The sequence below is a fragment of the Lygodium microphyllum genome, chromosome 6, assembly GCF_053477565.2.
Source record: "Lygodium microphyllum isolate KBCC chromosome 6, Lygodium_microphyllum_v1.1.10, whole genome shotgun sequence".
Taxonomy (NCBI): domain Eukaryota; kingdom Viridiplantae; phylum Streptophyta; class Polypodiopsida; order Schizaeales; family Lygodiaceae; genus Lygodium; species Lygodium microphyllum.
In genome coordinates, this window is record NC_141140.1 from 142,004,298 (window position 1) to 142,148,476 (window position 144,179).

A 144,179-nucleotide genomic window follows, 5' to 3' on the forward strand; every position below is an offset into this window, starting at 1 on the left:
TACTACAGAGGCAGAGTACGTGGCTACCATTGAGGCATGCAAAGAGGCTTTATGGCTTTCACGTCTAATTGGAGAGCTTGGTATTATACAGAGGTTCCTATCCTCCACTATGAGAGTCAAAGTGCTATCATGTTAGTATGGAATCTTGTCTTTTATGCAAAGGCAAAACAAATACATGTGAAGTATTGTTTCATTAGGGAAGTACTTTGACAGCAAGGGCATTGAGCTACTCAAGGTATGTACTAATGATAACCCTGCAGACCTTCTCAGGAAAGGTCTTCTAACAGAGCGGTTTGCTCATTGCTGGCAGATGATGGGAGTTGGATAGGTATAGGTTTTCAGCTTTGTACATACTTAAACTTGCTAATTCTTTTCCTCTACCTTTAGGCACGTTGCCTTTAGGGGGGAGGTTGTTGGGAATAAAGGGCTACCATGCCCGTGCCCACCCATTAGGGCACTATACTATGTGTCATCTAAAAACCTTAGTAGTATAATCTTGGTACCCACATATATTGTGTCACTGTCTCTGTCTCTCAACCTAAATTGCTACATCCATAGAAGCTCCATACTCTATGGTCAGTGCACTTCAATAAAAATAAACACGTCTTAATAGTATGATATCCTAAGGCTTGCTTTTCCATAGTAATCTTTTAGTTTTGGCATTCTATTCTGAATTACTTCAATTCAATTATGTTGAATGATCTATACTTCTTTTACATTATGAATCATGTGGAATGTATGACCTTTTATAACTGAAAAATCAATTTTCCATTGTAAATGTTCCCTCTTCAAATTGGTGAGGTTTTACACAAACTACATGTGGAGTGTACTGTGCATCCTTTTTTTGTGAGCAAAGGGAAGTAGTCATGTGATAGCTATGCCTTGCTCACTTCACAAGCCTACAAACTACACAATGCATGATTAATGGTCCAATTAGTATTTATAAAAACCAAATGAACCTAAGAGTCAATGCTTTGATAATGTTCTCTGCCTTTGTTGTTCCTTCATTAGAATTACCTTGGTCTCCAAATAGAGTCATCCTTACATTGATGCTATCTCAAAAACTTATTATCTCAAACCATCTTTTGACATTAGCCCAAATAGACCTTACAATTGGGCTTTTCCAAAGAAAATGGCAAACTAATTTCTTTGCATTCTATAGAATGTATGGTGGGGAATAATATCTACTCTCTTAGAGTTTACACATTGAGTGAGAGCTGCCCAACCCCTACCCAAGAGTGTGGGTGTACATTTTTTGAAAGTGGGCACTGACATGTGCACAATACTTTCACACACCAAAAAGAACACACTTTTCAAAAGTAAGGAACATATAGTTTTATTGATTGGTTGGACATGCAAAAAGTACACTCTTGTTCTTCACATTCTAAAGTGGGTGGGGACACTACTTGTCCAAAAATGGGTGGGAGTTTATTGGTTTAGCAAGTACATAAATAGATCACCTCCTCTCTAGTGTGCAAAGGAGAGTGGACACCCAACCTCTAAGTAGATAGTTTGGTTGATTAACAACTATAAGATGGATATTCATCACTTAGTGTGTAGCAAGCCTTAGTTAATTCATCCTTGGTAGACAATTTGAGAGCAAATGTCGAGCCTAGTGTAGGAAAAGTTTTCTTCCATAGAGGTAGTGCATGTTGGAAGGCTGTTAGGTCCTTCCTCATGCTTAGAGTTTTGTCCCACCCAGGGTTAGCTAGGGGGGGGGGGGGGGAGGAGAGGAAGAAGTGAATGCCACTCTCCTAAGTAATCTTATGGTTGCACCTGGTGCATGTGGGAGGGGGGTAAGTTTACTGTCAACTTGAATTTTCTTAGCTAGCCCCCTATAAAGGGGTGCTAATTCCACGCTCTTAGGTCCTTCCTAGCCCTAAGCCATGGTGCAATAGTTTGTTGTATTTGCTCTTCTTTTTTTAAAATAATTAGCACCTTGCATTAGGACCCACCCTTGGGGTGCTATGAAGTGATAGTGTATAAATCCCCTCTACTATCCATCTTTACATTGCAATCTAGGTGACATTTGGTAATTTAGTACCTCCAACAACTTAGCTTATCATCATATTTGACAATGATGGATATCTATTTCTTTGCATTTTAGATATTGTTGAGTACCAAATTTGCAAAGTTTCATCCAAAATCTAGCAATGGCTTATCTTGTTAGGTCCAAAATTATTCATGACCCTAACTCATCATATCAATTTGAGTTATATGGCACAAGCTTTAAAACACATTGGTAAGATATGGTAACTTATTAATAAACACAATTGCATCCAAAGAGCCTTACATTATTAACTTACAAATTAGCTAACAAACTCATAAATTCTAATGTATATGGTATTCTTGAAAACAATACTATATTTAGAGTAAAGTATATGCAAGAACACTCTATCAAAATGCATGACAAATCATAATTACATCAACAATGAGCCAAATGTTAATTCTTATAGAAACATGCAAAGAGAAACACTAATAGTGTTTTTTCTTTTTTCTTTGTTTCAGGGAGAGTTTTATCAAGAGGGAGCTACATTAATGCTAGAATTATTTTGTAGGAAGATTGTTGGGTTTTCCATTTGAGGTCGACCCCCTTTATATTGACCAATCTTAGCAAGCACATATTGTTTTGTCAAGCTTGCATGGCCAGTCACACATATACCTCGAGCAATCCTCTAAGAGATAATATATATGCACATCAATAGATTTGAAGGCCACATAGGGGGGGAGTAGAAAATAGAGGTGATAGCCTAGAGAGGTTTGCATGTGGCACATACTAGAGAGAGAAAAGTGGACTAGCATCCTAGATATTGTTGAGCATTGAAGGTCACATGTAGGAGAGGAAGTCAAAGAGAGAGATGACAGCCTACTTGCATTCTTTACTTTTACACACATGAGAGAGAGAAAGAGAGAGAGAGAGAGGTGACCGGCCTTTCATTATCCATATTCTTCTTTTCATTTGATAATTTGGAATCATCCAATGATTGCCATGTAGGATAGGTTGCAGCCAAGTAATATAGGTGGTGAGATCATATGTTTTGTCCCCTTAGAACACCCTTTTGTAAATAAAAAAGTATGACATTTTTGAAGGGTATGGGTAAAATGTCTTCTACTTTTGGAGCTTTTTTTAGAGCCCTCAAGGTTTGAAACTGATTGAAGTTAGTTTGAAGTATCTCCATTGGGATGATGTAAATCTATACTTTATTGGAAATGAAAAAACTCTTGCACCAAACATCTATCCTACATGTCAAACACATAGTGCTCACAAACCTCATGGAAAAAAAGAAGTCTCTGAAATCGAGAATGAAAAGCTATGTGTGGGTTGCCTGCTACCATATATAGTTAGCTAGCTCGCTCTCCCCCCATGTATGTACTGCAAAATATAGTGCTCTGTGTGTGTGTGTGTGTGTGTGTGTGTGTGTGTGTGTGTGCGCGCGCGCGCGCGTGCGTGCGTGCGTGCGTGCGTGCGTGCGTGTGAGTGCGCATGTGGGTGTGCGTGTGTGTGCGCGCGCGCGTGCGCATGCACGTGTGTGTGTGTTATGGCACTGGCCACATGTCTGCAATGTTGTGTGGCTGCCATCATTTTGAATGGAAGATCTCTATCGAATGAGGTTGCTCCTCAAATGAGGAGGGCGTTAATAGCAAAGAGCCTTCACAAATGCTTGCAGTTGCTATCTCAAACTTACAGATCCCTTTCATAATGTATAAGCGTCCTAACTTCCTTCCCTCCCTCTCTCTGTCTCTCTATCTCTCTCATAAAGAAAAGTCCTCATAGATGAGTCAGATGTCTATTGATGGACACATGGGCTTGCACTTGCTCAAGTCTCTAGAGACTTAAAGATTGGTAGAAATGTTGGATTTGCGAAGCTTGAAGAAGCTCATGTAGCTTATGCTCTAAAAAAAGATACACGACAACCTCAAAGCTTGCATGAAGTATCCTACTAATTAGCCGAAAAAGTTTGTGCATCATTGATTCTCATCTGCAAGGGTGCCATAACAGAGAGAAGGTATGGTGGTTGCAAAAATGGCAAGGGCAATAGGGTGCTATTGCTTGCACCTCTCGTACTTATCTTTAAGGACTTTTTTAGAGAGAGAGAGAGAGAGAGAGAGAGAGGAGGGGGGAGGGAGAGAATTTAGGACCCTTATACATTGTGAAAGGGATTCGTAAGTTTGAGGTAGCAACTGCAAACATTTGTGTAGGCTCTTTGCTATTAATATCCTCCTTGTTTGAGGAGCAACCTCATTTGATAGACATCTTCCATTCAAAATGATGGTAGCCACACAACACATCCAGGCATGTGGCCAATGCCATGGCTAGGAAGCTCCTTCAAGTCAAAATCTGTGAGAATCCCCCACATTCTCACATGAACATAGGGCTCAAGGGCGGGGGAGTGGGGGAGATGCCTATTACCTTGTATTTGTTGCAAGGTCCTTTTCCACACACACACACACACACAGTGCAAAAGAAGGCAATGCTTCAATGCAACCACACAAGAGTGGAGCTTCTGTGCATGGAGAGAGAGAGAGAGAGAGAGAGAGAGAGAGAGAGAGAGAGAGAGAGAGAGAGAGAGAGAGAGAGAGAGAGAGGCTATATTTTGCAATACATACATGGGGGGACAGAGAGCTAGCGAGCTATATATGGTAGCAAGCAACCCATACATAGCTTTTTGTTCTTGATTTGAGAGACTTTTTTTTTCCCATGAGGTTTGGGAGCAGTATGTGTTGGACATGTACGATAGATGTTTGGTGCAAGAGATCTTTCAATTCTAATAAATTACAAATTTATATCATCCTAATGGAGACACTTCAAACTAGCTTCAATCATTTACAAACCTTGAGGGCTCTAAAAAAGACTCCAAAAGTAGAAGACATTTTACCAAGAGCCTTCAAAAAAATCATACTTTTTATTTACAAAAGGGTGTCTTAAGGGGACAAAACATATGATCTCACCACCTATACTACTTGGTTGCAATCTAGGCTACATGGCAATCTTTGGATGATTCATAATTATCAAATGAAAAGAAGAATATGGATAATGAAAGGCTAGTCACCTCTCTCTCTCTCTCATGTATGCAAAAGTAAAGAGCACAAGTAGGTTGTCACCTCTCTCTTCTACTTCCTCTCCTACATGTGACCTTCAATGCTCAACTATTTCTAGGAGGTTAGTTCACTTTTCTCTCGAGAGTATATGCCACATGCCAACTTGTTTGCCTCTCTAGGCTATCACCTCTATTTTCTACTCTCTCCCCCCATGTGGCCTTCAATTCTATTGATATGCATATTTACTATCTTTTAGAGGTTACATGCATGAGAGGAAGTAAAAGAGAGAGGCGACAACCTACTTGTATTCTTTACTTTTGCACACGCACACACACACACACACACACACACACACACACACACACACACACACACACACACACACACACACACACACACACACACACACACACACACACACACACACACACACACACACACACACACACAGAGAGAGAGAGAGAGAGATCTAATTTCATTAACTTTGCAAGCACAACATTGTAGTATATAGATGGTAAGTTTTGCTTGGACTTATAGTCAACCATGCATCCATGATTATGTATAATGTAGACCTTGTGCATCCTAACTCCTTAGTTAGTTGGAGAGAGTGGGGCCTTCATGAGGAGCTAACCTTAATGGTTAGGCTAAGGTTTCAACTCCCATTAAGCTCAACATTGGGATAATAAATGTGTATGTGTGCATATACGTGAGTAATCACATATTTCTCCCCTTGGGCTATGTTATATTAATATAATCACAATCTTTTGTAAGTTTGCAAGTATTGATCACTTTTACTTCAAGATATAGTATCTTATATAGTCAAGAAAATTTCCACAATGAAAGGGCACATGAAATTTTATGTGGAGAGAATATATGCATGCATGTAGATGTATGATTGTAAGAATGAAGCAAACTATCATGCAATAGTTAGACAATTTTGTTTTTCAAAATGGAACATTACTAATGTTGTGTTTTACATGTTTAGGTTGAAGCTTATTAGAGTTCATTTTTTTAAATTGAATGGGTATATATGCATTTATATTTCACAACTTCAACTTCAATGAGAGTTGACATTATTGTGTAAAATTATAAGAGAGAATCTAATGTGGTTTAGTATAGGTTCTATGATCTATACAAGCCTACCATCACCTCCAAATATATTCTATGCTATTCAACCGTTGTGATAGAGGGAGGTATGGATAGACTAATGATTAGATTGACTTTGTAGATAAAGCTTGCAATGTGAATCTCAAAAGAATGGTAATGTTTTTGCTTAGGACATTTAAAGTGATAGTGGCAACTACATACATTAGTGATACATCTAATGATATTATTGTTTTGTTTGGAAAGGACATTCAAGTATTTGCATGCTTTTTCTAAGTAGTCATGATGATAATAATAATAAACTTAGAAAATACTCTATTGAAGCAAATCATCTTACATGGCACTCATACAACGACAATGTCCCTTTGATGCCACTACCAACACATACTTTCTAGATTAGAGATCAAAAACCATTTTTAATGCAAAAACAACAAAATATCAATGTGGGAAAACAAAAGCAAAATTTTCAATCGTCAAATGTACAAATAGTGCTACAATGCATATATATATATATATATATATATATATATATATATATATATATATATATATATATATATATATATATATATATATATATATATATATAGAGAGAGAGAGAGAGAGAGAGAGAGATTCAGCATGTCACAAGTGAATGCATTATTGCATGTAGACAACTAGTGCACAAATGTATATGATTATCTACATGCTTCCATGAACAATCTCAATAAATAGCGTACGCATATGCTTGACATTTAATAGGTTAGGTGCAAAGCACCTTGTATTTTGAATGTGTAGCACATGGTTTCTTCTTTTGTTAGCAAAAAAGAAGTGGCCATGCATTTCCCTTTGCTCACAAAAGTGCAAAGCAAATGATTTCAAACCGCACGAGCTTTACAAGTTTGCAAATCGCACAAAGCATGGTTCGCCACCGAACCAGCTACTAAGTAGCTCACATTAATTAAAAAACACATTATATTATAAAAAAGATTATAGGTGGTAGCCTTTGGAAAATCCGATAATAAGAGATACTTTGTAGAAGATATAGATATTCACATTATCGTACTGCTATATTATTTTAGCTATAGGTTCGGAAAGAACCTCCAGAGGGCTTCCCGAACCTACCCCCTTTTCCAAAGCTCCCTTTTTCAATCAAAACCCCCTCCCCTCCTCTCTTTCTCACGTGCAGTGCAATATCTCATTTTCTATTCCCCTTCCCTTTTTTCATTAAAGCCTTCCCCCCCGGTAAGGGCTTTGTAGCTATACCATGCCATTGCTACCAAATGCACCTATATAGGGAGTAGTAGTGACTCAAAGCCCTGCCTTGTTTCCACACTACGTGTGATTCTCTATACCCAGTGGTGAACCCTCTTATGTGCGGCGTCACGAGGGTATAGTCATGGGATGTGTCTATGTTGTCTCGATTTTTGGATTGAATAATACAAGAGTATACCTTGAGCTCATATATCGTGTTACCTTTTTGTGCCCTGTTGAGTGCGTAACGAGTGCAAGATTATCACACTTGGTATCAGAGCGACTCTTGCTCAGAGTGAAGGAGCGCTCACGAAAGCAGGAGAGAAGATCCAGTGCCCCGAAGAGAATGAAGTCGTAACGACCCACGTCGCGTCGCCCCACGTTGCGACGCCCCCCGACGTGTCGCCCCCGGTGTGACGCCCCAACCCCGACATCCCACCATCTGAAGATATGACGTGGCTTCCCCGCGGCACGACCCACCCCACCACAGGCGAGACGTGGCTTCCCCACGCCAACATCACCACCAACCACATGGAGGATGAAAGGAAGAATATCACCCTCCCAACAATGGAGGAAAGGAAGAAGAGTAGAGGGCAAGAATGGAGACTGGCCCAAGAGGAGAAGGTGGTTGGACTGGAAAGGCAATTAGATGGTATGCCAGGCATGCTGGAGTCAATATGGAGGAACATGAATATAAGAGAAGAGGAGGAGGAAAGGAAGAAAAAACTAGAAGTGGAGCAGGGCTATAGAGAATGGGTGATACAACAACAAGAGGAGGAGAAAAGACACAGAATGCAAGAGGAGATGGATAGAATGGGTAGAGAGGAGACATCTAGGAGGGCGCAAGATACAAGGAAAGAGAAGGAGAAAGTAGTAGAAGCAAGAAGTAAGAAGAAAGACAAGAAGAAGGAGAAGAAGCACCACCATAAAGAGGAGGAAGATAGTCATAGTTCAGAAGACGACTATGGAAAATTCAAGATGCCCCAACCAGCCAAGTACAAGGGAGAGAGAGATGGGTTGGTCCTGAAGAAATGGATCGCAGAGGTGGACAGGTACTTGAAGTATTTACGAATAACTGAAGACAGGAAGGCGGAGGTGGCAGCCATTTACTTAGAGGAGGACGCTGCCAGTTGGTACCTGTTGGAGCAAGAGCAGGGCCACACCATCTTTTTGTGGGAAGAACTCCAGGAAGAATTGAAGGACTACTTCATTCCAAAGATGGAAAAATTCAAAGTGAGAGATGAATGAAGGAACCTCAAGCAAACACAAGGGAAGATGAAAGAATACGTCAGCAAATATAGGCAAATTATGCTGCAGCTACCAAACATGGATACAGACACTAAATTACATGGATTTTTGTTTGGGATGTAAGAATGGGCTAGAAGAGATGTGGAGAGACAGGAGCCAACAAGCTTAGCAGAAGCCATGAGAATGGCCGAAAGACTAGTGGACCTGGAAGGCAAAAGAACAGCATTGGGGAACCAAAGCAGGTTTAACAACAACTTCAACAACAACAACTCATGGAACCAAAGGCCCAATGCCCTTAGAGGGGCATTCATAGATACAAGGAGCCAAAACATCACACCACCACGGCCGTGTCACAAACCACTTTAGTACCAACAGGAGCAGCAGAAAGATGGGGAAACAATCATTACAGGCCAACCCTTAGCACATCGTATGGGCCCGCAGGATCAAATACATCATGGTGGAGACCCCCAGGTCCATTCATCGTCGCGAAATCAGATGCTTTAGATGCGGGGGCCCACACTACCAAAACAGATGCCCGATAGAAGATACAGCATCATCAAGTGGGTCAAGGGTGTATGCGACTAGCGCATATGGAGGAGAAGAACCACAACCACTGCGCATCCAAGAAATCCCAAATGGAAGTGAGGAAAGCATGGACCACCCAAGGGTAGGGACAGTTAGTGCCCGACCCCAATGCATGGCAGCCAGAGTAACGGCAATTCACCATCTATATATAAAAGGCCGAGTGGGCAAAGGAAACCAACCCATCATGGTGAACACAGGGGCAACACAAAACTTCATGACACCAGGGTGTGCAGCAAAACATGGATTAAAATTATCTAAGGCCCCAGAAGGATTAACAGTAACATTCGCACAAAGGACGTGAAACAAGTCTTTGCAGTCCAAGTAGAAGTTGACAAGTGGAAAGCAAAACTCAACTTCTTAGTAATCCCCATGGATGATTTTGAAGTGATATTGGGCTTGGAATTCTATGACAAGTATGCCATTGCAATGTTCAGTAAAGGTGTAAATGAAATGATGCTAGATATGCAAGGAGAAGGCGTCAGAGTACCATGTGAAAGAATGCAACTACTTGGCAGGATCCCAATCAAGGTGCAAATGAAGGAGAATAAGCCAGGAGTATCGTGCCAAACAGTGAAGCCAACTACAACCCAACCAAAGGGCTAAACCCAAAATGCACCGGTCCAAGGGACCGTTATCAGGCCGCGTATCATGACATGCAGTGCAAAGTAGGTTGAAAAATCAGTCAAGCAAGGAGATATGGTCTACCTGTGTATGATCAGACCAATTGAAGAAGAAGAAGATGGCAAGAAACCCAGACAACAAAGCACGAACACAGAAGTGGCAAAAATACTTGAAGAATTCAAAGATGTAATGCAAGCCGAGCTACCCAAGGGTTTACCACCTAGGCGAGACAATGATCACAATATTGAGTTGATCCCAGGGTCTGCCCCACTAGCCCGAGCTTCCTATCGCATGAACCACACTAAGCTCATGGAATTGAAGAAGCAACTACATGAACTAGAAGAACAAGGGTTCATTCGCCCTAGTAAATCCCCCTTTGGTGCCCCAGTGTTATTTGTAAAGAAGAAGGATGGGGGACTTAGACTCTGTGTAGATTATAGGGCCCTTAACAAAATCACCATTTAAAAAAAAAACCCATTGCCCCTAGTGAAAGACCTCATAGATAGATTGCATGGGGCCAAGTACTTTAGTCGTATTGATTTTAGATCAGGATACCATCAAATCCATATAGCCAAAGAAGATATCCAAAAAACAGCCTTTCGCACCCGATATGGTAGTTTTGAGTGGTTAGTATTAGGTTTCGGCTTAAGCAATGGGCCAGGTACATTTTGTGGCCTCATGGCTGGAGTCTTTAGACCGGAGATAGATATATTTGTCATTATCTACATAGATGACCTCCTGGTCTATAGCAAAATCTTAGAAGAGCACAAGCAACACTTGCGCCGAGTTTTTGAGAAACTGCGGTAGCATTAGTTATATGCCAAGCCTGAAAAATGCGAGTTTGCAGTGAAAGAGTTGGAGTTCTTAGGCCTTATTGTAGGAGCAGATGGAATCAAAGTGGATCCTAAGAAAGTGGAAGCTGTCCAAAGATGGCATGTACTAAAAACTGTAAGAGAAGTGCGGGAGTTCCTCGGCTTCATAGTATTTTGCCAAAGATTCATCAAAGATTATAGCCTCATCACAGCCCCTCTTTTCCACCTCACCAAAGAAGATCACTCTTTTACATAGGGGAACGTGCAATAGGAAGCCTTTGAGCAGATGAAGAAGTGCATGAGCCAAACTCCCACCTAAGGGTGCTGAATTTCACCAAACCCTTTGAAATTTCTATAGATGCATGCGACTACGGCATAGGAGGTGTACTGGTGCAGGAAGGTCACCCCACTGCTTATGAGTCCAAGAAATTTACTGATGCTGAAACAAGGTGGAGTACACATGAGAAGGAAATGCTGGCAGTCATCCATTGCGTCAAAAAATAGAAGCACTATGTTCAAGACAAGCACACGATAGTCTTCATCGACAATATCTCCCTCAAATACTTCCAATCTCAACCCAAGTTATCGGCAAAGCAAGCCTGCTGGCTAGACTTCCTAGCAGAATTCGACCTAGAGATTAAACACAAGCCCGGCTCCACTAACAAGATAGCAGATGCCTTGAGCTGGAAAGCTGACTTGAAAGCTGTGAGTGTGGTCAGCAGCAACTTCATAGAACTAGTCAAGGAGGCCCTAGAGCAAGACCAAGAGATGCACAACATAATCTGAGATGTGGAAGCAGAGAAGACCCCACATGGAATGTACACCCTAGAGGAGGGTATTCTATTTTTAAGCAAGAGATTGTATATCCCCAAAAATTTGGAGTTGAAAAAACTCATCCTACATGAGATACATGATGGCAATTGGAGGCCACAAAGGGCAAAGCAAAACCTTGGAGGCCCTTAGGAAGCAGTTCTTTTGGCCGAATATGAAAGAAGAAGTAATAAACTACATCAAAACTTGACCCACTTGCCAACTGGTCAAAGCACCACAATCCAGACCAGCAGGACTACTCCAACCATTATTGGTACCCCAACCGCCCATGGGATGCCATCAGCATGAATTTCATTGTGGAACTACCCGAGTCCCATGGGTACACATTCATCTTTGTAGTGGTGGACTATTTTTCCAAACAGGCCCACTTCATCTCGGCCAAACCACCACTAAATGCCAAGGAGGTAACATGCCTCTTCTTCACTCATGTATTCAAACTTCATGGCTTACCACTGGCCATAGTATCAGATAGAGATGGAAGATTCATGAGCGACATGTGGAAGGAACTTTTCAAGACCCTGGAAACACAATTGAGATTCTCATCATCCTTCCACTTGGAAAAGCTGTGTTAAGACCTCGGATGAGTCAAATAACAAACGTTACCCCTAGATTGCCGAGGACAACAATCTAGTAAGCGGGGGTGAGTGTAAGGGCTTTGTAGCTATACCATGCTGTTGCTATCGAATGCACCTATATAGGGAGTAGTAGTGACTCAAAGCCCTGCCTCGTTTCCACACTATGTGTGATTCCCTATACCCAGTGATGAACCCTCTTATGTGCGGCGTCACGAGGGTATAGTCCTGGGATGTGTCTATGTTGTCTCGCTTTTTGGATTGAATAATATAAGAGTATACCTTGAGCTCATATATCGTGTTGTCTTTCTGTGCCGTCTTGAGTGCGTAACGAGTGCAGGTTTATCACCTCCCCCTCCCCCCCCCCCCCCCCCCACCTTTGAAATTAAAACCCCTTCCCCTCTCTCTCACTTATAATCTCTCTCTTTCTTTTCCCCATCTCCTTTTTAATTAAATTCTTCCCCTCTCCCCCCTGTCTCACTTATAATCTCTCTCTTTCTTTTCCCCATCTCCTTTTTAATTAAATTCTTCCCCTTTTTCCCCCCCCCCTCCCCCCTCTCTCTCTCTCATGTGTAGGGCCTAGGTTTTCTCTCTCTCTCTCTCTCTTAGGTAGATTAAACTTTTCTTTAAATATTTTAAAAGTTTTTTTAATTTAAAGTTTTCAAACATAGTTTTTCACACACTTTGAGAAGGAGATAGAATTATATATATATATAAGGAGGGAGAGGGGGAACAGAGAGAGAATTATAGAGAGGAAATATACAATTTAAAAGAGAGAGAGAGAGAGAGAGAGAGAGAGAGAGAGAGAGAGAGGAAAAAGAGAGGAGAGAGGGGGACAGAGATAGAGAGAAGAAAATGAGAGAGAGCAAATAAGAAGAAAATGATAGAGAATTTGAACACAGAGAGAATTATAGAGAGAGGAAAGATAAAATTTAAAAGAAAGAGAAAATAAAAAAATTTAAAGAGAGGAAAAAAAGGAAAAAAGAGGAGAGAGAAGGAAAGGAGAGGAGAGAGAGACTAAGAATAAGAAAAAGAAAGAGGAAAAGAGGAGGAGAGATGGGAAAAAAGAGAAAAGAGAAAATTCTTTTTAAAATTTAAATATTTTTAGAGAGAGAGAGAGAGAGAAGAAAAGGAGAGAGAAGAAGAAGAAAAAAAGGAAAAAAGAGAGGGAGAGAAAGAAAAGAGAAAAGAGAGGGGGGAGAATAAAAGAGGAGAGAGAGAGAAGAAAAGCGGGGAGAGAAAAAAGAGAGAGAGAACCAAGAGAAGAAAAAATAAACTAAAATTAAAGACAAAGAAAGAGAAAGAGAAAAAAATTTAAACATAAAGAATTTGGGGGAGAGAGAGAGAGAAGAAAAAGAGGAGAGAGAAAATGAAAAATGGATTGTTGAGCGAAATCGACAACTTGCTGCTTCAAGGCAACGAAACTGTCGCGAAGCAGCCTAGCATTCTGTGCACGCGCTTTGCGCTAGTTAAAATTAAAGAACCTGTAATGACTCTAGTCTTTTAAAACACATTTCTCAGCAAAATATAATAATAAAGCAGAAAGCAAAAGCAAAAAACTTTTACTGTCAATCTTTTGCCTGCTTGTTCGCGAAGCACGTGCCCGAAGGAGAGAGAGAGAGAGAGGCCACTGGCCGGTAATCTTCAGGCTGATTCAGGCATGTCTGCTGCGACGCTTGACTGTCTTCTGCTTGGTCTTTACGCTCTGCTTGCCGGAGTCTTGCGCCATGTTTCCACATTCGCTTCATTTGCAGAGCAAATTCATGTTTGTTTCTCTCTCTTCTTGCAGTGTAGCCTTTGTCCTCTTTCTACCGGAGCGGCATCATGACGCGAGGGAGACGAAGCCGCTGGTCAGACGACGAGCAGCAGACCCTCCCTCCTGCTTCTATATCAGACAATGAAGCTTCCATGGACGAGGATGAAGAGGACGAGGAGGAGGATGATGATGATGTCGACGACGACGAAGCAAAGAGCTTAGCCAGGCAGCGAGCGTACGAGAAGTACCTGCCTGAAGTCAGAAGGCTGGTCCGAGAGCTATATAGAGACCAAAAGCCTAACCTTCTCACTGAGAAGGATGAAAAATCATGCGCCGTTTGCCCGACCATTCAGTGGTTCAAAGGCTGGAAGGCCCTCGTTGCTCATGCTGCCACTTTCAAGAAGAAGAGAATCCAGCAGCATCGTGGCTACCATCAAGCTTTGACAGAAGCACTACGAATAGGCGAGAGGCCGGGAGACGATGAGAATTCCCTGCAGCAGGCTCGAACAGTGTCAATAAGCTCAACGAATGTCATTATTGTCTGGCCACCTGTACTGCTGGTTTCTACTCTGGAGAGGGACAGACAATTGTCTGCACGGGCTGCAGAATTCTTGAGTAGGGAATTCCCAAACCTGCATGAGACACAATGTTGGACTGCTTCTGAGACATCGGTGCTGGTGGTTTTCATTGCGGAAGCCATTGGCTACATGGAGGCTCAGATGGTTGGGACGTGGTTTGAGCAACGCCAGTTTGGGAGACATGATGCCATTCATTGCAGCCGAAGATATGTCAGGCGACATGATGAGGATGGGCAACCTTCTATGTTTGCATTTTTGGCAACTCCAGAAGATATGGAGCAGATAGATCGAAACAGACAACTTTTGAAGTGGACTAAAGAAAGCCACATGGAGAAGGTGAAACAAGCACAGAAGAATATCAAGCAGGTAAAAATCAATGTGCAATTATAATATAAGTTAATAGGAATAATCTTCCAGTTGTATAGTTAGTACCATTGAACCTAGTTTTATCACATTCAGTGGTAACAGGAGTGTGAGTGCTCATAGGTTGATAGGGAATGGAGTATCCTTGGGGAAATGCCCCAAATATTCCATCGGACATAGGTTAATCCTTTTAGGGTGGATTGGGTGTTGGGTGCAACTTGAAGTGAAGTGAAAGGTATTGTGGAATTAAAAGGGAAGGTCTGACTCAGCATTGCCATGTGGGCAAATCGAGTGTCTCCTAGGTGCACCAAAAGTGCGAAAGGGTGCTTGGGCATGGGGACCAAGTAATGTAGGGATATCCCTATGTGTTTAGTGGTTCTTCAGATGATGGAGAGCTGAAACAGCACAGACAGCTACCAGGATGCAGTCCACCAGCAGCATGAGGGGCAGGACAGCAAATTGCATTTGTTTGGGGCTGTCAGGGAGGTGCTCGGCTGGAGCAGTAGGCCACAAGATGGAAAATGCAGCAGCAGCATGCATGAACCATAAACAGCAGGCTGATGTTGTCAACAAGATGGAGATGATGTTGCCAGCAGCAGGTGTATTCACCAGGCAGGAGAGGGTGCCACTGAGGAGTGGAGGCTGACACTGTGATGCCTGGGCAGCAGGGTGATGATTTGAGGCATCACTGATGGTGCTCATGGCCATTGAAAAAACACAAAGATAGGGTGTGATGATGTTAGAATGAGGATGGAAAGTGTTCATCCATCGACTTCCTTATTTGGTTTTTCATTTAATTTGATTTAAGATGTGTTTTTGGACTGTATGAGAGCGGAATAAAGTAGCCAAGACTGTGAGCATTTAGGGCTAAGTTTGAGTAGTTTAACAGTTGGGTTTGACTTTGGTTGTTGGCAGGCTAGTCTTACATTTTTTCTTGCAGTTGGGGTGTCACGATTCAATAGAAAAAGAACTCATATTCTTTTTTGGTAAATTGTGCAATTTAGCGATCTACTTTATTTTCGTTTTAACCCTAAAAATATGAACAATAGTGCATTAGGGCTGGCCACTGATGTGTGGTCACATGTTAGACTCATATTTTGAAACAGAGCACTACTTATTTGTTGTTTTATTGGATGCCTTGAAACTAACATCAATGACTTTGCTTTTTGAAGGAACATGACAATGACCAAGCAACATTAAGGGTTACTGCTCTGAAAGTGGAAACCCTTGCAAGGGATGAAGCAAAATTCAAGGAGAATAAGAAGCATATTGAACAACTTATAAAAGCAAAGCATGATGAAGTGGACCGGCTCAACAAAAGAGCAGAAAATCGACACATGAAATATAAACGTGATGTAAAGCACACAATCTCATTTTTACGAAGTCCTAAATAGATAACCTTCTTAAACATGTTTTGGTGATGAACAAACTATCTTGCCTTTTTGGACCTATGCTTCTAAATGAAATCTAAATTCATGAATGATGGTCCTCAGGTAAAACTCAATTCACTGCTTCCGTGTGCGCTAACTCTACTGCATGCATCTGTGTTCCACATATTACATGGTTGGCGATTGTGTCCAGATGTTAGTTTCTGATTCTGCTGCTTTTATAGTTATAAACAACTATGATAATCAAAACCTTATCTTGAAATGGCAAAGGCAAATGAAACATGATCGGTAATGTATTTTTTCTTGGCTCCTTTCATGAACCTTGTTATAGCTATGGTTATACGATCCATATATGTCAAAATGTGCGGACACCAAAAAATTTGATTCACCTATTGTACTAGGTCAGCTATTTTTGTAGAAAGATGAGCTGTTCTAGAGCTATGCACCATCATACAAAATGGAGGTCTTTTGTTGAGGTTGTGAATGTATAGCAAGATCGTTCATGGGGTTTTTTCACAATTACTATTTGATATTTTGAGTAATCTGGTTTGCTTGTATGATGGTATATTTATTGATGGGCCAAGGTTCTATTAGTATATTACAAATTGTTTGTGATGTTAGGTTAGGGTTCAACAACACGCACAGCGCATGCGCACACACACATATTGATGGGCCAAGGTTCTATTAGTATATTTATTGATGGGCCAAGGTTCTATTAGTATATTACAAATGGTTTGTGATGTTAGGTTAGGGTTCAACAACACGCACAGCGCACGCGCGCGCGCACACACACACACGCACGCACGCATACACACACACACACACACAGTGAACAAGTGAATAGCGAGAGAGAAGAGAGTGCTAGAATGTCATGTCCACTATGTGAGAATGATATGAAAGTACAATCCACAAGGTACTAAGTTTTACACTCACTAATGGGTATTCATGCAAGGAAAAAATTCTTCTCCAACTAGAAGCTAAAAAGTGCCCGTGGTTAAGGGAGCGTTCATACTAGAACTTAGGAGGAACACGATAAGTGTAACAAACCCCGTCGAGTTGTCAGAGTGAAGCAATGCGGAAGCATATGACCAAGACAGAGAGTGAACTGAGAGAGAAGAGAGAGAGAGAGAGAGAGAGAGAGAGAGAGAGAGAGAGATAGTGGAACACAAAGAATCTGCAATGAAGAATGATGTATAAGGAAGCAGATATGTGTGAGAGAGTGAAGCAATTTGGAAGCTAATGACCGCGACAAAGAGTGAACAAAGAGAGAAGAGAGAGAGAGAGAAAGCGACAGTGAAACACAGAAAATTTGCAGTGAAGAATGCTGTATAAGGATGTAGAATTATACACGGGTGCAGAGAGAATATCTACGTATTTCTCCACCTCGAGGATCTTGATCTCCGTCAGTCCCGAGAGCAATTTCCGCAGTCAGCAGGCTGAAATCTGTGAGAGACAATATACCAAGACCATTGGAAACTCAACCTATTTATAGGTTGGAAATAATGCCAATAATTGATCAGGTCGGCTGCATTTAATATAGACGACTGATGCAGGCCGACTGCTGTCACGTGGCACCTGCTGACGTGGCGTCCAAGGAACGACTCTTAACACTCCCTCTTAGATCTTGGACAAGGCAACAGACGGAGGGATCTGGAATGTCAGTGAAGTAAAGCTTGGGGAAGTGCCTTTGTAAACAAATTTGCAAGATTGTCTTCGGTCTTACAGTATTCCATATTGATGGTCTTATCCAGAAGCTTCTCCTAGATGAAGTGGTACTGGATCTCAATGTGCTTTGTTCGGGCATGGAATACGGGATTCTGTGCCAAGGCAGTGCAACTCTCATTGTCGCACTGCAAAATAGTAGGACGAGTCTAGGGGCAACTAAGCTCCTTTAACAAACGCCGAAGCCACACAATCTCACATGTGGTAGAAGATGCAACATGATACTTTGCCTTAGTCGAAGATAGGGCTATCGTGGGCTGCTTCTTGCTACTCCAAGAGATAGCGCTAGTACCCAAGGTAGAACAATAATCCGTAGTAGACCACTGTTGGGCCGCGTCGCCAACCCAATCTGTATCACTCCAACTTGCAAGAACAAGATGAGAAGCATATGTACTTGCTGGATAGGAAATCTCGAGGTTGAAGGTCCTTGTCAGAAACCAAAGTATCCTCTGAGCAACCTGCCAATGCATCTGCTGAGGTGCACTCTTGAACCGAGCGAAAAGACCTACAGCAAAACATAGATCAACCCATGTGTTGAGGAGCCAAACCAATGATGATCCAATCAGCTGACGGTAGCGGGTAGCATCCGCCATGTGTGAAGTGGCCTTTTAGTTCGGATCCATAGGAGTAGAAATGGACCGATAATCCTCCATCTCAAAAGTCACCAAGAGCTCCTGTACATATCTCTGCTGAGAGATGAAAATCCCCCTCTGAGTCTAATAAATCTCGTGGCCCAAAAAGAAATGGAGAAGTTCTAAATCCATCATCTCGAACTTCTGATGTAGGGCTGCCTTCGTCTCTTCGACCTTTTGGGCACGAACATTTGTAACAATCAAATCATCAACATACAAAACAAACAACACACGACCACCCTTTGAAGTGTGCACATAAAGTTGCGGACTAGCCCTAGAGCGCCGATATCCCAACTTGGCTTGGAGAAACGAATCAATCTTCTCGTTCCAAGGACACGGAGCTTGCTTCAGGCCATACAAGGCATTCTTCTACTTGTAAACCTTCCCATCTGAAGAACCAAAACCAGGAGGCTGCTCTACATAGATCTCCTCCTTGAAATCACCGTTCAAGAAGGCCAACTTCACATCCAATTGAAAGATAGGCCATATTCTATTACTAGCCAAGGTAAGAACAACACGAATAGTCGCTATGCGAGCAATAGGGGCAGAAGTATCATGGAAATCAACACCTGGGCACTGTGCAAAACCTTTAGCAATAAGGCGAGCCTTGTGCTTGTCCAAAGAGCCATCACTATGGTACTTGGTCTTGAAGACCCATTTGACACCAATCACCTTCTTATGAGAGGGACGAGGCACAAGGTACTAAGTGCCATTCCGCTCAATAGCCTCCAACTCGGCTTCCATCGCTTTCCACCAATGATCAGACTATGAAGCCTCCTTCACTGATGTAGGCTCTCTATCTTGCATAACACGGGACATCAAATAGTAGTTAGAGCAAACAAGCTCCATAGTATGTGACTGGTGCTGTCGTGACCTCCGTGGTCCATCCTGCGGTAGCCACTCCTGAGGGACCCCCTCGATCCCTCAATCTCGGAGCGTGTCACCGGCCTAATGAGGAGGCCGAATCTCGCCTCGGCGCTCTCCATCTACTGAAGTTTCTGGAAGGTCCACTGTCAACGGAGGACCAATTGGTGAAGCCGGTGGTTGGGAAGTAGGCTCTTCATTTGAAGAAGAGTCCTCAAGAAACATAGGCTCGAGAGGAACAATCGTAGGGGCCTAGCTATCACCAGGATCTCCAAGTACAGGGTGATCCTTACCCCTCTCTAGGTTTGGAACCTCCACAAACTGAGCATCACGACTCGTGTAGACATCCCGCTTAATAGGATCATACAATCGGTAGCCTTGAGATTGGGAGCTATAGCCCACAAACACATGTCTTCTGGAAGCCGCTTCAAATTTGTCACGCTATGTCTTCGGGATGTGAACATAAGCATCATACCCAAAAACCCTGAAATAAGAAATATTGGGCTCTGATCCAAAGTATGCCTCAAAAGGAGTCACACCAACAACAACGGAAGTAGGGGAACAATAAAGGATGTGAACTGAAGTAGCCACAGCCTTAGCCCATAGACACTGAATTGTTTGACGATGCTCCATCATGGTACGGGCCATCTCGATCACACTGCGATTCTTCCACTCCAAAATGCCATTCTCTTGAGGGGTGTTTGTATTGGCAAACTCCTGGTGTATGCCATGATCTGCACAAAACCGAGCAAACTTATTAGAAACAAATTCTTTGCCCTTATTCGATCGTAAGGTCTTCAGCTTTTGCTCCGATCGGTTCTCCTCAAAGAGCAACCAATCGTTGAAGTTGGAGAAAGCCTCTGACTTTAGCTTCAAGAAATAGGCCCATGTCATCTTGCTGTAATCATCTACAATGAGCATGAAATACAAACTCCCTCCAAGGGATTCCATCCACATTGGTCCAGAAAGATCGGTGGAAACAAGCTCCAAGGGTGTTGAAGACTGCCTCGAAGCCTTGTTGGGAACATTATCACGAGTCTGCTTCCCACAGATGCAGGATACATAAGGTTGTGGACTCACCACAATATCTGGCAAACCTCGAACAAACTGGTCCTTAAACGCCTTTTGAAGGTATTCAAAATTGAGGTGACCAAACCGAGCATGCCAAAGCTCGGAATGAGTTTGAGAGGTACGAAGAAGAGAAGTCAAGGAAGAAGAAGACTGCAACTTGTAGATTCCATTCTCCTCATAACCTGAAGAAAGAACCGCTCTCGATCCTCGATCAAGAATCCGAAAAGAATCCACATCAAATTCGATCAAGAAGTTGAGGGCACAAATCTTGTGCACCGAGAGAAGATGATACCCCAAAGCTGGCACATAAAGTACCTCAGATGCATGGGCACTACCATGCCCATCTGGAATAAGATACATGTTGCCATGTCTCTGAATAGGAATAGATGAACTATCTCCAATAAGAATCTAACCATGAGAAGGCCGCAAATGAGTAACCCTTGTTGAAGGAGGAGTCATGTGCTTGGAGGCACCACTGTCAACGATCCACTCCTGAGTAAATGGGATCGTCAACGCAGCATTAGAAGCTGGTAGGGTCGAATCCTCAACCATCTCCAAATGGAGGAAAGCAGCTGATGAGGGAGCAGTCACCACTCCGAAATCCTTTGAAGATTTCTCCTTCTTCTTCTTCTCCTTCTTCTCCTTGTCAGGGCAATCCTTCTTCCAGTGACTTGTTTTGCCACAAATGTGACAAGTAGACTCCTTGTCTTTGTCCTTCTTAGATTTGTCTTCCTTCTTCTTCTTTTGGTCCTTCCCCTTCTCTTGAGAGGATTGACCAACCAAAGCTTCAGATTTTGAAGCATTGGTTCCTTTCAGTTGCTCCTCTTGGTCCAAGACCATAGGAACCAACTCTTCCCACCGAAGAGTCTTAGACCACCCTGAAGCAATAAAGGCTGAAAAAAAACCATTGAAGCGAGGCAGTAATTGTGAAAGAAGAGTTATCGCCATGTCTTCAAAAGTGATCACCTTCCCTGCATTTTGAACCTGCATCTGAAGCTGCCTTAGCTTGTTGATATGCTTGCACTTGAAGGCCAAAAACACAGCCTTCTTCCTTTTTTAACAACAAAAACAGTAGCAACTTCAGCAAATCTTCTCTTTTCTCGCATGCCCATGCTCGCCTCAGCCTTGTTCTGATGCGTAGCCCTTCTGCTTGCAGTTGAATGTTGAAAACATAACCTCGTGTCGTGCTGAAAACTCCTCTTCAGATAGGTCCACCCTAGGTCAGTCCTTCAATGCTTTGATACCATGTCAGAGTGAAGCAATGCGGAAGCGAATGACCGTGCAGAGTGAACAGAGAGAGAAGAGAGAGAGAGAGAAAGAGACAGTGAAACAAAAAATCTGCAGTGATAAAGAATGCTGTATAAGGATGCAGAATTATACACGGGTGCAAAGAGAATATTTGCATACGTCTCCATCTCGAAGATCTCGATCTCCGTCAGCCTTGAGAGCAATCTTCGCAGTCAGCAGGCTGAAATCTGTGAGAGACAATATACCAAGACTGCTGGAAACTCAGCCAAGCTGGAAATAATACCAATAATTGATTAGGTCGGCTGATGCAGTCCGACTGCTGCCATGTGGCACCTGCTGACGTGGCATCCAGGGAATGACTTAAAAATATGTACACGAGCGTAGAGTGTATGTCTCCATCTCAAAGATCTCACACTCTATGAACCCCGAGGCAGTCTCCACGATCGGCAATCTGGAAACCTGTGATTAGAAACTGTGAAAGTGTATGTTGAAGATAGGCAACAAATAGCCTAGGAAAAAATGGGAAAAATATGCTGTCAGCTGCCAACTGTACTATCCAACTGCATTGGTACTGTTCGAGTGTACTACTAGACTGCCACATGTCCTGCGTTGACTACCACCTGGTGATGTCACTTGTACGATTAGATTGCCACGTGTGACTGCAGAAAAGTGCTGAAAATGTAAATTTACCTACTAATATTTGGACAATGGACATCGGGTTGGCCCCAAATCGGTGCCCCTTTTGGTATTTCTTTAGCTTTATTGAAGGAGAAGTTGAGTTACAATGGGATTCTCCCAAAACCCTTCTCAATCCAAATTCCTCTTGCTGTCCAAAGTGACCAGCAAGTCTTCAATCTAATTTGCCTCTTGATTTGGGCAATCAATTAGCCTTCACCCACTTCAAGAAGAGTGGAGATGCCCCAAATTTGTTGGCTAGTTAGCTGATTATAGCTGAAAATCACCTTCAGCCCTGAATAATTCAGGACTTGGAGTTTCCAATGATTGTCACACTTCTAGAGGCAGTTGCTAAACCCTTATTTTTACTGTAAGTTAGGGTTTATAGCAGTGAAAACTGAAATTCCTCAGCATCCAAGGATCTAGATGCTGAGATCATCGAAGCAAGGTTGTGAAATGGCTGGGGAATGAATGAGAATGCTGAGGAGAGAGAAAATTCAGAGTCTTGTTACGAGAAATGACTAAGAATCGGTCAAATGCAGCTGTTGCCCTGTCCCAACAGCAATAAATGCTGTCGCTTGCACCTAGAGACCCAAAATTTGTTGACTCCTTCAGCTTGAGGCTGTCGTCTAGCTGCCTAGGATCTTGTGCAGATGTCGGCTGCCCCAAATCTGCAAATGCCTGCTGGTAATGGCTGAAACTCAGCTCACGGCTGCTGCAGCTCCTCATGATGTGTTTCCAACAAGAATGAATGATCCTGTGTCTCTCTAAACCTTTGTTTTTGATCTCCCAAATTTCCCCACATTTTTCTGAGCCTCCCTTAAGAAACTTTAACAAGTGGTAGCCTTTCCAAATGAACTTTCAGCATTATCCACATTAGTATATTGTTTTTCAGTCTAAAATTATCGAAAATTAATATAATATTTATTTAAGTGCCCAGAAAAATAGTCTGACCAGGTAATAATTAAATTGGCTAGGACCACTTCATCTTCCAAGTGTCCTTGTGCCATTTTTGACCATCAGATCGACGTTAAGTATCATTAAATGCCACATCTCTGTCACCAATTGATAGTTATGACCAAATAAATGACTTATGCCAATAATTGGCACGAGATACTAGCTAGTATCTGCATGACATAACTAATTGCAACTTTTGCATTTGATATTCATTGATTTTTCCCTTGGGTCGTGGGCTCATTAATTTGCACAAACCTTAGTTGCACTCCACACGTGCAGTATTTACTTAAACATGTGATTAAAAAGTAATCCACACGCTAAGTGAGGCTCGCAAAAGTTCATATCCTCATGACAACTCTTCCTAGGGTGATTGCTAAACCCTAATTTCTATTGCACATTAGGGTTTAGCAACATAAATTGTTTAATTGTATCCTCCTAGGATTGAATTTGGTTGAGATCTCAAGGGAAGCCATGAATTGGTTGAGAATAGAGAGGAAGCTAAAGAGAGAAAAAATTTGAGGGTGGTTGATAAACCTTATTTTTTTTTTTTGTTGTGAATTAGGATTTACTAGCGGAAATTCTTCAATCACATCCTTCTAGGAGTGAATTTGGTTGAGATATCTTAAGAGAAGTTGCGAATTGGTTGAGGGAATAGAGAGGAAGGTAGAGAGAGAAATTTTAGAATTTCATTGTCAAAATTGACTGAAATCTAATGCTGCCTTACTATTAACGGTTGATTGAATAGAGGCAAATCCACATGGGAGTCAAAAATATAGTCAATAGTCTCTAGGATGATCAAGCCTGTTGTTGCCAACCCCTAGGAGTCCTCGAAGAGTTGTGGCTTACCTTGTGAGAATGCGCAATGGAGAGAGGAAAGTGATGTAAATAAAAAAGACAAAGAGACCAGAGAGAGAGTAGGGCTTGCGGGGAGACACATAGAGTGTATGTAGTAAACATTGAGATAGAAGAGAAACTCAGAAACACAAGAAGAACACGGTAATGATGCATTGAATCATGCTATGAGAAGAAAAACTGATATAGCAAAGTTGTAGTTGAGATAATAATTGCATTGTCTTGTCTAAATCAAGCAGCAACACCTGTGGGAATCTACACAGTGAAGGGAGCAAAACACAATCCTTCGAGCAATGGGCTATGGAAGTAATGATTGGGTGAAGGACAGGTGTCGAGGGAGCAAATTACAGTTCTCTGATACCGTCAGAGACATGGAAGATGATCACTAGCTATTGAGGTAGCGAACGGCAGTCCTCAGATGTTGAGGAGTGGCCGGGGCAGCAAAACAAAAATCCTAGAGTGTACCGGAGCTTTCAAATGCAAGGAGAGTAGTGCAGATGTTGATGCCAGGGAATGGATGATGACATCAGATGAAGGGATAGCCACTAGGAGGGTAAATGCTATTTGTGAAGGCCTGTCAACCCAAAAATGCAAGTACTTGGGGCTGCAAAAATTGACGCAAGATGGGAGTGATGCTAGGCAGGAAGATGTTGATGCTAGGTTGGGGAAGGTGATAGCGCAAATGCAAGCTTCTAGCTTGACACCAAGGTGTGGATGTTGTCTCTAGGTGAAGGAGTGAAATCGCTAGTAGTCTGATGATGACACTAGCAGAGTGGAGCCTTCAAACGTAGGACCTGAGTGACGGGATATGGCGTGTGAAGAAGAAGAGGAAGGGTGAACTCGAACTTGTCCTCCAATAAAGGATTGGGTAATAATAGAGAGAAAAGGGAAGAGTGTCGGAGTGACAGAGGAAGAGGGGTGAAGAATGACTGAGGGTGGTGTAGAATGAATGGAGTGACTGCTTATTTATAGGCATAAGCTGTCTAGGGTGGCGCACCATTGTGTGGGTGCCCATTGAAAAAAGGACTAGAATGTGGACTCTAGCCCTTTTTGGGGCTGTTAGTGCGAAGCCCTAAGTGAAATGTGTAAATTGAAGAAGTGGTTTCTCAACAAGTGAACACGAAGAGGAGACTGAGAGAATGCAGGAGAGAGAAGGAACAATGTGAATGCAATGGCTGAAGGTACAGGTTACAATTGTCAGTCCCAACATGCAGCTCTACACATGAGTGTGGGTGCCAGACGGTAGCAAGGGAGTGAGAGAATGAGGAGGGTTGGCTGATCATGAAGGATCAATGATGGATAATGAATGATGAAAGTGGGAGGGTAGGTTGCCTATATATAGGTGAAAAAGGAGGAAAAACGCTAGTGGTCAAACCCCTAAAAAATAGCCAAAGTGCACAAAAAGAAATATACTAATGTGCCCTTGATCTAAAGTGTCTAAAACACATAAAATGATAGATATACAATGCCAAAGCTTCCATTGTCCTCATTTGACTCAGATTGAGGCTTAGAGGTAGGAGATGATCACACGACATACATGACTGCTAACACCCCCTCTCAAATCTTGGATGTGGCAGAAGGCTAGAAGAGGTGATATGGATCCGAGAGTGGCAGGAAGAGTGCCAATGCCGATGTAGTGTTGATGAAGAAAGCCAGCCAAGGAACAAGATCCCATCTCGAGTCTCTATATAAACATCCAATCAAACGGAAGGCCAAAGGGCAATGGAAACATAGAGGCCTTGAATGGATTACTCTAGAATTCTAAACTCTAGTCGGGGGGGATGGGTGAGCCAAGCCTCTAACCCAAATATCGAAGGCTCCATAAGCTGCATAGAAATACTAGGGACCAAGGGCCAAGTAGCACAGGGAATGGTGGCTCAATGATAAAGAAAAGGTGTAGCCGCATAATAGAAAGGCCAAAAGTAGACTGGAAACCCTGAAGCAACTCCTCACGATCCTAGGAAGCCCCCTTTGAAACACAAAAGACGAGGAAATCCACAGCTGCATCACCGATTTGTTTGCCTCTGAAAGGGATGGGAGGTATGAGGGAACCACTAGAGGAGATGGGGATGGGAGGTATGAGGGAACCAATAGAGGAGATGGTAGGGGATGGGATGGAACTTGTCAGATAAATGGTGCACAAGTGGAAATAGGTGCAGCAATAGAAAGGTGCCTTGGAGGGCCTTGCACAAAGAAAGGGGAATGGAGCATAGATAGCTCCCTCTCCTGCCAACTTGTCACAAAAATGGCTCTTGCAGAAGTGGGTGATTTAGAGGTAGACGAAGGCTCACCCTTCACTCCTGGATGAAGGTGAGGGTATATCCTCCAACACTTCTCCTCGGGGTACGAGATCTTCTCACAATGAGGACATGTGGGATATCCTCTACGCTTCCCTACAAAAGGTGTATTAAAGTTGAAAGATGACTCCTACTTCTTTCTCTTCCCTTTCTTCTGCTTGGCTTGTCCTGCACTTGTAGATAAAGTCTCCTAAGCATGACCATGCGCACGAGCTTCGCAAGAATGGGTCAGTGTGACGTGCATCTTGCTCAAGTACCAATGAAACTAACTCCTTTCAAGTAAGATTGTCATGGCTATGAGAAGTAAGAAGACTGGTGTAGAACACATTATATGTCGGTGATGGAAGATGTGAGAGAAGTGTCATAGGTAGGTCCTTTGAAGAAATGTCTGTACCAAGGAATGAAAGATCATCCCGAATCTCCTCCATCCTATGGATGTGATCCCTCATTGTAGGGGAATCTGCGATAGAAAGTTGTCGGATCTTCAACTCAAGAGATAATTGATGCCCAAATGTCTGGATCCGGAAGAGAGATACCAATATCCTCCAAATTTGTGTAGCGGTGTAGATATGTCTAACATGCACGAGCACAACATTTGTACAACTCAAAAGGGATGAAGAGCGGGCTCTAGAATTTAACCGATCCCATAAACGTATTGAATCTGCAGTCACACCATCATGAGGATCCACGGTAGGTCGCGGTAGGGACAAACAAATTCCCAAAGGCCGCAATTGTCAAGGAGACACTCCGTGTGGCATGACTATAGAGGGTAGTTCATTCCATCTAGCTTATTGGATGCAGAGAGAGAGGGTACGACAAGCACTTGCTTAGGAGATGCCATCAATACCAATTGGGGACTAGAAGCCTTGGAAGAATATAATGGGAAAGAGAAATAAGATGGTGGTTGGTTTGAATGATCTTGAACCACATGATCCCCCATAGCATACATGTTGGCTATATCTGTCCTTCAAGAAATGCTTGCAAGAAAACAAATGAAGATGCTGCCATTGGGTGACCAATAAGAGGTGTCCTCAGGAAAATCGGGGTCTGTTGGGCTAGGGTATAGAAAGATATTGATTGGGGCAAGGTAGACGGGGAGTATCCAATGTTGAAGGGGACACACAATGCTAGGCAGAGAGAGGGAGCAATAAATGCAGAGGAAAAAAGGTCTTTAGTCTGTAATCATAGCCAATCCAGGGGCTGGTAATGTACCAAGAGTGCTCGAAATGGTGTATCTGCAATGAACACAAATCTGCCATGCTGCTGGCTTGAAAAGAGGTCCAGCACTGAAAAGGAGTCGCCCTGGTCAAAAAAGGCCAGCCAGTTTGAAATGCAGCAGAGAAAGTATGTTGTCCACCTGTAAACATGCCGCCCAACAGAGAACAGTGCCACCTAGTTGCGAAGAGTTGCTGCACAGCCTTAAAGGCTGCTGCCTAATAGAAAGGAGGCTGCCCGGCAGCAAATCACAGATTCGGGGGGGGGGCTGCTTGTAGAAAACACAGGCAATGCAGGGTCTATTCCTGCAGCAAGTGTGGCGGGGCTGTCTGCATAAAAATGTAGGTGATATAGGACTTGGTTTTGTAGCACGTGTGTTAGGGGCTGCCTCCAAAAAACACGTCTGTTTTGGTGTCACTCAGCCAATAGAACAGTTGCCCAGCCTGTTTGATGCTGCCCGGGTGTAGTAACGGTGCCACTCAGCCTGGTAGAGGCTGCCCAAGAGCAAAATGCAAATCTGCCCTGGTAAATGCAACCTAAAAAAAGGGTTGGAAACAGGCTGCCTTGCCTTGTTTGACTCCAAGCACAAGGTCTCAGCATGTGGGGATGATGCCTGGCAAGTTTTGTTGCGGATAACATGCTTCTCTTCGAGATCTCTGGCTCCCACGTGTGGCTTTGATACCATGTGAGAGTGCGCAACGGAAAGAGGAAAGTGAACATAGAGAGGAGACAAAGAGAGAACATAGGAGAGAAGGAACAATGTGACTGCAATGGCTGAAGGTACAAGGCTGCAATAGTTATTCCCAACACGTAGCTCTACACGTCAGTGTGGGCACCAGATGGTAGCAAGGGAATGAGAGAATGAGGAGGGCTGACTATTGCAGCCCTATACCTTCAGCCATTGCAGTCACATTGTTTCTTCTCTCTCTTGCGTTCTCTTTACTGCCTCCTCTCCATGTTCGCTTTCCTCTTTCGTTGCGTACTCTCACATACCTCTTGTGCACTCTCCAGTGAAGCCCAAATGCAGTTGTCTATGTCTTGTGGACTTTCCTATGGCTAGAATAGCCTCCACAATAGGCACCTGTCACTAAATTGATTTCTTATTACGCATTCTCTATTTAGTAAATTTATATAAATAAACTAATGACTCACTTTTCTATTCTCTATTTAGTAAATTTATATCAATAAACTAATGACTCACTTTTCTTTAAGTGTTGATGATGATCTAGCATGGCCATGAGACCATTTAGAGACCGGTATTCCTAGTGCATCACTCAATGGGATGATCAGAGCACTGTAACGGGGATATTTGATCTCTTACGAGTCAACGTTTAAGGTCTTTTCTCTCTTAATGAATAAGAAGAGAAGTAATTCTTTCACTAAGAAAAAACGAGAGAGGTAATTCTCTCACTAAGAAAGACAAGAGACGTGATTCTCTGGAAGTGAGGAGAGAAGCGATTTTCTCTTTCTAAGGTCTACGATAACACAAGCTTTTGTGGGAAGTCAATCTAAAAGCTGCTTTTCTTAAAATAGACATGGTAAATCCATTTTTAAAATATCTCGTGATAGAAAGCCGATCTCTAAAAATGGGCCGCTTGCGTTATCGAAAATGGTGAGATCTACAACTTCCGTGTTAGACGTTTTTCCATCCGAGCAACGCACAGAGAGATATTTAGAAATTGGTGCTGTAGAGTAGGTCCTGGAACAAGCACATCTTGCATGAAGATCAACCTTTCCAATCTTGGCACTCAAGTCTCTCTCCAAGAAGAGAAGCTCTTGAAGTCTATAAAAGAGGAGGCTCTCCTTGGGTGTGGAAGAGGTGGAGGAAGTATCACTTTGCATGTATCCAAGAGGAGAAGAGAAGGAGTAAGTGCTGCGGAAGCTTTGCTGAAATCAAGTTCCAAGAGGAAAAGAGAAGGTGCAAGTGCTGTGGAAGCTTTGCTGAAATCAAGCTCCAAGAGAAGATCCCTACACATATTGTGTAGGAGAGAAGATGCAAGTGCTATGGAAGCTCTGTTGAAATCAAGCTCCAAGAGGAGAGCCCTACACATATTGTATAGGAGAGAAGGAGAGACTCAAGAAGGATCAAAAGGTGCTAACTTCCAAGTTGTGCAAGTGTTAGCCGGTTGTATATGGTGCAGGGAACCATGATCTTGTTCCCAAGATCTACAAGTTAAGAACTGGTTTATGTGTAACGGAGGAGCTTGCTTCTTGTCAGTAATATAACTCCACAAGGGGGGGGGGGGAGATTGGCCCATCTTCCAGTCCCTAGTGTGTTGCCAATCTCTCTCTCTCTACATCTTTCTTTTCTCTCATCTGTTCTCTCTTTGCGCCACCATAATATTCACCATATATCTTTCAAGTATATAAGAAAGTCGAGCGTGTATCTCGGATCTTATAACAGTGGTATTAGAATAGGTCTCTTTGCTTTTCTCAAAGTAGAGGCGATCCTTGCAAGAAGAAGGTAAAGATGGCAATTGATGAAGTGCCTACAAGTGAGCAATTGCAGGCTCAATTGATAGAGTATCGTAGCTTGTTGGAGGTTCCCGAAGTACGTCAATTGATTGACAACTGAAGGGCAAGGGAAGAAACTAATTATGAAGGACCGAATCCTCCAAAAGATGGTGATATTGGAGGAAACACCATTGCACCAATTGATGGTGAAGGTGTAAAGTATCCAATTGCTGAAAAGTCTCCTAGAAGGAAGGGCTCTCGAGTCATTTCCCTCAGCAACCAGCTACTCCCTTGATTGCTCAAGTTCCCCCTTCTCCTCCTCCTCATCTTCTCGTTTCTACTCTCTTGGTTCTAAGTCTCGTTCAATCCGCAAATGGACAAAGAGGGACCATAGAGGGAGCAAGCTTAAGAAGACTAAGACTTTCAAGTGTGGGGATAAGGACATAAAGTTTGACTCTTACTCTGGTAAGAGAGATCCTGCTAAGGCGTTAGCCCTTGTTAGGCAATTTGAAGTTGCTTTTTCTAATGGTAATTTCTTAGAAAAGTCCAAGCTTAGGCATGTAGGCATGCACTTGAAAGACACCGCTAGCAAGTGGTGGTTGACTCTCATTTTGGAGGGAAGGAAACCTACGACTTGGGAAAAGTTCAAGAAGAAGTTTTATGCTCAATTCTCGTCTCTTGATTTTGAGAATGATGTCAAGAAGGAGTGGGATTGGCTAGGCCAGAAAGAGTATGAGAAGGTCACTAGTTATGTGGACAAGTTTTGGTCTACTCTTCTCAAGGTTATTCCTTTCATGGAGATTAGCGATGAAGAGAAGAAAAGAAATTTTGAAGCTGGCCTACTTCCTCATTTACATAGAACCATGACGGTGTATCCACATGAAACCTTATCTCGCATGATGGAGTCTCCCATCATAGCTGAAAGTTTGCATACACCTAGCACATCTCGAAAGTTAGAGATGAGTTTTTATAGAGCTAGAAAAGAGCAGCTCTATGATCAATCAAGAGACAGGACTAATCGAAGAAGACCTACCGTTACCCATGACCAATATTCAAAGCCAGAGGGTAACAAGAAGAAGCGCAATTGCTAATGCTGGAGATTGGCCTTTGCCAATGGTTAGTTATGTTAGCATTTCTAAAGAAATGAAGAAAGCTATTTTTGTGTACATGATTTTTGTGAGAGAGTCAGAAGAAGCTAATCATTCAAGGGCACTTGATGCCTCTAATGAACACACAATACCAACTAATGCTTCTAAGTCTTAGACTTTAAAAGAACCCCTCTCTTTAATTGATCAAGCCAGACATGATTTTGTTAAACAATATGAAGATTGTTTTGGTGATTCACTCCCAGGAGAGTTACCTCCTAAGCGCCCGGAAGATCACACAATTGATCTTATCCCAGGCAGTTCACCACCTAACCAACTGCCTTACCGAGTAAGTGCAAGTCAGCAAGAGGAGATCCTAAAATAAGTAAACGAATTGTTGGAAAAAGGGTTAGTTCAACCTAGCTCTTCTCCATATTGCTCTCCAGTCTTACTTGTTCAAAAGAAAGACGGTTCTTTCCGTATGTGCATAGACTACAAATTTTTGAACAAGATCACAATCAAGAATCGTTTTTCTATCCCAAGGATAGATGATAACTTGGATAAGTTGCAAGGGGCTAGTATCTTTAGTCGCATTGATCTTAAGAGTGGCTATCACCAGATACGGATAGCACCTGAAGATGTTCATAAGACAGCTTTTCGTACAATGTTTGGACTATACGAGTTTTTAGTCATGCCATTTGGTTTGACTAATGCACCCACCACATTCAATTGAATGATGGAGAGAATTTTTAGACCTCACTCAAAGTTCAGAGGCGTCTTCTTTGATGACATTCTAATATTTTCACGGTATAAAGAAGAGCATAGAAAACATCTATCTATTGTTTTTCAAAAGCTTTGCAAGCATAGACTATAGGTCAATGCTAAGAAGAGTGAATTTTTCCTTTCGGAAATTCATTACTTGGGCCATATTGTTTTTCACAATTTGGTTAGAATGGATCCTGAGAAGATTTGAGTCATTGTTGAATGGCCTACACCTACTTTTGTACATGAAGATAGAAGTTTCTTGGGCCTATGTTCATACTACAGGAGGTTCATATGAGGTGTTGCGTATGTTGCATTTCCTCTACATGACCTTACTAAGAAGTGAATGCCTTTTCACTGGGGATCAAGGCAACTACAAGCCTTTGAAAGAATTAAGTTTCTTGTGACTCAAGAACCAGTTCTCCTAGTTCCGGATCTTCAAAAACCTTTTAAAGTTCACTGCGATGCTTCTGGGGATTGCATTGGACCTATGCTTAACCAAGAGTATCATGCAATAGCATTCGAGAGTTGATGCCTCAAGGACCATGAGCTACATGCTCCAGCATATGAGAAAGAGCTTATGGCGGTGGTACATGTTTTTCAAGTATGGAAAGACTATTTACTTGGTGTAGATTTTGTTATTAAAATAGATCACCAAAGTCTAAGATACTTCCTTACTCAGAAGTTCTCAGAGAAATAGATGCACTGGGCAAATTTCTTATCTATGTTTCACTTCCAAATCTTTCACACATCTAGAACTAAGAATGTGGTAGCAGATGCTTTATCACGGCGACCTCGAGTGAATGCAATCACAACTATTTACCATTACGAGTTCATGGATTTATCCAAAATGTATACAATTGATTCCGACTTCTCAACCATATGGGATCAGCTTAACTTAGGTCAGTCGATTACACCTTACACTATTCAAGATGGTTATTTGTATCATCATTAAGCAATTTGTATAGCATTACCATTGCGACACAAAGGTAATGGATGAAGCACATGCATCTCGATATGTTAGACATAGGGGTATTCTATCCACTACTCAAGCATTGGAAAGATATTTCTTTTGGCCCACTCTTAGAGCTGATATTGAAAGATATGTTGGTGAGTGCAAGATATGTCAAAAAGTAAAGTATGACAGGTCTAAACCACCTGGTCTACTGAAGTCATTACCTATTTCCAATGAGCCTTGGGAAAGTATTGCCATGGACTTTATCATGGAGCTTCCTTGCGCACAAGCAAGCAACGATGTAATCTGGGCTATCATCGATAGATTCAATAAGCAAGCTTACTTTATACTTGTGCAAAAGACAATCAAAGCCGATCATATGGCTAAGCTATTCATTGCTCATATTTTCAAGCATCATGGCATGCCTAAGTCCATTATAAGTGATCGAGATTCCCGCATGACGAGCCTCTTTTGGTAAGCTCTCTTTGAGAACCTCGGGATGGATGGGCAGAGTGAAAGTGCTAATTCTATTGTTTTGGACCTTTTGAAATCCTATGTCTCTGATAATCAACGAGAATGGGAAAAGTATTTGCCTTTAGTAGAGTTTGCATACAATAACACGGTGCACTCTAGTACTGGTAAGGCACCCTTTGAGATCATATATGGTAAGTCTCATTTACCACCCATTCTTCTTACGAAGGATAAGATATTTGGAGCAGATGAGTTTGTTAGAGACATTGATACAGCTTTCACTCAAGTAAAAGATGCTATCCAAAGGACACAAGAGAAGCATAAATGCGAAGCTGACAAGCATCGTCATAAGTTAGATCTCAAATGGGGACAGCATGTTTTTCTTAAGTTTGAGAAGGCTTGCTTAAAGAAGCAGAAAGGGCAAAAGGGTAAAGTGGTTAAGCTTTCTAATTGCTATTATGGCCCTTTCAAGATCACAGATAATATAAACGATGTGACTTTTTGTTTTGATCTACCAAGTCATTGGAACATTCATAATGCTTTCCATATAAGTTTGCTACGTCCCTAAATTGGAGAACCTCTAATGGAACCAATCAAGGAAGATTTACCTGACATAGAAGAAATAGAAGAGTTCCTTGTGCTTGAAAGAATTTTATACCATTAGGACAATACTCTAAGATCAGGTAAGGTATTACAGAAGTATCTGATTAAGTGCAAGAATTATCCCCCATTGGGCACTCAGTTTATGATTGAGAGAGAACTACAAGACTTTTCAAATCTTCTTAAGGTCTTTGTATCCCCGCTACAGTGAAAGGGAAGTGGAACCTAGGAGGAAGAAGCTTGGCGGTGAGAGCTATGGCGGATGAAGAGCAAGAGCCAAGAGAGAGAGAGACTCAAAAGTGGAAACTCCAATAGCCACAATGTGTGGCCGGGCCTTCCTTTATTTAAACTGTCACTAAAAGAATAAAGAATAAGTGACTGTGATGGGCACCTGCTACCTGCAGTGTGCAATGGCGGGTACTGTCAGTGTAGTAATACACGGGCGGCTAGGCGGAGGCGCCTTTATCCCCAACAATCTCCCACTTAAAGGCGAATCTGCCCTCGTGAGAGAGAAAAAAGAAAAGACAGTACAACATGTACACATGGACAACAGGATGAGGAAAAAGACGTCATCTCATCCAATGCCCATCAATCTTTTGAGGAAGGCGAAGTGCTCGATAGTGAGGCTCTTCGTGAGCAAGTTTGTAGGATTCTACTCAGTCGGAATTTTGACAAGGTCAACAGACCTGTCCTCAACGACCTTGCGAATGAAGTGATACCTAAGCTCAATATGTTTCGTCTTCGCATGGAAGACCGGATTCTTGGCCAATTGAATGTCACTCATATAATCCGAATGCAGTGTAGGCATAGCATCTGTTATACCAAGGTTAGCAATCAAACAGCCTAACCAGATAGCCTCCTTGCAAGCCTCTGTGGCTGCAATATACTCGGTCTTTGTAGTAGAAAGGGCTGTACACTTCTGCGCCCCGGACATCCAAGAGATAGCCCCTCCACCATAAGTGAACACATAGCTAGAAGTGGACTTGCTACTATTTGCATGTCTTGCATAATCATAGTCAGTGTACCCCACGACTCCTGTATCCTGGCTGCTATAACAAAGACACATATTTGCTATGCCTTTCAGGTACCTCATGATACTCTTCATGGCATCCCAATGTTTTTTGCGAGGTGTAGCCATATAATGTGCCACAACCCCAACTGCAAAAGCAATATCTGGACGGGTGGCTATCATGGCATACATAACACTGCCCACGACTGATATATAGGGAATCTTGGCCATCTCAGCCCTGTGCTCATCTGTCTACGGACAATCGGCCTGTGAAACCTTCATATGAGAAGGTAATGAACAGCCAATAGGCTTAACATCTTGCATGTGGAAGCACTCAAGGACTTTATGAATGTACTCCCTCTGTGACAGATAGAGTAGTCCTTGAGATCTATCGCGCGTAATGCGCATACCAAGTATATAAGAGGCCTGTCCCAGATATTTCATCTCAAAGCTCTTCTTGAGCTGAGCCTTAAGAGCATCTAGCTCTTCATGAGATGTCTCTGCTAAAAGCATGTCATCCACATAGAGTACCAAAATCAGTAAAGAACCATCACGGGCTTTCTTTGTGTACAAGCACAGATTCATAGCATTGTGGCTATAGCCCTGTGACTGCATGAATGCATCAAACTTATGGTACCATTCCCTAGGTGCTTGCTTCAAGCCATATAGACTTGTCTTTAGCTTGCACACTAGGTGTTCCCTACCAGGGTCTACACAGCCCTTAGGCTACTCCATCTAAATCTCATAATGCAAGTCCCCATGTAGAAAAGAAGTCTAGACATCCATCTGGTACAAGTCCAGGTCAAAGCTGTGTAACCAAGGCTAAGACTAAGCGTAGGGTGGTCATCTTGACCACAGGACAAAAGACTTCATCAAAGTCAACACCATGCTCCTGCTTAAAATCCTTAGCAACTAATCGAGCCTTGTATGCCGGCTTGGGGTGTCCAGGGGTACTTTTCAGCTTGTACACCCACTTGCATGGCAAAGCCTTCTTACCTTGAGGCAAGGAAACCAAATCCCAAGTCTGATTCTTATGCAATAAGTTAAGTTTAGACTGCATAGCCCTCTCCTAAGAGTGACAATCACCCCTGCACATAGCCTCATCATAAGTGAGAGACTCTCTTGCATCTGTAACCAGTACATAATCCATAGAGGGCGCAAAATGGTCAGGAGGTCATCTATCTCTAGTAGAACGCCTCAACCCAAGCTCTGCTACCTGACCGACATCCTGTCTTATATTAGCATGTCTAGCATTTGGGCCATGAGCATCAGGTGATGCTGCACGTTGTCTAGTTGGCTGTGGAGCGGGCTGAACGGGAGCAGGTGGCTCCTCTTGAAAGATAACTCTGCGTACCTCAACTACTTTTTCAGGCTGCATATGCATTTTGTCCTTATGAAAGATGACATCATGGCTGTGGATCACTTTCCGCGCTTGCGGATTCCATAGATGGTAACCCATCTCTCCTGCATCTTCACAGCCAATGAAAATGCATTTGACACTTTTAGGATCCAACTTATTGCGTTTGTCCTTGGGCACATGGCAGAATGCCTCACATCCAAAGACATGCAAATGATCATAAGAGGGGGACTTGCTTGCCCATACCTCATCTGCAACCTGAAAGTAAATGCTACTGCTAGGCGACCTGTTAATGAGATGCACTACAGTAGTAACTGTCTCAGCCCAAAAGTGCTGTGGTAAGCCAGCCTGGCTAAGCATGCTACGGACCCTTTTCTAAATGGTCCTATTCATGCATTCAGCCATACCATTCTGGGGTGGGATGTAAGGGGCGGTCAACTGACGCTTAATACCCCACTCATCACAAAACTGCTCAAAAGCATGTGATACATACACATCTCCATTATCTGACCTTAGGCATTTGAGCATTTTCCCAGATTGGTTCTTTGCCAATGCAAGCCAACGCTGAAATGTGTCTTAAGACATAAGATTTTCTCTTTATGGGATAAGCCCAAACCTTACGTGAGTAATCATCTATGAAAGTAACAAAGTACTTTGCCCCATCAAGTGACTGACAGGGCATGGGTCCACATACATCAGAGTGCACAAGAGTTAAGGGCTCACCCATGCGTTTCTTACGAGACTTTTTATGCGTATTTCTAGTCTGCCTGCCATACAAACAATGATCACAAGAATCAAAACGCGAAGAGTTAAAAGATGGAAGATATTGCAAAGCACAGAGCATTTTCATTTCTTTAAGAGACATATGCCCCAAACGTGCATGCTAAAGGGATACATGGGAAATAAAACCCACATACAAAACATGATCCAATGTAGTTGCAGATACAAGTAAGGGATAGAGGCTGCCAGACTTGCCACCGCTTACAAGTACAAGCCTGCCACGAGTAATCTTTCATGCTGAGTCTCCAAAAGACATAAAATACCCTGCATTATCAATCTGTCTAGCTGACATAAGGCTGCGAGTCAACGCAGGTACATGGCGTACATCATGCAAAACAAAAAAATTGCTAGAGGAAAACTGCAGCCTAACATCTCCAATGGCCACAATGTCAAGAGACCTGTCATCACCAAGACGCACAGAATCAGACATGGTACGATAGGTATGAAACCAATCTCTACAGGGTGTCACATGAAAGGACGCACCCGAATCCAAGAGCCAACACTGCGCATACATAGAATGTATCCCAGAAGTCTGTAAGGCATGGCATGAAGAAGCTGCAAGTATGTAATCATCATTTGAATCAGTGGCTTGCATGACATTAACCTCTTCTATCTTCACACTGGACTTTGCAGGTACAATACTGCGCTCAGAAGACTTTTCCTGCACTTTTTCTTTTTCCTTTTCCTTGCGCTTATCATTGCGCATTTTATGGCACTACGGCCTAATATGTCCTGCTTTCCCACAATAATGACATGTAAGATCAGACTTCTATCCACGGGACTTATTGCGATCACGTGACTTGGACCTGGACTTTTGAGAGTCCCTGCCCTTATAATCATTATCATGCCTGCCATGTCTGCCACCTCTAACGGTCAATGCATGTGAAGAGCGGGAAGCATCATCGTTTCTCTTGTTGATTTCCTCAGTCAATAAAGCACTTGCAACATCTTTGATTTTCAGCCCATCAAGCTTGTTCGTGCATATGGCAGTACAGAAGACATCCCATGATTCGGGCAAGGTGCCAAGCAGAAACAACGGGTGCAAGTTGTCTTTGAACTCAATACCCTGTGACAAGAGACTCTTCATGGTAGCATGAAACTGGCTGAAATGAGATGAAAGGGAGGTCCCCTCCTTCATGCGAAGGTCCATTAACTGCTGCAGCCAATAGATTTGTGACGCAGGACTTTGTTGCGCATAGAGCTCCTGAATCTTCTCCCATAAATCCCATGCACTCTGATTCTCATCTTCAACAACATTATGATGGACCTCTTCTGAGAGTGACAAAATAATGGTAGACTTGCATAGCTCATCAACTTCCATCCAAACATCATCATCCATTTCCTTAGGTTTAACACCTTTGAAACGTAAGGGTTTAATCTGCAACTTCTGCACAAAAACCTGCCATATTTGGGACTTCCAATACCCATAGTTGGTACCATCAAACTTGGCAATGTTAAAGAGAGTTGTATCTTTTAGATGACCAGCTATACTGTCCCAAATCAAAGCAAAAAAGCAAATTGCAGGTTGCTGTAATTAGCAGAAAATGCACTAAACCCACTGCTAAAATTGGTTGAAAGGGTGGATTTCACCAAGAGAAGCACCTGTCCACCAAATATGACCAAGATAACATCAAATAGTAAGCATTACCCTCATAGAAGTGCTCAAAATCTGCAATTTCAGCTTGCTGTAAGAAATGACAGCAATATGTAAAATTGTCCCAAGATGAAGCAATCATTGATACATATGTCACTGCAATTGCCAAGTAGCAAGATACATCCAACAGTGAGTTTCCAAGGGCAAGAAGGTACCAAGAACTGTCAAGCCAATCACCTGTCAGGCTCATAGGTTTAGAAGTCATGCATGTAATGGGTCTCGGGGTAAGAGAAGAGACCAAGCACAAGCACAACTAATAGAGCAAGAAGCTCGATACATAATTGTTAGAGATCACAGCGTGATCAGGAGCAGCAGGGCAGGTGCAGTCGGATAGGAGCAGCAGTGACCAGTCGGATAGGTACAGGAGTGTGCAGTCGGACTGCCACGTGGCAGTCTGACCTGTTCAGGCAGTCGGCTGTTTTCTGGCGCCCTGTTTTCGCCATGTTTTCTGGCTATAAATAGCTGACTTCTCCAGCAGTCTCCCACACTTCTCTGCTCGCAGATTACAGACCGGTGGCACGCGCAGATTCCGTCTCTGTTCACAGATTTCAGACAGGAGACAGTGCAGACTGCAGCAGACTTCGAGGTGAACAGCAGGTTGCATCGTCGAGGTGGAGACACGCAGTCCAGCGCACTGCGCCTGTGTATATATCTGCATATCTTTGTATTCAGCACACTTTATAGAGTAGATCTTCATCTTCCACTGTCTCTTTCTCTCTTTTCTCTCTCTGCGTTCTCTCTCTCTTAGTCCTACGCTTCCGCACTGTTGCACTCTGACATGGTATCAGAGTAGTGTTAGAGGGCTGACTGAGCGCAGAACCAACCTGAAGAGGAGTTTCTATCGCGACACAAATTTGCGTTTTCAGCGTTTCAGGGTAGACAGGAGGGCTGCGCGTTGGAACAAGGTTGAAGCGAGCGTGGGTGCGCAGGAAAGGAGTCCAGGTGGTGGATTTGCTGCTGTTTACTGCTGTTTGACGCGAAGGAAGTTTGAGTTTTCAGCCTACAGGTGCAGGTTTTGCTTTTTCATCGCCTCCGGCGGGTGAAGAAGTTCCACGACGTGGAAGAGCCTTAGCAGGCTGAGTTTTCACAGTTAGAGGGGGCTGCTTTTGTGTTTGTGAAGGCATTACAGGTGAAGATGTCTATAGAGATTGACTTAGAGTTCGAGTCGATTATGGACCGGAAGGTGCTTGTCTTACCGGCTCTTCCCGTAGATCAAAAGCTCGATGGCGACAACTACCGCATTTGGCGCGTCATGATGTTGGCCATCCTTGAGTCCTATGATTTGGCGGAGCTGGTAAAGGAGGAGATCGACCGGCCCTCGGTAAGAGATGAGTCCAAACTCTCTTCTGATGCTCGTGCGGAGTTGGCCAAGGCTCAGTCTCATCGGGACAAACTGAATGCCAGGATTTGTTCCTTTCTTTTTCTATCTTGTACTATAGTCATGATAGCTCACATTGAGTACTTGACGGTGGCTCGGGAGATATGACTGGAGCTTGATCAGATGTACAATCGGATGACCCTTATGAAGCGGGTTTCTTTGGAGGTATAGATGCAGACCTTGTGCGTAAACAAGTCTTCTTCGCTGCGTGAGCACATCAACAAGCTAAGGCAGCTTAAGATGCAGGTTTCAGAATGCGGGGAAGCCGATTTCCTCCGAAGACATGGCGATCACACTATTGTCCCAGTTGCCGCCACGATTCGGTACATTCTACTCTGCCCTTATTGCTTCGGGGTGAGAATCTACTCTTCGGTGGGAAGAGTTGGTTCCTATGGTCTTGGACCAAGAGGAACAGCTAAAGGGACAGAATGCTTCCAAGTTGGAGGCGTTGACAGGTCAAGCCTCTCAGAAGAAGGGGAAGGACCAAAAGAAAAAGAAGGGGGATAACAAGTCCAAGAAGGACAAGGACAAGGACAAGGACAAAGAATCCACATGTCACATTTGTGGAAAGACTGGCCATTGGAAGAAGGATTGCCCTGACAAAGACAAGAAGGACACCAACAAGAAGGACATAAAGGATTCTGGAGCGGTGGCTGCACCCTCATCAGCTGTATTTCTTCATCTAGCTGTCATTGAGGACTCTTCACCGAATGCTTTTGATGCTGCGATGACGGCTCCCCAGGCTCGAGAGTGGATCGTTGATAGTGGTGCCTCCTGGCACATGACTCCTTCATCAGATGGTGTTGCCCAGTTGCGACCCTCGCGTGGGCAGATTCTCATTGGAGATAGCTCTTCAGTATCTATTGCAGGACGGGGTAAGATGCAGCTTATTCCAGATGGACGAGGTGGTACCCATACCTCAGAGGTTTTGCATATACCAGGCTTAGGGTACCATCTCCTGTCAGTTCATAAGATTTGCTCGCTTGGCCTTTTGGTGGAGTTTGACAGTACTACGGTGCGAGTCCTTGATTGTGGGTCGAGGAAAGTTCTATCATCTGGATATGAGGAGAACGGCATTTATAAATTGAAGTCTTCCACCGCCCCCTCTACTCTTTTTCTTATCTCTCAGTTACAGTCAGAGTTATGGCATGCTCGGTTTGGTCACCTCAACTATGATTATCTTCGGAGGGCGTTACGTGGACAGCTTGTTCAAGGGTTGCCGGATATAGCGGTGAGCCAGCAGCCATGTGTCTCCTGCATTCGGAGGAAGCAGCATAGGGATGCCATTCCCCACACAGCTTCGCGGTGGTCTACTTCACCGATGGAGCTAGTATCTACGGATCTATGTGGCCCTATGAGGAATGAGTCCTTGCGTGGGAGCTCGTACTTTATGTTGATCGTAGATGACTATAGCCGGATGACATGGGTCTATTTTTTGGCATTAAAATCAGAAGCATTCTCCCACTTCAAGGATTGGCTTCTCTTTGAGGAGAACCGATCAGGCCGGAAGTTGAAGACCTTGCGATCCGATAAGGGTGGTGAATTTGTTTCTAATGAGTTTGCTCGGTTTTGTGCAGATAAAGGTATTTAGGAGGAGTTTGCCAATACCAACACTCCTTAAGAAAATGGTATTCTTGAATGGAAAAACCGCAGTGTGATCGAGATGGCGCGCATCATGATGGAGCACCGACAGACCCCTCAGGTTCTGTGGGTCGAGGCTGTGGCTACTGCAGTCCACATCCTTAATTGATCCCCCACTTCGGCCGTTGATGGGATGACCCTGTTTGAGGCTTACTTTGGGACTAAGCCAGATGTTTCTTACTTTAGGTTCTTTGGGTGTGATGCCTATGTTCACATTCCCAAGGCTCACCGTGATAAATTTGAAGCAGCTTCCCGAAGACAGGTATTTGTTGGCTACAGCTCCCAGTCCCAAGGCTATCGATTGTATGATCCTGTCAAGCGGGATGTGTACACTAGTTGCGATGTGCGGTTTGTGGAGGTTCCGGCTATATCAACGGGTGAGGAGCATCCCGTTCTTGGCGATCCAGGGGAGAGTTGGGCTCCTACTATAGTTCTATTGGAGCCCATGCCTTTTGATTATGAATTTGTTTCTGACACAGTCTCTATTGTTCCATAGGACACCCGTGTGGAGTTACCACCGGTGGATATTCCAGAGTCTTCCGCTGATGGAGACAAACGAGGGGAGGTTCGTCGGCCTCCTCCTCGCTGGGCCCGTGACACACTCTGTGATTCAGGGATCGAGGGGATTCTTGAGGAGTGGGGACCGCAGGATGGTCCCCGGCGGTCACGGCGGCACCAGGCACATTCTATGGAGCTTGTTTGTTCTAACTATTGTTTGATGACCCGTGTTCTGCAGGATCAAGAGCCCACCTCCGTGAAGGAGGCTTTATAGTCCGCACCATGGAAGAAAGCTATGGAAGCCGAGTTGGAGGCTATTGAGAGGAATGGCACTTGGTCACTCGTGCCCCGCCCCCCGAATAAGAAGGTGATTGGCGTCAAGTAGGTCTTCAAGACCAAATACCTTAGCGATGGTTCTTTGGATAAGCACAAGGCTCGCCTTGTTGCTAAAGGTTTTGCACAGCGCCAAGGGATTGATTGTCATGATTCTTTTGCCCCCATTGCTCGTATGGCGACCATTAGAGCTGTTCTTGTCTTGGCTGGCCATAGGAGATGGCTTGTTTACCAGTTGGATGTGAAGTCGGCCTTCCTCAATGGTGATTTGAAGGAGGAGATCTATGTTGAGCAGCCTCCTGGCTTTGGATCTTCAGATGGGAAAGTCTACAGGTTGAAGAAGGCCTTGTATGGCCTCAAGCAGGCTCCACGTGCATGGAACGAGAAGATTGATTCGTTCCTTCAGTCTCAGTTGGGATATCGGCGTTCCAAGGCCGATCCGTAGCTTTATGTTCACACTTCCGAGGATGGTTGTGTTCTTTTTGTGTTGTATGTTGATGATTTGATTGTCACAGGTGATGATGCACAGCAGGTCCAAGAGACGAAGTCAGCTTTACATCGGACGTTCGAGATGACGGACTTGGGTCTACTCCATTTCTTTTTGGGCCATGAGATTTATCAGTCTCAGAGGGGGATCTTCATCTCTTAGCAGAGATATGTACAGGAGCTCTTGGTGTCTTTTGAGATGGAGGATTGTCGGACCCTTTCTACTCCTATGGATCCGAACTGGAAGGCCACTTTCCATTCAGCTTCTCCTATGGCGGATGCTTCCCGCTATCGTCAGCTGATTGGGTCCTTGATTTGGCTTCTCAACACTCGGGTTGATCTTTGTTTTGCTGTTGGGCTCTTAGCAGGGTTCATGAGTGAACCTAAGACGGTGCATTGGCAGGCTGCTCAGAGGATACTTCGATATTTGAGGGGGACGTCTGATTTAGGGATTCATTATCCCGCAGGGACAGATGGTTCAGATCTTGTACTTGCAGGTTGGAGCGACTCGGATTGGGCCGGTGATGTGGACCACAGGCGGTCTACTACAGTTTACTGTTTTACCTTGGGTGCTGGTGTTATCTCATGGAGTAGCAAGAAGCAGCCCACGGTAGCCCTTTCATCTACTGAGGCGGAGTATCGGGCCGCGTCTTCCACCACATGTGAGGCTGTGTGGCTTCGGAGATTATTGGAGGAGCTTGGGTGCCCTCAGACTCGTCCTACTTTGCTGCATTGTGACAATGAGAGTTGCATTGCCTTGGCACGGAACCCTGTTTGTCTTGCCCGGACGAAGCACATAGAGATCCAGTACCACTTCATCAGAGAAAAGCTTCTGGATGATACCATCATTGTGGAGTACTGCAAGACGGAGGACAATCTTGCGGATTTGTTTACGAAGGCACTTCCCCAGGCTCTACTTCGGAGACATTCCAGATCCCTCAGGCTTCTGCCCTACCCAGGCTGTGAGAGGGGGTGTTAGAGATCACAGCCTGATCAGGAGCAACAGGGCAGGTGCAGTCGGACAGGAGCAGCAGTGACCAGTCGGACAGGTACAGCAGTGTGCAGTCGGACTGCACAGTCGGACTGCCACGTGGCAGTCCGACCTGTTCAGGCAGTCGGCTGTTTTCTGGCGCCCTGTTTTCGCCCAGTTTTCTGGCTATAAATAGCTGACTTCTCCAGCAGTCTCCCACACTTCTCTGCTCGCAGATTACAGAGCGGTGGCACGTGCAGATTCCGTCTCTGTTTGCAGATTTCAGACAGGGGACAGTGCAGACTGCAGCGGACTTCGAAGTGAACAGCAGGTTGCATTGTCGAGGTGGAGACACGCAGTCCAACGCACTGCGCCCGTGTATATATCTGCATATCTTTGTATTCAACACACTTTATACAGCAGATCTTCATCTTCCACTGTCTCTTTCTCTCTCTTCTCTCTCTGCGTTCTCTCTCTCAGTCCTATGCTTCCGCACCGCTGCACTCTGACATGTTAGCAGAGTATTTGTCAGCTCATGTGTGAGTCTGAGCTTGATCTGGGCTGGGCATTTTTATTAGGCATTTTAGGTATTTTTTGGTGTGGCATTTTATGCCAGTGGAGTATTTTTATGCACCAGTCGGCCAGCATTAATGCTGTCCGACCAGCATTATTGCTCCCCACTTTTTCAGCCTATTTATACTCAGTGGCTCCTCCTCAGTCAGTCACTTCACTTCACCATCTGCAGACTCTGTGGAGAGAGGAGCCAGTGCCAGTGCCAGTGCCAGTGCCCACGCAGCCAGTGACTCACTGTTGTATGCGACTGTCTCGTGTTCAGATATATGGATTCCATTTTCCGTCCATACATTTGAGTTCTCATCTGTATCGTGTTCTTTTCTTTTCTCTTTTTGTCTTGTGTTTCAGCAGTTTATTTCAGCACATGTTTATGCTTCCACCGCTGCTCCACTTCTGACATGGTATCAGTTTTCAGGATTTGTGTTTCTGCTGTGTTTTATTGCTGATTTCAAGACTGTTTTCCCCTTTTTTGCTCAGGCGGCTGCTGCTCAATACAGGCGACCTGTTTGACCTACGTTTTTTGCAGTTTTGTCATCGCCTGCTGCCTCCGCACCCTCTGCTGCCTGTGTTTTCCATCAGCAGCTGCTGGCGACAGTTTTCTACCTGTTTTTCTGCAGTTTACAGCCTGCGTTTTTGCTACTTCAGCATCTCTCGTGGCTGGGTGACTGTTACTTCAGGCCGTTTTTGCTGTTTTTGGCAGTTTTTGACTGATTTTTTGCCTTTCTGCAGCAGATTTTGTCTTCTATTGATCAGATTTTGGATTATATTGCATGTGAACTCTCATTGTCTGCAGTCTGTGCTTGTGTTTTGGCTGTGTATCCTCTCTAAATTCCATCTCTTCTCTACTTCTCTTCTTATCCTCTCCATATGGCTCCTCCGTGCACTTCCACTGATGATAAGTTACATGGACATGATTATCTCACATGGAGTGCTGTCATGAAAGCTTGGTTTGTGCAGAAGCGGTTATGGTACATCGTCTGTGGAGCTATTCCTCGACCTCTCCGTCCTTTTCCTCTTCTTGAAGACTTTGATGAGGACAACCTTGAGGAAGCGGTGCTCACATGGGACTCGGACGATGCCCGTGCTTACTCGGTGTATTTCTAAAGCAGTCTTACCGGCGGTTACCTCCTGTAGGACATCTCCTGAAGTATGGCAGAAGTTGCAGCAGATGTATGAGGCACCTTCCACCATACGGGCAGTCACACTTTATGGCCAGCTCCAGCAGATGAAGTTTGAGCCGAAAGATACTATTCAGTCTTTTCTTCTTCGTGTTACGCAGGTACAAGACCAGCTTCGGCACATGCAATCTGCTCTTCCCGAGGCGCATCTCGTCGGGACGGTCCTCTACAAGCTCCCCCCGGAGTTTGATGGAGTGGCCAATGCTTTGTGGGTGCAGACCTCATCGACTCCTGTCAGTTTTACACATATGACCTCGATGCTTCTTGAGCATGAGACATCCTTGAGATTACAGGGGCGGCTTCCGGCACATTATGGAGGCGAGGCTTATATAGCTTCAGAGAGGGGTGACAGGAAGAAAAAGTCGAAGGCCCAGTGTTACCACTGTGGCAAGAAGGGACATTTGCAGAAGGACTACAAGAAGTTAGTGGCTTCCAGGAAGAAGGAGCAGAAGACGAAGCGGGATGTTGACTCTACCGATGAGTCCTCTCCTTCATCAGACTCCAACAAGGACACCAACAAGGACACAAAGGATTCTGGAGCGGTGGCTGCACCCTCATCAGCTGTATTTCTTCATCTAGCTGTCATTGAGGACTCTTCACCGAATGCTTCTGATGCTGCGATGAGGGCTTCCCAGGCTCGAGAGTGGATTGTTGATAGTGGTGCCTCCCGGCACATGACTCCTTCATCAGATGGTGTTGCCCAGTTGCGACCCTTGCATGGGCAGATTCTCATTGGAGATAGCTCTTCAGTATCTATTGCAGGACGGGGTAAGATGCAGCTTATTCCAGATGGACGAGGTGGTACCCATACCTCAGAGGTTTTGCATATACCAGGCTTAGGGTACCATCTCCTGTCAGTTCATAAGATTTGCTCGCTTGGCCTTTTGGTGGAGTTTGACAGTACTACGGTGCGAGTCCTTGATCGTGGGTCGAGGAAAGTTCTATCATCTAGATATGAGGAGAACGGCATTTATAAATTGAAGTCTTCAGCTGCCCTCTCTACTCTTCTTCTTACCTCTCAGTTACAGTCAGAGTTATACCATGCTCGGTTTGGTCACCTCAACTATGATTATCTTCGGAGGGCGTTACGTGGACAGCTTGTTCAAGGGTTGCCGGATATAGTGGTGAGCCAGCAGCCATGTGTCTCCTGCATTTGGGGGAAGCAGCATAAGGATGCCATTCCCCACACAGCTTCGCGGCGGTCTACTTCACCGATGGAGCTAGTATCTACGGATCTATGTGGCCCTATGAGGAATGAGTCCTTGCGTGGGAGCTCGTACTTCATGTTGATCGTAGATGACTATAGCCGGATGACATGGGCCTATTTTTTGGCATTAAAATCAGAAGCATTCTCCCATTCCAAGGATTGGCTTCTCTTTGAGGAGAACCGATCAGGCCGGAAGTTGAAGACCTTGCGATCCGACAAGGGTGGTGAATTTGTTTCTAATGAGTTTGCTCGGTTTTGTGCAGATAAAGGTATTTAGGAGGAGTTTGCCAATACCAACACTCCTCAAGAAAATGGTATTCTTGAATGGAAAAACCGCAGTGTGATCGAGATGGCGTCCACCATGATGGAGCACCGACAGACCCCTCAGGTTCTGTGGGCCGAGGCTGTGGCTACTGCAGTCCACATCCTTAATCGATCCCCCACTTCGGCCGTTGATGGGATGACCCTGTTTGAGGCTTACTTTGGGACTAAGCCAGATGTTTTTTACTTTAGGGTCTTTGGGTGTGATGCCTATGTTCACATTCCCAAGGCTCACCGTGATAAATTTGAAGCAGCTTCCCGAAGACAGGTATTTGTTGGCTACAGCTCCCAATCCCAAGGCTATCGATTGTATGATCCCGTCAAGCGCGATGTGTACACTAGTCGCGATGTGCGGTTTGTGGAGGTTCCGGCTATATCAACGGGTGAGGAGCGTCCCGTTCTGGGCGATCCAGGGGAGAGTTGGGGTCCTGCTACAGTTTCATTGGAGCGCGTGCCTTTTGATTATGATTCTGTTTTTGACACAGAGTCTACTGTTCCACCGGACACCCCTGTGGAGTTACCACCGGTGGATATTCCAGAGTCTTCCGCTGATGGAGAGAAACGAGGGAAGGTTCGGCCTCCTCCTTGCATGTAACTGTCCCACAAGCTTAAGCTCATTTGTAAATAAGACTCTATGTACATCCAAATAGACCAAGAGGCTCCCACTGGAAGTGAAGTCAGAGGCAAAGAGAGTAAGCAACGCTCTAATACATCAAAGACATAGCATCAGACATGCCCAATCCCAGTAGGGTACATCCGGAGCATAAATCCCAAGCTATCTGAGCCCCGTAAAGCATAAGCGTGAAAGCATTCAAAGAGCATGTAATTGCCAACCAAATGTAATGCTAGTAGATTCAAAATACTCAAATATATCTGAAGATAAATATATCTGAAGATGAAGCACCAAGTAACTGTCAAGCATGGGCAAACCAAGTGGCATCCATATCTGACCAAAGCATAAATGTAAGAGGCCTAAATGTCAAGCAGTGACAATAGGCATAGACCGGTCCAAAGCATGTCAACTGAAGCCAAATGCCAATGAAGGACGACCGAGTCGGAGTCTAATCCAAGCTCAAAAGCATTCCGGAACCAAGAAGAAGCATTTGATAACTTTCAAATACATTGGTATGATCATTGAAACCTCCAGTAAGCACCCCGTATCCATGAACCAATGCATACACCAAGTAAATGAGCTTCAGCCCACTGTATTACTGCAAGCAATTTACTGTTAAATGAAGCTCAAACGATGCTCGAATCTGCTCCAAATCAGTCTCAAAGCATAGACATAGCATCCCATAACATTTGGGCATCACCGGGCATCAATAGGCATCAAACGGGCAATGCCAAGAAGCATCAAACAGTAAATGTCAAGTGGTGCCCTGTTTTGATAGTCCTGGGACTGTGTATACAGCAAAGGGCTGAAGGGGGAAGCACTCGAATCGATCAGCGAGAGTCAAGCACTAATGCCGGGGAGTCAAGCAATGCTCGAGAAGGTTGCCAAGAGTGCTGGGAAGCCGAGGAAGAGCAGGGAAATGCCAAGAGCAGGTCAGCCCAGCCCCCTAAAAATTTGCCGAAAATTGCGCTAGCTGTTTCTGGGGGTTGGGGGGTCTTCAACAGCCCTTGGGGGCACTTGGCAATGTCGAGGGGGTTCCAATGCTGCCCGGGAAGAAGCCAATGAAGGTTTAGAAGCTCCGAGAGGAGGCGGGAGATCAAAATATACCTGCAAATGAAGGTGCCATGGCTGCCATTGAAGCTCGGGTTGAAGCTCTTCAAATCCGGGCTGAAGAGAATGCCGGGCAAACTCCAATGCCTTTGCTCTGATACCAGTTGAAAGGGAAGTGGAACCCAGGAGGAAGAAGCTTGGCGGTGAGAGCTATGGCGGATGAAGAGCAAGAGCCAAGAGAAAGAGAGACTTAAAAGTGGGAACTCCAACAACCACAATGTGTGGCCGGGCCTTCCTTTATTCAAACTATTACTAAAAGAATAAAGAATAAGTGGCTGTGATGGGCGCCTGCCACCTGCAGTGTGCAGTGGTGGGTGCTGTCAGTACAGTAATACACGGGCGGCTAGGCGAAGGCGCCTTAACCCCCAACATACATTTGATGTTAACTGTTTAGAAGCCAGAGGGATGTCACTAAATTGATTGTTTATTACACATTCTCTATTTAGTAAATTTATATCAATAAACTAATGACTCACTTCTCTTTAAGTGTTGATGATGATCTAGCATGGCCATGAGACCATTTAGAGATCAATTTTCCTAGTGCATTACTTGATGGGGTGATCAGAGCACTGTGATGGGGATATCTGGTACAGGGAGTATAAGTTATGAAGGGGGAAGGAAGTGTCTGTCAAGTGTAAGAGTGTACACAAGAACCAAGGAGTTACACATAAATGAAGATGGATTGAGTTCTAAGAAGAGGAAGTGCATTAGCATTGTGTATATGTATTTATGTGTACATCCAGGAACGTTTGGAAACGTTTACTTGTGTGTAATGAGCATTGCATTCAGTTGGGATCATCCTTTCTCTTACAAGTCAAGGTTTAAGATATTTTCTCTCTTAATGAATTAAAAAGAGAAGTAATTCTTTCACTAAGAAAAAACGAGAGAGGTAATTCTCTTACTAAGAAAGACAAGAGACGTGATTCTTTGGAAGTGAGAAGAGAAGTGATTTTCTCTTTTTTAAGGTCTAAGATAACACAAGCTTTTGTGGGAAGTCAATCTTAAGGTTGAGGCCCAAGGCAATCTAATGAACTCTCTTTATTTATGGCTAAAGGTGGTTGCATGGACCATGAGTTAAGAGTAGAGTTTAAAAAGTTGATTTTCTTAAAATAGACATGGTGAATCCATTTTTAAAATATCTCGTGATAAAAAGCCGATCTCTAAAAACGGCCCACGTGCGTTATCGGAAATGGTGAGATCTACAACTTTTGTGTCGGATGTTTTTCCATCCGAGCAATGCACAGAGAGATATTTCGAAATTGGTGCTGCAGAGTAGGTCCTGGAATTGGCACATCTTGCATGAAGATCAACCTTTCCAATCTTAGTACTCAAGTCTCTCTCCAAGAAGAGAAGCTCTTGAAGCCTATAAAAGAGGAGGCTCTCCTTGGGTGTGGGAGAGGTGAAGGAAGCGTCACTTTGTATGCATCCAAGAGGAGAAGAGAAGAAGCAAGTACTGCGGAAGCTTTGCTGAAATCAAGCTCCAAGAGGAGAAAAGAAGGTGCAAGTGCTGCGGAAGCTTTGCTGAAATCAAGCTTCAAGAGAAGATCCCTACACATATTGTGTAGGAGGTGCAAGTGCTGCGGAAGCTCTATTGAAATCAAGCTCCAAGAGGAGAGTCCTACATATATTGTGTAGGAGAGAAGGAGAGACTCAAGAAAGATCAAAAGGTGCCAACTTCCAAGTTGTGTAAGTGTTAGTTGGTTGTATACCGTGCAAGGAACCGTGATCTTGTTCCCAAAATCTACAAGTTAAGAACTGGTTTATGTGTAACAGAGGAGCTTGCTTCTTGTCAATAATATAACTCCACAAAGGGGGGTGCTAGCCCATCTTCCAGTCCCTAGTGTGTTGTCAATCTCTTTCTCTCTCTCTCTCTCTCTACATCTTTCTTTTTTTCTCATCTGTTCTTTCTCTGCGCCAGCATGATATTCACCATATATCTTTTAAGTATATAAGAAAGTCGAGTGTGTATCTCGGATCTTATAACACACCTGCAGTAGTTTGGCCTCTCTCTTCCTTCCTTTGGCTCTCCCAATGTTGGAATGAGGTTCCACTAGCCTCTTAACAGCCCTTTCTCCTCTTGCATGGGAAGCTTTTGCCAAGCGGCATCCTTCTAATTGCATTTTAAAGTAAATTTTGACCCAATTATATTTATTTTTAAAATATTAATTCTGTAAATCAATTTAATTATTAAATTTTGCTCTAAAATGAAGGCCAATTCATCATCCAAGTAATCTTAAGTATTTATTAGTTCTTGAATTGGCATTAATTAATGAATTAATTCATAGGTTTTAATGTCTCCGCTAATATTAATGGATGATAAAATATTTTAGGCCAAAATTTGTCACTAGGGACCACCTAGTACTTGAATAATATAACTTATTACTACTTTTGCCTTTGACACTCATCAACATCTCAAGGTCCTTGTCTTGTCATTGGGATATGACTAACTTGCTCATCACAGTTGCACCTTACATTTGCACATTTGATTAACAACTTAATCAAAGGCTAAGCAAAGCATAAAAAATTTACATCCTCGTGAGAGGTCCTATGTCAAGTGGCATAGCGGTCAATCTAGTATTCCTACCACTCCGATGCAAGGCCAAAATGCTGCAATTGTGAAATAGGCCTGTGTCAGATATGGGTAGTTTTCATGCATTTCTTGTTAGTTTGGGCATTCTAGAGCAGTCGCTTGCAGTTTGGCACTGTCGTTTTGCAGTTTGGGTAGGTGCCATCAGTTGTGGGCAGTTGGATAGATGCCACATGGCAGGCCGGATGTTTTTCACACGCACATTTACTGCAGCAGTCGCCGCATTTATTGCTTTCCATGTGTCAATTGGCAGCTTTCATGACCAGTTGGCTGCATTAAATGCAGCCGACCTGCACGTATTATCATCATTTTTTGTGCTTATATATGCTACTTTCCTAGCCCACAACAGATCATATCTTTGTGCAAACTTCGAGGTTCACAACTTGGTGAGTTTGTTGAGGTGGAGATATGCAAACATATGCACTACGCCCATGTACATATCTGCTTGCCTTATTCAGCATTTCTTTATTGCAAATCTTCTGTGTTCTTTTCTCTCTCTCTCTCTCTCTCTCTCCCCTCTTTGTGTTCACTCTCTCTCTCAGTCCTAGTCATATACTTCCGCACCGTTGCACTTTGACATGGTATCAGAGCAGTGTAGAAGGTTTGATTGATCGTGGGTAGACTTGAATAGGAGATTTTAGTACGACACAAGGCTGCGTTTTCAGCATTCGAGGGTGAGTAGGAGGGCTGTGCATCGACACAAGATTGAGCCAAGTGTGGGTGTGCGGGAAACAAGCAAAGTTAACAAAGTTACTACTTGTTTTTGCTGTTCAAGTAGGAGGAAGGCTACGTTTTGAGCCTTCAATTATAGATTTTACCTTTTCATTGCCTTCGGCAAGTGAGGAGTGGGACGACTAGACAAGTGTCACAGCAAGTTGCATTTGCACAGTTGGAGGGGACTGCTTTTGTGTTTTTGCAAAGATTATAGATGAAGATGTCTTGTGAGGCAGACATAGAGTTTTTGGTGATCATGGAGCGGAAGGTACTTGTTCTATTGGCTCTTCCATCATATTAAAAACTCCATGGTGAGAACTACCACATTTGGTGTGCTATGATGCTTACCATATTGGAGTCCTATGATTTGGTAGAGCTTGTGGTAGAGACTATCGGCTGTCCTTCATTGAGAGATGAGTCCAAACTTCCAACAGTTGACTGTTTGGAGTTGGCCAAGGCTCAGGCGCATTGGGTTAATTGAATGTCCGCATTCGTTTGTTTCTCTTTCTTTCTTGCACTACCGCTGTGATCGCCCATATAGAGTATCTAATGGTGGCTAGGGAGAGAAGGTTGGAGCTCGATAAGATATACAATAGAATGACCGTGATGAAACATGTCCCTTTGGAGGTATAACTATAGACCTTAAGCATCAATAAATCATCTTCTATATTGTGGGAGCATGTGAACAAGCTAAGGCAACTACAGATATAGGTGCAGAATGTGGAGAAGGTGATCACTTCTGAAGACATGGTGATAATGCTCCGTCCGTAGTTTTCATGTAGTTTTAGTGCATTTTACTTCACTTTGATTGCTTCAAGGTGGAAAATGACTCTTTGCTGGGAGGAGTTGGTTCTTATGGTTTTGGACCAGGAGGAGCAATTGAAAGGGCATAATGCTTCCAAATCGAAGGTATTTATAGGTCAGTTCTCTTAGAAGGAGAGGAAGGACTAAAAGGAGGAGGATGACGAATTGAAGGACAAAGAAAAGGATTCCACTTGTCATATCTGTGGCAAGACAAGTCATTGGAAGAAGAATTGCCTCGACAAGGAGAAAAAGGACTAGGAGAAGAATGAGAAGTCCTCAAAGGATTCGAGAGCGGTGGTTGCTTCCTCATCAACTGCCTTTCTCCACTTGGAGGTGATTGAGGTATGGACCAGTAGGGCTTCTGATGCTATCTTGACAGCCCCACACCCTCATGAGTGGATTGTTGACAGTAGTGCCTCTCGACACATGACTCCTTTTGCAATAGATGTTGCCCACTTGCGGCCTTCGTATGGGCAGACCACTTGGAGGTGATTGAGGTATCGACTGATAGGGCTTTTGATGTTGTGTTGATGGCTCCACACCCTCGTGAGTGGATTGTTGACAGTGGTGCCTCTCGGCACATGACTCCTTTTACAATAGGTGTTACCACTTGCGGCCTTCGCATGGGAAGGTTCTCATTGGCGATAGCTCTTTTGTTTCTATTTTGGGGAGGGGGTAACATGCAGCTTATTCCAGATGGACAGGGTGATGCCCATAGTTAAGAGGTGCTTTATTTACTAGGCTTGGGTTACCATTTGTTGTTGGTATGTAAGATTTGTGCCCTTGGTCTCTTGGTTGAGTTTGATGAGGATTCCTTTTGGATTCTTGATTGTGGATCAAGACAAGTGCTTACTATTGGTTACGAGGAGAATGGAACCTACAAACTAAGATATCCTTTTGCCTTGACTTCTCTTCTTCTTACCTCTTTAAGCTTTGCATACTTAGTTTGGCCACTTAAACTATGATTACCTTCAAAAGGTGTCTAGGGGACAGCTTGTTCAAGGTATGCCGGACATTGCGGTCAGCCAACAGCCGTGTGTATCTTGTGGGAAACATCATCGAGATGCCATTTCCAACAAGGCTTCGAGGCATTCTTCAGTACCCTTGGAGCTTGTTTCTATAGATCTTTGTGGACCTATGAGGAAGGAGTCTCTTAAGGGTAGCTTGTATTTCATGTTGATTGTGGATGATTTTAAAAGGATGACATGGGCTTATTTTTTGCATCTGAAGTTGGAGGCTTTCTCCCACTTCAAGGATTGGTTACTCTTTGAGGAGAGTCGATCAGGCTGGAAACTAAAGAGAGTATGATCGGATAAGCGAGGAGAATTTGTTTCTAATGAGCTTGCTAGGCTTTATGTAGATCATGGTAGCTGCCAAGAGTTTGCAGACACAAACACATCTCAAGAAAATGGCATTTTGGAGCGGTAGAACCGAAGTGTGATTGAGATGGCTTGCACCATAATGGAGCATAGATAGACAGCTCAATTTCTCTAGGCCGAGGTTGTGGCTATTGTAGTTTACATCCTTAATTGATCTCCACTTTAGTTGTTGTTGGTATGACACCCTATGAGGCGTATTTTGGGTCTAGCTTGATGTCTCTAATTTCAGGGTTTTTGGGTGCGACGCCTATGTCCACATTACAAAGACTTTATGTGATAAATTTGAAGCGGTTTCCCGAAGTTCTAGCCTTAGAGGGGAGTGGGGAGCACCTCGTACTTGGAGATCTAGGAGATAGTTGGTGCCAACGCCTTTGCCTCGTGGAGATGCTTTATCTTTGGATGAGGATACTACTTTTCCTTCGGCTTTCCTCACTGAGCCACAGTTGGTTGATTTCCAGGGACTTTAGTAAATGGAATGCGACGAGGAGAGATCCGGCCTCCTCCTTGTTGGGATTGAGTTACACTCCATGATCTAGGGATTGAGAGAGCCCCTGAGGAGTGGCAACCGTAGGATGGGCCACGGTGGTATTGGAGGAACTAGGCACATACTACTAAGCTTGTTTATATTAACTCTTGTTGACCCGTGCATACAGGATAGGGAGTCAATCTCCTTGAAGGAGGCTTTGCAATCACAACATTGGAAGAAGTTTATGGAGTAGAAGTTGGATGCTATTGAGCAAAATGGCACTTGGTATTTGGTGCCTCAGCTCTCTTAGCCTGCTCATAGGAAGGTGATTGGTGTAAAATAAGTCTTCATGACCAAATATCATAATGATGGTACTCTGGAATGATTTTGATTTGGTTGGAGATGTGGATCATAGGAGGTCCATGACAGGTTATTGCTTAACCTTGGGTGCTGGTGCTATTTTATGGAGCAATAAGAAGCAGCCCACGATTGCCCTATCTTCGACTGAGGCGGAGTATCGTGTTGGGAATAAAGGCCCTCGTGCCTTTTAAATGTGCTCGGGTGTGAACACACCCTTAGCACTTATACTTACACATATATATCTATCTAAAAACCTAAAGAGGTACACTCGTCATTGTACCCAAGAATTGTGCACACTCTCTACTCTACTCTCTCTCTCTCTCTCTGTCTCTCCGCGCGTAAGGAACACCGACTGTCTCAATCTTTGTGCCTCCCGGTCACTACAAAATGGGGATCAGAGCTGCGGTTGAGGCATTTTGTACTTTTCGGAGTTCGTGCAAGTCAAGAGGTCACGTCTCTGTTAGGTGACAGTTCCAGGGTGCAGGCGCATGACAAAAACATCATCTCTAGACAGACAACAGGTCGTGAGCTGTAGAAGGTGGGCTGTGGAGAGTGTGAGACAGGGCCAGGCTCCAGTGAGGAGTCTCTGCGACAGGGCCAAGCCTTAGTGAGGAGACGGGACCAACGGGGTACTGGGTGCGCAACGGGGACAGGGTGTCGGGCAACAGTTGGCGAGCTGCACATGCAACGGGCCTCCACATGTGACGGGACAGCAAGTGACCAGTTGCGGCAACCTGCACCGCGGGTCAACGGACCCATTGTTCATCAATTTTTTTTTTCTCTTCAAAATCTTTTCTTTTAAAAATTCCCTATCGAGGGTTCACGTGTGGAGGCATACCTTTAAATTTTCGTGCAATCCAAGCCCAAAAATTTCCCGCTTCTCAAGACCAACTGCTGTTCATGCAAAATTGAGGCATCTGCGTCAGAAATTGCAAAGTCGGTGCACACTTGCCTGGGAATTTTGGGGCTTTTCACATTTTAGTGAAATTCTTTCAATTTCATTGAAATAAGTACACGCAGGACTTGGAAAATTTGGGGATTTGTCTATGTCTAGATTTGGTACGAGCAAGATACAACAGTGATATTTGTCTCAAAAATTCCAAGAATTTGAGACATTTTATCCCCGACATTTGGGGTTTTTTTTATGTATATGCACAAATTGGGCTGAAATTTACCCAATTTCTCGACATTTATGCACATTGGACCTCGTGTAATTTGGGGCTTTTGTAGTTTGGGCAAAATTTGTGCACCATTTGGTCATTTTACATACATGCAAGCTCAATTCCATGCAATTTGGATATCCAACACTTGCAAAATTTGGGGGTTTTGCTGAAATTGCTCTATTTTGTCAAAATTGGCCTGTTCTATGCATGACAGAGAAAATGCAGATGTGTGGTTGATGCTTGCAGCTAAAATTTGGGATTTCTCATGTAATGTGATGCATATGGCCTTGGAATAGCTGTAATCAGTTGTGGAATGCTGTAGCACATGGTTTGGTGCTTTTGAAAATTTAATTTCAGATCTGAAATCTTTGCTTCTACGTGGTCATTTATTGCTGGTTGGTACTTGTTTGTACCTTGGTCATTTGGATGACAATTTGGGTCTGCATTTGCTGTTTTTTTTTTCTTTTTTGGTCACATTTGGGCTGAAAATCATGGCTGGCAGCAGTGATAGCAGTAATCTCATGCACATAAAGAAGCTTGAAGGAGCACATAACTTTGCAGTTTGGCAAAAACGGTGCTACAATATCCTGTTGCAAAAGAAGCAGGCAAAGCCGATTAAAACCAAAGGGGCAAAGCCTGCGGACATGGAACAGGAAGATTGGGATGAGTTTAATGAGCTTGCACGCTCAACCATCAAGCTATCAATTTCTAATGCCTTGCTGTTTAACATTGAAGGTTTGGGTTCTGCATATGCTATATGGACTAGACTGGAAGAATTGTATGGACAGAAGAGTGCTGCAAGCAAAGTGTATTGGTTGAAAAAGCTTATGGATTTGCGTATGAAAGAGGGTACAACAATGTCTACTTACTTGAGTGAGTTTAACTCTATTTTCAGCCAGTTGGTTGCCTTGAAGTTCTTGATTGATTAAGAATTTAAGGCTACATTCTTGCTTTGCACTCTTCTAGAGAGTTGGGATATATTCAGGGCAGCTATGAGCAATTCGAATGCGATTCTTTTGTATGCTGACGTAGAGAGTACTCTACTTATGGAGGAAATGAATCGGCAGAACAATGCATCCAGTAAGTCTTCTAGTGCTTTGCATACTAGGGGCAGATCACAGCAGAAAGGAAAATGTGATAGCAAGGGACGCAGTAAATCACGTGGCAAAGATGTTGAATGCCACCATTGTGGTAAGAAGAGTCACTTTAAACGTGATTGCTACAAATGGAAGAAAGAGAAAGGAAAGAGCAAGAAGACAGATGATAGCAAGGAAGAGAAGAAAGAAGGTCAACCCAAGGATAGCAATGTCAAAATTGAAGAAGTGAATGTAGTCACTCATGACAGTGAGGACAGTGGGAATGACGTACTCTTGGTCTCTTCACACTTTGGTGCACATGCTTTACTTGCAGATATTGATGAGGACATGCATACCTGGATTCTTGATTCAGGTGCTTCCTTTCATATCACCCTTCATCAAGAGTGGTTCTCTGCCTATATAGGGGGTTGACATGGTGTTGTCCATCTTGGGGACAACTATGCATGTGACATTGCAGGTATTGGCAGTGTGCAGTTGCAATTTCAGCATGGCTCTGTCTTCACACTTCAACATGTACGACATGTACCTCAGCTCGCACAGGGCAGCTAGATGATGATGGTTTTCATATCACCTTTGGTGATGGAAAGTGGAAGATCTATAAGGGATCTAGGGTGATTGCCAGAGGTTGTAAAAGTGATACTTTGTATCCTCTCCATGTATCTAGTGTGAGTGATCATGTTGTTGCCGTGATCGAGCAGCTAAGCGTTTTTTTGTGGCATGGCCAATTGGGACACATGAGTTGAACAGGAATGAAAGTGCTTTCTCGTTTGGGTTACTTGCCTTGTCTTCGTTATGCTAATTTTGAGCATTGTGATCATTGTATTCATTTATGGTAAACATGCACAGACGTCTCATAAAAAATTTATTTGTTTGAAATCTTCTCCTCTAGAGTTAGTACATTCAGATATATGTCAGATACCAGGATTATCTTTAGGGGGAAGGAAATATTTTGTCACCTTTGTCGATGATGCTATATGAAAGGTTTGGGTTTATCCTATTCGTAGCAAGGATGAAGTGCTTGACAAGCTCAAAAAATTCTTAGCATTAGTTGAAAATCAAACTGATAAGACACTCAAGTGTCTTTGCTCTGACAATGGTGGGGAATATGTGGCCAAGGCCTTTCAAGCATTTTGTGATAGCAAAGGGATAAAGAGGGAGCTCACTGCCCCTCATAATCCACCCCAAAATGCAGTTGCAGAGCGTATGAATCGGACCATACAGGATAAGGTCCGTACAATGCTGTCTCATGCTGCATTACCCCATGGTTTTTGGGCAGAGGCTGTTATGACAGCCATACACTTATTTAATTGGTCACCAAATAGGTCTTTGGGGGGCGGAGTTCCCCAAGAAGCGTGGTCGGGCAAACCACCTTCATATGCTCATCTGAAAGATTTTGGCTGCGAGACTTTTGTGCACATTCGTAAAGAAAAACGCAGCAAACTTGAGTCAAAGTCTTGTAAATGCATTTTCCTAGGATATGGTGATGAGGGTGAAATGGGGTATAGACTGTGGGATCTCGAGAAAAGGAAAGTAGTACCCAACAATGATGTTATCTTCCAGGAAGATCGCATGCATAAACAGTCCGAAAAGACTAAGGAGGTTCGTAGGGTTGTATTTTGGGAAGAAATACATTTTGGACAGCAAAATGTGCCCGCTATACAGCAGCGAATACTTGCTGTAAATTAACTTGTAAATGCAGAAAATAATGCTGGAAATGATCAGCTAGCTATTGCCCATGATAATGAGCCACTACATGTGTAGGAATAGCCAAGACAGCAAGCTGTTAATGTTGATTTGCAAGTTGAAATGCTAGGACAGCAAGCTGAAAATGCTCAACAGCCAGCAAACAATGAACATTGGGTTAGGAGATCGTCTAGGGCTACTAGACAACCTGATAGATTCATTCTTGGTGCAAATAATGTGGCTGATTATGTCATGTTGACAGACTGTGGTGAACCATCTTCCTTTAAGGAAGCAATGGATAGATAGGATAGCAAGAAATGGTATAAAGCCATGTTGTCAGAGATGGAATCTCTGGAGTAAGATGGCACTTGGGACTTGGTGCAGTTGGCTAAAGGGCAGAAAACACTTCCGTGCAAATGGGTTTATAAGATGAAGGTCACTTTTGGTTCCTTACCAAAGTACAAAGCAAGATTGGTTGCGAAAGGATACAAGCAGGAACATGGAATTGACTTTGATGAGATCTTCTCTCTACATTGAGAACCATTTTGGGCTTGGTTGTAGCTGAAGATAGGAGCTCAGATAGATGGATATAAAGATTGCATTTTTACATGGTGATTTACATGAAGATATATATATATGCAGTAGCTTGAAGGGTTTGTGGAAAAAGGAAAAGAGAAGATGATATGTAAACTCAAAAGGAGTTTTTATGGGCTGAAACAAGAACCAAGAGAATGGTATCATAAATTTGATACATTTATGCAATCTTAAGGTTTCTATAGAAGTCAAGTAGATCTCTGCTTGTATACTAAGAAGACAACAGATGGTAGTTTGATTATCTTGGTTCTGTATGTTGATGACATGCTGATTGCTGGCAGGGATACTCATGCCTTGGATTCATTGAAGCAAAGTCTTCATGGCAGCTTTGACATGAAGAATCTTGGTGATGCAAATCACATTCTTGGTATGCGAATACTTAGAGATAGGTCAAAAGGATTGCTCTATCTATCTTAGTAGGAGTATAACTCCAAGGTTTTGCAACGTTTCAATATGGATGGGGGGAAAACAATTGGGGTTCCATTGCCTTGATATGTGAAACTGAATGTAGAGAATAGCTCTACATCTGATGATGAGAAGGCTGAAATAGCCAAGATACCATATGCTTCAGCAATTGGCAGTTGGATGTATGCTATAGTTGCTACACGTCGTGACATTGCCTTACGCAGTGGGAGTGGTTAGCAGATACATGACAAACCTTGGCAAAAAGCATTGGGATGCAATGAAAGGTATTATGAGATACCTCAAAGGCACAAAGGAGTTGTGCATTTGCTTTCGAAAGCAGAAGGCATTTGTTGTTGGCTTTACGGATGCAGATTATGCTGGTCATGTGGATTGCAGAAAGTCCACTTTTGGGTATGTGTTTACTTTCACAGGAGAAGGAGTCTCTTGGATCTCAGAGCTACAAAAATGTGTCGCATTGTCTACTACAGAGACAGAGTATGTGGTTGCCACTGAGGCATGTAAGGAGGCTTTATGGCTTTTACGTCTGGTGGGAGAGCTTGGCATCACAAAGTTACATGTTCTCCATTGATAGCCAGAGTGCTATCATGCTAGCACGGAATCTTGTCTTCCATGCAAAGACAAAGCACATATAGGTGAAGTACCACTTAATTAGAGATGTACTTGACAACAAGAGCATTGAGCTTGTCAAAGTGCATGCAGATGATAACCCTGCAGACCTTCTTACGAAGGGTCTTCCAGCAGAGCGGTTTGCTCATTGCCGACAGATGATGGGAGTTGGATAGATATATGTATTTCAGCTTTGTACATACCTAGACTTAGCTGATTCTTTTCTCCTCTTAAGGCTCATTGCGTTTAGGTGGGAGGTTGTTGGGAATAAAGGCCCTTGTGCCTTTTAAATGTGCTAGGGTGTGAACACATCCTTAGCACTTGCACTTACACATATATGTCTATCTAAAAACCTAAAGAGGTACACTTGTCATTGTACCCAAGAATCGTGTACACTCTCTACTCTGCTTTCTCTCACTCTCTCTCTCTCTCTCTGCACGTAAGGAACACCGACTGTCTTAATCTTTATGCTTCCCGGTCACTACATATCGAGCCGTGTTTTCTACCACATGTGAGATTGTGTAGCTTTGAAGGTTATTGGGGGACATTGGCTACTCGTAGTTAGGTCCTACTACACTTTATTGTGACAATGAGAGTTACATTGCTTTGGCATAGAACCCTATCTTCCATGCTAGGACGAAGCACATTGAGATCTAGTACCATTTCATTTAAGAGAAGTTCTTGGATGAGACCATTGGTATACTATATTGTAATATTGAGGACAATCTTTTAGACTTGTTTACAAAAATGCTTCCATAGGTTTTACTTTGAGAACATTCTAGATCTCTTAGCCTTATGCCTTGTCCAGGATCTTGAGAGGGGGTGCTAGAGATATAGTCATCCCTTGGTTAGGGGTGTGTTAGATATGGCTAGTTTTCATGTATTTCTTGTCAATTTGGGTATTCTAGAGTAGTTGCCTATAGTCTGGCATTGTCGTTTTGCAGTTTGGGTAGGTGCCATTAGTTGTGGGTTGTTGGATAGATGCCATGTGGCATGTTGGACGTTTTTCACACAATCAATTAGTCGATGCAGTTACTATAGCAGTTGGCATATGACCAATTGGCTGCATTTAATGCTGCTGACATGCACATATTATCATTGTTTTTTGTGCCTGCCATCCCAGCCCACAATAGATCATATTTTTGTGTAGACTTTGTGGTTCACAGCTGGTGAGTTTGTCAAGATGGAGATACGCAAACATAAGCACTGCGCCCGTGTATATTATGCTTCCCTTATTCAGTATTCCTTCATTGCAAATCTTATGTTTCCTTCTCTCTCTCTCTCTCTCTCTCTCTCTCTCTCTCTCTCCATGTTCACTCTATCTCTCAGTCCTAGTCATACGCTTTTGCATTGCTGCACTCTGACATGTAGGAATAGGTTGAGAGTGTCCAAAAGGTATCGATGGAGGAGGCACTAGAACTCTATAGTCCAAGTGTCGGTTTGGACATTGGAATATAACGGGTAGGTCCACTAGATATAGGCATGTGGGAAAACTATGGTACCAATTGGTCCACACTTGGTGAAACAGCCCCCTAGGATCCAACCTGCACACAAGACATGGCACAAGCCATATCCACAAATATAAGGATTGGATATTAGACTCACCTCCAAGCCACAGAGCCAAACAGGCTCACCCCTTAGCTTGGGAGGTAGGAGGACTCTATGTCACAGCCACATCTCAAGGGTCGGTGCCCCATGCGACTAGCTTATGCCATCCTTGTGTATGCATGTATCAATCTATGGGCCAGAATTTCAAGAGTGGTGATTACACATGAATTTGCACAATAGAGCCTTGAGTCCTATTTATAGAACTTGGCTGCCCTAACCCGGTGTAAACGCCCCGAACAATGTAGTATGCTTAACAATTATGATATTCGCTGTTTTCGAGATTTAATATAAAAGAGAATGAACACTTAAAGCTGAAAATGAAAATTACTCACAAAATTACAGCCATGAAAATGTAAAAGTAATGGAGACAAGATTGAGGGTTGAAGATGGGCAACAAACCCCCCCGGAAGGAATGAATTTCTGCTCAACCCAAGTCCCTTAGGGAAGAGCTCAGTTACAATCAACCTGAGAGTGAGGAGAAGTAATTCTCACTCTCACAAGATCATGCAAAGATGTACAAACACACATGCATTATCTATTATGCAATGATAAGAACTGATTTCTTTACAGTATAAGAGAAGAAAGAGGGGAAATCAGCCTTTCTCCATCGTTGATCAGTAGTACATGGATAGGGCTTGCTTCTTGTTGCTAAAATGATAGAAAGAGCTCGAGAAGGAGGTGCTGTAATGAATTTACAGGCTTGCTGTCCTGTAAAACAGCAGTGATAGAAGAGGGAATATGGAGGAATTTGATAATGGAGAAGTGGGGGATGATGATGGGGATGGATGGGGCCAGTTTCTGGCTATCAGTGGGTGCTGTACACCAGTTTACAGCAAAGAAAAATGATGCTGAATGAAGAAAAACGAGCTCTTATTTATAGGAGGGAAAAGAGCTAGTACAAAAGGGGAAAGTGGAGTAGCACAAGACAAGTGTCCAGCCACATGTCATGAGATGTGACAAGTGGTGGGACACTTGGAAACTTGTGTGACAAGTGTCTTGACACTTGTCTCTTCTCTATGGCCTTCCTTTTTGGGCTGAAAACTGTTAAGAATAGAAACAACCAAACTTAGTAAGTACAGTCAGAGTACAGAATTTACTATTTTTAGAATGACATCCCTATTTTTTAGGACTAGCATTTTTAGGCTAATTCGAGTCTCCTAAAATTTAGGGACCCCCCAATATGGATGTCATATAAAAGCTTTTTCCGTGTACATCGCAAAAAACGGTATCAGAATCTTCATGTGACTTTCCTATGCAAAGAAATGTGTAGTTCAAGCTTTTAGCCCACACATGCACATTGTACAAGCATTTCATGATCATGCCATCTTGTTGATTGTAACTGTTTGTTCTGGCGGATCTAGCCCACACTTCAAGGCTTCAATTCTTTCTGTGTGCGAGTCTAACCGTGATATGCATGAGTTTTGGTCACAGGCGCCCAATCGGGCCATATAGGTGGAAGTGTGAACTATCTTTTCTCTAACCCACTGCGTGGGTCCACCATAACCTGTGACCACTCATCAGTGGCCAGCTCCAATGCACTTTCTTTATATCTAATTAGTGCAAAGGAAACAAATTTTTTTAATAAGTCATTATATAGAAAAATTAGTGAAAAAGGATACAAATTTTGTTTCTATAGAGTTGTGATACCCGGAAGTAGTACATTTGCACTAAGTCACTTCATGACCAATGTGATCAATGGTACTTACGCCCATCCGGGTGTCCAAGGATATAGGACTTCCCCCCTTTTGAATGACTGCTATTCTTAGCAATGTTCTCAGAGACGAAGTCAGGATAATGACTCTTCAATGAACGTACTGACTCCCAAGTAGCCCTTGCCTCTGGGCGGTTTTTTCACTTGATCAAATACTTCACATAAATGGTCCAATGGGAATGCTCAATCCTATGTTTGAGAACCAATTCAGGCTCACATGAAACGTATTGAGAGGTGTCCTTGAGCTATGGGATTTCCTCAATTGGAACAATCAATTCACCTTGCCCTAGTCGTTCTTTCAAACGACGAACATGGAACATAGGGTGAACTTGGATTTCTGAAGGTAAACCAAGCTTGAAGGATACACAACTTATCTTCTTAGTAATCTGGAAAGGACCACAATACCTCAATGATAATTTATAGTACTTGTCGATAGTCGTTGAATCAAAGTCCTTTGGGACTTTAAAGTAAACCCACATGCCCTCTTGTAGCTTTCAAGAAGATATGTTGGTTAAGATAAAAGGTGCCACGATCCTCGGCGGTTTTAATATTTTCCTTTGCAATTGTTAACACTTCTTGCATATCATGTAGGAAGTTGACCACGAATTGCATTTTCATCCTCTTGCTCTCAATGACAATCGGTGGTTTTGGCTCATAACCGTACATAAGCATAAATAAGCTATAACCGGTAGGTGAATTCTTAGCATTGTTACAAGCAAGGTGGAAGGCCCATAAGAGGAATTGAAGGCTATATAGTAGAACAACATGTGGTGTCTTGTGCCTAGGTTTGGTCATTGCAAAGTGATCGGAGTGAAGTGGGTCTTCAAAACAAAGTATCACAGTGATGGCATGTTGGATGACACAATGCTCACTTGGCAGCCAAAGATTTTCCTCAAAGGCTTGGCATAGAGTTTGATGATACTTTTGCTTCTACTAGACAAATGGCCACCATTCCCACCATACTTGCCATTGCTAGCCATTTTCAGTGGCCGATCTACCTGCTAGATGTAAAACCACCCCTTTTGAATGGAGATTGAAGGAGGCAATCTATGTTGAGCAGCCTCTTGGGTTCGGGTCTTCAGATGGTAAGATGTGCAAGTTGAAGAAGGCTCTCTATGGCCTTAACCAGGCTCCTTGTGCATGGAATGAAAAGATTGATACTTTCCTAAGAGAGAAGTTGGGGTATCAAAGGGCTGCCTATGTTCCTAATCTGTATGTTCACATTGTAGTGGGAGAGTGTGTGGTGCTCATGCTCTATGTGGATAACCTCGTCTTGATAGTTGACCATGCCCAGATGATTGGGTAGACCAAGATGCCCTTCATGGTTAGTTTGAGATGATAGACATGGACCTTTTACGATTCTTTTTGGGTCATGAGATATGGCAGATTGAGATCAGGATCTCTCTCTCAATAGTGGTATGTGCAAGAGCTTTTGATTGTGTTTGAGATGTCCGCATGTTGATAGATCTCTACTCCTGTGGATCCAAATTGGAAGGCCTCAACGTCTGCAAATTTGCTACTTGCTGATGCTTCCCGCCATTGATAGTTGATTGGATCTTTGATTTGGCTCCTTCGAGCTTGGATCGATCTTTGTTTTCTAGTTGATTGCTTGCATGGTTCACAATGAGTGCAAGAAGGTCCATTAGCAGACTGCCTTGTGAGTTCTTCACTTTCTCAGGGGAACTCTTGACCTTGGCATCTTCTATCCCGCATGTTTAGGAGACACTAGTGTGGTGTTGCAAGGATGGATAAATTCAGATTGGGTTGGTGATGTTGATCTTCGGCGATTATAGGATTTTGCTTTCTACTTGGTGTAGGTGTTATTTCTTGGAGCAACAAGAAGCAACTGATTGTTGCCCTATCATCTACGGCGATCAAGTACTGAGCAGTGTGTTCTACCACCTATGAGATTGTGTGGCTTTGGGGAGAGCTTGAATCCCCTTAGACCCAAGCTACTCCTCTTTTGTGTGACAATGAGAGTTGCATAGCTCGTGTGAAACCCATTGTTTCATGCAAGGACGAAGCACATAGAGATCTAGTATCATTACATCCATAGAAGATCTTGTATGGTACCATAGAGGTGGAGCATTGCAGGATGGAAAATCCATAGAAGATCTTGGATGGTACCATAGAGATGGAGCATTGCAAGATGGAAGACAACTTGGTGAACCTGCTCGCCAAAGCTCTTCCTCAGGCTGTTTTCAGACAACATTCTAGATCCCTTGGCCTCATTTTGCATCTAGGATCTGAGAGGGGGTGTTAGTGTGGGCATCTCTTGGACTAGGTGGGTGGGCCATGTGGATAGGGCACCAGCATGGGCAGCAGCATGGTCGCTGGCAGCAGGCACCTCATGGGTTGGAGTTGGGCAGCGGGCACAGGGCCCTTCGCAAAGGGTGGATGGGGCCAGATCAGGTAAGTGGGCAGGCCTGCCACGTGCCATTGTTGGCCGGTTGTAGTTGGCCATTTCTGGCAGGTAAGTGGGCAGGCCTGCCACATGGCAGCTGACCAGGCTTGCCATTGTCGACCATTTTTGGGCAGGCCGACTGCATGCTTTTGCTTCCTTTTCCCAGGCCTATTTAGGCCCATTGCAGGCTGCATCCTGGTCATTGTTGTGTGCAAAGAGTGAGGTCTTCCAGCTGTCTAAATTGTATACCTGCACAGCCTTGTACTCAGCATTTTGTTCCTTATTCATCATTTCAGTGTTCTGCTGTCTGTTAGTGTTCTGATGTCTCTCTCTTGGCACTCAGTGTTCAGCACGTTTGTTCAGTGCGAGCACACTCTTATGCAAGACAGCACTCTGACAGTTGGGAATACAGTGTGCATGTGTGATAGGTGGATTAATGCATGGAGAGCTTTCTTGAGGTGATGGTAGGAGTAGGGGTAGTGGCAGCCACAACTTAGGAGAAGTCATGGACAGCCTTCTTCATAAGATCCTGCTAGAGGAGGCAGTGACAGCAACATCAAATGAGAAGGCACTGATTTGTTCTCTTTCTTCTTGCTCTTCACCCCTTCATATTCAGCTGCCTTTTCCTACTATGGCAGCAGCATGGGCCCTTTTTGCTCTGATACTAATGCTAGGTATTTGGCAAGAGAGAATGACGAGCAGGTGGCCGTTGAGAATGTAGCTCTCCACACACACACACACGGGCATGCACAGAGAGAGAGAGAGAGAGAGAGAGAGAGAGAGAGAGAATTTAGGTCCACTAAGGACAAGTCTAATGGTTGATTCTTATAGCACAAAGAACTTCCTGTCTAAAAAGCGCTATAAAATGCAAGAACTAAACACCATAGAGCATAAGAATGATAAGGTGTTTAGAAAGCACCATATCCTAGGGCGCAAAAACAAGGTGCTTGAGAGAGAGAGAGAGAGAGAGAGAGAGAGAGAGAGAGAATTTAGGTCCACTAAGGACAAGTCTAATGGTTGATTCTTATAGCACAAAGAACTTCCTGTCTAAAAAGCGCTATAAAATGCAAGAACTAAACACCATAGAACATAAGAATGATAAGGTGTTTAGAAAGCACCATATCCTAGGGCGCAAAAACAAGGTGCTTGAGAGAGAGAGAGAGAGAGAGAGAGAGAGAGAGAGAGAGAGAGAGAGCATATGTAGCTGATCTTGAGATGCCTCCTCAACATGGTCGTGATGAAGGTAAAAAGGAGGTTCCTCAAGTGGGCCCTGAGTGTACTTCCCTTTCGGTTGACTGGAATGTGTCTTCTCGGGAAGATTCTTGGGTATCGGTGGTTAGATGTAATGCAAGACAAGCTTCTCGTTCGACTCCTACCCACCCATTGCCACACCCTATCACTGAGACCTTTCAATGCAGAGGTAGGGGGTTCTACATGAACCCTCAATCTTTACGTGCTCCGACTGGGGATGATAAAGGAATTTCAATTTTGCTTTGCTCTTTGATATGCAGGGGAGGCTTGTGCCTCCTAGGGATGCTTTTCGTTCACAGCAACAACAGTTTTCTTCTCGTGCTTCGATTGTTGTTTTGCAAAGGGCAGACCTTGTAGATGTAATCCGAAGTGAGATGGAAAGATTCCAGGCAGCCAAAGCTATAGATGTAAAAGGGAAAGGAAAAGCAGTGGTTCAATAGTTTTCTCATTTCCGATTTATTATGAGAATTGCTTTGTGGAATGTGAAGGGTATCTCTTCGCGTAGCAAGCAGTATCGGTTGTGGAAAGTTGTTTTTGTTGAAAAGTGGAATGTATTTTGTGCGGTGGAACATAAACAACATGCTTTGGGCAGATCCTCCTATGTTTATAAGGATTATGTTGTTTTTTTCAGTGGTCGAGCTCCATATAAATTTGGAGTTATGTTGGCTGTCAAATCTTGCCTGTAGCTATCCCTGGTTTCTCAAGACTCTCGAGGTCGATTTGTAATTTTGGAGATACTTTATGAGGGAGAGGTTTTGTGGTTGGTGGGCGTGTATGCTCCTTCCAAGGTAAGGGAGTGTCGTCAACTTTGGGATGACCTGCGCTACCTTTCCATGGCTTGCCAAGGTCTTGCCATGGGCGACTTTAATGCATGTCTATCTGGGGATTAGGCTACTTCTCTGCACTTAGTTATGGATGGTCCTGAGCGACAGACTTGGGATGCCCTTGTAGCTGGATCTTTGAAGCTGGACATGTGGTCTTGGATGTATCCATCACAATCTGGTTATACCTATCGATCTTTGCAACATCCTAACACCTGGGCCAGACTGGATCGGATATATATTTGTCAGAGTGATTCCTTTCTTCTTGCAGTTATTGACATGTGGGTGGAATGACAGCATGTCTTATTAGATCACTAGCCTTTGGTCTTGGAAATGACCCATAGACCTATTCATGTATTTAAGGCTCTTCTTATGTAGTTGCCACTTTGTTTTAATCAATCTTTTCTATAGCAGAATTAGTTTTTGGAATATGTTCAGCAACTGATTGCTTCCTTTAGCTTGAAGGTCCTATCTGGAGGGAGGGATGCATGGGCTGTTTTTAGGGACAATGTTCGACAATTATCCCGTCGGTATGGTATTCAACAGGCTTCCTCTTTAGGAGCTGAATTGCAGAATGCCCAATCTTTATTGGCCCACTTTTTGTCTTTAAGTCAATCAGGGGATTCTAATGATGAATTGATCACATGCATTGAATGGTTGAAAGGCAGGGTTCATTCTCTTCAAGAAAAGGAATATGAAAAATACAAACTGTTGGCCAGAGTAGAAACTTTATACGATAATAGGATAAACAGGGTGTTATGGTGATGGATCCGGCCTCCATCATTCATATGTGTGTCGACTTTTATAAGTCCTTGTTGGGTCCGCAAGAGAATTCTTCTGATGCTGTCCTCTCTGCTCGTCGCTATATTTGCGAGTTGGTAAGCAACTAGGTGAAACCAGAATGGGTGGACTTAATGGAGGCGGATATTTTAGAAGATGAAGTGGAAGAAGTGTTATCCCATCTACCCCGAAGGAAAAGCCTTGGTTGGGATGGACTTCCTAATGAGCTGTTTTCAGCTAATGTGTAGCAGCTTAAAGACCCATTGACTCTCGTGTGCCAGCAAGTGTGGAACTCCGGTACCATGGCATTCGATTGGAAGATTGCTGTCATTCGGTTGCTGCCCAAAGTTCCCTCCCCTACCTCTTTGAAACAATGGAGACCTATTTCCATTATGGGTTCATTATATAAAATCTTCTCCAAAATCATTGCGAACAGATTGCAGAAAGTTTTTCTGCACTTGGTTCATACACGTCAATATGGTTTCATTAAAGGTCGGAATATCATGCATAACATCTTGAATGTTCAATTGGGAATTGACTATGCTAAAGCTTCAGAACAAAAAGTAGTAATGCTTCAGCTCGATATTAAGAAGGCATTTGATTATGTTAGTTGGCTTTATTTGCAGAAATTATTGTCTACAATGGGATTTGGCCCTTGCATGGTTTCTCTTGTTGACACTATTGGTCAGGGAGTTGTAGCTCATTTTGCTCTTAATGGAGGGATCACGGAAGAAATTGCCTTATCTCGATCTCTTAGGCAAGGCTGCCCTGTCAACCCTTTGCTATTTGCTTTGGTCGCTCACCCGATGCTCTCATTGTTGGACAAGTTGGTTGATCAAGGTGAGATAGTTTGCTTGACTCTTTCCAATGGTACTCAACTTGTGGGTCAATCTTTGGCAGATGATTCTTTTATGTTCCTTAAGGCTAATTGCACTAATGTCAATCGGGCAATGGTGGCATGGAATCTTTTTGCTTTGGTATCTGGTCTTCATATTAATATGCAAAAATCTATACTTCTCTCCTGTACGGAGATTGATTTGCAGGCCTTGGGCTGGCATGGAATTGTGATCCCAAAGGGAAATATAATCAAACACTTGGGATATCCTGTTGGGGTGGAGGGAGCACCTCGGGCCTTACTGGATTGGATGGCCTCTCGGATTCATGACAGGTTCATGTACTGGAAATCTCAAGGCTGGCCTTTACATGTCAGATTGAAAGTTGCTCAAAGTATTAGGATTAGTATGATATCGTTCTTTTTGCCACTCCTTCCTTGGACTAAGAAGTCCCTTTTGGAACTTGTTCAGCCTATCAGGTTTATGTTGTTGAAAAAGAAGGGGAATCGGTTGGGTCAGGTTTGGATTTCGTGGCAGTATGTGACTACGCCTAAACGAATGGGGGGGAGCAGCCCTGTTGGATGTTAATTTGCATATGAAAGCCTTGAGGTTGGCCCTTTTGTAGGTGCTATGTGTCTAGAGTCATCCTTGGTCGGACATTGCAAAATGTTTCATTGAAAAGACTGGCATCTCTCATGGTAATACAGTTATTTGTGCCTCCTGGTGGAATGTGCTCAACTCCTCGAGGCCAATTAAGGCCACCCAGTCTTTTCCCCTTTCTCATTTGATTGCATCCTGGCAGGAGATCTTACGTTTTTTAGTTTGGCGCTCTCCTGAGATTCGCAAGGAGGTGAATTCGCTGCAAGGAGAGGTCTTAGCCTCCTCCAGGTTGTTGGATTGGCCGGACAAAGATTTCCATAGACTCAAGTTTAATCGGATGGTTCGTTTGGGGTTGTATACAGTTTCTGATGGTGTTATTCTTGGGCAATCCTGTCTTTACTCTTTTCGGCGTATTCGTCAACACTTTTGGTACCCCGTGGATATTGTGATATCTGGTCATCCATACAGGTCACACTTCATAGGTTTTCTCCTTTACCAATGCTATAGCCATTGTATCCATGGCGTGACTGGAAGTTTGTGATTCCGGATGATTTTGAGAAGAGGTCTGCTAACCAGATATACCATCAAATGGTGGAGGCCAAGAGATGGGTCACTACAAAGGTGAATAAATTATGGCATATTAGGGATGGCAAAAAGAAGTGGCAGGAAAGATTCCTTCAGCTTTGGAAGTCTAAGGTTCCCTATTAGGGAAAAGTCTTCTTGTGGAGACTGCTGATTGGTGGTCTTTCAACTGGAGAGGTGTTGCGTGCCCGAAAGATCTCTGCTGGTCGTTGTGTATTTTGCACTACATGTGATGAAACATTGCTTCATCTTTTTGCCTCTTGTCCAGTAGCGCGACAGATCTGGTGTTTTATTTCTCGCATCTGGCTCTCGGCGACTCAGCTCTAGATAACAGCCCGGTCATGGATTATGGGAAAGCTGCCCTCTGTGCCTTCTTTGCATTCTGATTATTCCTGTCTGTTCCAGTTCCTTAGATGGACTGCCTTGTGACATATTTGGCAAACTCGGAATGCCTTTCTTTTTGATTCGGCCTCGGGCATCCATGGTCATGTGGCCCATATTCAAGGTTTAATGCTATAGCAGATTTCTTCTATGATATCAGCTGACCTGGTTCTTCCTGACATTACTGCCCACTAGCTGGCCATTGTTCGCTCTACACCAGCAGTGTGATTTTCTCTTTGTGACTAAGTCCTAATAGTCTTTTGTCACTTTCTTTGAGGACCTGATGGTCTGATGCAACAGAAAGTAAAAGAGAAAGTAAGAGATACAGAGAGAATGCTGACCTGACGGTCTGATGTAAATATTTACTACTTAATTCAATTATCTTCACGAAACAAAAGAGAGAGCATAAGTAGAGTGATACAATTGACTAGAAAAGAAACCAGTTAGTAAAAGCCAAAAGCCAAAAGCAAATCTGAACTGATACTATCACAAGAGAAGAAGATATTGAAATGCCAAGAGGCTGAATAATGAAACATGACATGGGCGTCCATAATATACCCAAACATGGTAGAAGATATCGAGATGCCAAGATGCTGAATATTGAAACATGACACAGGTGTCCATAAAGTACCTAAACATGGTAGTTGTATACAAAGCCGAAAATACATGGGTTGGGCTTAGGGATGCAATAAATAAATAAACATACATACAGAGAGAGAGAGAGAGAGAGAGAGAGAGAGAGAGAGAGAGAGAGAACATATTCACTCAATCTTGTCTGATGGCAGCAAGCACTACAATTATGTGAAATGAGGTCTCCATAAAAGGGCCGTATGTTAAACAACATTATATAGTTGACTCTAATGTTGTGCAATTCTATTCAAATCTTCATTCTAACACATTTTTGGCAGGGGGAGTAAAGGTATGCTTGTGCACCATTTAAATACTTAATTGTATTTGTCATAAAATCGGACGTCAGATGAGAGGACCACATGTTAATGTACAATCATTGAAGTCTGAGGTAGTGGGCATGAAATAAGGGACATCTAAAGTGCATACATTATTATCTGAGAAAGATTCAATGTGATGTTTATTTTCAAGTTGATTTTTAATTGGTGGTTGACTAGCCTAACCATAACTGTATGTGATATTTATTAAAGATGATGTACTTGGTGTGCTACTATTTTTATCAGAGATTAATATAAGAGAGAAAATTTCCACACTTACTGCTTTGCCACAGCTCTGTTGTTAGACTTGCTAGACATGTAGGTTTTGATTGTCCTTGTACCTTTTAAGAGATCACCAAAAAGATGTAATATACTGGTTATCTAAATGAAATTCTCTCTGTGCAGATGGAAAGACTGGACGAGAAATTTCAAAGAGAGTTGAAGAATTTTGAGGCAAACATTAATTTGAGGGAGAAGAGACTTAGACAGGAGTTGGAACAGAATGAGAAGCGCTTGGAAGAAGAGCAGAATATTCGTAAAAAGGAGATTGAGAGTTTGAAACAGCGACTTCAGATGTTAACACAAGACTTAAAACAAATAGAGTGAGTTTACAAGAGCAGTTATTTCTTTTCACGATTTTCCTTGAAACTCTGAAGATTATATGTTGTTTCTTTTCACGATTTTCCTTGAAACTCTGAAGATTATATGTTCCCCTATTATATCCGTATTCTCTTCAAGTTTTTAGACAAATTGAACGCTAACAAAGAAAAAAATGAGAGGGAGAGCAAAAAGCTAGAAGAAAGTGTTGGGGTTAAAGGCGTCTCTGCCTAGCCGCCCGTGTATTATTACATCGACAGTACGCGCCACTGCACACTGTAGGTGGCAGGTGCCCGTCACCGTCACTTTATTCTTTATTCTTTTAGTGACAGTTTGAATAAAGGAAGGCGTGGTCACACATTGTGACTGTTGGAGTTTCCATTTGTGTCTCTCACTCTTTTTGCTCTTGCTCTCTACCATAGCTCACTTCCAAGCAAGCTTCGATCCTTCTCACCTTTCAATTGGTATCAGAGCGAGGCTTCCCGACTTCCCGAGCTTGGTTTGTGGCATTCTTAGCTTTCATTCAAATACCTACAGCATTGGGTCTCCTTCGCGGCAGCCATAGCTGACCTTCCCGAGCTCTCGTTACTCCTTGGCTTCCCGACCACCTTCCCGGCCTATTGAGACACCCTCAGGGCATTGCTACAGAGGCATTGAAGTGTTCTTTCAGTGCTTTTATTCAGTTCTCAGGTTGCAGTCAATCAGGGCAGCCATAGCTCAAATCCTTGGAGCTTGGATCTAGCTCCCTCTTGCATTTGGGCACTTGAGGCTTATTGTGGGCCTCCCTGGGCACCCCTTGGAGCCTCTAAGTACTACTATTGAGGCCACGTGGATGCACAGGAGTAGAAGAAGGGATCAACAAATTTGCGCCATTTTTTTGGCTGTTCTGGACAGCACACTACAGCAGCTCACCTACTCCTCATTGATGGCTATGTCATACTTCTTCGGGCTTGGCAATGCACTTGGCAATGGTCTCTAACTTTGGTTGAAGCCTCCTTGATCATTGATATCAGATTTGGGTCTGATCTGTACATTCCCAAGACTGTTTATAGCAGTCCCACAGTCATATTATGCAAAAGTAACATTGGCATGTAATGCTATGCTTGTTTGGGTACTTCTACTTAACCTGTTTGGTACCTATTGATGCCCGATTGTTTGGGGGATGTAAGGCTCATGTTATGCCATCATTTTGGACTGATTTTCTTGCTGAAAATACTCAGTTTTGAACAGCAAATCACTGCTGTACCACAGTGGGCTGAAGCGTGTTACTTCATGTTTGGTTATGCCTATTGGTTTCAGGTTATATCTTTGGGATATGCAATGAAGTATTGACCTTCGGGGTACAACATCGAGCTTGTCTTTGGTTCCGGCTCTTTATTTGAGCTTGAGCTTGGCTTTGGAATGCATTTGATACTCCATCTTAGATGTATATTTGGCATGTATGTTACCTATGTCTGACTGGTCTTGACATGCTTGGCCTATGCCACTGCTACACGCTAGTTACATTGTTTGGAGCCGATTGCTACTAGTGCCTTGTCTTGGCTTGCATCTGGCTTCCCGAAACTTACTTGGGATATTTCTTGGCTTGCCAGAGTTGTATTTGGGATACAATTGATGTCTATGGGTGCTCTACTTGGAGGCTACAGAGCCTATATGCTCACGATGTCTTATTGATGTCTAGTCTTGGATCTTTCATCATTGGTGCTCTCATATGCCTTTCTTGAGGTTCTTGGCTTTGATTCATACGGCTTTTGTGTCAGTGGGAGCATTGTTGGATGTTTGACAAACATTGAGTAGGTAGTTTATGCTATTGAGCTTTGAGTTTTTTGAGACTGGGATCTTCTTCACTTGGATGTTACCTGATTGATATGCCATGGTCCATATACATGTACTTGGGCTGATTTGGGCTTCACACTCCCTGAGTATGCACCTCTTTGTGTCAGGTCTTGCCAGTGTTGTGTACACTTTGCTCTATTACACAGGGGGTATGCCGGCTTATTGACGGATTCGTTTGACATGCTTGGGTGTTTGCTCGATGTCCGTATGACTGTCATATGGTGATTTATGTGTGCTTGATGCTAGTTATGCTTTTACAGTCAGTGGTTGACTTGGTGCATTGATTTTGCCTACAGTTTGCTCTCATTGTACCTGGCTGTAATTTATTACAGCAAGCAGTTATGTATGGACTGATGTGGAATTTTCATGCTGAATCATCTTGATTTTATGTACTTTTGATGGTACTTGGTGGGCAGCATTATTAGCTATCAGTTCGTGTTCACTTTACCTTGGTTTTGGTGGTATTTTTGGCTGTTTACAGCAGAAAACAGTAAGCAGTTTTGAACTATCTGCACTGTTTTGGACTGCATTATGGGTTCTTCTTCCACTGACAGCGCTATCTTCAACATCACTAAGCTTGATGGTACGAATTATGCCTATTGGAAGAGCCAAGTTTGGCAGGTATTGGTGCAGAAATCATAGATAAAGCCACTAAGGATGCATGGCGAGCAGCTTGAAACTATGATTGATGACGAATGGGATGAGCTTGATGAGTTATGCAAGTCCACCCTCATCTTGTCTCTCACTGAACATGTGCATTACAATGTGGTTGAGGAAGCACAAAGTGCTTGGCAACTTTGGGATAAAGTTAAGAACCTCTATGACAAGAAAAGTCCAGCAAGTCAGATGTATTGGTTGAAGCAGCTTATGGACCTGCGTATGAAGGAGAATATGACAATATCTGCTCATTTGAGCCAGTTCCATGCTATTCTCAAGAACTTGACTTCGCAGGGTGTTACCTTTAATGATGAGGTTACTTCGTTGTTTTTGCTTGGGACTCTAAGTGAGTCATGGGTTATATTCCGCATTGCCTTATGTGCTCTTGCTACTATTTTGAACTTGCCTGATGTAGAGAGTGCTCTTCTGCAAGAAGAGATCAACCGTAAGAACTTGGATGCCTCTCGTGTATCGCATGCTTTGACTGTTAGAGGTAGAGATGGTAATGGCAAGAATGACCGTGGGAATGGCGGTGGCAGAGACTCGTAGAAGTCTAGGTCTAAGTTGCGCAGCAAGTCGCGTGGGAGAAATGCTAATGTGACATGCCATCATTGTGGCAAAAAAGGTCATATACGCCCACAGTGTCATGAGTTGCGCAATGAGAAGCGCAAAGAGAAGGGGAAAAACAAAGTACAAGAAAAGTCCTGTGATCGCAGCATCATGCCTGCGAAATCCAGTGTGAAAATCGAGGAGATAAACGTCATGCAGACTGATGACTCGGATAAGGAGTATATACTTGCAGCTAGTTCTTGTGATGCTATGTCGTTGACAGATATTTACTCTAAGTATGTGCAATGCTGGCTTTTGGATTCCGGTGCTTCATTTCATGTTATACCGTGCCGTGCGTGGTTCCACTCCTATCGCACCGTCTCTGGTTCAGTTCACTTGGGTGATGACATGTCACTTGCTATTGTTGGCATCGGAGATGTATGACTGCAGTTCTCTACTGACAGTACCTTTCTGTTACAGAATGTACGTTATGTACGTGCGCTTACACGCAATCTTATATCTGCAGGGCAGCTTGATGATGTTGGATTTCATGTTTCATTTGGGAATTCTGCCTGGAAGCTCACCTGTGGCAGACTTGTGCTTGCTAGAGGTGCCAAAGCTGGCAGTCTCTATTCTCTTGTAGTTGATGGGTCCTTTGTTGACCATGTTTTATCAGTGGGTTTTATCCCACATGTATCTCTCTAGCATGCCTGTTTGAGCCATATGTCCTTGAAGGGAATGAAAATGCTTTCTGATTTGCAGTACTTACCACCCCTTGACTACGCATGTTTTGATTCATGTGAGCATTGTCTTTATGGCAAATAGACTAGGAATACGCATAAGAAGTCTGAAAGGACACGCATGAGTGAGCCCCTGGCAGTGGTACATTCCGATGTCTATGGGCCCATGCCCTGTCAGTCTATGGATGGTGCAAAGTATTTTGTGACGTTCATTGATGATTTTTCGCGTAAAGTTTGGGCTTACTCCATTAAGCTTAAGCCCAAAGTCTTGGCTATATTTCAGAGATGGTTTACATTGGTTGAGAACCAGACTGGGCATAGACTGAAATGCCTTAGGTCTGACAATGGGGGAGAATATGTGTCACGTGCTTTTGAGCAACTATGTGATGAGAGGAGTATTAAGCGTTAGTTGACCGCTCCCTATACCCTATCCCAGAATGGTTTGACTGAGCGGATGAATAGAACCATCCAGGAGTGTGTATGTAGTATGCTTAGCTATGCAGGCTTACATAGAGCTTTTAGACTGAGGCAGTCAGTACACTTATGTATGCCATAAATAGATCACCTTCTAGTGGTTTGGATTTCCAGGTTGCAAAGAAGGTATGGACTAGGAAACCTCCATCTTATGCGCATCTACGTGTCTTTGGATCTGAGGCATTTTGCCATGTGCCCAAAGACAAGCGTACTAAGTTGGATCCTAAGAGTGTCAAATGCATTTTCCTTGGCTATGGGGATGCATGCGAGATGGGTTATCGCCTTTGGGATTCGCAAGCGTGGAAAGTCATTCGCAGCCATGATGTAGTCTTCCATGGAGACAAGATGCATAGACAGCCTGAGAAGGTGGTAGAGATACGTAGGGTTATATTCCAAAAGGAGCCATGTGCTTCTGCACAGCCAGTTGGACAACATGCAACAGTAGTTGGTATATATGGCCAGGGTGTTTGACCGGCCGCAGAGCTTGCCATGAGATGGTCTACTAGAGATAGACGCCCATCTGATAGATTTGAGCTCTCGATGCATTATGTCTTGGTTACAGATGTAGGAGAGCCTCTTATCTATGATGAGGCTATGCACAGGGGTGACAGTCACTCCTGGGAGAGGGCTATGCAGTCTAAGATAGACTCCTTACATAAGAATATGACTTGGGATTTGGTTGCCTTGCCTCAGGGCAAAAAGACTTTGCCATGCAAATGGGTGTACAAGCTGAAAAGTACCCCTGGAATCCCCAAGCCGGCTTATAAGGCAAGACTTGTTACTAAGGGTTTTAAACAAGAGCATGGAGTCGACTTTGATGAAGTCTTTTCTCCTGTGGTCAAGATAACTACCCTACGCTTGGTTTTGGCCTTAGTCTTGCAACTTGACTTGGATATGTATTAGATGGATGTCAAGACTGCATTCTTGCATGGGGATTTGCATGATGAGATATACATGGAGCATCCTAAGGGCTTTACAGAACCTGGCTGGGAGCACCTACTGTGCAAGTTGAAGAAAAGTCTTTATGGCTTGAAGCAGGCACCTAGGGAATGGTATCATAAGTTTGATGCCTTTATGCAGTCATAGGGCTACAACAGGAGTGCTATGGATCCGTGTCTTTACACGAAGAAAGTCCGTGATGGCTCCTTACTTATTTTGGTACTTTATGTGGATGATATGCTGATAGCAGGGAAAGCTCATGATGAGCTAGATGCTCTTAAATCTTAGCTGAAGAAGAGCTTTGAGATGAAAGATTTGGGACAGGCCTCTCACATTCTTGGTATGCGCATTAAGCATGACAGACATCAGGGACTACTCTACCTCTTACAGAGGGAGTATATTCATAAGCTTCTTGAGTGTTTCCGTATGCAGGACGTAAAGCCTATTGGCTGTCCATTACCTTCTTATGTGAAGGTTTCATATGCCCATTGTCCACAGACGGATGAGCAGAGGGCTGAGATGGCCAAGATCCCTTATGCATTGGCCGTGGCCAGTTTGATGTATGTCATGATAGCCACTCGTCTAGATATTGCCTTTGCAGTTGGTGTTGTGGCATGCTATATGGCTACACCTGGCAAAAAGCATTGGGATGCCGTAAAGGGTATTATGAGATACCTGAAGGGCACAACATATATGTGTATTTGCTATGGCAGTCAGGATACAGGAGTTGTGGGCTACACAGATTCCGATTATGCAGGACATGTAGATAGTAGAAAGTCCACTTCCGGCTATGTCTTTACCTATGCTGGAGGTGCTATTTCTTGGATGTTCAGGGTTCAGAAGTATATTGTTGTCTCTACCTCTGAGGCCGAGTATGTTGCGGCCACTGAGGCTTGCAAGGAGGCCATCTGGTTGGGCAGTTTGGTTCATGACCTTGGGATTGATACTATACCTATGTTGCATTCGGATTCTATGAGTGCTATTTAGCTAGCCAAGAATCCGGTCTTCCATGCGAAGACGAAACACATTGAGGTGAGGTATCACTTTATATATGGGGTCGTGGAGGACAAGTCTGTTGACCTTATCAAGATCTCCATTGACGAAAATCCTGCAGATCTGCTCACGAAAAGCCTCACTAGTGAGCGCTTTGCCTTCCTCAGGAGATTGATGGGCGTTGGATGAGATGACGTTTTTCCTCATCCTGTTGTACATGTGTACATTGTACTGTCTTTTCTTTTTCTTTTCCCTCCTCATTGGGGCATAATCTTCGCAAAGCATTAGATGTTTGGACTCTCTTTGGTCATGCTTTTGGTCTTTATATCAATGCTTTGAAATCATCCATTCTCAGTTGCACGGAGTCAGATTTACAGTCATTGGACTGGTAGGGAATGGTTGTTCCCCGTGGTTCCATTGTCAGGTATCTTGGGTACCCTTTGGGTGTTGATATTTGGCCAAAGCAACTACTAGAGTGGATTTCACAGAAACTGGCAGCTAAGTTTCTGTATTGGAAGTCACAGGCTTGGCCCTTCCATGTTCGCCTTAAAGTGGCTCAGACAATTATGTTGCCAATGCTCACATATTTCTTGCCATTGCTGCCTTGGACTACTACTATATTGAATGCTCTTACTCAATACATTCGTTTCATGTTATGGAAGGACTCCTTGCATACAGACATTTCATGGATTTCTTGATCGCATGCATGTACCCCCAAATGCATGGGTGGTGGGGCTATTTTGGATGCTGAAACTCATATGCTGGCACTTCGTTGGTCTCTTTTTCGTACCATGTGCTTGGATCATCACCCGTGGATCTTTATAGCCCGTTACTTTCTTCAGGATCACGGGCTTGTGCATGGTAATACTCAAATTCGGAGCTCGTGGTGGCATGTTCTTAATGCAGACTCTCGGTTTTCTAGTCCTTCTTCATCCCTGCTTGCTTATTTGGTATGCTCGTGGAAATTGGTTCTCCAGAAGGCTCGGTGGCATCCAGCGGAGGACCGCTTAGATACTAACTTTTTTCAACTGGAATTGTTGGCAACCTTGCGATTACTTTCTTGGGAAGGCAAACATGAGCTCAGACCAAAATTTAACCGCATGGCACGTTTGGGCTTGACTTCAGTTGCAGATGCCACCCTTGCCAATCGCAATGTGTTGATAGCGTTTCGTACAGCCAGGAGGCTTTTCAGGATCCCTCGTGGATACCGTGATTTATGAGAACAGCTTTTGCTGGTGCTCCAGAGCAAACAACCCTTTCCTGCCCTTGCTTGGGATTATCCCTGGCAGGATTGGGACCTTGCAGGTCGGCTGAATTTGGAAAAGGCCTCAGCTAACTAGGTGTATCATCTTCTGATTAAAGATCATCAATGGCTGGTTACTAAAGCTAATACTGTATGGGGATTGCGTAAATCTTAGTCATGGTGGAAGGCAACTGTGATGGAGGGCTGGTTGAACAAGAAACGTTTCAAATGCAAGGTCTTTCTTTGGAGGGTGATGATTGATGGTCTTCCTCTTGCTTCAGTCCTTTCCAAGCGTCGAATCTCCAATGGCAATTGTTTCTGTTGCACCACCACTGTGGAATCGGCCCGTCATCGATTTATTTCTTGCCCTCTCGCTAAGAAAATATGGTCACTCTTGTCAACGGTTTTGCGCGCAGTGGTTGGTTTCTCGCTAAGCCCTTTTGATTGGGTTTTTGTACGGCCCAAATACCCCACACCGGCACAGTCGCATATGAAGATCTTGTTTCACTTTCTTAGATACTGGGACTACTGGCACAATTGGACCATTCAGAATGCTTTTCTTTTTGATTCAGCCTCTAATGTTCAAGGACATATTGCGAGGCTTAAAGGTCTCTTGCATTGGTAGATAGATCTCATTCGGCACTTTGACTTACTCCCTCGGGAGGACTCACTTCCCTGGCATATGGCAATTTCCTCTGCATCTTTGCCATGACTTTTGTAACTCTTTTGTTGTTTAGTACTTTATAAATATAACATCCATTACGAAAAAGAGAGAGAGAGAGAGAGAGAGAGAGAGAGAGAGAGAGAGAGAGAGAGGAATCAGCAAATATGGCCGGCCTTGATGCTGTGTTTCTGGACCGAATGGAAGCTACCCTTGCTCTAGATCTTGTGGCTGAGGATGAAGAGGAAATGATTTCTTGTTTGGAAGAAATAGTACTTTGTTCGGCATAGTTGCCATGAGTTTTGGAAATGGCGAAACAGAGTGAACCTCTTGCAGTGCACAACAACAACACACAAAGAGAGAGAGAGGATATCTTAAATGTACAAATGGCGATTGACTATGCAAGGCACTCTAATCAGGAAGTGGTATTGGTTCAATTGGACCTGGAAAAGGCTTTTGACTACTTAGACTGGTCCTTTGTTGCAAAACTCATGTCTACCATGGGCTTTGGCACTCGGATGTCCCGCTTGATCTACACCATTAGTGCTGTGGCTTCTTCGCGAGTTATGCTAAATGGTGGTGTTACAGCACCCTTTGTCCTTGCACGCTCTGTGAGACAGGGTTGTCCTCTGAGCCCTCTCTTCTTTGCCCTGGCGACTCATCCGGTTCTTTCGATGTTATCCTCCATGGTAGCTTCTGCTCAATTGGTTGGATTGTCTCTTCCTTTTGGTCAGCACTTCATTAGTCAATCGTTGGCTGATGACAACTTTATGATTCTACATGCGGACAAGGACAATATTCGCAAAGCATTAGATGTCTGGACGCTCTTTGGTCAGGCGTCTGGTCTGCGTATCAATACTTCCAAATCAGCTATTCTCAGTTGCACGGAGCCCGATTTACAGTCACTGGGCTGGCAGGGCCAGGTTATTCCCCGTGGTTCCATTGTCAGGCATCTTGGGTACCCTTTGGGGGTTGATGTTCGGCCAAAACAACTGCTACTGTGGATTTCACAGAAATTGGCAGCGAAGTTTCTTTATTGGAAGTCGCAAGCTTGGCCCTTCCATGTTCGCCTCAAAGTGGCTCAGATAATTATGCTGCCAATGCTTACATATTTCTTGCCATTGCTGCCCTGGACTCCTACCACTTTGAATGCTCTCACGCGGCCCATTCATTTCATGTTATGGAAGAAGGATTCATTGCAGGCAAGTATTTCGTGGATTTTGTGGTTGCATACATGTACTCCCAAGCGTCTGGGCGGGGGGGCCCATTTTGGATGCGGAAACTCATATGTTGGCTCTTCGTTGGTTCCTTTTTCGTGCCATGTATGTGGAGCATCACGGGTGGGCCGTGATAGCCCGTTATTTTCTTGAGGATCATGGGCTTCTGCATGGTAATACACAGATTAGAAGCTCCTGGTGGCATGTTCTTAATGCAGACTCTCGATTTTCGAGTTCTTGTTCATCCCTGCTTGTTCACTTGGTTGGCTCCTAGCAATTGGTTCTCCAGAAGGCTAGTTGGCATCCAGCGGAGGCCCGCTTACATACTAACTCTTTTCAACTGGAATTGTTGGCAGCCTCGAGATTACTTTCATGGAAAGGCAAACAGGAGCTCCGGCCAAAATTTAACTGCATGGCCCGTTTGGGATTGACTTCTATTGCAGATGCCACCCTTGCCAGTCGTAATGTCTTCATATCCTTTCGTACTGCCAGGCGACTTTTCCGAATCCCCCGGGGATACCACAATCTGTGGGAACATCTTTTGTTAGTCCTCCAGAGCAGGCAACCCTTTCCTGCCCTTGCTGTGGATCGCCCTTGGCAGGATTGGGTCTTGGCAGGCCGGTTGAATTTGGAAAAGGCCTCGGCTAACCAGGTGTACCATCTTCTGATTAAAGATCATCAATGGTTGGTCACTAAAGCCAATACGGTATGGGGGCTGCGGAAATCTCAGTCATGGTGGAAGGCAACTGTGATGGAGGGCTGGGTGAACAAGACTCCTTTCAAATGCAAGGTCTTTCTTTGGAGGATAATGATTGGTGGTCTTCCTCTTGCCTCGGCCCTTTCCAAGCGTCGAATCTCTAATGGCAATTGTTTCTTCTGCACCACTACTGTGGAATCGGCCCGTCATCGATTTATCTCTTGCCCTATTGCGAAGAAAATTTGGTCGTTTTTGTCAGCGGTTTGGCGAGGTGTGGTTGGTTTCTCGATGAGCCCTTTCGATTGGGTTTTTATACGCCCAAAATACCCCACACCGACACAGTTGCATATGAAGATCTTGTTCCATTTTCTTAGATACTGGGGATGTTGTCACAACTGGACCACTCGGAATGCCTTTCTTTTTGATTCGGCATCTAATGTTCCCAAACACATTGCCAGGCTTAAAGGCCTTTTGCTTTGGCAGATAGATCTCCTTCGGCACTCTGACTTGCTCCCTTGGGAAGACTTACTTCCTTGGCATTTGGCAATTTCCACTGTGTCTTTGCCATGACTTGTGTACCTCTGTCCGGTTTTTGTACTGACAGTTGACACACGCTGGTTTACAGCCATCGTGTATCTTGTAATTATGTAAACTTGTACCTTTTTTCGTAATTAATACAATTACCTTTTACGAAAAGAGAGAGAGAGAGAGAGAGAGAGAGAGAGAGAGAGAGAGAGAGAGAGAGAGAGAGGAATCAGCAAATATGGCCGACCCTGATGCTGTGTTTCTGGACCAAATGGAGGCTACCCTTGCTTTGGATCTTGTAGCTGAGGATGAAGAGGAAATGGTTCCTTGCTTGGAAGAAATGGTACCTTGTTCGGCATAGTTGCCATGAGTTCTGGAAACAGCGAAACAGAAACACTTTTTGGAGTTGCAAAACGGAGATTCGACCCCGATCCAAAATGACAAAACGAGGAAATGGGAATGCAAATAATATAGGTAAAAAAATAAAAATATATATGGTCATAGATATAACTATAAAGTCATCCAAATGCCACTAAACCATGAACATGAATATACATGATTAACTAACAAGTGTGCAAAGTACAAGTCTAGAATCATCATATCATGATCTGTCATCTAATGACTCATGAGAGTCACTTAGCATCATCCAAAGCCATCTTTGCCTTGGCCTTCTTAGGGCTACTAGCAGGATCATACTACTACTACAGGAAGAGGAGGCGGCATCGTCATCATTTGCCATTGGAGTTGTAGAGATAGAAGCAGCTCCACATGAAAGTCAAGATCCTCTTGCTCTAGCTGATGTATGTATGGATCGTTTCCAATGTGCACGTGCAAACATCTCCTCATATAGCATATTGTAGATGTCTATCTCCTCCTGTGGAATGGTAGGAATGTCCCTCACCTTCTCGATGTCAATCTTATCTACATTTACTTGCTTTGGCTCAAGTGTGTAACGTGAATTCTCAATCAAGCGCAAGTTACAATGGCAAAAAACCAATCTCTTAAGTTGAGTAGTATTCAACTTATTTCTACCCTCTTTATCAGTGATCCTCAAAACTATACTACCCTCTTTATTATACAAAAGGCCTAGAGTACTACCTTCTTTATCAGTGGTCCTCAAAATTGTATGAATGGGAGTTAGATTTTACTAATGTAGCAGTTGTATCCTCCCAATAGGCCTCATCCATGACATTTCTGATAAATGTCAAAGCCTTAGGTTTCTCCCTCTTATCCTATGCAGCCCACTCTCTAGAGACAACCATCCTCAAGAGGCTCCGGTAGACTCTAACAAGTCTCTCCACAACTATAAACATGTAAGTGAAGTGAGTGCCTGATGGCTTCAAAAGATCCAAATAACTGTTTGCCGTAAAAATGGTATGTACTCTAGCTCTCTTTGTCACAAATTTTACCATGCTTCCACCTCTCTTGAAGAGGTCATCTATCCATCTAACCTTTCCAAATCCTCCATGAGTAGATTCAAACAATGTGATACACATGGAGTCCACATGATCTTAGAGAACTCACTCTCATAACAAGCTACACAGTTACTGCCATTGTCAGTGATGACCTGCACTACATTCTCTATACTAATCTCCAAAATGGCAGCCCTGATGTGCCTATAGATGTGCTCACTTGTAATCACTGTCCTTGTTGTTGCCGATGCTTATATGGCTCGCAAGAACATGGTCCCTTTGCAAGAGGATATCAATATGTTATACACATTCCTCCTCCTCACATCTATCCATCCATCACAGAGAATAGTGCAATCATACTTTTGCCAAGTAGTCTTCAAATGTTTTATCTTTAGCTCTACAACTTGTTTCTCTTACAAGCTTACGTGTGTGCAAAGTCTCATAGGAGAGGCCCTTCTACTCACATCCAATTCAATTGATGGCCTTGATAGTCCTTTTCCGTCTATTTGTATGAGCAACGTGGAAAAGGATGGCACACTATATAAACAATCCCATGATCTCACGAGTAGCCTCTACCTTTACTTGCTTTAAAAGGGATGTTGTAATACTTGCCCTTTCCAATGATCCTCTTGCAGCTTTTGTTGCTCTAGTGGTACATGCACTTCTTGACGAGCTACTACCACCCTGCGCACCCCCAAGATGTGGCAAAGGCGTCCATGAAGCAATCGTGTTGAGAAATCACTTCTTTAGTGTTGGGTTTGACTCATGCCTATGTTCACAGAGGAGTGTTGGTGATCTTCAGTAGGACACAGGCACCTTTTACTTTCTGTACGAGAGGTTTTTTTCCCTAGATTTATTCCCTTTATTTTATGTACCTATGTTACACAGTTTTGGGCATTTATCGTGTTTCACACACTTCGGGTGTGAACACCCTCTTACAACCCTAAGGTTTAAGGGTTGTACTTTGTAGTTGCACCTTATACTTTAGATTATTGCATTGGATGTCGTGCTCTCACACTCTACATTGTCTACTCTACTCTCTGTTGAGCTTCGATCTCTTCCTGTTCTCACAATTGATATTAGAGCAGTACTCTGTGCAGCTGAGCTTCTTGGCCACCGCCAGTGAGCTGCTAGCTCATAGCTCCAGAAGTCTTGGCATTGGTATTCAGCCACATGTGTCACTAGCCATAGGTGTCACCAGCCAGTCTGCTCCGACAAGCAGTACGAGATCAGCCCCCTGTCCATTTTCAGCAGGCACTGCCTTGTCGCCCGCCTGCTCCAGTCCACGTGGTCCTCTGTCCAGCGCCACCCATAGGATTGCAGTGATGCCTGCTTGTCCTGTCCCTCTTGCTAGGCAGAGTCACTGCCTGGCCTAGCCCGCCAACTCACTGAGCTGCTCCGTCCATCACCTACATAGCCCCGTTAGCTGCGCTGCCCTGCGCCGCCCGTGCAGCCTGCGATACCCAGTCCGCTAGTTGCCGCTTGGCCTAATCCGCCAGCCAGCTCCCTAGCGCACCATGTGAACAGGCGGCAAGCTTCCAGTTCGAGCTCCAACACTTAAAAAAAAGTCTGGATTAGAAGAGGTAAAAAAATACAATTTATCAAATTTTTAATCACATTTTATTCCTTGAGGAGGGGCTTTTTCCCGGGCAGGCACTATCAGCTTCAATACGTGTCTGGGGCACAATTACTGTAGAGATTTCTTGGCAAGAGGGTCAAGAAATTTGGGGCTTTTGGATATTGAGCAAACATTGGCACATGTAGTGGAGCTTCAGTCTGCAATAGATTGATTCTGAGCATTTTGGGACAAGAAATTTTGGGCCTTTTGCATCTATAGTGCTGCTGAGCATTTATTGCACCTTGGAGTGCGTGCATTTCAGACAGTTTTGATAGGGTGTGCTTCAGTTTGCTAATGACAACAAGGTACTTGCTGTAATTTCTGGAAATTCTGAGATTTCCAGGTTGGTCCAGCTTGAGACATTGCTCTTTTGCTCTCTGGTCAGCGTTGGTTATCATGGCAAATCAGGGAGGTGTGTATTCACTTATGTATCCAAGGAGGATAGGTTGGATGGTAACAACTATTCACTCTGGTCCTTCATGATGAAGAATGTGTTGATTGCGAAGAATCTTTGGGATTATGTCAGTGGTAAAGAAGTTAGGCTTGGAGTTGTGGCTCTTGCTACTCCTTCAAGAGGACGTGGACAACGGGCAATTCAGCCTGTTCAGCCTGCTCTAGCTCAGCCACTTCCCCAGAGATCAGCAGCACAAAAGGCATGGAATACACGGGATGGACAAGCTTTGTCCGTGATTACATTGGCAGTTCAACGGTTTATTATCCCTCACATTCGGTCTGCAACTTCTTCACGAGAAGCTTGGCTGACCTTGGAGCAGAAGATGTTTGCTGGAAAGAATGAGACCTGTATGTATTTTGGGGAAAATGCATTAGTTTTTGTTTCCCCTTGATGTTGCTTTTAGAGCCATTGCCAGGTTACAAATTGTGCACTTAGATGTATGTGGCCTATGCAGACAAAGTCATTGGGTGGTTGTTACTATTTCGTCACTTTTATTGATGACTTTACTCGCTTTTGCTTGGTCTACTCTTTAGTGAAAAAGTTAGAAGTGTATGATGCATTTTTGGCTTTTCTAGCACTTGTTGAAAACCAATCTGGCTGCAAGGTGAAGACTCTCCATTCGGACCGAGAGGGGGAATATATGTCCTCTATGCTGAAATATTTTTTGAAGAAGAAGGGCATTGTTCGTTGGTACACTACTGCTTATATTCCATAGTAGAATGGGGTTGCAGAGAGGAAGAATCAGTTACTCCTGGAGATGGCCAGATGTATACTGAAAGCAAAGAGCTTGCCACACAGTTTTTGGATGGAAGCAGTTATGTGTGCTTGCCGTGTCTTGAATGGATGCCCCACCAAAGCATTAAAGAATATTACGCCTTTGAGGCTTGGAATAGCTAGAAACCTTCTCTTGGGCATTTTGGTACTTTTGGGTGTCATGCATATGCATACATTCCCAAGGTACTCAAGAAGAAGTTGGATAACAAGGCTGTCAAATGCATTTTTGTGGGGTACAACAGTGAGAGCAAATGATACAGATTATATGATCCTGTCTCTAAAAAGGTTTTTGTCAATAGGGATGTGGTTTTTGATGAAAAATCAGAATTAGGCTAGACAAATGCCTAGATGGTATTTATAGACTATGAAAGATAGTCATTTGGATGCTCCTATTGTTGGATGTACTAGAAAGCAAGGTCGTATGCATGATGGTGCACATACCATGGAGTTTGTTATGGCAACACATACAGTTGATGATGAGGAGCTTGAATGTTTTGAGGATGCACAACATAGTGTGCATTGGATGGCAGCAATGCAAGTTAGTTTGATTCCATCATAAAGAATCAAACATGTGATTTAGTGTCTTTGCCTGTTGGGAATAAAGCCATTGGAACAAAATGGGTCTATAAGCTGAAGAGAAATGCAGATGGATCCATTGACAAATATAAAGTCAGGCTTGTGTCTAAGGGCTATGCACAGAAGAAAGGCATTGACTATGAGGAGACACTTTCTCCTACCTCCCGCATGACTTACCATTAGGTCTATGGTTGCTTTGGCTGCCCATTATGGATGGATTGTGCATCAGCTAGATATAACGAGTGCATTTGTACATGGGAACTTCAAGAAGAAGTATATGTACAACAGTCCCATTGGTTTTGCAGTTGAGGGATCCGAACACTTCGTTTGTAAGCTGAAAAAGGCTTTATATGGCTTGAAACAAGCTCCTCTAGCTTGGTATGCAAAGATTGATGCCTTTTTACTAAGCCAAGGATTCATAAACAGCTCGTTAGAGTCTACCCTCTATGCATGTAAAGAGAGGGATTCTTGTTGGTCATATGTCTATATGTTGATGATCTTTTGCTTATAGGGACACATGCTGATTAGATTTTAGCATTCAAACAAAATTTACAGAAAACTTTTGAGATGTTAGATTTGGGGCCTTTGTACTATTACTTGGGCATTTAGCTCATTCATGATGCTAGAGGCATTGGATTGTCACATTCCAAATTTGGCTTACAGGATTGCAAGCCAATTTGTACACCAATGGAACTTGGACTGAAGTTGTCATTGCATGATGACAGTGACTCCGAGCGCCTATCCTCTAGGCCAGCAATGGCTGCTCGGCGCGCGCCTCCTGTGCGTGGAGGGTGGGATCCCTTGGTGCCTCCTGTAATAATATCTGCGTGGCTACAAGGTTCCACCGGAGTGTTCTCTCCTCCCATCTCTGTTGCCTGGCCTGTATGGCTGCCTCTTGGCAGATTTTGCTCGACTCAACTAGGACCTCTGCAACCTCTTCTGCGATCCAGTCCCTTCTGCCCCTCTCCCTGGTCCAAATCTGCTCTATCTGTCTTGTCACCTCCTACCTCCTATAGATCGAGTCAGGGATCCCATAGGATTGTGTGTCTAGGGCAGATGCTGGGGGATCAAGTGTGAGGAGAACCAAGCAATGATTGGACAACGTGGTGCCCGCCAACTACCCAATTTGGCCTCCACGAGAGCCTCCCCACTCTTCCACATAAAACCTATCCAACCGCTCTAGCAGGACTCGACCTAGCCGCCTGTATCCCCAAGAGAAGTCCAGTGACCTCTCCCTCCTGTTGAAGGCAGAGTCTCTCCAGGCATTGTGTGCTCCTACTGCTAGTAGAAAGACTTCCCATGCCTCCTGCTCCTTCCCAGTCATGCCCTGGTAGTTTTTGCCTCTACCCTGTTGGTCCTCCAAAGCCTCCAGGTTGTTGAAGTCTTCTTCAACGATCCAGGAGTTCACTTCTGGGAGTGTGTAGTGACAGGTCAAGCATGAAGATCTAGACAGTAGGTATTACTTAGGCACGAAGAGACAGAGAGAGTGAGAGTAGAGAGTGAGCACATTTTTAGATACAATGACGAGTGTGTATCTCTAGGTTTTTAGGTAGATATATATATGTGTAAGTACAAGTGCTAAGGGTGTGTTCACACCCGAGCACTTTTAAAGGCACAAGGGCCTTTATTCCCAACAACCTCCCACCTAAAGGCGATGTGCCTTAAGAAGAGAAAAGAATCAACCTAGTCTAGGTATATACAAAGCTAAAATACATATATCTATCCAACTCCCATCATCTGTCGGCAATGAGCAAACCGCTTCCCTGGAAGACCCTTCATGAGAAGGTTTGAAGGGTTATCATCTGTATGCACTTTGACAAGCTCAATGCTCTTGCTGTCAAGTACATCTCTAATTAAGTAGTACTTTTCATGTATGTGCTTTGTCTTTGCATGAAAGACAAGATTCCGTGCTAGCATGATAGCACTCTGACTATCACAATGGAGAATAGGTAACTCTATGATGTCAAGCTCTCCCACCGGACGTGAAAGCCATAAAGCCTCCTTGCATGCCTTAGTGGCAGCAACATACTCTACCTCTGTAGTAGACAATGCAATATACTTTTGTAGCCTGGAGATCCAAGAGAGTGCTCCTCCTGTGAAAGTAAACACATATCCAGAAGTGGACTTTCTGCGATCTGCATGACCAGCATAGTTTGCATCCGTAAAGCCATTAACAGATGCCTTCTGCTTCCCAAAGCAGATGCACAACTCCTTTGTGCCTTTGATGTATCTCATAATACCTTTCACTTTATCCCAATGCTTCTTGCTAGGGGTTGCCATGTATCTGCTAACCACTCCCATTGCAAAGGCAATGTCAGGACTTGTAGCAACCAGAGCATACATTAAATTACCAACAGCTGAAGCATATGGTATCTTGGCCATTTCAGCCTTTTCATAATCAGATGTAGGGGTATCCTCTGCACTGAGTTTCACATATGGAGGCAATGGAACCCCAATTGTTTCCCCCCCCTCCATATTGAAATGTTGCAAAATCTTGGAGATATACTTCTACTGAGATAGATAGAGTAAGTCTTTTGATCTATCTCTGAGTATTTGCATGCCAAGAATGTGATTTGCATCACCAAGATCCTTCATGTCAAAGCTGCCATGAAGACTTTGCTTGAGTGAATCCAAGGCATGAGTATCCCTGCCAGCAATCAGCATGTCATCAACATACAAAACCAAGATAATTAGGGTGCCATTTGCTGTCTTTTGGGTGTACAAGCAGTGATCCACTTGACTTCTATGAAAGCCTTGAGATTGTATGAATGTATCAAACTTATGATACCATTCTCTTGGTGCTTGTTTCAGCCCATACAAACTCCTTTTGAGTTCACATACCATCTTTTCTTTCCCTTTTTCCACAAACCCTTCAGGCTGCTGCATATATATGTCTTTATGCAGATCACCATGTAAAAACGCAGTCTTTACATCCATCTGTATGAGATCGATATCTTCACCTGCAACCAAGTTCAAAATGGCTCTCAATGTAGTCATCTTGACTACACGAGAGAAAATCTCATCAAAGTCAATTCCATGCTCCTGCTTATACCCCTTTGCCACCAATCTTGCTTTGTACTTTGGTGAGGAACCAAAAGTGACCATCTTGTAAACCCATTTGCATGGAAGTGTTTTCTGCCCTTTAGGCAACTACACCAAGTCCCAAGTGCCATTTTTCTCAAGAGATTCCATTTCTGGCAATATGGCTTTGTACCATTTCTTGTTGTCTTGTCTGTCCATTGCTTCCTTGAAGCAAGATGGTTCACCACAGTCTGTCAACATGACATAATCAACCACATTGTTTGCACGAGGAATAAATATGTTAGGTTGCCTAGTAGCCCTAGATGATCTCCTAACCCAATAATCATTGTTTGTTGGCTGTTCCTGCCAATTTCCATTTTCAGCATGTTGTCCTGGTATTTCAGCCTACGAATCAGCATTAATAGCTTGTTGTCTTGGCTGTTCCTGCACATGTAGTGGCTCATTATCATGGGCAATAGCTGGTTGATCATTTGCAGCATCATTTTCTGCATTTACAGGTTCATTTACAGCAGGTATTTGTTGTTGTACAGCGGACACATTTTGCTGTTCAAAATGTATTTCTTCCCAAAATACAACCCTACGGACCTCCTTAGTCTTTTCGGACTGTTTATGTATGCAATCTTCCCGGAAGATAACATCATTGCTATATACTACTTTCCTTTTCTCGGGATCCCACAATCTATACTCCATTTCACCCTCATCACTATATCCTAGGAAAATGCATTTACAGGACTTTGGCTCAAGTTTGCTGCGTTTTTCTTTACGAATGTGCACAAAAGCCTCACAGCCAAACACTTTCGGATGAGCATATGAAGGTGGCTTGCCCGACAACGCTTCTTGGGGAACTTCCCCTCCCCCAAAGACTTGTTTGGTGACCGATTAATTAAGTGAATGACTGTCATAACAGCCTCTGCTCATAAAACATGGGGTAATGCAGCATGAGACAGCATCGTACGGACCTTATCCTGTATGGTCCAATTCATACGCTCTGCAACTACATTTTGGGGTGGATTATGAGGGGCAGTGAGCTCCCTCTTTATTTCTTTGCTGTCACAATATGCGTGAAAGGCCTTGGACACATATTCCCCACCATTGTCAGAGCGAATACACTTAAGTGTCTTATCAATCTGATTTGCAGCCAAAGCAAAGAATTTTTTAAACTTGTTGAGCACTTCATCCTTGCTACGAATAGGTTAAACCCATACCTTCCGTGTAGCATCATCGACAAAAGTTACAAAATATTTCTTCCCCCCTAAAGATAATCTTGGCATCTTACATACATCTGAGTGTACTAACTCTAGAGGGGAAGGTTTCAGTGAAAGAGACTTTTGATGAGACGTCTGTGCATGTTTGTCATAAATATAATGATCACAATACTCAAAATCAGCATAACGAAGGCATGGCGAGTAATCCAAAAGAGAAAGCACTTTCATTCCTGTTTGACTCATGTGTCCCAACCAGCTATGCCACAAAAACGCTTGGCTGCTCAGTCAGGGCAACAACACGGTCACGCACACTAGATACATGAAGTGGATACAAAGTATCACTCTTGCAACCTCTGGCAATAACCCTAGATTCCTTATAGATCTTTCATTTTCCATCACCAAAGGCGGTATCAAAACCATCATCATCTAGCTGCCTTGTGCCAATCAAGCTCTTCTTGAGCTGAGGTACATGCCATACATGCTGAAGTGTGAAGATAGAGCCATGCTGAAACTGCAACTGCACACTGCTAATACTTGCAATGTCACATGCATAGTTGTCCCCAAGATGGACAACACCATGTCGGTCCCCCTGTATAGGCAGAGGACTACTCATGATGAGGGGTGACATGAAAGGAAACACTTGAATTGAGAATCTAGGTATGCATGTGATCATCTGTATCTGCAAGTAAAGCATGTGCACCAAAGTGTGAAGAGATAGAGTATGTCACTCCCACTATCACTGTCATGAGTGATTACATTCACCTCTTTAATTTTTACACTGCTCTTCTTAGGCTGACTGTCTTTCTTCTCTTTCTGGCTCTCATTTGTCTTCTTGCCCTTTCCTTTCTCTTTCTTCCATTTGTAGCAGTCACGTTTAAAGTGATCCTTCTTGCCACAATGATGTCATTCAACATCTTTGCCACATGATTTACTGCATCCCTTGCTATTAGATTTGTCTTTCTGCTGTGATCTGCCCTAGTATGCAAAGCACCAGTAGACTTACTGGATGTATTATTTTGCCAATTCATTTCTTCCATGAGTAGAGCACCCTCTACATCAGCATACAAAAGAATCGCATTCGAATTGCTCATAGCAGTCCTGAATGCATCCCAACTCTCTGCAAGAGTGCAAAGCGGGAACGTAGCCTTAAATTCTTCATCAATCAAGAACTTCAAGGCAACTAGCTGGTTAAAAATAGAGTTAAACTCACTCAGGTGAGTAGACATTGCTGTACCCTCTTTCATAGGCAAATCCATAAGCTTTGTCAACCAATACACTTTGCTTGCAGCACTTTTCTGTGCATATAGTTCTTCCAGTCGAGTCCACATAGCATATGCAGAATCCAAACCTTCAATGTTAAACAGCAAGGCATCAGAAATAGATAGCTCGATAGTTGAGCGTGCAAGCTCATTTAACTCATCCCAATCTTCTTGTTCCATGTCCGCGGGCTTTGCCCCTTTGGTTTTAATCGGCTTTGCTGCTTCTTTTGCAACAGGATATTGTAGTAGTGTTTTTGCCAAACTGCAAAGTTATGTGCTCCTTCAAGCTTCTTTATGTGCATTAGACTAAGGTACAAACAAGTACCAATTAGCAATAAATGACCACTTAGAATGACAGATTTCAGATCTGAAATTAAATTTTCAGAAGCACCAAACCATGTGCTACAGCATTCCACAACTGATTACAGCTGTTCCAAGGGCATATGCATCACATTGCATGAGAAATCCCAAATTTTAGCTGCAATTTCTGTTGTACATGTACCCATGGGCATAAAATTTTGACACGCACGGTCAAAAAAAGCCCAAAATTTTGTGCTCAAAGCATCAAACACACATTTGCATTTTCTCTATCATGCGTAAACAAGCCAATTTTGCCAAAATAGAGCAATTTTAGCAAAACCCCCAAATTTTACCAAGTGTTGATGTCCAAATTCCGTGGAATTCAACTTACATGTACATAAAATGACCAAATGCTGCACAAATTTTACCCAAATTGCAAAAGCCCCAAATTGCATGGGGTCCAATGTGCATCAATATCGAAAAATTGGGTAAATTTCAGCCCAATTTGTGCATGTACATGAAGAGCCCCAAATGTCGAAGGCAAGATTTCACAAATTTCTGCAATTTTTGAGAAAATTTGCTTCTCATGCATCACATTCTTCAAATTTGGGAAAAGCCCCAAAATTTTTGGACCACAATTGCACAAATTTGACCTTTTGTGCCTCGCGTGCGAAACCCTGTCAAGAAAGAGGGGTAGAAGTTGATTTTTTTTCTTTTAAAAAAATGATTTTGAAAAGTGTAATGGGGTCCGTTGACTCCGTGTAGGTTGCCGACTAGACGTCACCTGTGCCTACCTACCACGAACTCGTCGTCGCCTGTGCCTATCGGCCTTGATTGCTGCCTGATGGTCACACTGGCGCCTGGTCGTTGTCTTCACTACCTACGCCTGCTCAGGATGCCTGCAACTGTCGACCATTCTCACTGCCTGCGAGTACCCACGATGCCTGCAGTTGTCGATTGTTCTCACTGCCTGCGACTGTTGCCTGCCAACGACTGCCGCCCGTACCTGACTGCCTATTGATGTTTGTCGAGTCCACTTGGGACTCCTGTAACACGTGAGCTGTCTCTTGTCTGCTCTGATACCAGTTTGTAGTGACGGGTCTGGCACGAAGATCGAGACGGTAGGTATTACTTAGGCGTGGAGAGACAGAGAAAGTGAGAGCAGAGAGTGAGCACGTTTTTAGGTACAATGACAAGTGTGTATGTTACGAGGACGTGAAGATTTGATGCTTTGCTTATGTTTAATTGACATTTGACTAAATGATTAATCAAATGTGCAATTAAAAGATGCACATGTGTTGCACATGTGAGATGCAAGCTACTTTTTCATAGTTGAAGGCCAAAGGACCCTGTGAAAAGATGGGCGTCAAAGGCAAAAGTTGTAACAAGTTACACTTGTTAGATTCTAGGTGAATTTTGGTGTCATTTTGTCCCTAGGACTATTAATTGGCCATTAAGTGTTTGTGGGAGCTTTCACTCAACCGCCAAGACCCACGGACCGCTTATTGTTTCAAGCGTTCCAAGCCGAGCACTAATGGCTACCTCTCACATAAACTCGCCTTCCATATCTACGAGTGTAGTGAGCTTACCTCCGTGCCGTTCGAGTTACCTCCTCTCCCGTGCACTCCGGTAGCTCCACAATCCAAGTGCAAGCTTCAAGCAAGCTTCATCCTCAAGCTCCACGCTCCAAGCTCCATTGCCGCGAGCAAGAGAAGAGAAGAGAAGAGAAGAGAAGAAGAGAGGAGAAGATGGAAAGCTTCTCCTCCTCGGTCCCTCACTCTCACACACTCACTCCCTCACACTCACACTCCCTCTCTCAAGTACAAGCTCAAGCAAGCAAGAAGAAGAAGAAGAAGAAGAAGAAGAAGAAGAAGAAGAGAGCTACTTTTGGCTACACACAAGAATGAGCTTCTCATTCACTTTTCAACTTTATATACAAAACCCTAAATCCCTTTTGGGCGGTCATCCCCTTTTCCCCTTTTTACATGGCTGGCGGTAGCCTAGGCCCTTTTTCCCATTGTCCTTCTATCTTCCTAGCTTTCTTTCCACCACCCATCTATATTTACAATTTGCACGGGTGAGAGCTCGGCGCTCCTTGAATTAACCCATGATGCACTTGCGCTATTTTACAAAAGTTTTGACTTGCGCTTTTCCTTGTGCGCCTTTCTTCCTTATTTAGGACTCTTCTCCTTATGCGTCTTTGTCTTTCGTTTTTCTTTTCCTTGGTCTTTGTCTTTGTCTTCTGCTTAGCTTTTCCGGAATTTCCACCTTCGTTCGTTTGAGGGTTAACATTTATCCCCTCCTAGATGAGTGCAAGTCCCATGGCACTCTCCGTCGTAGGTAGCAGGCTGTAGCATGCACCGAAGACGTGGGTGACAAGGACGCTTGTGGTTTCCGTGGAGGAGTATTGGTGGTGGTGTGGCAGAAGGTCCTGGGGGCCTGTTGGTGGCCAAGGTGGCTGGTGGAAGGTTGTTGGAGTTGGTGGTAGAGCTATTCTGTGTTGGGGATTGCATTGAGGGCCAGCACAAGTGTTGGTTTGTTGGGGATTCTGCACATGACAATTCTTGGCAGACTTATAGGGTGATAAGGATAGGAATTCAGAGTTGAGTGTTGTTACTTTTCATGGCCAATCTTGCGGTGCTTACCACCACTGATTGCAATGGTACTAAGGCAAAGTGCAAGAGAGAATTGTGCAAGTGGGTGAGGGTGACAGGTCTAACCATAGGCGAGACAAGCTCCCCAGGTATGTCGTGCTTTTGATGTGCCCTCAACAAGTGTGGGTGATGGTAAAGGGTTAGGGGACTAGGGACGGAGCCCCTTGACCAAGGTCACTGGACGTACCTAATTTGAGGACCCCTAGGTGCTGTGCTGTGATCGTGGGTGCTTCTTATCTTTTCATTCGTTTCTTTTTTTTTTCTTTCTTTCTTGTCTGTTTTTTTTTTTTCCCGGACTTGCCTGAGTACAACCATTACAATATGTTGAGACTATCAGCCTTTCAATGGGTTGGAAAATGTCAAGCTTCAAAGGCTCAGGAAATGGATATTACAATGATGATTGTGCCCTAGCCTTGTTGTTAGAGAAGCAGTTGTTGAGATGGGGAGATACACTTGAGACATTGCAAACCTCCTTGCGTCACACGCGATGTTGGTACAATTGAGGTAACGACTGCCGTAGGCCAACTATAGAGCTTGACCTAGAAAGGGAGCGTGGATTATGAATGTGCTTTGAGCCATGCGATGTGGGCGGTCGGCAAGGGTGATTCGTGCTTTCGGTAGCGTGGCTTTGCCGCGGCTCCTTGTGGGGTCGATGGTCTTGTGGTGGACGAGCATTGAACATTGTCGCACAAAGACCTATATCATCCTGCATCCACTTGTCACTTTGTGAGAGTATATGCTTGCTTATGTTAAGTGCATCGAACAAATGCAATCATGATAAGACATAATTTTTCAAAATTCTATGATGTCTATTGTGATGCCTATTTCATTGTTTGTTAAGGTCGCATACATTAACGAGAAGTAGCGGAAATGTGTACAAGTGGGGATCTGGCCCCTTTACGCATCAAAAAACAAAATGTTCTGGCATGCTAACTAGTCGAGCTACTTGTACATCATAGGGATTTAGTCGATAGGTACGAGGTGGGGTGAGTCTGGTTGGCTAGGCGACCGGGGCGATGTTAGTGCAGGGCTCCTGTGAGGCTGGGCAGGGAACATGTCGGCCAGGATATGAATGGTGTAGTCCCGGGCCGCGACCGTTTCCAAGATGTCCTTGAATAGCTCCCCTTTTCCGAGTTGCCCTTTTTGCCCTTGAGCATCTGGTGCTCGAGCGTGCGTTGGGGGTCTATGCAACTGGCGTTGCCTCATTTTGTGTGCCTATCTGACCGTTTGCTTTCCTAGCCCGCGGATTCTTTGGCCTTCGTCCGGGGCGGTGTCGCTTGGGGCCTCGCTTCTTGGCATACCTCTTGAGGGTGGGCACATAGCGCTCCGGTGGAGGGGCGCGTGCCACCTGCTCTCGTCGTCTGTGAAGAGCGTCCTTGCATGCCAGGTGTCCATGGTTTTCCATGTGTTACTTTTGGAAGCCTGCAAGATGCAACCCAAGGGTTAGACCTTAATACAAGATACAATTGTTTGCATGGAAGGGATTTTAGTGTGGTTTATCAAGCGCATATGACAAGAAGGGGAGGGGTGAGACATGCAGTGTTTGTTGTAGAGGGATGGCCCTCATGATGATGTTCGTTTTGCCTCCAGCCATTAGCAGGTATTGTCTTATTCTAAGTTGTGTGGACTAGTTGTCATGGAGTGGGACATGGCATATCCTCGAAAGGATAGACCAAAAAGGGAAGAAGGTGTATAGAAAGGGACTACACCATGTCTACACCATTAGAGTTGTTGGTCAAGGCTTTCTATGGCGGCAATGTGGGTTGCATGCCCTTCACTCGGAGGTGGGGATGGCCACACGGCTTTTAAATGCATGATGAGAGGAGGACTTGAGGAGCTTAGTTTATCTGACCCAACTCTTCTCCCTGCGCTGGACTATCATTGCTTGTGTGTATTGCCATTGTTTATACATGGTGACACAAAAATCAGTGTTTATTTATATACATATTTATGAATCCATGTCACTTCACGAGGATAAGAACCAAGTGTAGAACTCAGGGTTATACCAAAGCGTGGCACACACATCTAGTATTCGTGGCAGCTTACTTAATACCGATAGATATTTTGCCACATCGAGTAGTATGGAACCTTGTCAAAGTCTACTGGCTATATGTAACTCCTCCTCAGTGAGAACCTTATCAAATAGAGCGTTCTCTTGGCTAGGTCCAGCCAAGTCCGTACCCCGAATGGCAGTCAACACTCGAAGGGAAGTTGGTGCCATATAGGTTGGGTCCCTTTGGGATCGCCATTTGGCCAATCGCTCCTCAGAGACTGTCATGATCTGAGCCCCTAGTTCAGCCATTACAACGCGGCTTTCACACCAACGCTGCTCAAATTGACTCTGGCCTGCCGACAGTCGCTTTAGTTGCTCTATGTCTACTAGATTCGGTCGGTAGAGCATTTCATTGAACATGACGGTTAAGCGCAGTTCGTTAGCCTTCTCGTCGGAGATGAGTCGCATGCGTTCATGCAGGAGCCTGTCGTAGTGCTCGTTAAGATGTTCTTGCTCTTTTCATGATAGAGGAAAGGTCAAGTAATCTCCAAGCTGCTTCTTGGGGATTGTGCCCATGTCCGCAAGGACGTAGACACGTGCGACCACTTTGAGATTAGCATCCAACTCAGTTAAGCATTCTGCGATACTTCTATGTTCAACGAGGGCTTGCTCAGTTGCCATCTCATGCAAGGTTCTTGGAGTTTCCTTAGGCTTTAGCATAGCTGGAGGCTCAGGCCTAGATGAGCAAGATTAGTCAACGCTAGGATTTCTTATGCTCCTGGGGTTCTCGCGTTTCTCCTGAGGTTTTGTTGCTATTTTGTCATGGTTCTTCTCGGATGTGACTGGTATGGATTTGTCACCCTGTTGTGATGACGTTGTATCCACTCTTGATTGGTCAATGTGAGTTCTATTGTCAGTGGATAGAGTGTTGCAAGCAACTATTGATGGTAGCAGTTGCTTTGATTTTTCAGAACACACGGATGTGTCTGAGGTTTCACCGCTATTAGGAAAGGCATTAATGGGTTCATTGGTGGATGGACTTGATGCGTTATTCATCGGTTCTCCGGCGCTCTTCGTCTCAATGTTCTTGGGGTCCACAACCACCTGTGATTGTTGTTGTTTTCGTTGCTTTCTCCTCTTTTTCTTTGTCAGCGCAGGTGCATCTAATGGCTCAGGACCCTGGGCTAGGTCGACCGCTCATGTGCTTGGTTGGGCCTCAATATTTCCCTTCTCTTGAGGGTCCTCATGGGACCTAGTCGTGGCCTGCGGAGTAGCCTTGCCAGGTTGCATGGGTACAACTGTCTCCCTTTTGGGGGAGTCTAGCTCTTCCGTCCGTTTCCCTGTGCTTAACTCCTCCAGCCCCGGTTTTAGGCGCTTTGAAAGTGTTGGAGTTGTTAAGGAGGTAGGTCGCAACACCTCTTTCACAGGTAAACCACTAAGGACACGTTCCGCAAGGGGCATTGTCACAGCCAAGGGCTATGACTGCTGTGATCCCTGATTGGAAGTAGTGGCGGCTAGTCCAGTGGGCTGGCTACTCTTGGTGGATTGCGGTGTCAGGTCCCTAGGGCGATCGGAAGTGGTCACGTCTTTTGTTGCCCTTTGAGCAAACTTGGTAGTGTTAGGTGTATCCTCTGTGCTATATAGTCGGTTTCACACTTGGTTGCCTTTTTGAAGGGCCTTCCTAGGAGGATTTCCTTTCCACAATTCTCGCTATTTGGAGGAACATAGAACATGACTGGCAAGCTTTCTGTTTCAATAGTTACAAGGATTCTGCACTTCCCTAGAAGTTCTTGTGGTGGGTGTTTCCCATAAGGGTTAAGAGTTGCATCAGTCGATTTGAGCTCTGGTTGACCTAGTAGAGTCCATGCTTCGTAAGTCAAGATATTGAAATCCGCTCCTTCATCAATGAGAGCATCAACACTATGCTCTCTTTCTGCAGTGAGTTTGACCCTAAGATAAGCAAGTGGTACTATGTCTTCATCTTCTGGGCCCTCGAGTCCCCAACTGCATGACCAAACGTGGATTCTCCACCAATGTCTTGGGTTGTTTGTGCAATGTTGCTCAAGGTACACCTCTCATCAAGAGTGTCATGTCTAGTCATCTTGGCATTTGTAGCTTGCTGATGTTGCATTTCGCTCTGACTAGACATGGTCTGAACACAATGTCTTTGTGTTCTCGTGGTGTGGCCTTTTTGCCCTTGATGGCTAGATTGGCCCATTGAGGTTCTAGGGTCTCTGTTTGTCTCTATTCGGGTACGGGCTTTTGGTTGCTCTTTTGCAAGTGAGAATCCATGCTTGTGTAGAGCCATTACTACACTAGGGTCTAATTTGGAGGACCTGTCATGACGCGTGTTTTCTCTCCAACCTACTTGGGGGAGGTGCGGAGAGGGCAGAGCCTCCTCTGCGGGGGTCCGGGGGGGGGGGGGGGGGGGGACAGTCCCCCCCGGCCCACAGGGCCGTTACGGTAAACACCATGGGCAATTTGGAGGACCGTTTATAGCCAAATTTTGAACTACTTGCTCTAAGTTTCAGCCCAGTGATCGATCTATGATATGGTTTCGGCTCTGTATGGTTTCTCGGTTAATTTCACTGTCTTCAGGTTAAAAATTGAGAAATTCTAAATTCGGCCAAACAAGTCCGAATTACAGGGGCGGAATGTCCGATTCGGACCATCCGAGGGCCGAGTAGGAAGGGCCGAATGTGAATGGTCTGAATGTCAAATTCGGCCAGTCCGAATCTGGATGTTCGAGGGCCGAGTCGGCCGGGACGAGTGGGTCGCTCGGACGGGCCGAATGAGTTTTTGGGCCGAGGCGGCCGGGCCGAGTTAAGTGGTCTAAGTGGTAGTGGGCCGAGGGCCGATTTTGGGACTTAGCCCAGAATTGCCGTCACTAGGACATGCCGAGTGCGGTGCGTTTTTTGTCGGCGCAACAATAAATCGCCCGAATCGCACGATTCAGGTCACGGCCTGTCACATACATCTCCAAATCAAAGCTATGGATGGAGGGGAAGAGTTGTATATACTTGGAATAGCCAATAAACTCCAAAATGCAAATCGGCAAACGAATCAAACCCTCATGCCCTGTTATGACAGTAGAAACCCTGATGCTTGTTTTTCTTTGTTTTCTCCTACTCTAATGCATCCAAATCACAAAGTAAATACCTACACTACTCCATCTCACAACATAAACCTCAAGAAAAACAACAAACCTACTTGCCAAGGAGATTGAATACCATCTTCAACCCCCTCGTTTCCTACCTATCTCAAGCACCGGTTCGGGGGAAACCCTACTCCAATGCTCGATTCGAAGCGCACAAGCGCTCAAGGCTTGAATCCGTTGTCCCGGCAACGGAACCAAAATGTGGGAGCTTTCACTCAACTGCAAAGACCCACGGACCGCTTATTGTTTCAAGCGTTCCAAGCCGAGCACTAATGGCTACCTCTCACATAACCGACGCGCCTTCCATATCTACGGGTGTAGTGAGCTTACCTTCGTGCCGTTCGAGTTACCTCCTCTCCCGTGCACTTCGGTAGCTCCACGATCCAAGTGCAAGCTTCAAGCAAGCTCCATCCTCAAGCTCCACGCTTCAAGCTCCATTGCCGCGAGCAAGAGAAGAGAAGAGAAGAGAAGAGAACAAGAGAGGAGAAGATGGAAAGCTTCTCCTCCTCGGTCCCTCACCCTCACATACTCACTCCCTCACACTCTCACACTCCCTCTCTCAAGCACAAGCTCAAGCAAGCAAGAACAAGAAGAAGAAGAAGAAGAGGAGAGCTACTTTTGGCCACACACAAGAATGAGCTTCTCATTCACTTTTCAACTTTATATACAAAACCCTAAATCCCTTTTGGGCGGTCATCCCCTTTTCCCCTTTTTACATGGTCGGCCGTAGCCTAGGCCCTTTTTCCCATTGTCCTTCTATCTTCCTAGCTTCTTTTCCACCACCCATCTATATTTACAAATTGCACGGGTGAGAGCCCAGCGCTCCTTGAATTAAACCATGATGCACTTGCGCTCTTTTACAAAAGTTTTGACTTGCGCTTTTCCTTGTGCGCCTTTCTCCCTTATTTAGGACTCTTCTCCTTGTGCGTCTTTGTCTTCTGTTTCTCTTTTCCTTGGTCTTTGTCTTTGTCTTTTGCTTTAGCTTTTCGGGATTTTCCATCTTCGTTCATTTGAGGGTTAACAGTGTCATTGGTGACACTAGGGACTAGGCATTAATTAATGGATTAATGCTTGTCCAAGGGTCAATTAATGCATGGGACAACTTTGGGTTGCAAATGGCCTAGCCAAATTAATTTTTGGATGGGCAAGGTCAATTTTTTGGGCATGGATTAAGGGCTGAATTAATTTTCAGAATTAATTAATTCTGAAAATCAATTAAATGGCTGGAAATTACTGAAAATAGATTAAGAAAGCTGCCACTTGGCAAAACTTTCCCATGCAAGTGGGGGAAAGGCTAAATAGTGCTGAAGGGAGAGGGAAATCTCGTTTTTTCATTTTGGAGCTGTTGGAAAGAGGTGTTGGACTGTTGCTGCCAGCTTTTGGGGCCATTTCCCAGCCATTGGAGACCATTTTGGTGATGGAGATTGCATATTCTTGACCTTGGGAAGCTGGCAATTGCTGCTGATGCACTTTCTTCTGAAGATCACAGTCTCTGATGCTCCTATTGTTGTTGGTGCATCCGTTTGGGGCTGGTACAACAGGGCAGCAACTGATTTTGATCAGTTTCTCGCGACACATCTCAGAATTCTCTCTCTCTATAGCATTCTCTCATCTCCTTCAGCCTATGCTCAGCCATTCTCAGCAATTCTCAGCCATTTGGAGGAGATTTCAGTCATTTTTGGTGGGCTGAACCGTAATTTCTGCAGTAAATCCTAATTTACAGCAAAAAATAGGGTTTAGCAACCACCTTGGGATCCGTGCCAGAGATTGAAGTCTCAAGGGACTGAAATCAGCAGCTGATAATCGAAGATTATCAAGGGATTTCAGGAGCCAGCCCATCCCAAATTGATTTGGGGCAGCATTTGGCCAGCGAAGGGTCAAATTGGAGAAGAAGTCCTGGGTGAATCAAGGGGCAAATGACCCAAAAGGCTTGCTGGTCATTTATGACAGCAAGAGCAAATGGTTAGTAGGAGGAGATTGAAGAATCTCAAGTTGTACTCCTTCCAATTGAATGAAGCTAAAGAAATACTGCAAGGGGCGCCAGTTTTGGGGCCAACAAGGAGTTTACCGTCCAAGAATGTTATGGTAAAGTGTGTATTTCAGTTTATGTGCATTTATTTATTGCTGTAATTAACTCGTAAATCAGGTTATCACCACCCATTCTAAGAAGGAAGGCTGGTTCAGTGTACCTCTAGGTTTTTAGATAGATATATATATGTGTAAGTACAAGTGCTAAGGGTGTGTTTACACCCGAGCACATTTAAAGGCATGAGGCCTTTATTCCCAACATGGTGTGCTCTTAGTAAGTGTGCGAGCTACTTGGGAGTACCTTTTCTACTTGCTGGGCTTGGGTGGGAGTGAGCTTGTGCTATTGTAGAAGTAAAATGTCGATCCCTTCGGCAAGGGCAGGCTGCAGCTCTTGCTGAACAATCAACTTCTTGGAACCACGTGCCCACGGTAATGGAGACTATTCACATTCTAGGATGCAAGGTATAAGGTCATGGGGAAATATGTGACTGACCGAACAGGCATCTGTTCGGTGGGGAGGTTGCTAATGAGGAGGAAAAACTATGGGGCATGCAAGTATGCTTTGCCGCAATGCTACAATTTGAGGAGTGAGTAAGGTAGGGATTAGAAAGGTATGTGTTTCAGAAGGAGAACGAATTCCGTGTCGTGTCGTGATACGCTTCCGCAAAACTGTGGGACCGCTGATTAGAGGGTGATCCCTCATGAGGCAGGTTTCACGGGGTGGGTGTTGCCTGCCCCATAACAGGCCTCAGAAGGAGGATCCGTTACACTTGGTATCAGAGCAAACTCCTCGGTTGGTGCGTGATGACCCTCGAGTGAGTGAGCTTGGTAAAAGAAAAATTTCTCCTGTGCGAAAATTGAAGGCTGCCATCAGAAAAGAAGAAATTGAACAGAGGTATGCAGAGAAGAGGTACCCCCTAGTAGATTACCTGAAGATGGAATCTTTTAGAGTGGAGTTATGTAAAACCAAGGTGGATAAGCTCAATGGCAAAACAAAGCCCCTTGGTACGGTGCTGTCGGAGCTGGACCGGCGCATCGATGAAGTCTGTAGTGACCTGGTGTTCTGTCATAAAGAATTAAAAATTGTGAATGCAGGTATTCCACACTGTTGTATCTTTTGAAAGTGGGCGACCAGGACACCCTGGATCATGAAAGCACCCTGAAGAGAGCGATTGCTAGAGACTATGGTGCAGATACTGCAGTAGGCGGCTTGCCAACTTCAAACCTTCAGAAGAAAAATCTGTTACATCCAATTTCACAGTAGGTGACTAGGTTGACCCCGACTACCCATCCAAACCCAGAACCTAAACCATGTTGCCGAGAGCCCAGTTTCAGCTCGAGCGACGATTATTCCAGTGACTATAGTGATGACTCTTCGGAGTCTTATAATGATGAAGATGACTCTGAGGAGTCAAGTAAAGATAAAGACGACTCTGCGGAGTCAAGTACTGATGAAGATGACTTTGCGGAGTCCAGTGCTGATGAAGAAAATGAGAAAGCAGAAGAAAAACAACAAGACGAAGATGGAGAGCAGAATGCAGATGACGAAGCAGATGAAGATGAATCAGATGAAGATGAGAATGACGATGCTGAACATGGGAGATCGGTCTGTTCCGTCTCAAAAAAGACCGACATGGTAAAGGTTATGGTGCGATGGGGAGAGGCCCTGAAGGGAAAAAGGGGCTAGACGGAGGCGGGTGCGAGCTCGCGGGTTGGTGACTCTCAGTATGGCACGGAGTCGGATGCGAACTCGTGTGACCAAGTTATCGTTAAGCTGCCGGAGGTCATGGGCGTGTCAAAAGAGGACGAGTCAGAAACCGAAAATCCAGATACAGATGTTGATACTGTTGAAGACTCTTGGAGCCGGGAGGATAAACGAATGGCCACATCTTGTGTTGAAGACTCCTGGAGCCGGGAGGATAAACAAACGGCCACATCATGTATTGAAGACTTTTGGAGCTAGGAGGATAAACGAACAGCCAATTTCCACGCTGATACTAGAGAAGACTCCTAGAGCCGGGAGATTAAACTGACGGCCACATTCCATGTCAAAGACTCCTTGCGCTGGGAGGTTAAACGAATGGCTATGCTTCTTGATAATATTTTCAAAGACTCCTTGAGCCAGGAGGATAAACAAAAGGCTACTTTTCACTATGATTCTCATGAAAACTCCTTGAGCCAGGAGGATAAAGAAAAGGCCATCAATCATGTGCCCCCCTTGCAAATTCAAACGATGAAGAACTCGTTGTGCTCGGAGTCTAAACGAACGGCCATCCCTCTCGATGATATCTGTGCAAACTCGCGACACCACGATATAAAAGAACGGCTATTCCCCTTTCAAATGGCGCTTTACGCGCCACCAAAAGTGCCATCTTCACAATACGGCGGCATATTAAAAAACTTTGGGCTTTTCCGGCCCAACTTTTTATAAGGAGAGGTGCATCTTCACAGCGTACCTCGCGCAACTATCTTGTTCTTGGATTGACAGATCATGCCAATTGGGGCCTTCTTGCTTACTTGATTCATGGATTGACAGATCTGACCAATTGGGGCCTTCTTGCTTACTTGATTCATGGATTGACAGATCTGGCCAATTGGGGCCATCTAACTCAAGGCGCTGCTTACTGGGCCCTTGCATTCATGGCGTGGCATACTCCAAGCTGAGTTACTCGTCTCGCCTCTCAAGTCCACTGGCAGTTTCTGCACACTCATACTCTCAGGACCATCCGTTATAGCAAGTAAACACAACTTGTTTTAACTTGGTTATTCTCCATTCTGTGCTTGTAAATCTGGTCAGCAGATGGATGAATTGAAGTGTTTCCAATATTACTTGTCTTCCTAGTTAGCCAGTTTGGATCACTCCACATCTGTAAATTGAGTCAGTGGGTGATTTCCTTTGCGTCAATGAAGACCATGTTCCACGTTTGTAATCGAGTTAGTGGGCATGGCACCTAGTGGCCACAGACCCTAGTCGGCTTGATAGTGAGTTGATAACCCCCAAAGTTTTTGGTCATAGGTTAGGTCTAGCGGGTAGACACTGGCCGTCTTGATAGTGAGATGTGTTTAGACCCCTAAAGTTTTCAGTCTGATCACACCATCCTTGGTGGCTTTGAGTCTAGTTTTGAACCTCGACACGGTCGTCGAGTTCTTTCAAGGGGAGGTGTGTATGAGGGTAGTCCTCCTTTGAGCTCCCTCACCCACGTGATGGTGTCGTGTGATGCGCGTTAATAGCTCCATCCACTACACGTGAAATCTCATCCCGCAAGCCTTTCGGCTTTCTTGTAAATATACTCGTACATTAGTTGCACCTTGGAATACATATTCGGGCCTTCACTTGGACCCATGGTTTTTCATGCCGTGTTACCTTCATTCCGTGTCATGTTACCTTGTTACATGATGTGTTATACTTTCGCTAGCTCATGACGTGTTACACTTCCACGTTCCATGTCGTGTCGTAATACACTTCCGCAAAACTGTGGGGCTGCTGATTAGAGGGTGATCCCTCATGAGGCGGGTTCCACGGGGTGGGTGTTGCCTGTCCCATAATGGGCCTCAGAAGGAGGGTCCGTTACACTATCAATGCATCTATTAGCCATGCTAAGAGTCATGACTCTGTACACTGGTAGAAATGGGCCGCCTGTGCCAGGGGCCACTCGATCACATTCCTCGGAGCTCTCCACGGTGGAGGGCTTGAAAGATAATGCTCAAGTGTGGGACCTCGACACCAGCCCACCAGTTAATGCCCATCATGCAACCAGGCCAGTGATGTGCAAACAGTGCTAGTCCTTCTTCCATCTACTAGGAGATGTGGTCCACCACCTGACTCTTCAACTCCTCTATCTGTGTCGTCATTCAATCCCTCGAGTGAGAGGATTGAAGGAAAAAAGCGTAGTTTGGTCCATCCTGTGGTGCTAGTAGATGGACCTTGCCTCTCCTTGACTTACGAACCACGAAGATCCCCACCTCTAGAGGTAGTGGGAACTCTCCACACTCCGCAACTCTCAGGTAGGACCATGGGTCACTATGGAAGAACTCCTGTGGCAATAGCTGTGCTTGTCTCGGGAAAGTGTGACGGGCAGCACGGGCAGATGAGCTGGTGGCTGTGTGGGAGGGGGAAAACTGCTAGTGCGAGGAGGATGTAGGCGTGTGTGGCTCATCACCTCCTGTGGAAGGAGGGGGGGTGGGTTTGGGGGGATCACTTGTATCGGGTGCAGATTAGGGGGGATGCTCGGTAGGGGAGATGGTGGGAGGGAACAGGATGGAGGGATGGTCGGAGGTATGTGGCGGGTGTGGGGGGGATGCTGGTGGCCGTGGAAGGGGGGGTTGTGGGCTAGGGTCAGTGGGAGGGGACATGGGAGGTGGGTGTGGGGGCTGTGGGATCTTAGGTGAGGTAGTCTGTGGCGCGAGTAGTGGATGTGGGGGACTGCAGTCCTGCCAGGTGGGGCGGCAGGGGAGGCTGCGGAGTGCTTTGCCGAGGGGGCGTTGCTCGCCCTCTTGCTCCTTGTTGTCGAGGTTGCGTTTGAGGAGCTAGCTACAGCTCCCCTTGCCGTCTCCCTCTCTCTCGTCTCTAGACCCATGTGAGGCCGTTAGCATCCACCTGTGAGCTTGTCAGCAAAGCCACCTTGGCTCTGAAACGCGTACAATCTGTTGCTTGATGCTCAAAGTTGCGGTAGTACAAGCACTGCCCTGGTTGCCCAGTCACAATGACTTGCTGCCTAAAGGAGTGACCTCTTACCTCAATCTCTAGAAACTTTGGTATACTCTTTGTGTCTTTCACAGCCACTCATACCTTTTGGATTTCTGCAACTGTCACTATATCTGTGAAGGAGGCAGGAAGAACCGTGTCGAAGAGCCGTCCAAAGTCCTCCACTAACTGGCGGTACTCTACCACTAGTCCGGGGAAAAGTAAGGTGACTGGGCGTCTGAGAAATCTGTTGTGGAGCGCAAATGTCTCCATTGTGAAGCCACCATACTAGGGAACCATGTAAATGATCCCCTTCGTGGAGGCATAGGGCGAGCTCTCCACTAACTCACGAGTTGCTTCCACAGAGGTGAGTTGAACCATGAAGATCCCTCCGCCCATGAGGACTGCCTTGATCTGCGCTGTGCCAATGCGTAGCGTGGAGTGAAGCCAATTCCGAAGTTGGGCCCTGGATGGAGAGTGTGCTATTACCTGACCGAAAATCGTTGTTTCTTTAAGCTCCAACTCTGTGGCACAGATGGCTAAGAGTTGTTTCTCAGAGAGGACAACACGCAAGGTGTTTGACTGGGGGGCACTCGCAAAATGCACTGGCGTCTGACCAAAGGTTTTCATTATGCGACCCTGTTGAGGACCTACCAATCACACTATTGTGCTTCCCGGGGGGGGCGGGGGGGGGGGGGGGGGCGTGTTGCTGAACCAGAGGGAGATACGGCAGGGGGGGGTGGTCGATGGCGAGGAGGGTGAGGTGGATGCTCCTTTCTGGGGGTGGGGTAGTCATTGGTCTCCACGGATGGCCGGATCTCGACGGAATATGAGAGTGGGGGTTGTTGAATGGGGGCCGTACAACTATGGAGGCGGGAGCACTGCGCACCGCGGGGGGGGGGGGGGGGGGTGTGCCAATTACAAGCTTTGGGCTGCGCAAGAAGTCCTGGTGTGCTCAGCAAGCCCCGGGGGGGGGGGGATTGTGCAGTGCGTTAGGGTGGAGGGGAGGCACTGCAATGCGAGGGGGAGGGGGAGATAGAGGAAGAGCTGGCGGAGGAGGGGGGAGCTGGTGGGAGAAGAACGGGTGCAACGCGTCTGCTGTAGGGTAGTGCAGTGTGATTGGACAGAGGGGAGGAAAGGTTGGGTGGTGGAAGGAGGGGAAGGCGAATGCTGAGGGAGGCAGGGGAGGCTCTAGGTGGATGTGATGGCGGCGCTGGGTGGGCGCGACGACAACAGAACTGTGACGGGTTCTTTTGTGGCATAGCTAGTTGGGACACGAGTCAAACTGGAATGAAAGTGCTTTCTTGTTTGGATTATTGGCCATATTTAAGGTATGCTGATTTTGAACAATGTGATCATTGTATTTATGCTAAGCATGCTCAAACATCACATAAAAAATCTATTTCTCTAAAGTCTTCACCCTTAGAGTTGGTACATTCAGATGTATGTTAGATGCTAGGGTTATCTCAAGGGGAAAATAAGTATTTCGTTACTTTTGTTGATGATGCTACACGCAAAGTATGGATTTATCCAATATGTTGTAAAGATGAGGCCTTAGATAAATTTACAAAATTTTTGGCACTTGCTGAAAATCAGACCAGCAAGACATTTAAGTGTCTTCGCTCTAACAATGGTAGGGAATATGTGTGCAAAGCCTTTCAGGACTTTTGTGATAGCAAAAGGATTAAAAGGGAGCTCACCGCTCCTCACAATTCACCCCAAAATGGTGTTGCAGAGCGTATGAACATGACCATTCAAGACAGGGCCATACAATGTTGTCACATGCTGCTTTACCTCATGGATTTTGGGCAGAGACTGTTACGAAAAGTGATTAATCGGTCACTAAACAGGTCTTTTGGGGGGTGGGGGGGGGGGGGAGAGGATCAGAGTCCTACAAGAAGCGTGGTTGGGCAAGCCACCTTCGTATGCTTATTTGAGCACATTCGCAAGGAAGAATGCAAAAAACTTGAGCCAAAATCCTGCAAATGTATTTTCCTAGGATATGGTGATGAGGGTGAAATGGGGTATAGGTTATGGGATTCCGAAAAAGGGAAAATTGTGCGTAGCAATGATGTTATCTTCCAAGAAGATTGCATGTACAAACAACCTGAAAAGACTGAGGAAGTCAGAAGGGTTGTATTCTAGGAAAATGTATCAATAGGACAGCAAAGAATGCCCGCTGGACAGCAGCAAATACTTGCTGTAAATGGCCCTGAAAATGCAGGGAATGATGCTGAAAATGATGAACAAGATATTGCCCATGATGTACCACAATTTCAGCAAGAACAGATGCCTTTGGAACAGTCAGAATCGGTTGCACAACATGTTGAACCTGCATAACAACAAGCTGTTAATGCAGATTTGTAGGTTGAACAACCAAAAAATCTTGATCATTGGGTTCGTAGATCAACCAGAATGCAAAGACAGCTAGATAGGTTTATTCTTGGTGTCAATTATGCAGCTAATTATGTCATGTTGATAGATTGTGGTGAGCCGTCATGCTTTAGGGAAGCAATGGACAGAAAAGACATCAAGAAATGGCATAAGGCTATGCTGTTAGAGATGGAATCTCTCATGAAAAATGGCACTTGGGATTTGGTGCATTTTCCTAAAGGGCAAAAATTGCAAAGCAATGGACAGAAAAGACATCAAGAAATGGCATAAGGCTATGCTGTTAGAGATGGAATCTCTCATGAAAAATGGCACTTGGGATTTGGTGCATTTTCCTAAAGGGCAAAAATTGCTACCATGCAAATGGGTTTACAAAATGAAAGTCACTTGTAGTTCTTTGCCAAGATACAAAGCACGGCTGGTTGCTAAAGGATACAAGCAATAACATGGAATTGATTTTGATGAAATATTTTCTCTTGTAGTCAAAATGACTACTTTTGCAAACCATTTTGGGCTTGGTTGCATCTGAAGATATGGAACTCATACAGATGGATGTAAAAATAGCTTTCTTACATGGTGGTTTGCATGAGGAGATCTATATGCAGCAGCCTGAGGATTTTGTTGCAAAGGGGAAAGCGCACATGGTATGTAAACTCAACAAGAGTTTGTATGGGCTGAAATAGGCACCGCGAGAATGGTATCATAAATGTGATACATTTAATTCAATTGTTACAGGATGAGGAGATAATATATCAAATAGTCCACCCAAACATGCTTAGATGATTACTTTCTTTTTGCTTTGGGTGTTGAAACTCTACAATGATGGCTCTACCGCATCTATAGAGTTCTTGTTTCCCTTGCTTTCATGCTTATTGTGCAGTAGCTAGTTCTTGTTTCCTTTTCCGAAGTTGGGTGGATGCAAGCTCATCTACTATCCAAATCTTGGTTCCTTGTAGGATCTAGTTTGCTTCATCACCTCAGTCTTTTCTTGTATTGTTGTGTATTGCAAGTGTAGATGCTTTCCTTTAACCATGATTGAAGGATCTTTGAAGTCAATAAAGGGAATTTCCCCATGCATCTTTTTTTGTATGATTTCATGTTGTGGGATAAAAATGTCTTTCACCATCTTTTCATCCTCCAAGACCTTGACTTTATCCCAGGTTTTAGCTAGGCCCCCCTACTTTGATTTCTTTAGCAATCCATTCTTGCTACTATTTTCTTCAAGTTGCATTATGACTTCTTTTACTAGATTTTGTTTTTGTGGTTTAGATTATTGTACCTCATGGATGATCTTGTTTGTGATCTTTAGTTCTTGGTTGATTTGTTCCTCCAAATTCCGATCTTTCTTTTCTGTTTCTATCAGCTACTCTTTTAAAATTTTATTTTCTTCTTGTTGTTGGTGCTGGACCATATGCATTAGGTTCTTCTCCCAAGGGGAGGGCCTAGTGGTGGGTTTCGATGGGGGTGGTGCGAGTACCTTGGAGAAGCTTGCCGCCTAGTTGCCGTCTTCGTATGTAGATGGGCTTAGATATGAGGGGTTGTTATTTTTGTGCTATCTTGGTCATTTAAGAGAGCCCCTTGCCCTTAGATGGTAGGGGCTACTCTAGTCAAGGCAGTGGAATTGGCTAGGTGGTTGGTGATGATGGGAAGGATACACAATGGACTAGAGAGGTGAACAAATAGAAAGGCAGATGGTGTAAGAAAAGTGAATAAAGTCAAGAATTAGAAAGGCGGAGGGTCTGGTGATGGCCAAAAGCTAGTTGATGGGCAAACTAGGTCAATATATAACTGTAAAGCATGTGATGGGGTAGAATGTAAGTGAGAAATAGAGTAGAAGCAAGTGATGGGGCAAAAGCAGGGGATGGGGTAGGTGTTGATGGGTAGAGCAAATGACAAGTGGTGACCTAGAGCAAGCGACAGGGTAGAGAGAGAGAGAGAGAGAGAGAGAGAGAGAGAGAGAGAGAGAGGAGTCTTATCGTTTTCTCAGATTTTGGTGTGGTTGGCATAATTGGGTTACTCCGCATGCTTTTGTCTTGGACTCAACTGTAGGCGTTCAAGGGCATATTGCTAGAATCAAGGGTCTCCTGCATTGGCAATTAGATCTTATTCTATATGCTGATCTTCTCCTTTGGGAGGATTTGGTACCTTGGCATACAACAATCTTCTCTATTCAATTGCCGTGACTTTGTGTCTGTTTCTACATGATGGCCTAGAGCCATCCTGCATCTTGTAATCTTGTACTTTTTGGCGGTTAAGTCCTTTAGTCACTTTGTGTGATACTTAGAAGTCACTTTGTGTGATACTTAGAAGTCATGTAACTCTTGTATATGTTTTGTGATTAATACAATTATGTGTTATTGAGAGAGAGAGAGAGAGAGAGAGAGAGAGAGAGGCAGGTTGCAATATGCCCAAGTGAAGATAGCATGCACGATTGTGGATGCTAGTTTTGAAGTTGTTAATGCCATCAAAATCACCATTAGAGTTACTGTTTGAGAGGTGATGCAATATACCTGAAAATAACATCGTATGTGCAGGGTCCAAACTGTAGGAGATTGTTGCTGAGAATGGAATGGATTTAGGCTTTGTTAAACTATATATGGATTTACTTATGGATAGGGATCATGGTTGCCAAGATGAGGGTCCATAGGGAGGGGATTCTAAGATTAAAGCAGATGTGTGCTAAAAGTTCATGTAAAAAGAGCTGCAAATGGGGGATTCAAATACACATGTTGCTGTCCATTCGTTGCATAGCAGCCAGAAACATCAAAAAGGTTTAGAAACAAAATGTCAGAAACGTGTTTCATAAGTTTCTTTCAAGAGGGGGTTAAATAAGAAACACAAGTTTTTTTATATAGCATTTTTCAATAGTTTCAAATTGGGGGAAGAGGTTTACATCTCTCTGGAACTTTCTCTTAAACAAAAAGAGTCCTATTGAGCATAAGTAATAAAGCATAATAGATACAGCCAATTGAGAATAATGTGTTACAAATCCATGATCCATGATTAACTTATGTCAAACTTTAGTCTTTGGACAAGCTACACTATGATTTGAACCTCCAACCTCATGTTTTCTATGTGCACAACAGAAATGAAGTGTTTTTTGGTGTTGGGCAAAAAGACAATTAAAAAATCCCACATTTTTAATGCAAAGAAAGGTTTCACAAGTTTGACAAGCAAAGAAATGTGTTTCTTTGTTGCTAGGATTCATCTACATAGGAAAGAGACACGGCTTTTGTCCACATGTTATCCCATGCAAATGTTATTATGTAGTGTTAGGTGTGGCGCATGGAAGAAGGCCAATAGATTGTGGTTTGTGGTGGGTGAAGCTCCATGGTAGGTAGGTAGGTAGATAAGTAGGTATGTAGGGAGAGAGAGAGAGAGAGAGAGAGAGAGAGAGAGAGAGAGGACTGACAGGATGGAGCTTGCACGACTGTTTAGCCCCTCCGATTCCACCACCACCCTGCCCTCTTAATCGTGAGCTCGCCAGTTCTCATCTAGACTTGGAATGGCACTACTCTGCAATAAACCCTAGCGAGTGTGATTGAAATCGTTTGAGGGAGGGAGTGCCTGATCACACAGATTGGGTGCAGGTATACAGGACACACTTCCAGGTTGTGACGGCCCAGTCTTGGCCTATTGCTCCCAGACATATTTGCTTCGCCTGCTGCATGTCCTTTCTACAGGCTTGCCTTTGCACAAGCGCGCGCGCATGCATACTCTCACACACACACACACAGAGGGGGGGGCATGTAGACTCCAGCAACTCCAGACAACACTGTGCAGACAAGGAGATGCAAGATCTACAGACCTATGATTTCAGAAAGACTGAGAGAGATAGCATTGGGTGCCTGGCTGATCCTCATCGCGTTCACTTGTGAGAGTGAATCCAAGCTAGATGCGTGCATCCCTGAGCATGCCTGAACCAGTCAGGCAGGCGGGTGCAAACTAGTAGGCAGACAGGCTAGGGCAGCAGCGTGCTCCGGCATCAAGCAAAAGACGTCCCTTCCCCTACGGTTGAGTTTAATGCCTTCAATAATGCATTGGTAGATGCCTTGCATCCGGACATGGATGAGGATGAAAGACCCCAAGTTTTGACATGGAGCATGGTGAGCCCCTTGTCAAGTGTTCCAAGTGTATAGAGGCCTCCCCAGTGGAAGGGGCAAATGCATTGCCTTGCGGGGAATCGCAAACATTGCAATGTGCTTTAGAGATGGGTCACACTTTGTCCTCTGCTCAAGCAGCAAGGTAGTCAGATGACTCCCAGGACTTGGATTGGGAGCATCTTTTGGAATTCCCCAACACCTTGCTTGGGGAGTATGTCCACCTCACACCACAACTGACATTATGACTACTGTGGAGTTACCGAATGAACCGCCGGTTATTACACGTCACACCACAACTGACAAGATGATTACTGTGGGGTTAACAAATGAACTGCTGATGCCACCTAAATGTGTGAGTGCATGCACACGTGCGCCCGCGCACACGCACACACAGAGTGTGTGTGTGTGTGTGTGTGGGTGTGTGTGTGTGTGGGTGTGTGTGTGTTGAGAGGCCTTCTCCATTGTCAGCTTGAGATCATTGAGCTAGTAGATATTTTTCCTGGACAGGATTTACTTTCTTGGTACACTGCAGTTTGTTCAGTCTCCTTGTGGGTTGTACAGACAGTTTGTCCTTCTTGTCATGTTGTATTTCTGAAGTTTGTGTATTTACCCTTCACGAGAGAGAGAGAGAGAGAGAGAGAGAGAGAGAGAGAGAGAGTTTTGATGTTTTAGTCGTAGTGCAGAACCCAGAAGGCCCTGGATAGAGAGCTTGAGGTTATGCAGAAGAAAAAGAGTTTTATGGCAGATATGGCAAAAGCTGAAGCTACATTCAACCAGCAAGCATGGGAGCAAGAGTCAAGTTTGCAGGAGAAGCAACACCGTGAGAAGATGCAGGTAACATGGAAACCAGAGCAAAGTTATTCTGAAGGTATGCTTGAAGTTTATGAATTCCATATGATGTATAGTAATATTGTTTTGCAGCTCATGGAGGAGGTCAAACTTGAAAGAGAGAGGATTTTGAAGGAGTGGTTGGATAAGCAAGAGGCTCTGAAGAAAGATAAGCAAGCTGGTGAACAGCTTGAGAAAGAAGCAATGCAGGTTCGTAAGTCAGTGTGCTTATGCTTTCCTGTCTTTGTTTTAGTTAGATTAGTTGATTTTGGTTTGTTTTAAAAGGGTCCATTGGTTATTTAGCTCACATTTCAACAGAACTCAGGGTAACCACCATAAGGCACAGATAGTGGCAGTGGTGGGCTTACTTTAGATCCAGCAATTCAATGCTATGGTAGACTCCGGCAATGCACTTAGAACATTCTTGCCTACTCATCCCTCTGCTTCCCAGGGAAAGAGAGAGCTGAGTAGGCCAATCTGTTAGAAATGTTTTTTTTTCAAAACTTCAAAGTCAGTTCGTAGCCAACTTCTCTGGGAGAGCTACTAGTTTTCATCAATGATGGCTACTGCTTTTCATCAATGATGCAAAAACCACCATTCGGCTAATGCTGTGTATCAAAGTGGACAGCTATGTTCACATCGTGTGTCCCAGTGTTTTTTGGGTTCACCTATCCTGGTGATGCGGCGGATGTTCACATTGAATGTTTGTTTCAGTCCCAGTTCCTGCCCACCCAAAGACTCAGGTAGGGTCACTGAGGGGGATCCAAGTGCAAGCTTATTCAGCTTGCAAATATGGTAGCATGCGTCGCTGTACTCCCTTGGTTAATATTTGGGGTGTCGGTGGGTGTGTTATCCTGAAAAAGAGAGGGGTACTAAATTTTCACTACTAACCAGAATTGCTTCTTTTCGGCACTATGTAATGCAGAAAACATGTGCAATGTTCATGCAAAACCAAGGTCTAGGGTCAAGTGAATTGTGGAATTTTGGAAAAAAGACCTTGAAATCTTTGGAGAGGGGTGGAATTGAAGAGTCTGTGTGACCCAAAAGACCTGCAAAATCTGGGGAAAGGTTGAAGGTTTTTGCATTGGCTCCAAAAAACCTGCACATTGTCACGGTTGAAGGTTTTTGTATGAGAAAATGTTCTTTCTTAGTGAACTATGAACATAAGGGCATGTGGTCAACCAGAGGCTCTACTTTTCTGCTTTTCTGCTTCTGATAGGGCTTATGGTTCTTTTTCTTGCCTTGTGTTGCTCTCTGGACTCGAGACTGACATTGGATTTTGTTTCCATGGTTTCTGCTATGACAGACCCCTGAATGCGCTGTATGCTTGGATCAGCTCAATGATAAGAACAGGGCATATTTCAGACCATGTGGGCACGCAAATATCTGCTTGAGTTGTGCATTAGGGATCTATGCAGACCTCAAACAACGCATTTGCCCCATTTGTCGAGAAAAGATCACTAAAAAACCCAAGCTATTACCCTCAAAGTTGTTCTTCTGATGCATAATCTGTTATCTGATGAGTCAAGAGGACATTTGTAAATTTTCCTTGAGACCGTTCCAAACTGTATTTGCGCTCCATACTCTCTCTCTCTCTCTCTCTCTCTCTCTCTCTCTATAAATTGATGACAGATCAATCTTTTGATGTCTTTGGAATCTTCACTTACCACACTAATTTTCTGGTGTCCTGCAGATACAACTCCATCTAAAGGGTCATTTATGTCTATATTGCACAAGATCTATATCTCTATATCTATTTTTTGTTTTGCTTGTGGCTCTGGTGATCTGTAAATCTCTAAGGGGTGTGCCACACCTAGCTCATGCTAGACTTTGTGGGAGATTTACCAGTAGACATGGTGTGACATGTTTTTTCGTCTCACCAAAAATACGGCTACCTGTACTCTGAAACAATAGTCAAGATTTTAGGTGTGATACCACCCTAAAATAATCTCTAGCCTCCCTGAACATATTCTCCTCCCTTCCCAGTTTTTAATGCTTCACGTGCACACCCGAGAGAGAGAGAGAGAGAGAGAGAGAGAGAGAGAGAGAGAGAGAGAGAGATGATGATGATGATGATGATGATGATGATGATGATGATGATGATGATGACGGCATGACATGTTTTTTTGCCTCACCAAAAATATGTCTACCTTTACTTTGAAACAATAGTCAAGATTTTAGGTGTGACACTGCCCTAGAATAATCCCAAGCCTCCCAAACGTTTTCTCCTTCCTAGTTTACACACACACACACACACACACACACACACACACACAGAGTCAATTTAGATATTGAATTTTAAAATGGGAGAACTTATCTCACAACTTTTTTGTCCCAAAATTTATAGATAAGTTAAATAGTTTTTCCTTGCTGTCTTTTTAGTTGAACATATAAAATGTTTTGTTTAAAGGTTAAAACATGTACATGTGGTTTGTGTGTAGTCTATAAAGACCACAATACACATGTAGATATATGCACATACAAACGTATATGCATGATGTATGAATGCATACACATGCATACATACACACAAATGCATGTTTACACGCATGTACATGTCTGTACACAAGTGCGCACAAACACAATGTATCATAGGGGTGAAACCCACACATACTTCTAACACAGTTATGCAAATTGCACAATATACTTAATTGTGGTGGTGACCTTGATGCTTCTACAAAAGATTGTGGACTAAGTTTGCTCTCTCTCTCTCTCTCTCTCTCTCTCTCTCTCTCAAAAATCCCAAGCTTGCACTCCAACCTCTAGAATCACCATATGTGTTTTTCCTTGCTATGTGCTATTTTGGTCCAAATGTTTAACATTTTGCTCACCACGTATACTTAAAATCTTGGCTGGCTTGATATTGATGACACTCTTTTTGTCTTAGCACATACACACACTCACCCATCTCTCTACCTAGTAAAGATTTCCATGTATGTAGTTACAATTATAGCTTCCATCTAAGATAGTTTAATAACGCTCACTTACCTTATCATTGGTTTAGACCCAAATTTATTGTAAACCATAATACCATAGTTATAGTTACTATAGTTTCATCATAGCACTAGTCTTTAACAAACACATACACACATATCTTTACCTTGGCATATCTTGTTTCAATTAAACCTATTCCCATGATTATCATAATATTGATACCTCAATAGTATAATAATTGGCTCCTATAGGTTAGCTCTAATTCTTCTCATGACTTTGATGCTTCATGACCATAAAAGCTTGCTTTTTTGTATAATCACTTCTATACAAATGTTTTAAAAATATCCCTATGTCACTCATAAAGACAACTATTGGTAAAAGGAATGTTAATTATAGCATAAACTTTATTAATCCACATCCTTACTATAAAATAATTAACTAACTCGATCTCAACCCCTCTAAATTCAATCAGCTCATACACATGTAATGCCAAAATAAAATAAAAACTCATTAGAAACCCCCCTTTCCCTTAAGCCTATTTAATCCACATCTTTACTATAAAATAATAAACTAAACATGATCAACTCATACACGTGCAAACCCAAAATTGAAAAAAGCTTTCTTTTTCCCCAGATCATGCTAGTAATGATTATTCAATTCATTTCCTTCTCATCTTTTGTCAGCAGCTAACATTCGCAGTATGATAAACATATTTTCTTATCAATAAATCGAATACCATTCTTGTACCCTTTGTAGATTATATCCTCTCTTTGGTCTCATTACGAAACACCTTCCTATATCTATAAAGTCCAATTATCATAAAATGGTAATTAATAATCCACCACCCCTTGCCATAATCATTTCATCCCTTTCCCACACCTTCATTCTCAAAAGCTTGTACTGACCAAGGTTATAATGGCCTTCACTAAGGTTATAATGGCCTTCACTGGGCATTATAACCATGGTCAACACCCTCATGTTTTGTTTCCACCTATAAACATGGAAACCTTGCAAGGCATCTTACTCTCCAAGTCACGCTTCAACCACAATGTATCCTCTACTTTTTGTAGCAATCTAGTAACTTGTATGAGAAGTGACAAAATACAATGCTCCATCCCATGAAACTGTGGGCATTGGCCACATAAATGACTATGAACCAAATCAAGACATTTTGATCTTTTACTCCCAATACCTCATTTATAGGATGCTTTTCTTTGGTTTTCAAAGAAACAGATGCTAACAAAAGGCAATATAAAAAATTTAAAGACAAAAATGGTAGTTCAAATGACACAAAACTTGCATGCCAGTGATTGACATATGTCCCAAATGGTGATGACATGATGAAACATATGGTTGTATAGTGACAATTATATTATGGTCTAGAATTCATGATGCTCCATGAGTTCAAGGCGTAGTTCTAAGACATGTCGTTATCCATGGCAACTAAGAATGCATTGCCCAAAGATACAAAACATCACCATCATCATTGCTACATGCATTTATCTCCTCTATCATTGCCTTGTTTTTCTCTTCCTTTTTGCCATTAGCCCCATTTTTCTTTTTGTCATTTTGCTTGTTCTTGCACTTATAACAGCCCTATTTTATATATCCCTTCCTGTTTTACAAAAGAAACATTCTTGATCATTTTTTGCTACAAGAGTCACACTTGGCATTTGACCTTCCTCTCACCATAAGTGCATTGGAGCTCTTTGATGCTACATTGTTTTTTTTTTAAAAAAAAATCACCTCGTCAATGAACAAACTACTCTCAACATTGGCATTCACATGACCACTTGCAACAAGTGGAAAGTTACTAATGGTAGTCCTGAAAGTATCCCAAGTCTCGAGCAAGGTGACTAACAAGAACATGGCCTTCATTGAATCATGAAAGACAATCTTTTGAGATATTTGAAAATGGTGTTGAACTCATTAAGGTGATTAGACATTAAAGTCCTCTCCATGTGAAGATCAATGAGTATTTAAAGATAATAAACTTGTAAGGTCACCCTTTTTTTTTTGCAATTCATCAAGCTTTTTCTATACACCATATGCACATGTACCTTTCACATTAAAATACATGGACTTTAAGAGTGTCAACATAATATAAGCTCATCCAATTCCTCCCATACATCTGCATCCATGTCCTCAGGCTTAATGATTGGCTTCACTGGCTTCTTTTAGGCCAATAAATTATAGATTTGTTCTTTGGTGTATAAAAAGTTTGTTCCATCAAGCTTTTCAATATTGACAAAAGTATTTCTACAAAGAAAAAAGCAGATATATCCAATTGCAAGCTCAAAATAAACCAACAGATTGTAAAAATAGAGCGTCCTAAAAGCCTAGCACAGCTATCCAAATATCAAATCACTGTAAAATTGATACAAACATTTTATTTTAGCACTCTCAAAGGTATATAAATTTTCTACAATCTTTCATAAGTGTTTTAGTTATCTTTTGAGCACAAGAAAGTCATGGATACTAAGTATATATAAATTGCTTTCATAAATTAATTTCAACATGTGTAATCTCTCCAAAATGAGCATAAACCAACATGGAACATTCTTCAACATAACAAATACATGGAGAACAGTGTACAATTTAAAGCCAAGAGTACTCTAGGGGTCTCCAGATGCAAAGTACTCATTGTTGGTGACTGTTGTTTGAATTTTACAAAAGTCTAAGAGCCTTCAAGTGTGAATTAGCCATTATTTCTCAACTAATATTTGAATTTTATAGAAAGGTTTCTATGACAAAATAGATGCCTTGTAGCTTTAAGAACATAAAAAAGGTTTGAAAATTATATAAGCAACCCAAATGAGCAAAATGCATCAATACATGTTGCTTTGAGCATAAATAACCTCTTCATGTATCTGGATCAATAACAGAGTCCATAGACATTGCAATCTCAGGAAATCATCAATTCTCTCTCTCTTTCCTTTTATCTATCACAAACATAAGCATAGCCTTTGTTTAAGGCTCTAGCTTGAGCCCTATGCTTAAGTTCTCTTCTTGTAATATGGTGTACTACTGCCTTGCTTAAGTAGGCCATGTGCTTACACACATCAAAACCATGTACCAAAATATCTTTTTGAGCATCCAAAGCCAAGTTGTTTTGTTTCAATCCTAACTATTTACCTAAATCAATGCCAAAATGGACTATTGTTATTCCAAATTAAGCTTCAAGGCTCACATGCCTGCTTGACTTAGACCTAGATTCTAGCAATGAGAACAGTACCTCTATCAATGTCTAGGCAACAAGCATCAAAGTCAAAGGAGAAGCTCAAATCCTTCATCTTCATGTGACCAAAACTTCACTCCTTGTACTTATCACTTCAAGCATGAGCTCCCATGAATACCAAATGTTGCTCTGATTCAAATTGTTGAGAGGGAAACAATGGTAGGATATGAGATAGAAGCTATGGAGTGCCAGAGGGTTGACAAAGAGAGAAGGACACAAGAGAGTTATCTATGTGGTTACAAAATGCATGGTATCCTTATTCTTTGTTATCTTCACTTATATATGATTGCATAGTATATACTTATAGAAGGGGTATCGACCCGTCGACTATAGACCATTGGCCTTTATTCAAAGAGTTTTAACTAGATTATTTTATGTGGTACTTCTCCCTTGAACCTGCTACTATATGAATAGTTTGGTCTTTAATGTCGGTTGGTTTTTAAAACTATAGTAGTAGTAATGTATGCTGCCTGGGTACCAACTCCAAGCACGTAGATTGAGATATGCTATAAGACTAGGTCTTTGATTCTATTAGTTGGCATAATCTTAAATTGAAAAGCTATTACTGAATAAATAGGTGTCTTGAGAGCAATTTATTTATCATGCTTCTAGTGCATTTGTGTTAGTCATGATAGGTTAGTATCAGTATTGCATTTGCAACTTTAATTGCATGGACAAAGTGGATAAAGGGGGACAACTAATCCTAGCAGATGAATTGCTCATCCTACCAAATATGAATTTTTAGATTCTTATTTGTATAACCTTGTATAAAGATTGGACAGTGCCACCCTCATGAGGCTTACATGAGCTAGACTATCTATATAGATCGTAGGCTTGTGATATAGGCTTGGACTGAGCTCTGTTTGCCAATATGGTTTCATCCTCAAATGCAATCGTGCAACATTACAAAATACAAGCAATAGGGATTGACATGGTGGTATGGCATATCAGTACTATTGATGATTTGTGATAATAGTTTTAGCCGTTTGAATAAAACTTCACTATAGTACAAATGCATAGCATAAGCATAGGCTCAATCTACATTTGGACCTTATTAGAATTTCCCCTTCCTTTTTATGATAGGATGGTTTATGATTTTAATGTAACTAATACAATAATCTATCTTTTGGAATTGTGTAACTAAGTTTTATATGGATGGATGAAAGCATATTTTGGTGGTACATTATGGACTATCAAGTATACTATCTCTTTTTGGTAAAGCACAATTCAAATTTCATTTTTTAGTCTTATTTGTGAATTCTTTTTCCTTGTTTAAAAAAACACATTTGATTTGTAACAATTTTGGACATATTCCACAACAATTTTCTAAACATGCTCTGTTTGTGTGTGTGCATGGGTGCATGCATGCATGTGTATGCATCACAGCGCGCTCGCACACACACACACACACACACACACACATGTATGTGTGTATTCACGTGTATGTGTTGTGTTGTCACCTTCCATAGTCAATGTTGTAGCTCTCTCTCTCTCTCTCTCTCTCTCTCTCTCTCTCAAAATATCACCTTCCACAGTCAATGTTGTAGTTATTCCTTTTGGCTCCCTCTCTCTTCCTTCCTTTCTCCATGTGTGTGTGTGTGTGTGTGTGTGTGTGTGTGTGTGTGTGTGGCATTGTCAACTTTCATTGCCATCTCCTATATCCTTATCTCGTTGTACTTCCCATAAATTAATCCAACATGGATAATCTACATGGTAGCTTTTCATTCAAGATAAATTGACCCGTTGAGAATATGGAAGGTCTCTCTAGCATGGATATTGTCCAAGGTGTTGTTGAATCCATAAATTGGACTATGGAGAGGAACTCAAACATTCTTAGGATGGAAAATGGTCTCAAAGTAAGAGAGCTTCTATGCATGACTACTAGGGTGCTAAGAAAAGAGAATAGAGAGTAAAAGAAAACTAAAGCAATATGTCAAAAGGTCATCTTCAATGGATGAAGCAAAGCCAAGACAATATATATATTTAACTGTGGGAAATTCATTTCAAGTAGTCATGTATCATCCAACTTTTTAGGATCTGCAATCATTGATAGGTAATGTTGAGTCCACTCTTCTATCTAACATTTGTAATTATACTTAATAATGTTGATGTCATAATACAAATAAACCATACAAGAACAATGAATAGTTTGGGTATTCATTGGAGAAACATTGATGTAGCCACTTCTCATCTTGAGATAAAAGATGAGGAAGTTTTGGCATTGAATACTTGTCAAAGAAAATTTCCTCAATGCAACATATCATAGGTGAAGTAAGTGATCTAATGTATGCCTTTTGGGGCATGCGAAATCAAGCTTTCCCCAACAAAAGGGATATATGTTGGAAGACAATTGGAGGAAAAATTGTTATAAAGCATCCTGTGCATCTTCTTGATGACTCTCAAGTTAATTCAATATCCTTATTTAGTTTGAGTACTAGCACATTTCTAGTATTCTACTGATTTGAAACTTTATATTGCCATCGTCAAATGATAGGGTAGAATGGCTCTAGTCACCTATTATATTTATGGTACAATATCAGAACTTTTATGCAAAGTACCAAATTGATAATGCACTGTACCAAATGAGTTCGAGCACTCTAGGGCATTCCTTAGTATAACATCAAAAGGATACTATAAAGTACCAAGTGCTTCTGTAAAGTACCGAATTGGTACTCATTTTCCCTAGTACAGTACCAAAAGGATAATGTAAAGTCTAAATTTGTACTAAGTTTCAAATTGATAGTCTAGAGTACCAAATGTCTCTAGAACTTTGCTATGTTTCCTATAATAGCACCAAATGGTTCTATCAAGTATCAAACTAATGTTGTATGGTACCAAATGGAAGTACCAAATGGCTCAAGTGCTTTGTTATATTTCAAAACATAGTACCAAATGGGTTTTAGAATGTACCAAATTGGTTTTTATGACTTGGGTTTGTATAATATTAAAAGGGATACCAAATAGATCTAGTACTTTGTTATTTTTCCTAGTTTAGTATGAAAATGTGTCTCTAAAGTAGAAAATTGGTTATGTATAGTACTAAATTGGGCATGTATAAAGGGGATTATTGATTAAGTCTATTATTATGTCATATTTTTTAGCATATTAGTATAATTCTTATGTAAAGTCTCAAATTGGTACTATAAATTTCCAAATTGATACTATAGAGTATCAAATGGATACTATAAAGTTTCAATATGGTATTGTAAACTTCGAACTTAGTACTTTCTAGTGCCAAATTAGGATTTCAAAATGTTCTAGTATAATATCAATAAAAATTACACCCATGAGTTTCAATGTGTAATATCATAGGTTGAGTTATACCATATATTCAAAAGGGCCTATTGAGAAGTACAAATATCTCTCAAATACTTTGATGCATTAAAGCCTTACTTTGTCTAGAAATTAAACTTGGAGCATTATATCTATTGTTGTGTATATGTTCAAATGAGATATTTTAAGGAGGCATTTAATCAGGTTCTACAAAACAAGTTTGGGCATCATGAAAAGAATCATGTTTGCTAATGTTTCATCTATTGTGTAGAAATTATGATCCAGGTCAGTGTGCATGGAAAATGTAGTATATCATTGTATTGTCAATATGTGGGAATCACTTATGTGTCCAAAGCCTCATGATTCAAAATACCATGCAAAAAATGCTTGTTTGAGAATTGTGGTAGATGTGGCATTAACATATTAACAATGTATGCTGATAATAGGGAAGTGGCTATGAAGATCTTCATAGATGTTTCAACAAGTGGATGCATGTGGGGTTGAGAAGAAAAGAAAGGACGGTGCAACAAATGAGAGCCTCACTTTTATTGACTTGTTCTCCTCTCATCCTAGGAGCTTCATCAAGCATGGCTTCATTTTTTATGGCAAGCATTAAAATTTCAAGAGTTCTTGATGAAGGTTCCATTTTATGCTATTTTAGTTATTAACTTGTATAGAATTGCTCATTTAAGGTGCAAAATGAGATACAAATCTCATACTACTAGAATCAAGTTACGATACTCATATAACTTAGATCAAGATGCAAGAGATGTTATGGGAAAGACACATTTTTATATATTTGATGATTAGTTTTACGAAACTTTCTTTGTACAATGTTTTTTTCTCCATGACAAGTATTTGAAATAGAAAGGCTAATCTTTACAACATCACTAGGTATGGTTAGCTAGTGCAACATCTCAGTTTTGCTCTTGAAGTCCTTTCTACTTTGTGGCTAGGTATTACCACTTGTCAAGTTTATAGACAATGCGTAACTTTTCAAAGTTAAGACATGGAAAATGGGAACATGATGGAGTTGAGGTGGTCATAAAGAGAACCCTCACTCATGAGGAGTGAAATCAAATGACTAGCCTATGAAGTGTGTAGCTAATGTAGTTAATTATGTAAATAAGAATTTCAGCATTGAGATAAGGTACATGTAGTACACAAAGTTTTTTGGGTAGTCTCCCAGTATGATATGTAATGAGATGAGCAATAGACTGTGAGCATTTTGCAAGCTCATACTTAATTCATTACATTGATGAATATTCAAAGGAGAATACAAGATTTGTATTATATTGAATGCTCTTATGTTTTTGTGATTCATGTATATATGGACAATGGAGGAAATGCAAGAATTGACAACATATACAATAGATAAGAGAAATTTATGCAAAGAGTGATTATAAGAGCATCTATATTTTTCCAAAAATCTAGAGCTACAAGAAGAAAAAATTGCAAAGATAAGCAAAATGATGAAAAACTTGATTACTCTCACCGGAGAGCTTCAATGGAAATGAAAATTTGCCAAAATGAAGAGTAAAAGTGATCTACTGCTCAATTTCTGGGTCAAATTGATTTTGTGAGAGAAAAAAATGGAAAAATCACCAAAAAAGGGATACTCAAAATTTGTACATTATTCATTCCTCCCTCTTTAAAAACTCCTCGTTATTTTTTTAATCAAAGATCCAAGATTTGGAGAGAGAAGATTTACCCTCCATGGATATCATTATCCAACCTTCCTATGGGACAATTCAAAAGGCCTAGCTATTAAACAATAATATTCGTTGATGTAACATGTCCACTAGAATCATCCAGGACACATCTTAGCAGTCCATTGGAAAGGATGTCTAGAAAACTCCACCTGGCATTCCCATGGAATGTTACGGGCTTTGCGATCTAGGTCTTTCCGCGTCTGCCACGTAGCGGAAGTATCCTAGCCGTTCCCACTTAGGATCGATCAAAATTAGGGTTATCCTGATTGGTCATTACCTAACAGCAATTAGCGTCGGACCCAAGCGAACTACTTTACGTAGAAACGCCAGGTCCAAAGCGGATTCACGCTGCACTTGGTTCAAGGGGAATGGGAAACGAGAGGGATGCAAAAGCTCAACCTCTTTGCCATAAGGCATAGTCCCATTCCCCATGGATACCAGGGGATGATCCTCCCGTAGCTACTCCTTGGACTTTCTTAGGCGGCATCGCAGTTCGATCGTGAAGGCAGCTTCTACTCTTTCTTCCGGATTTCCACCGTCTCTCTTTCGAGGCAAGAAGTCGATCAAAAAGTTGACCACCGGAAGGGATAATAAGACCTCTAAAATCCTAGCTTCTTCGGAGAGAAAAAGGTTCGTAAGCTTAAGGGATAAAAGATCTATAGGATATAATCACGGTGGAAAGATTATGTGTGAGCGTGGCTTCACAAACATCTATGAAAGCCCTTGGGATATCTTTGGCAAGGGAATGGAAGGATTTGGGAGTTTTTCAAACCCAAAGGAAAAATTGAAAAATAACACAAGGGTTTATAGTTGGGGAAAAAGTTGTGTACGGGGTTTAGAAAGGGCTTAGGAGTGTACAAAAGAAAAAGAACATATAAGGGTAAAACATGGGGTCAAACACAAGACGGGACTTATGGTTTTAGGCACGGGGATTAAGGGTTTTCTCCTCCTAGAGTAAGGTGAATTTTTAAGGGACTTGGCTTTAATGCACCCCGGAAAAGGGTTAATCGTACCTCGGAAAAGGCTTAAGTCTACCCCGGAAAAGGGGTTAATGCACCACGGGAAAGGGGGCTTGGGGGTTTAAAAGCCCGGGGGAGGGGGAATGAAAATTCACAGGAAGGGATATGAGGGGGTGAATGGGGGCTTGATTAGCCCCCCCTTAGAAAGCTTCCACTTCCTTTATCATGTGGCAGGAGGGGGGAAAAACAATCTGCCGGGGGGGGGGGGGAAATGGGAAATCTAACGGTGGCGCTGTGAAGAGGGAAGTTGGAGGAGATAGGCGGCAACGGCCGGCTGGTGGTGGCAACAATCGAGCAGGGCGGCGTGTATCTTCTTCTCCTCCTTCCTCGTTAACCGTGCGACCCTCCCTCTTTAAATAGGGGAGGGGAGGGAATCCTCCCCCCTTGCCTGTCACCATGGATGGCGAGGGGCCTGAGCAAGCTCCAGCGAGGAGCTTGCTGCCCCCCCCCCCCCTTCTATTCCGTATCAGATTGCGGCATCACGGCTCAGCTCATGCGCCGCCATGAATGGCAAAAAACAATTTTTTTCTTTTACTTATTCAATATATTACATTCTCTCCCCCTTAGAAGAATCGAGATGTCCTCATCTCGAGATAAACTTGGGGATGTTGATGGTTGAGAGTGCCTTCATCTACCCAGGTGGCATCCTCTTCAGAATAATCTTTCCATTGGACGAGGCATTCTCTCAAGGTTCTAGATCTTAACTGTCTCTCCCTAACATCTAAGATCCTATCCGGCCTTAGTTCAAGGACTCCTTGACTAGGCATTACAATTTGTTGGTCATCAAGTACATGGTTAGGGTTGGGTACATATTTTTTCAATAGGCTGATATGGAATACATTGTGAATCTTTAGGTTCTCAGGGAGTTGCAATCTATAAGCATTGGGTCCTAGGCATTTGAGGATTTTGTACGGCCCACAATATCTTGGACTTAGCTTCTTGCAATCTCCTAGGGATAGAGAACTCTTTTTAGGGCGTACGCAAATGAAGACCATGTCTCCTTCTTCGAAGACTCTTTCTTTACGCTTCAAATCTGCGTATGCCTTTTGTCTATCCTTGGCCGCTTGTATGTCTTGTCTTATTGACTTTATTTGATCATCCATGTCTTCCAACATCTGTCTTGACGCTTCAACCCTTAGGGTTGGATCAGAAAAGTTTAGAGGACTTCGACAATCATGACCATATAATGCTTGGAAAGGGGTCATCTGAATGCTTTGCTGGTAAGAAGCATTGTATGCAAATTCTACCAAAGGCAAGTATTGAATCCACCTCTTGGGTTCTCGAGAACAGTATGCCCTAAGCATATCCTCGATGACTTGATTTACTCGCTCTGTTTGGCCATCCGTTTGGGGATGGTAGGCGGTGCTAAAACAGAGTTGAGTCCCAATAGCTTCAAAGATAGCTCTCCAAAAGTGTGATGTGAAGAGAGAATCTCGATCACTAATGATTCTTCTGGGTAAACCATGTAGCTTGAATATCTCTTTGATAAACAATCTTGCAATGTCGGAGGCTTTATAGTTTGTCTTTACTGGAATAAACATGACCTGAAATACCAAAAACTTGTTCCACGCTTTATAATTCTGCAAGACATCATTGAAGGTAAGAAAATGTTTGGACATCAACAATTTCTTTACTTCATTTTATTGAGATCTCATAAAAACAATTCCGTCGTTGGTCGGCTCTGATACCAACTGTAACGTGTCCACTAGAATCATCCAGGACACATCTTAGCAGTCCATTGGAAAGGATGTCTAGAAAACTCCACCCGTCATTCCCATTGAATGTTACGGGCTTTACGATCTAGGTCTTTCCGCGTCTGCCATGTAGCGGAAGTATCCTAGCCGTTCCCACTTAGGATCGACCGAAATTAGGGTTATCCTGATTGGTCATTACCTAACAGCAACTAGCGTCGGACCTAAGCGAACTACTTTACACAGAAATGCCAAGTCCGAAGCGGATACACGCTGCACTTGGTTCAAGGAGAATGGGAAACGCGAGGGATGCAAAGCTCAACCTCTCTGCCATAAGGCATAGTCCCATTCCGTTCCCCTGAAATAGCGTAAATCGGTTAAGACATAACTCTAGGTCCACGCTTTCGTTGTTCTTGTCTTTTGACGATCATCCCGCTGTTCTTCAAGTTTTGAGAAGAGTTCCCGACTGACCGGGACCACCCAACCGTAGGGCGGACCCATGGCCTATCCTCCGCACTTTCCTTGGTTTGTTTTAGTTATGTAATTATCTAACACATTAATTTGATATGTAACAATCAGCTTCTTTAATTAATCCGTTAAGCACTGGTTCCTTTACGTAATCTTATCACGTGACATAGAAAAACAATATCAAACAAGTTCTTTATTAACATATCATCATTTTTATCTTTGAAATACAAGGAGTTTCTGCCTGTAGGCTTGTCCATAATCCGCCCGAAGGCTATCCAGTAATCCACAGGGATCACTATTCCAAGCTTCTGCCCGTAAACTAGTATGCGGGCCTCGAGATCCAATCCCGAGTCACGTTAGCCTCTTGTGTAGGACCCGGAAGGCGAGGGATTTACGGCCAGAGCCCCCCCTGGCACCCAAGCGTCCTCTTGCGCCAAGTAGAGGTCAACGGAGAGACTCTCGCGACAGGTTCGTTCCACGTTCCCGGCGCAGTCAACAACCCCCTTGGTTAGGGTCAGGCATGTAGTCGGGGGTAACTGAAACTGCCTCTCTCTTCAGGCCTTCATCCTGAAGTATAGGTATTCATTTAATTTGTAATTCATAAATCAAACAGTGCTCTAAAATCTCTAGCAAGCACAAACATTTCCATTAATCGACCGTGTTGTCTGGCAAACTCCTAAGGAATTATTCTTTCCTTTTGAGTGTATCAGCACTCATTCCAAGGTGTCATGCAACTTGGCGAGATCCTTTATATTCCGGTTTATTGCGTACCTTATTAACCCAACTTGGTCAACCCTAAAGTTCATTAGATACTTTAGTTTTCAGTTTATAACTTTCCTTATTTAGAACGATATTATCCAAGAATACGTCCTTTTTTGAGATAATTTGCGTAAGGATCTGCCATCCTTGTTGAGGGTGTTTACCCTTTCTCCTTGTGAATAAATCACAAGACTAAATGACTTCGTACTTGCTGCACAAGTCCTGCGATGAAATAATCTGTTTTAGATTCTTTAAGTTGACATATGTCGGACCTAGGGTCTCTTTTTAAGAACCTTAGGGACAACTCTAGTTCATTTACCTTTACGAAATTAATTGACCCTACAATGAGGGAAGGTAGTCAAGTGCCTAAGGTATACGTGTTTCTTTGGTCTTTAAGGCATGTTTTGTAGCATGGTATTTCTAAATTTAGATTGATTTGGCTATCTTTTGGAAGGAAATATTGATCACCTCGGCACGATTTGTTATCCTTGTGACAATTGATTTTTCAGTCCTAAATTTTATTGCTTTGTGGTAGGTAAATTCAATTTAATCTTCCATTTTCCTTGCAAACGAAACTTATGCCAATTAACATTCTTTTCCTTGCCAAGATATTCAATTAGCAATGATAATTTCCTAGCAATTTGAACAACGTAAAAAAAACCTTTCATGAATTTCATCATGACTTGTTGCAAAAAGAATAGGGTTAATGGTGCAAGATGCAGCTTTTATACCTTCAGGAATTTAAATTGAAATATACTACTATAGTAAGTAGATAATCTTGTTCGTAATTCGTTATAAATGCATGATGCTATTCGAATGAAATTACGTTCTATACATTATCTTTTGTTCAATTAAACTGAACTCCTTCATTGTAAATAACTCGGAAAAATATATCCTATCCCTAACAATTTCTCTTTGCCTGATTGACTTAAAATTGAAAAAAACCAAGAAGGAAAAACCTGGTTTTGCAGTGAGATATCCACATGGATAGCAAGAGATGATCCTTCGGTAGCTACTCCTTGGACTTTCTTAGGCGGCATCGCAGTTCGATCGTGAAGGCAGCTTCTACTCTTTCTTCCGGATTTCCACCGTCTCTCTTTCGAGGCAAGAAGTCGATCAAAAAGTTGACCACCGGAAGGGATAATAAGACCTCTAAAATCCTAGCTTCTTCGGAGAGAAAAAGGTTCGTAAGCTTAAGGGATAAAAGATCTATAGGATATAATCACGGTGGAAAGATTATGTGTGAGCGTGGCTTCACAAACATCTATGAAAGCCCTTGGGATATCTTTGGCAACGGAATGGAAGGATTTGGGAGTTTTTCAAACCCAAAGGAAAAATTGAAAAATAACACAAGGGTTTATAGTTGGGAAAAAAGTTGTGTACGAGGTTTAGAAAGGGCTTAGGAGTGTACAAAAGAAAAAGAATATATAAGGGTAAAACACGGGGTCAAACACAAGACGGGACTTATGGTTTTAGGCACGGGGATTAAGGGTTTTCTCCTCCTAGAGTAAGGTGAATTTTTAAGGGACTTGGCTTTAATGCACCCCGGAAAAGGGTTAATCGTACCTCGGAAAAGGCTTAAGTCTACCCCAGAAAAGGGGTTAATGCACCACGGGAAAGGGGGCTTGGGGGTTTAAAAGCCCGGGGGAGGGGGAATGAAAATTCACAGGAAGGGATAAGAGGGGGTGAATGGGGGCTTGATTAGCCCCCCCTTAGAAAGCTTCCACTTCCTTTATCACGTGGCAGGAGGGGGGAAAAACAATCTGCCGGGGGGGAATGGGAAATCTAACGGTGGCGCTGTGAAGAGGGAAGTTGGAGGAGATAGGCGGCAACGGCCGGCTGGTGGTGGCAACAATCGAGCAGGGCGGCGTGTATCTTCTTCTCCTCCTTCCTCGTTAACCGTGCGGCCCTCCCTCTTTAAATAGGGGAGGGGAGGGAATCCTCCCCCCTTGCCTGTCACCATGGATGGCGAGGGGCCTGAGCAAGCTCCAGCGAGGAGCTTGCTGGCCCCCCCCCTTCTATTCCGTATCAGATTGCGGCATCACGGCTTAGCTCATGCGCCGCCATGAATGGCAAAAAACAATTTTTTTCTTTTACTTATTCAATATATTACAGTTGATCACTAGTAGCTATGACTTGCCTTTCACCAATAAATAGTGAATACCACCACGTCGAGCTATATTCATCCCCATGATTAAGGCCTTGTATTTTGTCATGTTGTTAGTAAACGCAGTACCTAGATAAACTCTCATTTTCATTATGACTCTGCGTCGGGGATCTTTAATAAACATATTGACACTCATATGCTTAGCGGGCCCTTGTGAAGCTCTGTTAAAATACAAAGTATAGACCTATTCTTCATTGACAAGCCACACCATACCAATCACCCTACTTACACTTATGGTAGTCAAGGTCAAGCTGAGAGAGAGGATGTATGATAGGTACAATCCATTCTTCCTCAATAAACTCACTAGGGATGCTAATAAGAACCCTATGACAATGGTGGCAATAGACCTTAATATCCTATGTGGAAAGATCTATCTTGCCACTCAATAATATGATAACCCTTACTCCACCAAATCACTCGACCTTGGTGGTAATGCTACTCTAAATATGGATATTCAAGATAAGGAATGATTTTGCCCATCCAATTGCCTTGCCATCTACTATAAGTTTAAGCTGGATCTTGGAAGACATGTAAAGGCACCAAGTCCGATGTTAGCCTTACACATAATAGGGCTTTAACATATTAAAGTTTACTTTATTTTTAAACTCTACCCCTTGCAAATCTACTGAAAGTGCTGTAGAACTATTCTTTCCTATACAAACGATCTTACAAGGGCCATCGCATTTGGGTTCTAACTTGCGAGGAAATAAATTGTGATGTGCATCATAGTATAGGACCACAAGTGACCCTTCAGAAATTTACATCTTTTAGCATGAAGGTCATAAAGCACTTTCATCCTCTTCTTCCCTACCTCTTGATGTAACAAAGCCTGCAATCAAATCTCATCAAAATGTGCTAGGGAGGTTAACCAAAGAATGGTTCCTCTTTACCCAAAGAATGGTTCAATGCAAATCTCACAGTGGGTAACTCAATTTCCAAGGGCAAGTCACACTCTTTCCCATATACCAACTTAAATGGGGTGTGGCATGTTACTCTCTTGAATGTGGTATTATAAGTCCAAATAGTCACACGAAGTTTCTTATCCCAGTTACGCTTACCCTCAGATACAATCTTGGATAAAATCCCTACAAGAAGTTGCTTGTTTTGGTACTCTCTACTTGTCCATTTTCTTGGGGATTATATGGGGTGGTTTTATTATGTTTAATTTTTAGAGCTTTAGTCAAGGCTTCTATGATCTTATTTAGAAAAAAGTGTATCCCACGATCAGATACCAGTTCTTTAGGTGGACTGAAATGGGAGCATACATATTTCATAATAAAACTAATTGTTTCATTGGCATTGTCCTTCATCATAGCTCGAGCTTCATAATATTCAATAAAGTATTCCATCACCGCAATGATATAATACTTCCATGTAGTAGACGAAGGATGCACAAGTTAAACAATATCGATACCCCACTTCTCAAAGGGAAAAGTCACAAGAATAGAATTAAGTAGCCACTTATTATTTTCCCTAGCATCCTGTCTCTAAGAGACATCACAATGTTTAACTTATGCAAAAGCATCTTAGAAAACCGTTGTCCACCAATAGCCAACACATAAAGCTTTTTGGGCAATGAGCCATCCAACAAAATGGCCTCCACATGCTAAATATCATGAGATTCCTCTTGAATAAAGGGTACCTCATTAGGCAAACACAATGACGATAAATCTCATCTACTTCTTTTCTATATAAGATACCCAGTATTATTTTTTTTAAAAGTTCTTGTTGCTTAATCTTCCTCTCCTCAGATTTAGAAAGAGTTTTCGTTGAGTTGCTCATTGATAGATAATGTGTGATAGATGCATACCATAACAGAATAGAGGCTGCACCAATTTTGCACAAGTCCTCGCAATCATCACTAATATTAGGCTCCTACTCTTCCTTAGGCTCACCAAAATCTACTAGACACTCTATGATACCATGCAACTTTGGTGGCTTGCTCCTAATCTCACAGTCAAACTCCTGCAAAGAGATCAACCACTTGGCTAGGCAACCAGGGGGTTTAAATTTTTTCAGTAAAATAAGCACAATCCCTCTACCCTCCTCGGTGAAGAACACCACCTTCTCATAAAGTATATAATGTCTGAACTTCTTGGTAGTGAACACCATAGCCAAGTAAACCTTCTCCAAATAGCTATAAGGAAGTTCCAAAATTTCCCAACTTTTGGCTTGCGAATGCAATAGGATGATAAAGTTGTGTCTCCTAAATTTGGAATAGGCAACAACTATTACTATACCTTGTCATCCAGTTGTGAATATATAGAAAACCTCACCTCTTTTTGGAGCTTTTAAAAGCATCACTTTGGATAATTCCATTTTAACATCTTCAAACACCACTTTGCATGCTTCTGCCTATTCAAAAACATAGCTGTGAGATAAAAGATTCGTCAAGGGTAATGAACGTTCAGCCAATGCATTAATGAATCGACGATAGTACCCCATGGATGAAACAAAACTATGAACTTCCCTAGGGCAAGTGGGTGGGCTTAGGGCCACAATAGCAACTACCTTTTCCAGGTTAGTGAAAATATCAGCTGCACTTATAACATGACCCAAGAGCAAACCATAAGGCACCCTAAATACACACTTTCAAGGATTCAACTCTATACAATATTCATGACATGGCTCAAAGCATATGTGTAGAACAATCAACTGTCTATGATGAATCATGGTAGCTTCCCCCAAATCATCTATGAAAAACTTTATCTCTTCAGGAGATATATTGGCAAACATCTTGGCAGTCCTTCTTTGCCAAGAGACCCAGGAGCATTACATAGGCCAAAAGCCATTACATGGTACGCAAAAGTACCAAAAACTATAATGAACATCGTCTTTAACTTATCCTCTTCAACTATGGTCGTATGATTATAACCTGCAAAATAGTCCATGAAAGAGTATATCTCTCGCCAATTGATCTAAAATCTGACCGATAAAGGGCAAAGGATAATTGCCCTTCATTGTCTGCTTGTTCAATTCCTTAAAATTGACACATAGGTGGATTTGATTGTTCTTTTTCTTTCTTATTTATCATCGGTGAGTGCCATTCTGTATGTTCAATGGGAAAGATCATACCAGGCTTCCTTAAATGCATCAATTTCTCAAAAAGGGGCTTTCAACTCAAAAGGCATACATCTAACCTTTTACCTCACTAGCTTACTATCTTCTTTCAATGGAATGGTATGCATGGCAATAGAGGGGGGAATTCCCTTCAATTTGTCATAACTCCATGGAGATATATCCCTGAACTCTTGTAGGAGTGTGCCACATAATAGGCACGCTCATCAGTAGATAACATAGTGTTGAGTTTAATGGGGCAGGGATCATTGTGAATCCCAAGATCTAGCTCTATCACATCAGCATCACGACTCTTGTCCTTTGCCTCTATTGGCTCATTTAAATATACTTGGTAAATCTCCTTAGCATCAATAGAACCCTCTTCGAAATCACTGAAACTTGAGGTTCCAACAACTAAGGTCCCCTCAAGTACCTCCCATTCTATAGTGGGAAGTAATGCCCTTTCATCCACCAATGGGCGCTTAGGGTATGGATCCAGAATTGTTCTCTTTAATCCACACCCTGACCAATTGGGATATCCACCAGAAAATCGGAATGTAATATCCACAGGCGTCCAAGAAATAATTGATAGCTTCACCTCCTAACAAATCAAATAATAGGAAAGACAAAGATGCACGCAATATTAGTAATTGTCACATGTACTTGCACTACCATTCCTTTCAATCGCCTTAAGCTATCATCATCCATTTTTAAAACCGTCGTGATATCCTTTTGGATTGGTAGACCAAATATCTCCCCAATAAATCTATACTCATAATATTTACAAATGATCCGAGGTCCACCACCACTGCATTTTCTATCAAGATACCATCGACATATGCTTGCTTCTCTACATGATCCCACCATTCACTACCCACTCAATGGACACCAAAAAATTCTACAACATAACATGTTCATAGGATTCTCTTAAACTCCTTATGAACATTCAATGATAGTTTGGTTAGTTGTAGCAGATTGACATCCAGTTTGTTGACTTCACATAGGATGTTTGCTAGGTCAAACTCATGGAAGTTTGCCACTACTCTCTTCTCTTTCCACACCAATTGCTCTTTTGGCTGGCTGTTGGCTTAATGACATTTGGAGGAGCTGGCAACAAAGGCACATTCTACATCATGCATCATCTACCATTCGAGTTGGTCACATGGGTATTGGTCAACAGACCTTGATCTTCACTAACCAATCCCAAATTATTTCCAGGACTAAGCTTGAATTTAAATTTTCCCTCAATGCGTAGGCCACTTGTAAGAAGGACTCTACTTCCTCTGCTGGGGTAATAGCAATATCTATATCTACTCTAGAGACACTACTCAACTACACTTGGATATTGAAGTCCAATCCATGTAAGAAATATTGCAGTTGGAAAGCAGGTGGGATAGAAATAGAGGCTTTCCATTTGCAAAAGACCTCTTTCATCTTCTTGGCAATGCATTTTCATGGGACTCTTAACGTGTCACATTTAGCACACATAGCCAATATTGTCCACCTCTCTCAAGGGAAAATTCCCTTCAAAAGGTTGCATAAAATAAATTGATTGTGGTTATGGTACCAACTTCTAAGTCGTGATACCACATTGTAGCCCTCCCTTTTAGGGTCATGTTAAAGACCATCATTAGATGTCTCTCCTCTTGAATTCGACAAATATCAAGCTCCACATCCTCCTTTGCCACTAACCCATTAAAGATGGGTAGAGGGAAACCTAAAGCTAGCAAATCCGATGTTCTTGCAGGAATTGCACTAGGTTGCACCATAAAAACAATTGGATTTGCTATATAAGTTTGCAATGGTGTGACTGCAACCCCACTTGAAGTGGGTTGACGTACTAGGAAGGGGAGCACTAGAGCTTCCTCCTCCTAATGGACTATTTGTGGCACTAGGGTCATTAAGACCTCTCCCTTGTAGGGGTATCGGGCTACTACATTGAGGGGAATACCTCTTAAATATTTCAGTCTACCATCTAGCCCTTTCAACTCTTTCTTGTTTTTGGATCTCATCTTGACAATGTTTATCGGGAAATAATGGGTCTATCTCGATTCTCTTTGACATAAACTAACTGACTAGTCCCTAATTAACCAAGGTTCAAGAATTGCCACTTATCGACAACTCCCAACAAATGCACCACCTGTTGGGCCCGACACTAGCTCTAGGGCTCTAGCCAAACCCACTATACTCACCCAAACAACCTCATGGCCAAGAGTGTATAGACACTATGAACTGATTTATTGAAAGAACGTGTTTGCAGATACAATCTCTAGATTCTAGCGCAGCGTGATGTCCAACCTGACTCCAAGTAGAGGGAGTACCGAAACATATACATGGCTAGCACCTCCTAACACAAAAAGGGAGCACTCCCCATCTCATCGTTGTGGCCCCACTACGGGCCCTAGGATGCATTATCTCAACATATAACACATGCGCACAAAGTCCACTCTTCACAATATTCATTCCAGAAGATAATATATTCCTCATCAAATCAGTCTCCAAGGAAATGATTATACTAAACCTACAGCATAGAGAGCCTCATACACATCGTGGGTCAATAGTTTGAAACCAAGTGCTATGCATCCAAGAGATAGTTTTCTTTATACCATGTCGATGTAATGCAATGCAATGCGCAAAGTGGATGACTTTGAGTGCACAAACATTTTACTTAAATGAAATCAGCATTGTGAATGTGCTCAAATATTATTTTCATGATTTTCTTTCACTAATGACTTTGTTGTGATGATAAGGCAGTGTCGGACTACTTTGTGCCACTTTACCTCTTAATACTCAAAATAAGATCAAAACATGTATGAAAAGTGTAGCAAAAAAGTCAAAATTTGAACCATATTCAATACATAAAAACCCCTCTCTCCCTATTGTTTAGGGTTTTCCTTGCGATGGGTAGGTTAAGAGGTGTTTGCAGATACAATCTCTGGATTCTAGCCCAGCGTGATGTCCTTCCTAACTCCAAGTAGAGGGAGTACCTAAACATATACATGGCTAGCACCTCCTAACACAAAAAGGGAGCACTCCCCATCTTATCGTTTGCAGATACAATCTCTAGACTCTAGCCCAACGTGATGTCCTTCTTGACTCCAAGTAGAGGGAGTACCTAAACATATAATCTCTAGATTCTAGCCCAGCGTGATGTCCTTCCTGACTCCAAGTAGAGGGAGTACCTAAACATATACATGGCTAGCACCTCTTAACACAAAAAGGGAGCACTCCCCATCTCATCGTTGTGGCCCCACTACGGGCCCTAGGATGCATTATCTCAACATATAACACATGCGCACAAAGTCCACTCTTCACAATATTCATTCCAGAAGATAATATATTCCTCATCAAATCAATCTCCAAGGAAACGATTATACTAAACCTACAGCATAGAGAGCCTCATACACATCGTGGGTCAATAGTTTGAAACCAAGTGCTATGCATCCAAGAGATAGTTTTCTTTATACCATGTCGATGTAATGCAATGCAATGCGCAAAGTGGATGACTTTGAGTGCACAAACATTTTACTTAAAAGAAATCAACATTGTGAATGTGCTCAAATATTATTTTCATGATTTTCTTTCACTAATGACTTTGTTGTGATGATAAGGCAGTGTCGGACTACTTTGTGCCACTTTACCTCTTAATACTCAAAATAAGATCAAAACATGTATGAAAAGTGTAGCAAAAAAGTCAAAATTTGAACCATATTCAATACATAAAAACCCCTCTCTCCCTATTGTTTAGGGTTTTTCTTGCGATGGGTAGGTTAACAAGTGTTTGCAGATACAATCTCTAGATTCTAGCCCAGCGTGATGTCCTTCCTAACTCCAAGTAGAGGGAGTACCTAAACATATGCATGGCTAGAACCTCCTAACACAAAAAGGGAGCACTCCCCATCTTATCGTTTGCAGATACAATCTCTAGATTCTAGCCCAATGTGATGTCCTTCCTGACTCCAAGTAGAGGGAGTACCTAAACATATAATCTCTAGATTCTAGCCCAGCGTGATGTCCTTCCTGACTCCAAGTAGACGGAGTACCTAAACATATACATGGCTAGCACCTCTTAACACAAAAAGGGAGCACTCCCCATCTTATCGTTGTGGCCCCACTACGGGCCCTAGGATGCATTGTCTCAACATATAACACATGCGCACAAAGTTCACTCTTCACAATATTCATTCCAGAAGATAATATATTCCTCATCAAATCAGTCTCCAAGGAAACGATTATACTAAACCTACAGCATAGAGAGCCTCATACACATCGTGGGTCAATAGTTTGAAACCAAGTGCTATGCATCCAAGAGATAGTTTTCTTTATACCATGTCGATGTAATGCAATGCAATGCGCAAAGTGGATGACTTTGAGTGCACAAACATTTTACTTAAATGAAATCAGCATTATGAATGTGCTCAAATATTATTTTCATGATTTTCTTTCACTAATGACTTTGTTGTGATGATAAGGCAGTGTCGGACTACTTTGTGCCACTTTACCTCTTAATACTCAAAATAAGATCAAAACATGTATGAAAAGTGTAGCAAAAAAGTCAAAATTTGAACCATATTCAATACACAGAAACCCCTCTCTCCCTATTGTTTACGGTTTTTCTTGTGATGGGTAGGTTAAGAGGTGTTTCCATGTATGTTTCTTCATAATGTAAGGAATAAATACACACTAAAACATACAAATGGGGGTAAGCTGAGGCAAATCCTCATGCCCTACTTCCATTATACTTGCACAAACATAGCTCTATTTTTTCATAAATTTCCATGTGTGATATCTAAATTTTCTTCAATTTAAACTCATTTTTCTCTATTTTTCACAATTATTTATAGTCAAAATTCTGGTTTTTTGAATTTTTGGATGTGAAACACTTAAGAGTAGTGAGATTCATTGTTACTCTCCATTTCCCTTCATGGAACACAATTTTCCATGATAGAACTCATAAAATTGACAATTTATCATAAAATTACACTTTGTGTGTTTTGAATAAAGCATATAAACAATTAAGGCTTGCTATTCATGTTGATATTTTTGATAGAATGAACCATTTTCAAACACTAGAAATCAATTTCAACCATAGGAAATCAATATGCATCATAAAACCAAGAGAAAGCCCACTTACACATAAAATTGCATACACATTCATCGTATTTCGAAAAAGGGAAGCTACTAACACTTGTTTACATGCCCGTTGATGGTTCCTTGGCACTTTCTTGATCTATCCCTCACATTTCATCGTGAACCAACACCCATTCCCCCTCATTCTCTCAGCCCATGTGAACCACGTTTATGGCGAGAGAGAAAGAGGAGAAAGAAATACTGAAACTTGATCTTGCTGAATATTGCATCTCTCGAGAGAATCAGAGCGTTGAAGAGCAAAAAATTGATGCAGCCAATGCCCAAGAGTAGGGAGAGAATCATTGCAAATTGAAAATTGCCATTTTTGGGGGGGATGGAGGAGGTGCCGAAAAAATTGCACCCCCTCCCCCCTCAATGTTGTTTGATTTCTCATTACTTAGCCTCTTAGTAATCAAGAGTTACTACTAAGCTTTTAATTATCTAGCTCATTTTGGTCTTTTCACACTTAAGAAAAGTGGTTTCGATGCCCAGTTGAGGGGAAAAATGACCTCGAAATTGCAATCTAACTAGATGAATAGCTTTCTGGCGTCAAAATCTATCACTTTGGCCTCTATCACATGGCTTTCGACTTTCGGATCCAGCACTACTTCATAATGCCAAAACTTGCGGCCATTAAATGGGGGGTCAAATAGACTTTGATTGATGAACGGACACTTGCATTGGATTCCTGGTGTTAAAATGCATCTAGGAAAACTCCAGCTTGTTAATCCACAACCATTTCATTTTGCACTAAAAATGTCTCTTTTACGGGTGTCTCAGGGTCTTTTTGCACTCAAATCTCGACTTTAAAATCCGCTCTCTAAGGGCCCACTTTTAAGTTCATTTTTTCCTAATGCATGAGTCAAATAACATTATCAACCCAATCCACATAACACTTCTTTAGGAATTAAATATTGGGAATTACACTTTGACCTTGAACTTTCATCACAAGAGCCAACCAGGTATTAATCTTGGCTCTAGCACTTTCCTTAGGCAACATTGTTAGTAGATCCTCCTTGACTTACATGCTTTTACCAAAAGATATGCTTGTGATCTTCCCAAGTAGTTTTCTAATAGGATGCAATCTTGAGCATTTGATCATTTGCGATCCCTAGATTGATCATTCTTAGAAGCTCTAATGAGCATTTTAGATGTTGTATCTAATTGGACAAAGCAATTAGCAATGGTAGATTGGTTTTCTCAAATAGTTTTGTCACCATTTGATAAATTAATCATGGAATAGTATTGCACTTCAAAATATCTAGAAAATGTTGCCTTTTTGTAGTAGTTTGGCATGGGATGCTACCTATGGTATTTTCTTCTTTTGGCTTATATTTGTCAAGTTCTTCATGTTGTGTGTTGTCAATTGTGTTTGTGGCTTTTCCACTCATCATTGTCATAGTTGGGTCATTTCTAGCAGTTTTTGGAATTTATTTCCATTTAGTTCGGAGGTTTTGGTGACAAACAAGTTGTGCTTTTTCTATGCCTTTGAAATGGCCAATAATTATCCTCACACTTGCATTTGTCAGGTTGATACATGCAGGCAAGTCTTTGGGGTTCCTTTGATCTACACACCCAAACAGTCCTCTTTGATTGTTTGATTCATCCCTAAGCATTTTGATTTTGATTGTGTATCTCATTAGTGACCTACATTGAGATTTGCTAGATGGCTAGGGGCTTTTGTGGCATGATTGATGCATTCAAGCACCCAGATCTAGTCATTACATAAATAGTATCCTTGTGCCTTAAGTAAGACCTTGGGTACCCATCCAACATAGGATACTGTCTTTTATAGCTCTTCCTAATCTCCTAAGCTTCATACACATTTGTAGATTAGGGTACCATTAGAGATCAGATTTTTTCATAAGTAGGTCATTGAGTTTCTTGCTACATAATAGTTGCAACTTCTTTTCTTAAGCCCTCAATAATTAGTGCAATAGAGCTTCCTAATTCTTACTAGATGTAGGTGGTGGGGTTGGTTTGATAAGTTGTAGTCATTCCTCAACCAATTCCCTATACTGGAAGCACTTTGGCTCCTAGAAGTGTCAACCAAATGCATTTCTTGGTATAGTCGACATGGGATTATGATTGATATTTGAATGGTTCACCTAGTATAGACATGTGACCAATGTTTTCTTTGTTTGATAGAATATAGAATATGGTTGTGATGCTTTTGGTTTCTATTACTATTATTTGTTTACATTTACCTAGCATGGAGTAGGCCTTGCCTCC

At 43.0% G+C, this 144,179-nt stretch overlaps 1 protein-coding gene across 1 annotated transcript; it reads left to right on the forward strand.

Moving 5' to 3' along the window:
* The first annotated feature begins 13,565 nt into the window (after nt 1-13,565).
* Nucleotides 13,566-118,428, forward strand: LOC148035220 (uncharacterized). Its single transcript, XM_087680179.1, has 7 exons — nt 13,566-13,704; nt 13,836-14,746; nt 15,916-16,098; nt 73,299-73,495; nt 116,355-116,505; nt 116,593-116,709; nt 117,806-118,428. The coding sequence occupies exons 2-7, from the start codon at nt 13,871-13,873 to the stop codon at nt 117,998-118,000; spliced, it is 1,719 nt and encodes a 572-aa protein (XP_087536305.1). The 5' UTR covers nt 13,566-13,704; nt 13,836-13,870; the 3' UTR covers nt 118,001-118,428.
* The last annotated feature ends 25,751 nt before the right edge of the window (nt 118,429-144,179 follow it).

What these genes read in the sequence shown, in the direction of transcription:
- LOC148035220 (XM_087680179.1), top strand. Translation starts at nt 13,871, where the DNA reads ATGACGCGAGGGAGACGAAGCCGCTGGTCAGACGACGAGCAGCAGACC. An exon ending in CACAGAAGAATATCAAGCAG is followed by an intron (nt 14,747 to 15,915) that starts GTAAAAATCAAT and finishes TGCTTTTTGAAG; the next exon opens with GAACATGACAATGACCAAGC. An exon ending in CAAGACTTAAAACAAATAGA is followed by an intron (nt 73,496 to 116,354) that starts GTGAGTTTACAA and finishes GTCGTAGTGCAG; the next exon opens with AACCCAGAAGGCCCTGGATA.